Consider the following 144,179-nt stretch of genomic DNA (forward strand, 5'->3'; position numbering starts at 1 on the left):
TTGTTAATTAGTAAACAATTAGAAAAAACTATTTATTTAATAAATTAAAAAAGAACAATAAAATTTTATCATAAATTTAAGATGAAAACTTGACATAACTTGCAAAAAACTGAAACTAAACATACCTTTTTAATTAGAGAGGGACCAAATTCTTCTGCTCCGTAATATCACAGAGTGTTGCCAACAACTCTGACTCTGATAGCTTTATTCAGAAAACTATACATGAACAAATCAAATAAATAAAAGGCTTAATTACTTAAAAAATCCTCACCTTTAACTTCTTTTTCGTTTATACCCTGACCTAGGAAAATTGTCACATATACTCATGACATTGTCTTTATGTTTCACCTCTTATAAAACTCAAACTCATGTATTTTTCGATAGCTAAATTACAATTTTTTGAAACTACTTTTCTTGACTTTAACCATGTATCACAATTTGATCACATTGTTAATGATTGTTTGTGGAAAAAAAGAGAGTAAACGATTAAATATAATATATTTTTAAATTGTTATTTTCACTTATTTGTCTTGTAGCATGTTCTCCTACTCAAAGTTGGAGTCTACTTAATTAAGCTTATTAATTTACCGTATTTTATAAAATTTGAATTATACTTAAATAAACTAATAACTAATTTTAAAATTTTCTATGTGATAAGAATGACAACAAACATGAATTTTTGTTGAGATTAAACTCTTATTTAGTTATCTTTTATTAGAATTAGATATGTACTTACTTTCGTAAATTTTTTAATTATTGAAGACTGATATTGTAATTTTGCCTGTCCCCCCCCTTCCCACATATAAGATAGTTACTAGCGTTTCACCACGTGCTACGCACGTGAGCGACATTTACATGACCCGTTGTATATATCATATATTAATAAAATTAGTGAATGTTATAATTTTATTTTTAATAAATTATTAAACATTACTTTTTATTTAATTTAAAATTATAGCACGTTAACTATGACCCGTAAATGATATTTGTATGACCCGTTATATATATATATATATTATTAATTAAATAAATGTAATACCTTATTTTAGTAGTTTTTTTATAAATAATTTTTACATTTTACATTTTTATTTTCACATGTGAAATTATTTTTTTATTGAATTCATTTATTATTATAATGGTATAATATCATTTAATACAAAACAAAAAGACAATAGCAAATATTTTCCACAATGACTTCTTCCCTAGGCAAAGCATAATGTAACCTTAATTACTATTCATCCCGAAGCAGCTTAACTAATTAAGAAATCCACAAATAAGGAGGACAAGTCAGTTTGACATCAAAATAATTTTGAATCGAAATAAAAATAAAGCGGTACTGAAAATATTTATTTGAGTTATTTTATTATGACTCTATCTAATAGTAAATCAAGAATGCTAGTATTTTAATATTAGTATGACTTTCAATTCAAGTAGCCAACTTCATTAGCTAAAAAATAGGACTTACAAGTTAATAACTTCTCATCATGCGAACCGATAATTATGGTATTTCAATATGATCAAAACTTTATATTTATATTATATTATTTAAATTAAATTTTTATTTTCTTTATCTTTTCAATTACGAATTATACCCTTAATGAAGCCTATTAGCGTAATTTTGCCTGTCCCCCCCCCCCCCTTCGCTCTTATAGTATAGTTATAGATAGATTATAGATAGATAGATAGCTTAAATCACTTAAATATGTATAATTACGTAAGATTCTAATTCCAGTGCACTATAAAATTTAGGCCAAATGTCGTAAAAAGACCAAACCTTTCATAAAAGTTTCACAAAAGTCTTGACTTTTTAATTTTGTCGATTTTAGCCAAAAACAGATTATTTAGTTTCAATTGTGGCCAACTCTCAATTTGATTTCAATTTGCCTTGTGGCGCCTACGTGGCATGCACATATATTGAAAGGTCAGGATTTTTGTGAAACCAAATAATCAATTTTTGGCCAAAATCGACCAAATTGAAAGGTCAGGACTTTTGTGAAACCAAATAATCAGTTTTTAGCCAAAATCGACAAAATTAAAAGGTCAGAATTTTTGTGAAATTATTGTGAAATGTTTGGTTTTTATAACATTTGGCCTAATCTCTACAATTCAATAAAATTATGGGATTAGTTGATTTTTTCATACTTATATTCATAATCTTTTGAATTTTTATGTGTCATTTAAGACAATTACGGTTCAGTTTTTCAAATTTTATCGTTGTATTTTGATTAACTTTTTGAATTTCTCGAGCAAAATAACAACTCGTCATCCGGCTGTGTTTTTGAAAATTATCATTGGATGTTTTATATTCTAATCGCTATTTTAAGTATCCAAAAATAAATATCTACAACTAATTAGCATAAAAGAAATAAAAATCAAGACACCATTGATTTAATTTTTCATCTATAAATTACACTATTATATATTTTTTGCGACTTAACAATTATAAAATCTTTAGCAAACTATAATTTTACGTGTTGATTTGCTATTGAAGTTATTTTTTATATTTACTGTATTTAACTTATATATTGATTATTGAATATGTTATGCATGATATGTTTTTGAAATAAAAAAAATAAAGCATTCAAAAATAAAAATAAAAATAATGAAAATTTAGATGAAGCAAATGCAATTTCTATTTTTCAATTTTCATTTAGAAAGCAAAATATTGAAGAACTAGATAAAAATAGAAATTTGTTAATCAACTAAACAACTTCTTTCATTTTTATTTGGAAGTATAATATTGTTGTATGCACATTTAAATATTGTGAAAGAAAAGAAAAAGAAGGCATCAGCATTCAGAGATACAGTATTATTGTATTCATTGATACAAATTATTAAGGAGCGTAATTGAGTGAAGAATGAACTCAAAGAAGCTTAAGCATATGAAAGTATGACTGTAAACTTCAAATTAAATCTCTGCCATTCTCCTCTTGTTTTGTTTATTGGCACCCTTAAGCTCCACCAGGGAGGGCAAAGGCCGAGGCATTGGCACGTTCATCGACCTATACGATTTTCTCAAGGCTTCACTAAAGTTTCTTGATGATCCAATTGAAGAAGACACGAAGTTATTCGGTACATGAATTTCCACCTTCGAAGCCTCTACAACTCCGACTTCCTGTTTGGCAATTACATGATCTTTTACAAATGTTAGTTTTTCGTTGGATGAGCAATCATGATTCTCAAAAGCTCCAACAGGCAGTCGTGCTCTACCGAATAATGTCAGTGCTGGCTTTTTGATAGGTGAAGACAAGCTCAACGGTTGGCTAGAAGAATCTTCAACTGTTGGCAATTCAGATTCTAAAGAAATTTGCGAATGCTTTGCTGATACATTGGCTTTAGCAGAAGCTCCCACACTAATATCCAAAAGCTTCCAGATGGAGTCATTTGAAGTTAAATGAGCACCAACCGAACATTGCCTAACGTAATCTAGCTCAGTGGCCCGGCAAGGTGGGGTTGTTGAAACTACCCATTTAGGTGCAAGAAAATTCAGAGCCCACTCTAATTCTTCTCTGGAAGAATGCATGGAGTAACAGACATGCCATACCCCAAATTGATCCCTCACTGCTTCATTAAATCTTAGTTTTCTTCGACTTTTAGTGTCTGAATCCTCTTCTTCACAGTCACAAGCGTACCACTGAGCTGAAGGTCGAATAATCAGAGGTTCTGGCTGGCAATTAGCTTGTGCCTCTGCAAGTTTTGTAGCAGCTCGTTCATATAATTTAGGAAATCCATCAAACACATGGAAACGTGATGTTGGATCTTGAGTGAGGATTTGAGGAACTGTAACTGTCAAAGCTTGGAAGCATTCTGGATTAGCAGCTTTGTCAACATAAATTTTAGAACCAAAAGTTTGGGAAACATGAACTAGTATATCCTCTTGACCAAGAAGATCACAAGTCAGGTAAACCATAGCTGCAGCAGGGTGCTTCCATATACAGTTTATAACCTGCTTCATGGGTATGCAAATATAAGCTTATTAGGGAATACTACAATACCATAGAAAGAATTAAATCTATCCTTGAGACAATATTATATTAGAGTACAGAAAATTGACAGTAAAGTTGAAGCATGTCAGGTATTTTAGTATAAGGCAAGGAAATCAATCTTAAGTTTATAATTAATTCAGAATGCAGGCGATAAGAAATGTTTCTCTACCGTCTCCATATTCTTTTGTGCCTTAATAGAAATTAATGTCTCAAATTAAAAGGAAATCACACATATTCCTCTAATCAAAATGGAAGCTAAATTTTTTTAATATGTACAGGAAAAAATCAGCACAAAATGAAACCATACAGTTAATGTACACGTCAAGCAGTTAACAGCCTTGGGCACTTAAGCATTTAGTGTCATAATGAGTAGTTGGTCATAATCTTAAGAAGTAAAATTAGACTCAAGTTAGGTATAACTGGACCAACAAGCATGACTACGAGAGCCACCGAGTCTTTTCTTTCATACAGCAGTTGAAAGTGTTTAATTTGAGCACCTAACCTTAAGCGTTTCAAAGATAATAAAAAAAGATTTGTAATTAATAAAACCCCGATCACACAATTTGCATCAACCCGAGGTTTCATATAATAAGCATGAAGGCAATCAAAGTGTATGTTGAATTGCCAAAACCTAATATGGTGTGTGTATATGAGACTCCATGGTTGTGTATAGTGACAAATATTAAAGCAATATATGAGTAGGCAATATTCAAACATATAAGTTCATGCATAACAGAGTGCATGGTTATAGCTTATATGTGTGCATGGAACAACATTTTCTCAATAATAATAGTGAAAAATTCAGCAATATAACAAACTTGAGCAGGGATAAAAGAATAATATAAGTCAAGAAGAAAAGTCTGACATTTCAAAACATTAAAAAAATAGATTAGGTGACCAAGTGAGAGTACCTGTTGGATTGCTGAATGCTTGCTCGGGAATTTCTGTTTGAATCTCCCAAATGTACAGTCTAGGAAAACATAATCAAGTTGGCACCCGGGTTCCTTCCCTTTTTTTCTAATATACTTCTCGGGAAACCATTGTAGACAGTCGGGAGTGAGCCTGCAATCTCCTGTGTGCAGGATGTTGCCAAAATTGCCCTCGAACAAGAACATGACAGCTCCTGAAGTTCACAACCCATGGCAGACAAGGGATCATCTGTAACTGGAGTTTCCGCAAAATCATTTGCAATCATTCACATACAAGATAGAGCAAGCAATATCAGAAACCCCACCCCCCCACACAAACTCGAAACACATAGGATAAAGCAAGCGCTAAGAAGTTAAATAAGTTTTTGAAGATCAACATAAGGGAAGCTATTTGCTGGTGTGAAAACACCACAACGTCTCATGAATTGATTGCATACAGTGGATAAGTTCTCATGATAAACATTATACGGAATTTGCAGATGTAAGGCATACATGGGTTGTTCATATGAAACACCAACAAATAGCAACATCGCATGATCCACAAACACAATCTAACTAAATATTAAACTAAAATTTGTCAGTACAATCAACATCATGGTTGGCAAAACAATCTGATTTCATATGATAATCAATTTACATAACAAAACTAAAGAGAATGATAAACAAATTTGAAAACTGAATAGCCAACAGAAAGTAAGGAATTACCAGGGCAGTGATTTGCATCAAAAGCAGTAACAGTGAAATTGCCATCCGGGTCATTGATGACCACAGATTGAGCCACCTCTATGCACACAAACAAAGAATCTTCAAGCTGAGGGTAATAACGAAGAACTAGAGATTTAGTGAGACGGGTGGCGTAGATAGGATAAGAAGAATGTGTGCAAATCCCAGAAGAATGATCTTTATGGGCATGGCTCAAGAAATAATGTCTCTTCCACTTCGAATTAGGGCTCCATGTGTCCACTGAAAATGGTAATCCTCTTGGCATTTCAATCGGCATCTCTTTGGAACAAAATTGGGGGAAATCAAAACGAATTTCTCTTTTAATTTTCCCTCCAACTCAAAGCTTCCCATGTAAGAAATGAAAAGAGGGGGGAATTGAAAATGATTGTGGACTAAATTATTTAGCCTTACAATTGAATAAATGATCAATTCACCCCTCAACTTGGCATGAAATATCTAAAAAGTTAAAATTGGCGAAAATGGATCAATTCAACCCATAATTATGCCAAATCGTAACAAAATCTCCTCCTACTCTTACACCTAAAAGTGAAACACAGTTTTTATTAGAAAATGGTAAAAAATTTAAAGTGATTTTTATTATTTGTTTCATTTAATGTATCTTTTCATGATTTTCAAATATTAATTTAATTTTTCTAATTTTAAAACTTCATAGTTCATATATCATAGAAACTTTTATCTAAAAATTAAAAAATATTTATCACTATTGACATTTCTTATTTTCTTCTTCCACATGTTAAAGAATGAACTCGCCGTCGATTTAGACCACCACGTCCGTATACTTACAAATATATTGCCTTTTATGGTTGTTTTTTCTCTATAAGTTAAATGATACGCTTGATTTTCCTTCATAATTATAACGTCCCTGCGAGCTAGAAACACCCACCACTTGTAGGGTGGCTTCAATTCCCTGCCCGAGAAAGAGCTACCATTGTGCACAACAATTAGAATTTATATTAGTTAAAATTAATTAGAATTAAACTAGAGTTAATTAGAACTCATTAAGGATTCCACTAATTTTGTTTTGTCAGAGGGGCAAAACCGATCCGTTTTATTATAGTTATAGGTTCAAATGATCCGGTTTTACTAATTAGGACTTTTTTTTATATTTCGTGTCAAATTGAAGGGTGAATTGACTCTTTATTCCATTACAATTTATAATCTATAATATCTTATAGGCGAAACAGAAGATTGGGGCAGTAAAAATGTCCGTTGGTTATGCAACGCCTGGCTTCCTCCCTCGACATTTCCACACCCGCTCTCTCTCTTATTCTTCCCTCCATTCCCAAACGCAGCCTTATCACAGAAACAACAACATTACTGCTCACCATGTTATTTCAAAGTACCCATCAAATTCTGCTCTTGTTGTCGCAGCTGACCTATCTTCTTCTAATAATGGCACAAGACAGCCCATGGCGCCTCCTTACAACATTCTCATCACTGGCTCAACTAAAGGTTCATCTTAATTTTTTTATTTCTCTTTGAATTTTAAGTTTCAGATAACTGTTATTATGATGCTGTGAATTCGGAGTTTAGGGTTTAACATGGAAGTATAGAGTCGGAATTGTAGGATCTCGGATGCTAGTTGTTTTGATTTCTGAATTCTAAACAAATTGTGTACAGAGTCAAATGCTGCTAAAAACTACATTAGAGGTGTATGATTCGCGTATCTTGCGTTTCCTTGGGATTAAGCAAGTATCACTGGTTCAAGAGTATCCTTGTTGATTGTTTTTGTGAAATGTAATTCAGGAATAGGTTATGCTCTAGCTAAAGAGTTCCTCAAGGCGGGTGACAATGTCGTCATTTGCTCAAGATCAGGTAACCTCTTGCTCCCCTTCTTCACATTTTATCAACTGCTGCTTCTTTGAATGAGATTATGCACTTTATGTGGGATGTGTAAAGCAAACTGAAAGTCATGGTGATGTGTAACCTTTTAGCTAGTCATGCTGCGTGAATCTGTGCACATACCTATTGTATTCTTTAACGCATTTCATAGTTTAAAATTGTCTAGTCAGTTTTACTTTCTTGCCAGATTATTATTTATTACTTGATATTCTATAATCAAACCCACAAGGTCCCAAGACTATTAGAATTTTAATATGATTCTAGTTCATGCCATAAGGTGGACCACATCGAATTTATAAGAAAGCAGAAAGCTTGGAATAGACCTGATGACACAATGGTATGTGGTGATGGATTAAACAGCCATAAATCTTTAAATGAGGCAGCTCTAATTCATGCCGATTGTGGAAGAATAATTACTATAGGCAATCCAGGTAGTTTAGGAATAGGGAGAAACTTCACTTTCATTATTCAAATCTACTGCAACCTAACACCACCATGGTATGTATCCTTGAAATTTGGATCACCGTTTTTTTTCCATCTAAACTGATTTACATATATTAGATGCATGCTTATTAATAATTAATGTACTATATATTAAGACAAATCTTATCAACTTGAGCAAATTTGCTTTTAATTAATATAATGAGCTTATGACCAAACAGCTAGTGTAATTTTTTTTTATGCAGCCGAGAGAGTGGAATCTGCTGTAAATAAGCTGAGAGATGAATATGGGGAGCAGCATGTGTGGGTACCATCTCCATCACTTATTCCACTGTTTTTTTTTTCTCTTACCTAGATACTGCACAATTGGTGTTTTACTTTCTTTTCTTCTACAGGGTACAAAATGTGATGTAAGAGAAGGACAAGACGTCAAAGATCTAGTTGCATTTGCACAGAAGAATCTCAAATACATTGATATATGGGTATTTACCACGTTTCTTCACCTCATTTTCCAGTTACTGCATTCTTTCCAATTTCAGAGCTAGACAAACATATCCATATGGGAATGGCATATATAATTGGCTATCAGAAACAACCTTCTCCAGACATTAACAAAGATGACTTGTCAATTAAGTAAATTCTTAAATGATTCTTCTTTTTCTTTTCTGAGATGAATGTAGCCCAGTCTTAGTTTTCATTTGTACTCTCTTAGCTCATCATGTTGAGATTGATGCAGATTAATAATGCAGGATCAAATGCATATAGCTTTAAGCCTTTGGCAGAAGCTTCAGATGAAGATCTTATGTAATCATATATGTGTTTTTGTTTTTTTGGTTTTTCTTTTTGACCTTTCCTTCTTGCATTGAACGGTTGGATTTACTATCCATTAAACTTCTCTGCAGTGAAGTTGTCACTACAAATACCCTTGGATTAATGATATGTTGCCGAGAGGTAAACTAGTTTCTTTTTGGTTCTTAATTGCCACTACTTGGCCCATTTCTCATTCATTATTCTTTTTAAGGCAATCAAAATGATGTTGAACCAACCTCGAGGTGGCCATATATTCAACATTGATGGAGCTGGTTCTGATGGACGGCCAACGCCAAGGTAATTTTTGTAAGTTTCTCTCTTCAAATACTCCCACAACTTTCCAAAATCCCCCCCTTCCCAATGATTAAAAAAGTAAACAAATAAAATCTGAACTTAACAATATATCAACTAAATCATGCTATAATTCAAAATAATAGGATCATTTTAACTAAACACATGATTTCAGATCAGTGACATGGTTTTGACTGAAAAATAGTCTCCTACTTGTTTCTTTCTGCACAGAGCTATTACAAATAAGTACTATATGCAGTTCCAACTTAACACCTAGAGTTGTCTTTCCTATCGACTACTAAAATAGTTGTTTGCTTTACTTGTTCGTTAAGGTTTGCTGCATATGGAGCAACAAAGCGCAGTGTGGTGCATTTAACAAAATCATTACAGGTAAATACTCTTCTTGATTTGTAAGTTTTTTATGGTATATGAATGTGTTTGTATCCAGCTGGTTTTGTATCAAAGATAGTTTTTCATGTGCTCCGAAATTGTTGTCATAATCAGGACACTATACTAAAAAACAATATTGTCATGACTCATAATTGTTTATGGGTGATGTGAGACAAGTTCTCAAAATCTATTCTATGTATTTTTGACTTGTAAGATATGTAGGAGTTTTAGGTCTGAAATTAAGAGGAAATAAGAGAAAATAAAGAAAGAACTGATAGATTTCCTGGGAATCACACTAATTGAACAAACTGATAGATTTCCTGCCAATCTCACTCTCTATTCATATCTCATCAATTATATTTAATTTTTAAGTTAAAATTAAATATATTTTTTCTTAAAATATATTTATTTTTTGCTAATCTAATATAAAAATATAAACGAAAATAAATAAAACAATTATTTAATTAATATTTATTGAAAAAAGTAAAATAAAAATTTCAAAATTAGAGTCTATTGGAGTAAAATTAAAAAAAATTATCTTTAAACTTTAACTTTCTTTAAATCTGAAAATTATAGTAATACCCCTTGCAAAACAAACCAGAATTCCTACATTAAATCAGTTTAGTTAACTACCTATTAGTTTTCCTGACTTAATTAACAACCCGTTCAGCTTCAACATCATCCTTATGTCCCATATTTATGCTTGAGCATTGGACTCTCTTTTGGCATGACGTGTATATGCTCGCTATCACTTATGTTCCCCATCGGTGGGTATTGCTTTAAATGTAAGCACATATAAATTATTAATTTGCAATCCTAAACATGGTTTATATTGGGATGTCATTATCGTTTTCTTTCTGAAATGGGAGGCAGTAGAAGGAACAATGTCTTAATTGTTTGCTAAGCTTTATATATATGTTCATTGCAATAAGTAAAGATGGACCGGGGTCTTCGCATTCTATTGATTTGCAATCTTTAAATCCGTATGATTTATATGGAGAATAATTTAATTAGGCAGTTGTCTGTGTTCATACATTTATAGTACATAGGTTGATTCTCATGGATGAGAAAAGTGCTTGCTGAAACTTGTTAATATATTAATTAAAGTAGGTATTTATAGTAGTTACTGATTGTATAAGTTTCAACCCTCTGTATCCTTTTACAGGCAGAGTTGCAGATGCAAGACGTTCAAAATGTTGTGGTGCATAATCTGTCGGTATAATATTGCTCTATCTACCTATTTATTATAATATACTCGTTGGATCATATCATTCCTTTTCTTCATACTGTTTGATGCATTGTCAAAACTGCCTTAGTAGATGCTGGATACCTTATTGGCTTTTAAATCTCAGTGCTAGTGTCTCTTTGACTAGTGGTCAATATTCATGTCATTTTACTTGAGCATACAACAAACTATCCATCTAATGTTGTTTTTCAATATATATGTGGCATCTGAACTTTACGATATTAATAGCAGTTTTTAAGGCAAGAGGAATTATGTATCTCTTGCTATGCTGTAAGATCATCGTTGGCTAAATAATTCCATAAGTTACAAGTTGAGGGGGTAAATTGCTACTTAAGTCACCATCAAAGCTATTAAACATCAACCATATTGGCCTTATGAGTATTCAAACTAAATTTATGATAAATCGTTTCTGACAGTTCCATGATTCCATAAATGATTAAGATTTGAGTTGATAGTGACCGACGAAGAGTGGCATTAATCCATTTTATAGCATCTACTAAGGCAGTTTTGACAATGTCATTTTATAGTGGCCAATGGGTAATTAACACATAAATTAACTTTATGGGCAAATCAGTACACGAACTTGGTGATTAAGGGCAATTAGCCCCATTTTGGCAAATTAGCTTACAAGTTAAGGGGGCAAATTGCCAATTGAGGAGACAATTAGCTGACAAATTGAGGGGCAAATTTCGCAAAAATGAGGCTAATTGCTCATAATCACCAAGCTTGTGTACTAATTTGCCAACAAAGTTAATTTATGTGTTAATTGTCCATTGCTTACAAGTTGAGGGGGCATATTGCTACTTAAGTTCTTTGATGGTAGTCTCTAATTTTTTTTGTCTTAGATCCTATTAAAGCTACTGTAACATCGCTTGTGTTTAGGCCTGAAGTTCTACAATGTGTTGCGGGTTTTACGATGTGTAATGTAAATGACCCAACTGCCTATAAGTGAATATAAAGTGAGTAAGGGTGTTCTCCTAAACGATCTTGGAATTTAAGCACTAATTACATAACTAGGTAACTACGCATAGGCTCATTTGATTGAGGTTGGATTAGATTAAAATAAAGTCAAGCAATTAAAAGCAAAATTTATAAGCAATTAAGCGAAAACAGACAAAATATAGAGGTTAGGTTATAATTCTTGATTTTACTCGTCATATGATAATTCTACTTTTTTATGAATGATTTTATTTGAGGTTTTAGTCTAAATTTCTCTAATACTCATGTTTAAGTCAATTAGAAGTGTCATTGGTTAGAAAGACATTCACTCTCATTCTATGAATTTGATAACCAAAGATTATCGGTCTATGCTAAATCATTTAACCTTTTGGTATAATTCCTACCTATAATTTTCTTTAACCCTAATAATTTCAATTTGTGTCCGTCAAAGAGACTCAATTCTATGAATCATCAACTTATATGTTATATATGGAGTCCAACCATGCACACTTTGGATATTAAGTGATAAAGTGCAACTAAATTAAATTTTATTTGTAAAAGTAGATGAAAAATATCAGTTTATATTAGGGTTATTTGTATGTAAAAGGCCCACCTTTTGTGTTTATATCGATTTAAGCACAACATTTAAAACGTGGCATCCTACATCCTATGCTTGTTAAGTTTGGCACTGTACTGGCCTACGCCGTTTTCTGGCTGTTTGAAGCCTATGAGGCATATCAGAGGAGAAACTAAAAGACACCTCACAAACTGCATATAATTAGCTGGAGACGCCGTCATTTTAGTTGAAAACCAATCAAAATACATGGTGTGGTTTTTTACAAAACTATTTTTTTTTTGAAACACAAACTAGCATCGTTTTTCTCTAACATAAACCTCCAAGTAAATCACTTTTCTCCTAGGAAGCACGGACATGGAGACGGGGAACTTGAACACGAATACTGCGAAACGGTGTTATTTTAAGGTTTCTTATGTAAAAAATGAAATTCTGTATACAAAATGTCAAATGTCTGACACGTTTCTGAAACAAAATACGTTGATTGAATGAGTCTCCGTGCTACCTAGCTTTTCTCTTACCTTCTTCGATTGAAAACTAGGAACCCTAGAAAAAGTCTTAAAGACCAAACACTCCCAAACTTGTAAATTCCCAGTTCATCTTGTCTACGGTGAAACAGAAAAATAATAAAAGAAAATGGAAAATCCACCATCAACCTTTGTTTCCTGCAAACAACTTCAACAATAATGTTTATCAATTTCATATGCAGTATGGACAACCATTTAACAATAAGATGAAGTAAATAATTAAAGACCTAAAACGAGAAATAAAACAAAAAAGATTGCACATTGATTAACAATGGAGTGAGACCGTATTTTTCAGATAACTTAAATAGCAGTTTCTTTATAATGGCACAGAGATGCTTGACGGCGAATTAGGGATTTGTGTGGATTAATCAATGATTTTAGATTTATGGTTTAAGGTTTATTATCTGGCGGCTAGAGTTCCGTTTTAGGGTTCACAAAAGAAGATCGAAGAAGTTGGGGAAAAGAAAAGTGATTGGAGAAGAAAAGAAAAGTGATCGAAGAAGATGTTCATGAAATTATATTTTATTTTGATAGGTTTTTAATGAAAACGACGTTGTCTCCTTATTGTTCCACGCTGTCAGTGACGTGTCATTCATTTTCTTCTGTGGTTTGAACACATTAGTTTCGAATAGCCGGAAAACGGAGTTGGGTTAGTGCCAAACTTAACAAGCATAGGATGTGAGGTGCTACGTGTTAAATGTTGTGCTAAAATCACTACAAACGCGAAATGTGGTAATTTAATAGCCATGTTTAATTGTTAAACTGTGATTATATTAGGAAGTAATATGTCAATCAATTTGTATCCTTGATTATAGTGATTTAGTCAATTAGGAATTAGGAAAACTTCCTAATCTAGAGTATTTGAACTTGTATGATACTATAAATTAAGTGCACTATGAACTATATGCATTCTCACAAAAATAACTTAATCTTCAGGAATATTTCTTTTACTCTCTTGAATGTAAATATTTGTATGAAAATACATGAATTCACCAGTTAATGGAACATATAACATCATAAGCATTGTACATATAATAATTATAAGTGAGCGTTGGTATCTAAAACTATTAGCATTCAAAAACTGAGGCCGAATGCAAACTTTATTTAAAAATTTACGTTTGGGCGAAGATTAAAAGCCGAATTCATTAATAGTGACCAAGTTTTTTGCTTTTGAAAGTTTTGATGGAATAAAACTAAAACTGACTGAATGCTTATCCTACTGAACATAAGGGTAGAAGATGTGCAATGTTAATGCAACATCATGATACAATTTGATTTTTGTTGGGTTCTTGGTAAAAATGGTTTTGTGGGTAAAAATGGTTTGATTCAAGGGATGCTCTTTTGGTTCTAGAATTGTACGTCAATTACTTAAGTAATTTGTTTACCTATTATAGATGAGATTCCAAGTAAATATTCGTGTACTGTTTTCATGATAAATCTGTTTTTTCATTACATTGTAAGATCACTTTTTCATTTTTATTTTTTAACTCATTCTACTTATTTCGCTTGGACTGCAGCCTGGAATGGTGACAACTGATCTTCTCATGTCTGGAGCTACAACAAAGCAGGTTAACTAGTCATCCATGTGATAGAATTTCTATTCTGTGAGAATCTGATAGTTTTTTTTATGTAGGCCAAGTTTTTCATTAATGTTCTGGCGGAACCAGCTGAGGTGGTAAGATTCTGTTTGTCATTCTAAATTGGTTCTAAGTGGTTTGCATTTAAGATTATTGATTTGTTCGCAGGAAACAGAATTGTCTGTCGTAAGCAATATTTCTAAACGAGTAGATTGTATGGTTTTAAATCATGATTTTCTGTGTAGAAAACCCCTATCAGTTATATTTAGAAAAACTTTGGTCATCCAGATAAAATGAAAACGCACTTGGATGATTGTTTCATATGATCCGATTTTTAATTTTGTTTTAAGACAAGTCAAGTCCAACATGTAGACATTTGTGAGATACTTGAAAATGTTGCTTTGGTTTGTTTATTATTTTTTAGCGGTTGGGGTGTTTCTCGCTGCAGGTTGCAGCATACCTTGTTCCGAATATCAGATCCATCCCTGCCAATGGATCAACAAAGCCCAAGTATATCAGGTTTCTTACAGGCATAAAAGCCTACTCACAGATATTTTCAGTTAAGTGAAAACTCAGTTGTTTTTGGGTACTCTTGAGTATGTTTTACGTCACTTGCCATTTGAATATTTATTTTTGGCTGCTTTACAGAGATTTGCTTTTGGTGCTAGAAGAAACAGGCATGTACTTGAAGATTAAAATGTACTTGCCTTGGTTGTATAGAAAACATTTACTCTTTGGTAAACACTCTCTTGAATTTGATATGCTTTTTCCCTTAACAAATCAATGCTATTAGAACTTATTCGATTTAATTTGGACAATTATGATAAATTTAAAATTTTCTCCTTTGCAGCTCGAATACTGGAGTACTCAAATCCACGACATTTTCTTAGCTAGGATGCTATCAGAGCCTAATTTTTGCTGCTGCTTCTTCATTCTTGCCCAACCTTCATGCTAAATCCTGTTCTTGAGTTATTTTAAGCAGCAGATCCCACTGTGTATATGACTCAAATGAGACATCCTAGAAGTCATTTCGCAATTGATCAAGAGATATGATTGAATATCATGTAATAGTAGGAATGCATACTCTGGTCAACATATTGCATTTTTCCACTTTTAAGTTTGAACTCTAGAAAATCTATCATTAGTGACTAAATCAGGCCATCAATTGAATTTAATTAAACAATTCAAAATATTGAACCATAAAAAAATATACATCAGAAATTAATAGCTATAATTTATTTTTTTTGAAAGATAAACTATATTACTTAGCAAATAATATATGAATACAAAGAGAAAGATAAAGAGTCTGGAACATTTGACTCCCAAATAGAAGCATCAGACATAGAATTGGATGCCCTAGCAAGAGTATGGGCTATTATATTCGCTAATCTCTTGACATAATTCAGTGAACTATTAGTTTAGTTCATAAAAAGATTCTTGCACTCTTCAACAAGCAAACGAACAGAAGAACAATCCTCCAATAAAAAAATAGAAAGCTTGAACTAGAAGTAGCGCATCTGTTTTAAAACGAACATTGTACGAAGTCAACTCCTTAACCCAGGACAACGATTCTTTAAAACTAAGGGCTTCAGCCATAAGAGGCTCTTGTAATCCTTGCATCGAACGAGCCCTTGCCCCCAAGCATCTACCATCATGATCTCACACCACACAGGCGATACCAATACGATGATTTGCTCGAAGTATAACAGCATCCAAATTACAGGTTAAACGGCCAACATGTGGTAATTGCCAGAAAATGGATGTAGGGGAATGTGATTTCTCACCAATTTATTGCTGGGCTGAGCCGATTTTCAAGTCTGAAGGAACCACATTGCACCAGAGACTGATTGAGTAGCTGAGTTACCACAACCATGCCAGACTAAATTATTTCGATTTTCCTAAATTCCCCAAAGCACCATAGCATGCTGCTCATTTTGGTCAACTGTTTGGGATATGAAAAACTGCATCCACTGGCCAAGAGTTATTAGCTGACCTGTAATCAACCGGATACTAATCTGAGACCATCACGAAATAGCAAACGGACATTGGAAGAAAATATGAACAACAAATTCCCTCTTTGAGGCACAAATAGGACATATAACATCAAGCTCCACATGACGAGATCTCAAAGCATCTCGTGTTGGTAAGCAACCAGAGATAACTCGCCAAATGAAATTTTTCATTTTGGGAGGAATATGCAGATGCCATAAATCCTTCCAACCACTCCATACATCTAGATGACTACCACCATGACAAGTTTGCATCAAATGCTTATACTCACTCATAACCGAGTATATGCCTCGTCTCTCTAGCCTCCAACAAAGAGAGTTCTCTCGTCTATGAGACACAAGAGGGATACTAACAATTTCAAAGATATCTCTGTCATTAAACAAATTATAAATAACATCAAGATCCCACTCTTTTGCATCAACTTTGAGCAAAGAATTAACACTCGCCTGCGCAACAGTTGGATGTAAATTTGTAGTGGTAAACGGATTGTCGTTGTTCAGCAACCACAAATCACCATTGATGGACGCTGCCTTACCATCGCCTATCACCCAAGAACTCCAAAATCTAACCAAACTCTGAGCATCCATGATGCTTCTCCAAACATAGCTAGGATTACCTCTCAACTAAGCAGAAAGAAAACATGATGTAGGAAAATAACGAGCTTTGAGTAACCTGACAATTAATGAATCCAGATTAGTAGTAATTCGCCAATATTTTAGTTGGAGGTAATTATGAGTCTGCATCTTTTAAAACCGTTGTAAGGTATTCTCATCATCAATATGTTAATTTTTCTTTTCAGTAAAACATATGGGAGACTCATTCATGAACTGATTTCCCGTCTTATTTTGCAAGGGACTTTTTATACAAATCCCTTAAAAGAACTTCATATTATTTTTTGAGCACACAAATCTCTCAAAAGTCAATTGGTTTTTATTCATACATCACATATTAGAAATATGTAAAAATCTCTAAAAAAACAGAAGTATACATAAATACTTCAAATTCCAAAATAAGCTGATTTAGTATTATAATAGGACAATTCTGCCATTCCTTAATGATGTAATAGAATTTAACAAACACAAAAGAGTTTGTTTCCAAATAATCAACCATAACTCATCTTCAACCTAATTATCATAGCAAATCACGCCATTGCATAAATAGAGCTTCAAATTCTGATACAATCAACTTACAAATATTAATCATCAGACGATTTAATTTAAGATCCGGTTTCAACAAAATAAAGCAACAAATCACCAAGAATAACAAGGTAAACAAATAACGAGTTTTTAAGTTTCTACAGGTTAAAAGATTAAATTTGTAGAGATGTTGATGAAACTATTCAAATGCTTGCTTTCTTAATGGATAAAATTGCAAAAATAGAGGAAGCAATTAATTTTATCAAATATAAATTTAAAAGTGAAAGTCAAAATTATAAACTCAATTCTTAGTATAAAAATTGCTTGATTTTATGTTAATTTCAATTTGTAGATTAAATATATTCATTTACTTCAATTTCGAATCATTTTTTCAAAATTTGTTTGAATTTTTTGAAATCTGCAGATTGAGTTGATTAGAGGTTGGCATTCTATAAATTTAAAAAAAATTATAGTTCTAAAATATTCAATTTGTGTTATGTTAATTAGTAGATACACTATTATAAATCTGTTCTTATGTTTAGTAGTTATTTTTCAGTTATTAATTATGAATTTAGTGATTTCCTCTTGTAGTTTTTTTTTCAAAAGCACATATTAAAAACATTCCGATTTTTGTTCACTACAATGGGAAATAGAATCAAAATATGGATTACATCAACTTTGAGTTAATTGGAATACTAATCAAAGCAGAAAGTGATTATAACACTTTTCAAGAAATTTTATACCATCAACTGAAAATCAACCAGATGTCAACCATACTGGAAATTAAATATCAAGTAAGTAGAAACTATCCACCTTTAAAAATATCAGACAATGCATCATTCTACTTGGATCTAAAGAAGAATGAATCACATTACATGAAAGTATATTGCAGCAACAACAACAACAACTAAAAAGGAAATAAGTTTCTTTGATTCAACTTTCATTATGTCCAATGCTGACATTCCACAATCAAAATCAGCTTCAAAATCAACATTGAAATAGGATCAACAAATGAGGAGCATATGGATGATGTAGTAAATTTAATACATTATGAAAAATTTGTGACCAAGAAATTGATGCAAAAATGGAGATGAAGGAGGAAGCAACTTCAGAGAAAATATTATAATAACAAATCCACAATACAAATAAATAAAAGGACATATACATAAAAACAAAGAGGTATTTCTGTTTTGAGCTTTTATGCGATTCACAACCATTTTCAATTCAAGGTACAAAGATCATGTGAGAGACAATATTCATCAAATGTTTGAAATTTAAATGCACATGGAAACTTAAGGCATCAAGAAGAGGAAAGACTCAAACGTTTATGATTCGCAAGCTCAGTGTCAACCACATTTGCTCATTTGATGTGAGAACAAGTGATAAAAGGCAAGTGACAACAAGTATAACATCAGATTGTATCAAATCAAAGTATCTTAACCTCAAGACTGTATACAAGCAATCTGACATTATAAACGATAAGAAAGAGCAATATGGAATCATTATAGGCTGCAGAAAAGCTTGAAGATCGAAAGAGAATGCAATGGAAAAAATACGTGGAAACCCAGAAGACTCCTTTGCGCTCATAACAAGCTATTTGTACATGGTAACAGTTACAAATCCAGGATCCACAATAAAAATGGAAGTAGAAGAGGACAACAACTTCCTTTATGTGTTTATGGCATTGAATGCCTCAATAAATGGCTGTGAATTCTGCATCTTAGTCATTGTCGTTGATGGGACTTTCCTTACTTCAGCATATGAAGGTACATTATTGACAACAAGCACACGAGATGGTAACGGTAAAATGTTTCCTATTTCTTTTTGCATAGTTGATTTAGAAAATGATGAGAAACCGACAGGAAAGCATTGAGAAAGCAACCATAAAAGTTCTCCCATATGCTAGTTATGGATTATGCACATTCCATTTATTCAATAATCTGAAGAAACACTTCAAAAAATCAGCACAAACATCACAAGAGACATTTTTCGCAGCAACTAAGGCTTACATGATTCATTTAATTATTTCATGAAGGAGATAGACAAATCATATATGAAATTGAGACCTTCATTTGATTGATTCCTCGGAGGTTTACTTTGTTTTGAATAAAGGAGCCAAACTCATTTTTATATTCTTAAACCGCAGTGGTATTAATTATGTCTTTATTATTTATACTTTTGCTTTGCCAATTGGTCTGGTTATTGTTTTACGTACGTTGGCATGATATTATTCTGGATTATGGAACGCTTATTATATATGTCACGTTTTTGAAGTCTCGGATTGAGCCGAGCATTTATTAGATTGTTGATTTAAATTACTAGATTTAGGTTGGAGTCTCGGTTGCCCTCGAGTAAGTTTGTGCACGTTTAGTTGTATTGTATGTTTATCCGCGAGGCTGGGGTTTCTGTACCACCATACCCATACCCTAGTGCCGGTCACGATTTTTTAATTTGGGTCGTGACAAAACCATTCATCTATCCATCATTGAACACGACCGCTGTAATTGCCATCACCGACTAAGAGCGACTTCGAACAACGGGCTTCGAACAAACATAGCAGAGAGTGCCTTCGAACAATGGTTGCTGCAATCTCCTTGGCAGCGATCTCCAGCTTCCGACGAGGAAATTTTATCTTCATTACAAAGTCACTGACAAACAAACAAGAAAAGATCCAATAGAGAGTGTGATTCAAACACGGGGGTGAGAATGGGGAAGATGTGTTTGATCCGGTTGGATTGATTTAATCCGGTTTTATGATCTTGGACCATTTTAATCTTTCATGTCAAGTTTAGGGGGTGAATTGATCCTTAAGTCGTTTAATAATTTTAGATAAAATCAGTTTCAAGAGTGGTTCCAAAACCATCCACTAGTACTGATTAAATAAAGTTTATGTATGTTGCACGAATTGAATATGGAAAATTTAACATACCCAGTTGCCGTATATAAATAATTATAAAGTACAGCCTGATTGATTTTTCTTGATTGATCCTCTTAGTAGGTGGGAAATATTTGGATTTTATTTTTTTTATTTACTATTTTTTTATGAAAATTAAGATTATAAATTAATACACAATGTTAAGTATAAACCTAATCTATAGTTTAAGAAATTGACCATAGTTTAAAAAATTAACCATTTTTAAGGAGTTATTATTGAGTTATCTATACTATATATAAAAGCACGGATGGGGGGGGGGCAAATTTACTGAATAATCCTTTTCGGTTTAGTATTAAATAAAAGTTTTATAGTCATTACCTAATTAATTATTTAATTAATCACTATTGTAATTAAAGTACTAATTAGAATAGGTAGCTAACTTATCTCCAATTTAATTTTAATATGTAAAAAATAACTAAATTGTCTCCAAATTAGTAGGAATACCTATCTTTTAGTTTGATTGAACTACAAAATTAAAATACTGTATTTGGTCAATATATTATTATTTAAATTTCTATATTATTATTATTTTTAAAGATATTATTAATAAAATTAAATTAATTATTTAATTATGGTTATTATAAAACCAAAAGAAGAATAAATTCAGTATGGAACAAATTTAATAGCCGAATATATTATATTTACTTTTACAAAAATTCTTAACTAATTTAATATTAATTATAAATAAAAAATTGATATAATTATAATAAATTTACTAATATGTTTATTGACGTGTTACGTTATGAGCCACGTGCATAACACGTAATGCGAAACTAGTAGTTTAAACAGTATAAATACCACACAGCTAACTGTTAAAATTGTGAATTTAATTCATTTTATAAAAACTCACTTTTCTGTTTATTCAAAAACATTTCTAAAGAGTTAGTTTGTTTGTCTTTTAATTTGTAATCATTTAATGTAATATTTTTTTCGTCACATTAAAAAATTCATTCATTAATTAATATGCATATTAAGAAAATAATGAAATCTTTTCTTCTTCTTCTTGCTTTATCTAATTGGTTGCGCTTTAAAATTAAAGCAAAATACTATAAGGCCCTCCATATGTATCATAATTAACAGTTTGATACTCCTTGTTTTAATATCTTATTTAAGGGCCACTTACTTTCAATTCTGTTAATTATTAGATCCTTCTTTTAATTTGGAGGTACCAAATTGTTAACAGAATTGAAAGTGAGGTACTAAATCGTTTAAAAGTGAGATATCAAATCGTTAATAAAATTTAAAAAACGAGGGACCAAATCGTTAATAAAATTGAAAGTGGAGTAGCAAATCGTTTTCAAGCAAGTGTCGAAATTAACAAGGGACCAACTAGGTAATGTAATTAAAAGTGAGGAACTATTTAGTAAGATTTTGAAACAACGTGTATCAAACTGTCAATTCTGGTAATAACAGGGGGGGTGTAAAATATATTTAACCATAGAACAAATTACTCTCGGGTCCTCTATATAAGCCATGATTCACATTTTCATTTCGTTTGTTTATAATTCAAACGACGTGTGTTTCCACTTTTATTTTAGTTAATATTTATTCTTTTCATTCAATCCCAGGCCTGGTGTTAGTCAACTAAGTTAAAGTATTTAATTAAAAAATCAAATTCAATTTAGCTCTAAAAATTATAATATGTATAAAAATTATGTTAATATGATATTTAATGACTTAAAATTAATTTTTTAATATTTATTAACATTTAAGTTTTTGTAAAATATTCTTTTTATTTTTTAGGTTTACAAAGTAATTGAAATAAGAATATTAAAAATTGAAATGTAAGAAAAATAAAACAAATTAAATTGAATTTATTAAGCCATTGAATTTTAGGAAAATATAACTTTTATTTATACTTGTATCAGAAATAAGTTTAAGGATTAAAATGAAATTAATTCTTTAGTTAAGTCATCTGACTTAGTTGAGTAACATCAAAAATAAATATAAAAACTAAAATGTTAACAAAAATAAAAATAAATGATTATATCATTTGATTTTTAAACAAAAAGAATCAAAATGTGAATTATAACCTATGTGAGTAGCCTTGTAATAATTTGGTCTTATGATAAACGAAAAGAACAAATTAACAATTTGATATTTATCAAAAAAAAAAAAACAATTTGATAAAAAGATAACACTGTGAGACGTCTTAAATAGGATATAAAAATGGGATAATTGGCTCAGATAGTTATTGAACTTTTAGCTTTTTTTCTTTTCAGTCACTAAATTTTACTTTTTTTAACGGAACTTTCATTTTTTTTATTTTAATACTTTTCGGCTAAAATATTTAGGTGACAGCTGGAATTTATTGTTTTTTTACCTAAGAACTTGTCATGTATGCATAATTTAACCTAACAACTCCTCTATAAAATAAAATTATATATGTGCAATAAATTTTCAAAGTAAAACTAGTAAAATCTGGTTGTCGCATGTCAATTTACAGTTACCACCTAAGCATTTTTGGCTGAAAAATAGCAGAATAAGTATTTAGTGACCAAAAAAAATTAATGACTGAAATCAAAAAAATTAAAAATTTAGTGACTTTCAAAATTAATTACCTTAAAAGAAGGCTAAACCTTCAAAAAATACCAAATCGTTTTGATTTTTGTCAGTTATAATCAAACCTTTCAAAATAGACAAATATAACATGTTTTTGCATATTATGTTTATTTTATATCCATTTTTGAACCGGTTCAGTTTTTTATTGTGATTAAATTTTTTATTGTGACATAATACGCAAAATTTTGATATTTTATTGTGATTTAATCTTTTCTAATTTTATATACATGGCTGCCATGTTGCCATAAAAATCAATTGATTCGAATTTGGCTATAGAAGGAACACAATTTGTCAAAACGGATTATATTTGACGATTTTGAAAGATTTGGTCATAACTAGTAAAAATAGAAAAAGTTTGGTATTTATAAAGGGTTTGACATTAATAGAATAACCCATTATGTGGTTGGCCAATTAGATAAATCTGAAATAGAAATCATAAAATTAAAAGATGCGACATCTAAACTTAAACCACTGAAATGATTGATTATAAATTCTAGGCAGAAGGTAGGAAAAACCCTCGACTTTTTTTCAAAATGACTTTTTTTTTCCTATATGATTATGAGAGACATGTCAAACCATTAATGAATGTTTCTAATGGTGTTTGACGAAAGAGATTATTTGTTCTATTTAAAAATAAAAAGGCCTTAATTATACCAAAAACAAATAAAAGGAATAACTGTTCTTTTGTAAAAATTACGAGTATTTTTTTGTATTTTTTGCGAAATTTTAGTATCTTTAATTGTTATCTTTTTGTCTGCTCATAGTATATCAAAATAGCCGGCTAAGGAATGAGAACATCGAAGCAGGTTCCAAATGAAGAAGAAAACAAGATAGAAAGGTGAGGTTTTGGCGTCATCCACCTAAATAGTAGTATTGGAATTTCTTGTAAATTTAGCATTGAAATTATCATCACCCTTTCAACACGCTTTCCATCTTCATCCACTTCCGTACTACCAAACCGACAACATTTGTGTTTCTGTAACAATTTTTATCGTAATTATGCAAACTCATGAGGCCCACTACTCTTGTAAACTGTAACAACCGGCTGCCAAACGAATGTATTCATGCACATATTTTCATTTATCTACCTACACCCATTCGTACAATTTACTGCATTACAACTCACAGTTGACACTGCCCATTTACAACAACAATCTCATACACTGCCCATTCAATTTCTATGTAGTGCATTCTGAGCTCTTCATATTTACACTCTAATCAAATGAGTCTTGTTCTTGGTGATGTCCCTGGTGTTTGGCCTCTTAGAAATGAGGATTCCAAGCCCGCATCATGACTGTAATATGTGCTCGATCTCGTGGGATATAATGAATAATCGCTTAAGTTGTAACTGCTTTGCCCCATCGCTGCGTATGTCGGATGAGGAGGCGAAAGGAAACAGCTCTTGTGCGCTGGCCCGGACTGTCTTAACGGACTAGAGCAAGGGGATCCTGGTAAAGATGTGATCATTCTCATGTCATCTCTGCATACAATAAATACCACCAAAATCAATTGAGACTAGTCTAATATTTATCACCAAGCATGAGGGAGGTACGCCGCCTACCTCGTGTTCTTTAAACCTCTGACATTAGAGACCATTGGTCTTATCGCAAAATCTCCATCAGACAGAGGCACACTTGTTCTGTTAGAGTGAAGATCCAACACTGGCTGCTTGTTGCAAAGCAACATAATGAATCATTAGCTGAAGATATCAAATCTTTCGTTGAAAATAAACTGAAGCAAAAATAATTCGAACTTCTAGAAAACACGGCATAAGCATAAATGGTCAGCACAACAAGGACAATTTTACATTAGCAAAATTTTAATAAACAGATCAATCTTGTTTTCCTCTACAACACAAAAGCTCTATTTTGCATGGTTTACTAAAAGAATAGGATATACATGAAGTCGAAATTCCCCATATACACAGTTTATGCATGTCCAAAATCCTTTTAATGATTTTTGCTGTGAAACACACTCAAATTTAACTGCACAAGGAACTGGACCTCATATCAAGCAATAGCATTTTTGGTCCTATTTAAAGTTGAAAGATATACCGGTGTGCGGCTTCCATCAAAAGTAAATGGGAAAGCATCCCTGGTAATGTTGATGTTGGCAGATCTTGTTGTTGCTTGATCCCGAATAAAAGCGTGGTCCAACAATTGTGAAGCTGTAGGGCGTGCTGATGGATCCCGCTGTAAGCACAGCTTTATAAACCTTTTTGCTTCATTTGATAGGTGATCGGGCATATCTGGCATATCTCTACTATTTCCAATTTTAAAAATAGCAGCAACCTGTGAAATTCAATAATGTAAAATGACTTCAACCCTACAAAAAATTAAAGCTGACCGTGACATAGGCGTTTAAAGTTCTGAATTTTTCAAAAGCTTACCCCTTCATACTGGCTCCAGGGTGGTTTTGATGTTGCCATTTCAAGAATTGTACATCCCAAGCTCCATATATCCACAGCTAGACTATAGCCATTTGTATTCATAACAACCTAAGATTGATGGATGAAAAAACATGAGAAAAATTAATCCCAATGACCAGTGAGCCTAGGAACTGAAGAGTCAAAATAAAAGATGTGGAGAGTCCGCTGTTTAAATATGAACTAACTTATAAGCAAGAGGCAAGATTTGATGTAAGAAAGGATACCTCAGGTGCCATCCAATAAGGACTTCCCTTGAAGGAAAGCATTGAAGTACAAGACGTAATCTGATTGAGAATACAAAAAGGGTAAATTCATACATGCTTTCATTCTAGTCACTTAAAATTTAAACAGGTGAATTCTTAAATTTTGCAATAATCATATTGAGAGGAGGCATACATGTTTAGCCATGCCAAAGTCAGCCAACTTGATTTCACCATGAGGGTCTACCAAAATATTAGCCCCTTTGATATCCCTGTAAGAAAAACACATTACAAAGGATACAAATGCAAAAAAAACTCCAAGTTAAATACAAATATTGATTACCCATAATGTTTTTACACTTACTTACCTATGTACTGTATTTCTTCCGTGTAAAAAAGCAAGTCCAGAAAGAATCTGCCTAGTATAATTTTGAATAACTGGTTCCTTAAACGCGCCGTACTCTTGAAGTAATTTGTGTATTGAGCCACCAGAGACATACTCTAAATAAACTGAAAGTGTTTCTTCACTCTGAGGAATTGGAAAACGTCGCAATTAAAGCATTATGTATATTTAGATTAAAGTATGTGGATTAAATTGACATTGTCGAGGAGAATCAAAAATCCAAACATATGCGACTATAGAAAAAAAGTAAATCATACCAGTTCGCTGCCATAATAACGGACAATATTTGGATGTTGGAGCTGACTAAGCAAATTGATTTCCTATTGACAAGGGATTGCAGTTAGAAATCAATTATCAAGAACCGACTATCAAAACAACCAGTTAAAGTGTGTTAACTAGTTGCACTGTCTATGCACTCAATTTAATACCAAACACGAGTTACCTGGTTGAGTTGCTTAAGACATTCTTTAGATGACGAATCATCGGATACAACTCTGACTTCTTTTATTGCACACATGTCCCCTCCATGACTGTTTTAGTAGCAGTACAGAATTTAGAGAAGTGCAAAATATAACAAATTGATGCAACTGGAAATAATGTTCTATAAATTTGTAGCAGAAGCAATAAAAGTCTTGTCATACAGTTTAGATGAATGACGGGCATTACCTGTTAAATCCAAGGTAAACATGTCCAAAAGTTCCCCTGCCTAATAGCTTTCCTTTCTTCCATCTAGATACCGGAACACTCGCGTTTTCAGTTACAACAGGAGTTCTACTACAAGGCAAGGACGAAGGACTAGTAGGAGAGCCCGGCGGAAGAGGCAATGGATGGCCTTGATTCTTCCCATCTTCAATCCTACCAGTTGGAGAGTCAAGATTGATCCCTCCAAGCAATGATGGATGAATGGGTGATGCTCCTCTCGAAGCAGGACCGGGACTTTTAGATCCAGGACGCGGGCTTCTTGACCCGGGACACGGACTTCTTGACCTTGGTCCCGGGCTTCTTGAACCTGTATTGAACCTTATATCCCCATTTCCTCTGTGATCAACAGCTGACCTGAGTTTCAGATAGATGATTCACTTTAGAATCAAACTCAATTTTATTCTTTTTACTATATAATTGATTGGAAAGAGAAGAAAAAAAGGCAGTAACAGTGCACAAAGCAATCAAACTCTGACAATAAAAAGAGGCACAGAGACAACATAAACAGCCCAGAAAAACAAAAGAACAAACTCTGACACAAAATCAGATGATTCACAGAAGAAAAAGAAAAGAACTTCCTTAAACTTAAAGCAGCCACCGACAAACTAACCTGTACCCATTAAAGAGTTGATTAATATTAGTGCGATGATCAGCTGAAACGGGATGATCCTCAGCAACAGAAGACCCAGAAGAGCTAACACTCGAAACCGAACTCCCAGAAGCAGACCCAGATCCCAAATCCAGCACTGTCACACTCCCAGACCCGGATGGGGTAGGTAGCGGAAGACCCACAGCTGAATCGGATTCAAAACCCGAGAACCCAGATGACCCACCAGCAGCTGTAAGAGGAGGAGAAAATTCTTTACTGGCACGGGGCGAACGCTCATCAAAGCTGCTCTTCTTCTTCTTAACAATAAAATCAATACTTCTAGCGTCGGCTTCTTTGGTCTTTGATGACTTTTTACTCCACCAAGCAGGCATCTTTATTACTGTTTCTTTTTTTGGGTAATTATTATTGAAGAGACGGAAGAAAGAAGAATCTTTAATTTAATTTTTCATTTATAATTTTCACATGTTTTAGTATTACGGTGGTGGTGGTGGTGGTGGCGGCGGCGGTGGTTGTGTGTGCAGAGCGGAGACTCTTTCAAGAAAAGTTGGGATTTGTGGTTTGTGGAAGAATTTATATTTACGCAGCGGAAAATGAGATTTTTATTATTTTTAAGAGAAAGAAAATGGAAATATGATAGAGAAAGTGTGGAACCCACAGTCTACAGTGAAGAACAGCTAAGGCGAATGAAAAGGGCATATAGAAAGAGAGAGGGGTGAATTTCTGGGAGACGGCAGGCGGTTGTTGGATAAAGCATGCCACATATGACGTGGCATCTTCACTTCTTCCTTCACTTTTTTTTTATTTATTTGCTACTAATTATTAAATTTATTAGCCGCAATAAACGAGCTTGTATAACACATTCGTGCTCGAGTTTTGCCGAACCGGAGTTAGGGCGGACATGTTTATGGGAAGTTCTTATCTAGATCCGGTCTATAAAAAATTCATGGATCCATCCAATAAGGTGTTAGAGAAATGAGAAGAAAGAGAAAATAATAAAAAAAAAAGAAAATTGTATTTGATTTTCTAACACCTTATTGGACAGGTGCATGGAAAATTTATGAACCGGATATAGATAAGAATTTCCTCATATTTATACACATATTTCTATAAACGCATCTTTTTCTCTTTTAAGAAAAACGATGAGAATTGTGAGCGGAAGCGGGGGTTTTGGGATTCCGTTAGCCCACACTTATAGCAGACCTCTATTTTGAAAAGGGTTGGAGAAAAAATAGAGTCGCCACCTAACTTCGCTAGGAAATGCCTTGTACCGATTCGATAAACTTACTCGCTTGTGGTACGACTATCGTACGCCGGACCAAAAGATATGGACCTCCCCGAAACTCGTGTGGTTTGCTTTATAATATAATGTTGGAAACTAAACACGTTTGAAAGTAGTAAACAGGTATGACGTTCATATGACTTGATCTGAACTGGTATTTGGGGCAGGTAGTAATTACTCTTAAGTATACATGTAAACTTGATGGTTTCTATCAAGTAGTACAGTAACGGCTGGTCTGGACATTTTATGTGCATAAAGCTTAAAACCGGATATATAAGTTTGATTAATTTTATTAAGTCATCTTAAAATCCTATACAACATCTAACTATATTTTATATGGTAGTCCTAAAATGTCAAGGTGATTTGTTGGATTTGATTGCTTTAATTACTAATTTAATGTGGTTAGTTTTTTAACCTATTAAATTTTGGATTTGGCATGCTTTTGAAAAACGTTTAAACAATATTGACAAACACACTACGTATGTGATATACATGCAAGGTAAGAGATACTTTTAATTCTCTTCGACCAAAGTGTTTGGCACTCGATGCGTTTTGACCATCGGTGTGGCCAGAACTGGATCTAGGAAAAAGATAGAAGTTCTTCGGCTCGTCAATACGGTCCCACTAGTTTGAACCAGGATCGATTCCGAATTCAAAAATATCCGGAATCGGTTGTGAAAGAAGCTGGTTTCGTCGATCGTGGGCATTAGGGCGCGGTTGGCTTAAAAGATTACAGGTTTAGGCTTTGAGACCCGAATTAATTAAGGACAGGCCCATTATGAACAAAATTACAAAACTATAATAGAAACAATGGACATGGGCTCAAACGAGGCCCAATTTCGTACATAACAAAGCCTGCTACCGAATAAGGACCTTCAGAACATAAAACCTGCTTGGCCAACCGAGCAGGGTTATCCAGAACAATAAAAACCTGCTCGGCCAACCGAGAAGGGTCACCCAGGACACAAGACCTTCTCGACCAATCGAGCAGAACCCTTCACCATCTCGGCCAAACCAGATAAAACCATAACTGATTACAGGACAAACAATCTGACATAAAGTACTCTGACATTCCCGAAATTTTCTGCATAGACAAAGAGAATGTCATCAGACTTGTCGGCCCAGATAAAGAGAAAACAAAGACATAGTATAAAAGGTCAGTAAAAGGTAGGTAAAAAAGGTTAATACTCTTTTCTCTCTAAATCTTAACTACTTTCTCTTCTTATTCTTTCTCTCACTAAAAACTCCTACTGACTTAACCGTCGGAGTGGTTTGCCGGAAACCCTTTTTGGCATCCTTCTCACAGTTATATTATGGTTTCAGGTACACTCCCGAAGACTCCACCGGATCGGAAGCCCGTCCCAGATCACCGTTTATCAGAACTTAGTCTGACGTATTTGTGATCCGGAGACTTGGGATTTTCGCGCTTTGAAGGTTCTAATTCTGGTATCTCTGCTTTCGGGTATGAAGATAGCTCTAAGCAATTTTCGTCATTTTATGGGGCTTTTCCCTTTACAATGTTAGAAGGGAGGTTTCCTCATTCACTTTAATCCCTTATTTCTCTTTCCTGCCTTACATTTCTCTCAATTTACAGCTTTCATTCTGATATGCATTATGGCGCCATCTTGGAGATTTTCAGAGCCGTGTAGGGATCTTGACCGGCAAGCTTCCCGGGCTGCTTCTCTGTTAGAGGCAGGTCAAGAGGTCCTGCTTTTACTGTGATTGGAGCGATATCTTTGCTCTGAATTTCGGCATGTGGTACGTTTCTTTCAATAGACGCTTCAATCGCTTGTATGTTCGAAAGATGGTTAAGATTTTCTCAGAAATGGGTCTGACTCGTCCAAATGAATGACCCGGGGAAAGGAAAATAGAGTGGCGCTGGCGCCAGTCTGGAGTAGCGCCGCCACCAGTATACACTAGTGTCGCCGCTAGTGCAACTGGCGTCGTGGTGGCGACGCCAGTGCTCTTCAAGAGTTTGATATTTGGCTAATTTTTTGTCGTTTTGGCTTACTTTCTGGCGATTCTAACTCTGGTAATGATTCTCTTTATATTTTCAAGGTGGAGAGCTGATGTTCGGTACCTAGGGGAACTTTTTCGATGTTCGGACTTGGTACCATACTCTGCATGATGTCGTTCGGTCTCAGGTAGACTTTGTAGGCTTCGCCCGTTTGGCTAGCGCTTTGTTTACTGTGACGAGGGTCTGTGATAATACTTCGTTGCATACTTTGACAGAACGGTGGATGGACACCACTCACACCTTATATTTGCCGGTAGAGGAGTTGACTGTGACTCTGTTGGATTTTTCTCTTATTACTGGGATAAATTTCGGTGGCCAGCCGGTACCTTTTGACGGTGGTTTGGAAAACTTTCTATTAAGTTTATTGTTTTATTTTGCCTAATTCTCTGAAAAACCCTTCACCTTTTAACCCCAATTCGTGTTGCACCTTCACATTGCAAAATCACCAATTTTATCCTAATTATGACCTTTCAGTTTCAATTACACCATCAAACAAATTGACCTCTTTTCATTTGAAAAATATCCAAAATCAGTAATTTATATTTTAGCATGTATACTAAATACGTTTAATGTTATATTTAAACAAAAAAAATTTCATTTTCACAAATTAAAAGCTTAATAATAAACTTTTATTTAATACAATAAATATTATCATTTTATAAAAATTCACAAACGATTTCATTCGACCTCGCAACCTTATTTGATATTATATAATTAATTTGATTAATTTTTTTTTTAATATATTGTTTAAATATATTAATTTAATTAACTAAATAATTAATAAAAATCTTCTATCTACGTATTCCAAACCACTGCCGGTCGACCGCCAACTGTCTGCCGCCGTTCGTCCTCCGAAAGAGTCCTCTTCCTCCCATGGAAACCGACTTCTTTATTTTCTGTGGGAGGAAAACGGGTAGGTCTGTCTTCCTTCCAAGGAAGACGACCAGATCTAGTCGTCTTCCATGGAACGAAGACGACCTGGTCAGGTCTTCTTCCTTAAAAGAGGGGAAGAGCTCGTTTTCCTCCTTTTAGAAAGACGACCAGAGCTGTTCGTCTTCGTAAGGAGGAAGACGACCAGGTCTGGAAGACGAACCAGAGTTGGTTTGGTTTACCGGAGGGATTTTTTTTTTTTTTTGGAAAAGTTTATATTAAAAATTATATAAAAATGTAATTTAATTAATTTAAAATTAATCTTGCGGATTAAAGGTGGTAAGGTCCAAATAAGAATTTTTTTGTAAAATAATAATATTTATGTAATTAATTTTAAAAATGTAGAAAGATGGTTTAATTTGTTGTTTTAACTATAACATTAGGCACTATTTCAAATATTTGTTAAAATATTAAATATTAAAAAATCAATTTGATGTTTGAGGGTGTAATTGAAAGCAAAAGGTGTGGATTTTAATAATTGAGTGTGCAATTGAAACAGAAAATTTATAATTTGAGAAAAATTGATAATTTTATAATGTGGGGGTGCAAACGATTGAGACTAAAAGCTGAGGAGTTTTCAAAGGATTAGTCTTTATTTTTTTTATCAATATATTATTAATTAAAAGAAGCTCATGTTAAAAGGGTTAGTTGGCTAATTATGCACACTCTCCCTCGTCTGGTGAATGCCGTATGGCTATTAAGACATATGACCGACATAATTTATAAAACTTTGTAGGGTTGTCTTGTTTGGCCGACTTTTTTTTTTAAGAAACAAGCTCAGGTTTTATCTTTGGGACGATGACAAAAATACCTAAAATTTTAAAAATATTTACAAAAGTAGCTGTAAACTTTTTTTATTTACAAAAATACGACTGATTTAAAATTAATTACAAAAATACCAAAAAAATGAAAATTAACTACAAAAGTACGATTTGTATAATGTCGGTATAATTATGGTATAATTTCGGAATATTAAAATTATAAATGAGATAATTTAAAAATAATATTTGGTTTATTATTGGTATAATTTCGGTATATTTTTGGTATATTGATTATAAATTTTTATATATATTTTCTAGTTGATAACATGTATATTTTTTTTATATGTATTTTTCACTATAGTTGGCAATGAACTAGAGAATTTGTATATTGTTGGTATAATTTTAGTATATTATTAGGTTAATATTTAGTATGCGATGTGGTGTAATGTTGATGTAATGATAAAATTTCAGTATATTTTAATGTGTACACTCTTGGTATACTGTTGGTATAATTTTGGTATATTATTAATTTCATTTTTAGTATACGATTTGATGTAATTTTGGTAAATTTTTATTTAATATTAATAAAATCTCAGTATGTATAATGTTGGTATAATTTTGGTATAATGTTGATATAATGTTAGTTTATTAGTATATTGACATTATACCCACAGTATACACCGTATGTTTGATATTATTTTTTATTTTTTTGTACTTTTATAAATATTATTAAGATTGTTGTAAATGAAAAAAGTCAACATATAGTTTTGTAATTATTTTTATATTTTTTGGTAAATGGTGTAATTTCCTCTTTATCTTTTAATCTTAGGATTCAATCTTAATATCAATTTTATTTTTATTTACGAATTCTCAAATTAATTTTTAGAGTGTTAGAATAGTGGTTATATCATTTAAAGTCATGTCATATTTTTCTGAGTCGAACCGGTTAAAACATCGTAGTCGTACGTTATCCAACTATAGATTCAAAGATTTAAATGTGAACGTACTTTTTCGCGAAAAATAAAATAATCAGGAATGAAATATTTATAAAATTTCAAATAATATCAATTTTTATTTGATCCATCATAGCAGAGCATTTTTTTTTCAATAACTTATTTTTTTTCCATATAATATACTATTGAAAAGTTAATATCTAACGCGTGATTATAACGTAGTTCCGGTTAATAGCCCCAACTCGAGAAGATACAATATGAGTTGTGAATGATAACTAAATAAAGTGAAGATTAAACTTTGCTGCTTTGAATTTGCTTACATTCTCTCATAATCCAGTTTCTCCGACTGCAAGCACAAGACTCACAATTATTTAGCAGTAAATTTAAGTAAACTCACAACATCTCAAAAAACATAAAAGTAAACTCACAAGACCAGTATAAGTCAAGACTCATGAGTATCATTTACTTACCTATGAAAACAACTAAACAGAGTCCAAGCCAACCTAAACTTCCAACAGTACTTTTGGAAGAAAAAAAAACAGTACACGTTCTTACAATTTAATAAAATTAATAAAAATTATGATATTTGTACCCCAATTTTTATTTTTTTGAAAAGTCTGTACACTGATTAACAGTCCGGTGAATATTGCTGATATAAAAACCGGAGGTTATTACAATTTGCCACATCAAAATGCACCATGAGTTATTTACTTACGAATTCACAGACTTTGTACTTCTTGCAATTTAACCACGAACTTTATACGTTTTGTAATTTAATCATGTTCGAAATTATATCATTTTATGATATATATAAAATTAAATATTAACAATTTATGATTTAAATCTATACAAATTTTATATATTATATATTAATAAATGTAAATCGATTTAAATTTATTTTTTGTTAGATTTAAATCAATTATAATTCGATTTTTGTACATTTTAATTTGTTAGAATTCATATTTACCGTTAAATAAAACACATCACATAATTAATAATTTATTGAATAAGGATAAAGTCAATTTACAGTCTTTGTATTATTGACTTTTATTTCAATACATCTTTCACAAATATTTTATAATTAAATAGTTTTTTAACTATTTGCTTTATACACATATGGTCTTTTTAAGCATAAAAGGTTGTCGTTTCATGTCAATTAAAACGACAGTGCTTTTAAAATTCCATTTATAAAAGGATTATAAATATATAAATAAATAGTTAAATACAAAATGTTTGTGAAAGACCAAACAAAATAAAAGAAAATAATATAAGAACTTTAAGATGGATTTTGCCATTAAATAAACAATACGCATGCCATATACACATGCCAAAAAGCTGAATTTGTTCATGGGTAATTCCATTCGGCCCGAAAATTTATGGACACAAAATGTCCCGAAATGTTTTTTTTGCAAATAAAGTCTCGAATGAATTTACATCTTACAAATAAATCTTTTTCATTTATGATTTGATAATTACTCTTTTTTGGAAATAAGAAATTTAACATAAATAGGTAAAGCTTTATCATAAATTGCTCTTTTATTTATTATAGAAAAAGCAATTAATGGCTTCATTAATATATTATTTAGTCATTATAATTTCTTAGATTAGTGAGTTTTATAAAATTAAAAAATAATAATTAGTATTTAAAAAGAATACACATTTTAATAATTTATATATAATTCCATATCATTTTTTATATCAATAAAAATTTATATTATTTTTTATATGACCTTTATATTGATTATTTTTCATTTTTTAAGTTTTATATCATTTTTTCAGTTTTATATTAATAATTATAGATAAAAAATATAAATATAAATTTAAAATTAATATATAAAAAAATGATATTATATTTAATAATTAAATTTGTATTTTTCAGTTTTAAATGATATTAAATTTTGTTATAATTTTTTGATTCTCTTAACACATGTCCACAATTTTATACGAAATATAATATAAGTAAAATCAACAAATAATAAAAAAATTATTCTATTAAATTTGAAGAAAATTGTATGATGCATGCATACAATTTGATAGTTGAACTATATTTTTTTTAATTTAAATTATTAAATTATATTCACTTTAAAAATATTTATGAAAATAATACTATTTATTAGAGAATTTTGTACTATTAATATGTCAAAATTTATATAGTTAATATTTTTCAATCTGATTAAAATAACAACTTTTTTTAGCATGAAGTTAAAATTTAAAGAGGCCGTGTTTGACTCAACAATAAATATAAGATATATTTATTTAGTAGCAAAATTGTCCTTATCTACTAAGGGTATGTAAAAAACCGATAAAACCAATTATTTGAATCGAATATCGAAAATTAAAACCGGAAAATATGTTTAATCAACGGATCGAGTTGAGACCGAATTATACTAAACTCGAGCTCAAACTCAAATGTGTTATACAAGTTTTAAATCGAGCTCGAATGAGTTTAAATTTTCAAGTTCAAACTTAAAGTCAATTCGATTTGAATAAAAAAAATAAAAACTATTATTAGTAATTATATATTTTTTTTTTATTATAAAACATAAAATATATAATTATGATGATTATATATCTAAATTTAGAGATATTAAAAATTGAGAATCACGAGTTTATCGAGTTGATCTCGAACAACTCATATATCGTTTGAGCTCGACATAAAACTTGTATAACATAATGAAACTCAAAACTTTGAATTGAGTTTTTTGCGTATTTCGAACTCAACTTGACTTATTTATACTCCTAATTTGAATAGCCATATTAGCTTGATCGTTAATTTTGTGTTTTATTATTTCTTTTTTTTTTTAATTTATCATCGACGAAAATATCCGGCCAATTTTTGTTGACTAGGACACTAAAATCTTATGTGGCATGACACATGGGACGAAATATCTGACCAACTTGAACTCGAATGTATTATACATTTTTGAACTCACACTAGAACGAGTTTAAATTTTCAAGTTCAAACACGAGTTCATATAACATCCCGAGAGGTAAAACTTGAATACAAAATCTCGATCAAGCTCAACTTGATTTCAATAAAAAAATAAACAATCTCGATCAAACCACAATATCTATAGAAATAAAATAAAATTGTCCAAATAATTTATTTTACCTAATATTATGCTTTTAATTATAAATTTTGATATACTCAAATAAATATAAATGCATTGATAAATATAAAACTTACCCTAAACCATAAACCCTAAACTCCAAAACCCAAAACCCAAAACCCTAAACCCTAAACCGTAAACTCCAAAACCCTAAACCCTAAACCCTAAAATTCTAAATTTAAATAAATAAAAAAGCATGTATAATTTAATTCATTATGAATTTAATTTTTTTAATTTTCTCACCTGTTTAAAATTATTTCTTTCTTTCTTTAACGTTTCCATACTAAAACTAATATAATCAATTGAAAAATTTAATATTAATGTAAAATATTTAATATTTGGTAATAAAAACCTTAATTATTAATTAAGATAAAAATGGAAAATTTGTAATTAAATCAAATGCATTGATTGGTTAATTGACTTATTTGTAATTAGCTAATAGTAGCAAGTTGACATTTTTGATATATTTTATTATTTTTTGATTTTATTTATATTATATTTCGAATAAAATTGTGGACATGTGTTAAGAGAATCAAAAAATTATAACAAAATTTAATATCATTTAAAACTGAAAAATACAAAATTATTATTAAATATAATATCATTTTTTTATATATTAGTTTTATATTTATATTTTTATCTATAATTATTAATATAAAACTGAAAAAATGATATAAAACTTAAAAAATGAAAAATAATCAATATAAATGTCATATAAAAAAATAATATAAATTATTATTGATATAAAAAATGAAATAAAATTATATATAAATTATTAAAATGTGTATTCTTTTTAAATACTAATTATTATTTTTTAATTTTATAAAACTCACTAATCTAATAAATTATAATGACCAAATAATATATTAATGAAGCCATTAATTGCTCTTTCTATAAAAAATAAAAGAGCAATTTATGACAAAATCTTTATCTATTTATGTTAAATTTTTTATTTCCAAAAACGAATAATTATCAAATCATAAATGAAAAGGATTTATTTGTAAGATGTAAATTCATTCGAGACCTTATTTGCAAAAAAAAAAATATTTCCGGCCATTTTGTGTCCAAAAATTTTCGGGCCATTTAGCATTGCCCTTTGTTAATATCTAAAATTTGTATAGATTTAAATCATTAAATTTAATCGTTAAATTTTACAAATATCATAAAATAATCTGATTCCGAACTTGATTAAATTGTACAAACAGTATAAAGTTCGTGATTAAATTGTAAAACATATAAAGCTCATGAATTTATTTGTAAATAATCCAAAACGGCGCATTTTGATGTGTCAAAACTGACGTGACCACTACTAACAACCTCCGGCTTCCACGTTAGCAATTCTCACTGGATTTTCAATGGATGTATGAATTTTCTAAAAAATGGTAGTTCATGTACAAATGTGACAGCTTTTATAAATCATAATCAAAATTGCAAAAGTCGTGTATAATTAGTGAATTTATATGATATTAACTTTTCTATTTTTCAACAACCATATAAATAGCCACTACTTACCTACTATATATGTATCAAACTGACACTGAAGTATGCCATTTTTAAGAGCCTATTTTAAACTAGATTACTGAATAACTGAAGGGTTTATTATGTTATGAACTGCAATTATTAGATTAAACTTGAAAAAGTTGAGCAACATAGCTCAACGAGGCTTCTACTCAAATTCAGTTCAAAATAACTGACTTGAGACTCCAGTAAGACAATTAGTAACCTCAGCATAGGTTAACCGAGTCTAGTCAACTCGCGAGTTACTCACGACTCAAAAAATATTTACCAATTCAGCCTAAATCTAAGTTTTCGGATGGTACCTTCATTAGCATCTCTGTTGGAAGCCAGGCGGGTGCAGTTGGAACCCCAACCCATGCAATCTGTAAACAGAACAAGTGCATTCGAGTTCAAAGTTTTTGCAACATCGGATCATATAACGCAATTTACATAGAGAACCCGGTGTATGTATAACGGATTGATATAAATTGTTGATTATGATGGACTCCAAATGAATCCACCGGTCTATATAAACAAATTGTACATAAATCCTTTCAATATTGAGGATATCAGTGGCGCACCCAGAAATTTTGTATAAGGTGGGCAAGGTTGTATCGAAAATTTATAACATGAATTCATATTTTTTCAGTTCTTCCTCGGTCCGCCCCTCGAGGATATATGTAACAAATTTACAGCATCACTTTTATGCAACATAGTGAACATGAGGAGACAATTATGCATTGAATTGGGAGAAATTCACTTACAAGTGCGTACTCTTCGGTCTCAAACATTCGTAAATCCAAGACCTAAACGAGGAAAATTAAATGCATAAGTGATTGAGTTCAGCCAAAAATGTGTGCTGATAAAACAAAGATCGGATAGCTACCTCGCCACGGTCTTCATAAATGTAGTCCAAACCCTTGTAATAAGGAGGATGCCCGACCGACAAATACTGAAACACAAAAACCATGTAAGCATTTTTGTTTGAAACAATAACTTCACATCAAGAAACTCAACTGAAACTCACATTAACACTGTTAAGATACTTGTCTTTAACCACCCTCACAATCTGACCCTTCTTCACTGCACAAAAACATGATGAGTAAGCAAATATGAATTATAATATGAATTAGCATTCCAATAAAGGAAGATTGAGCAAACTGACTGGAATAAACAGGTTTCTTAGGAATGGTAGAAGGTGGAGCATTGGTGGAGGAGGAGGATGAGTCTGTGGGTTGGGTGGCATTTGGATTCTCAGCTCTAATGGATGGTTTGTAGTGAGAAGGGGGTTTTGTTTTTGCTGTTGATGTTTGTGGGAATGGAGAGAGACATGGGTATGCAGATAAAGAGGCCATCACAGAGAGGAAAAACAGAAAAAAAGTGCAGTGTTGGATAGCCAAGAGTAGAGATAAGAGGGGATTTTGATTATCAATGGTCAAAAAAATGTGGCCCATGCAGGTCTCGAACCTGCGACCTTCGCGTTATTAGCACGACGCTCTAACCAGCTGAGCTAATAGGCCTATCTGCTATTTTTATTGATATTATTAATTTACTAACAATTAGGATATGAAGCCTACTTGGTCCAATTAAAATGTCAAAAGAAATCACGAACTTTACATGTTTTCTCATTTTAATTATGAGTTTAAATTTTCTCATTTTAATACACGAACTATCACTTTTTTTCATTCATACACGGTGTTGAGGTGACACTCATTTATTGGTGTAAAATGACCTCCACCTCAGGGAATTACACTAATAGAGCCGTGACACTTGAGCATCGTGAATTAATTTCAGAAAAAATGATAGTTCATGTATGAAACTGAAAAAATTTAAAGTGCATGATTAAAATAAGAATATATGTAAAGTTCGTAAATTTTTATGATATTACTATTTAAAAGAATTAAAAACAAATTCTGGTGTTACTTAAATGGCCTAATGTCTTAAAAATCCCCGACCTTTTAGCCCCTTTTCAATCATACCCTGACGTTGAAAATTTGTCAATTTTACCCTATTTTGCATTTTTGTATTTCAATTGTACCCTAAAAAATTAAATTAACGTCTTTTGCGTTTGGAAATTTGTTTAAAACATTTTTCATGTCTCGCATATATTAATTGTACATTTTTAAAATTTATTTAAATTTAGTTAAATTAATTAAGAATTTAAATTAGTGTTAATTTGATTATGGTTTTTAGTTAGTTTTTAAAAATAAAGAACTTATTTGTACTTTTTTGAATAAAAAAGAATTTAATTTCATGTTTAAACTTAATTAATTGAATGATTCCATCATTTAAGTAAAAAAATTAACAAAAATTAAAATATTGGGGTACAATTGAAAACGGAAAATTTAAAAGTGGGTAAAATTGACAAATTTTCAACGTCGGGGTGGAATTGAAAAAAAGTTTAAAGGTGAGGGGTTTTTGAGTGATTAGGCCTACTTAAATTGTAGATTGATGAAAGTTTAGGCGCCATTTCGGACAATCTTTCCCAAAAATTTCATCATCTGCTTTCAGCTGTTTTGGGTGTTGCCATGGTGGCGGCAGCTCTCCAATCCCACCGCTTCCAGGTCGCTGCACATAGCAGGTAAGTTTGCATAGTTGAAAAAAAATCGTAATTTTCAAAAAAGTATATTTGATTGAATTAATTGTGCAGGAATACCATAATTAGTGATAATGGTGTTGCAATTGAAGGCAAGAATCTGAATTTTTCATTTGGTACAAAGCAAAATGGGAAATTGGTTCCCATTCTTAAGGACTGTTCACTAAAAGTTCCATCGGGGCAGCTTTGCATGCTTCTTGGACCCAATGGCTGTGGAAAGTCTACACTTTTGAAGGTAACCCACACACCAATTTTGTTGAAGTTTTGTTTTATCAGATTGATGAGAGTAGTGATGGAATTCGATTTTGTAAATTAGGCAGATTTTAGCTGGTCTTTTACAGCCAACCAGTGGAGCATTGTATGTGAAGACGCCTAAGAGCTTTGTCTTTCAAAATCCAGACCATCAGGTTGCTCTTCTTTTTCTTATGTATTCGTGTTTTCTAGTTGGGATTGATATCGGTTTTGTGGTGATTTAAGAATGGAATATGGTACATAGGGTATTTTAAGCTTCTTGCTTCCTTGGCAGCACGGGTTTTAATTACCTGCAAGTTGACTTTCGTAAAGAATGCGAATGGACTAAATGAACAACGCGTGTGATAGTAATGGAATAAATAAGCTGTTATTTTTTAGTTCCGTGAAGGGCTACATGATTTCTAAGTGCCATTTAGTTCAATTTGCATATGAATAAGTTAGGATTGCTCTGAAGCATAAGATCTGAGCCATAGGGTATGATGTCTTCGAGCAAGAACCAAAACTGAGATGCAGACCTTTCAGTGCACCTGATTGAGTACCTTGAGCGAGTATGAGAGCTGCTTTTTTTAGTACCATTATATATCTATTTTATATGTTCGACTGTGTGCTTGGATGTTGGAAAGTTTGTGAATTGTGACGCTTATGTGATGGAATGACCTAGACAATCAAACATCAATTTTTCCTAAATGTTCTTCTCTGGCATATCGTACAGTTATATGGAAGAACCCTTTTGTTCCTCTTGCTCTTTCTTCTCCTACATGATCATCCGCTTTCTCTTAATTTATCTTTTTTCCTGGTATGCTTCATCCTTAGTAATATTATGATGCTTCTAGTTTTTCGAGGAGTAGCTTAATGGGTAAATTAAATAATTAAATTGATGATGTTTCTAGTTATGCTTAAACATTGCATAAATATACATGTTCAGTGCCACGAGGTAAGTATTAAACTAAACAATTGGGAAATCATATCCTACTATGTCAAACTAACAACAGTTAATCATCCAAAGTGAACTTCTAAATCCAAAGTGTTGGTTTGGTCATTTTGGCATACGATTGAAATTCAAATTATGAAGGCTTACTTGTGTTGAGTAACCTGGAGTGGACTTAAAAAATCTCATAATATCTTCTGTTACACTAATTTAGATTAGTAGTTGTGGAATTGTGTTATATTAAGTCAATAATAGACAAACTATCAAGAATCTTAATGTAAATATACGTGAAGAAAAAAAGAGTGTCACAATTATTATTTTTAATCTAATATGCAAGTGAAGTGAATGTTTGAATGGCAAAAAGGCATTTAAGCTGGGAAAGTTTGTTAAGACATTTTTGAATGAAGGAAACTATTGAAGACATCTTTTCATAGCAGGTGTGGTCAAACCGAAAATTTGTATCAAGTTTTGGTACGAAGTTAAGCAATTATGCTCCCATGTAAAAAATGACACAGATGTGCTCAATGGAAATTTGGAGATCTTTTAATCTACTAAATAGCAGCGTTGTAGCTAAATATTTTGATTATGGTATAGATAAAAATTATTTATTATTGCATAGTATAGATAATACTGGAATGCTTTCGACACTTGAGTTTGATTTTGAGAAGGAAGGACCAAGTTATGTATTGAACTAGAGCTATTGAACTAGACGTTGTGTTTTTTCCGTGTTTAATTCCCAAAATCCCCATCTTTGCATACGTTGTTCATCTTGCATGTAGGCGGTATGACTCCCCTCATTCTGATTTTAAAAGTTGAATTGGGCATTAATGTCAAGTAGGGTTACTGTAATCTGAACTAACCCCATTTGTCTAGTTGAGAGATGAGAGTGTCTCAGTCTGGAATTCATTTGATGATTCTATGATATTCTAATTCCCAAGGGATGTAATGGATCTGTATGAATGGCTTGTAAAAACAACCTACAAAAGAGATTTTTTTTTTGTCTCTGTGTTTGTTGGTTGATTGACGCCCAGGAGTTTCTTTTTCTTTTTCTTTTCTTTTGTATTTTGTATTTTTTTCTCAGTTAATGGTTGTTGCACCAAGTGTAGCCGAGGAGGCTAGTAAGAGATGCTGAGTGTTTCAAGAAATGCAGACCTCGTAGTTTATCTCATGTTTATGTCAGAAAATTGATGGACTTAAGTAGAAACTTTACTGACATATCTATATTTATTAATCAAATACATAGGCTTTGAATTGATTGAAGATTTTAGAAATTTCAGAATGGTATGTAATACTGCCTTTTTAGTTTTTCTTTCAACTTAATATTTATTTACTAGGTAGTATCAGACTATCAGCCTAACATGTAACTGAACCTTGAACATTTCCTTTTTCTGCTTACCAGTTTCTTTTCCCTTTTACATTAACATATGGGCCTAGTTCAGCATTGCCTTGTGAGTTTTTGCAAGAATTATAACTAAGAAATCAGATTTGTTTATGAAGTGAATCTAAACAGCAGCTTGACAATTGCACATTTGCACAGATAGAATTACTAACACTGTTAACGTCTGATTACAGGTTGTGATGCCCACAGTTGAAGCTGATGTATCTTTTGGCCTCGGTAAGTTCAACCTGACCGAGGATGAAGTTAGGCATAGGGTGTCAAAAGCTCTGGATGCTGTTGGCATGGCTTCCTACATACAAGTAAGCTTATATATGAAATTTCTTTTAAAGCATATGAAAATTAGATGTTTGTTATATAATCATACACTTCTGTGAACATCAGAGGCCAGTTCAAACATTAAGTGGTGGTCAAAAACAACGGGTTGCCATTGCTGGTGCTCTAGCTGAAAGATGCAAAGTGCTTTTGTTGGACGAGCTCACAACTTTCTTGGATTATAAAGATCAGGTATATCACAATTCAATAATTAGTGTCACACTTTCAGAATCACATGTTGATTGATAACAGAAATGAGGCTATCTAGCATGAAGAAATTGAGATGCCAAAAGTCGAAAAGAGATGTTTTACATCTGGTTATAACAAAATGCATCTGTTAAACTCCTGTGTTCTTCGACTTTTGTGTACTATAGTAGAAATTGGACATTTGCATGACACACTACGCATGAGGGCGGGTATTGAGGTTGTGTTTGTTTGTCTCACATTGTTAACTTACCGGTTTGTTGCTGTGCATATAAATTTAATATGGTAGCAGTGTCTGAATGATCGAAAGGTATAGAGTACGATCTTCACTTAAACATCATGCTAATCAACTATTAAACAATCTGAAATCCGTGGTTGAAAGTTTTTAGTATCAGTTGATCTACTTTCGCTGAACAAGACAAATTTGTATTGATTGGTAGATTGGGGTGATAAAAGCAGTGAAGAATTCTTTGAGCGAATGTGGTGAAATGACGGCTTTATGGGTGACGCATCGATTGGAAGAACTGATGTACGCGGATGGTGCTTTCTATATGGAAAATGGAAGAATAGTGAAGCATGGTGATGGAAATACCATAATGAACTTCATCAAAGACAGACAATCAACCTACATCAATCAAATTAATTCCTTCTAGTTTTTAAAATTATATTCTTCCATTTAATGAACACTGAGCAAAATGTGATCTTCATTCATGTGTATTATGTCGTTAGTTAAGTTTTGCACTTCAGGCATTTCTGAATTTTTACTTTATTTGTAGTCATCAAGGCAATTGTGTATGCTAGGCAAGTGAATCCAAGTATATAATACACATGGGATTAAGTAAATATTATTACACAAAAACTTATTACAAGATTTTTGGAGAGAGATTCATTCTAAAAATACTACTACAGCTCCGATTTCAAGTGCGTCCTAATTTTAATGATATTTTATTGTTTATATTGGCTAAATCAATTTTGAAGTTCCTAAACTATATTGTTTTGGTTCATTAGATCTCTCAACTTCTATTTGCCTTCTTTATGTTCCTAAATTTTTATTTTTTGGTTCATTAGGTCTTAAATGGAGATTCATTTAAGATGCAAATGAATCAAAAAAACAAAAATTTAGGGACTCAATAAACAAAAAAAATGAAAGTTTATGGACCCAATGAAATAAAAACCGAAAGTTTAGCGATCCAACAAAGTCAAATAGAAATTGAGACCTAATTATTGTTTATAATATTTTATTATTTGGTTAAATTATATGTATAATTTAATATTTATAATGTATCTTTTATTTATTTAAACATTTAAATATACATAATTTATTTATAAAATTATTTCATACATGATAATATTAAAATACTTTAATCATTGATTTCTTATAATAAAATACTATATATATGTTAATTGATTGAATATGTAATAAAAATAAATTTGTGAATGTGTAATTGGTTAAATAAAGAATTTTTTTGTGGTGTTGCATTTAATGACGCTCATTGAAGTGAATTCGGAGATTGATCACCAAATTAGTATTTAGTGATATAATTTTGATGACTATCATTGAAGATGACGTTATATTTTTTCTTTACTTTTCTGTAATAGATTTTTTTTGGGGAAGACAGACATGTCTTCCCTCAAGGGTTTTGGGGAAGACAATCTGTCTTCCCCATGGAAGACCAGCAGCTGCCGAACGCACGTAGCCTGAACCTTCCAATTGAAAGCATGTTCAGTTGTTCGATGATCCACTTGGTTGTCTTGTTAGAATCCGGTCGCAGAAAACCAAAAGAAACATTTCGTTTGGTGAGTTTAGTAGCCAAAGAAACTCTTCCAATTACCCCATACCTAGCAAAAACCTTCTCCAAATCACGATACTTCCATAACCTCGGAAAGTTTTCGAAGTAAATGACTCTACTAGTTGCCTTCTCCTCAATACCCACCGACAATTCTTGGTTCAATGCTAAATCCTTAGCATGGCTTTCTTGGCTCAAGATAGAGTTAGGCTCAAGATACAATTGTTTTTTTTTTCTTATCTCAAAGTTTGTTCATTTATAATAACTCGGTCCTTTTTTAATGTCTACTATTTATTATCATTGTTTTAAGTTAGTGTATTAATCATACTATTTGATAAAAGTATGGTATCATTAATTTTGTATTTTGTATTTTTTTTATTTAATTTATCTCTGTTTATTTTATTTTTTAGTTAGTTTTTATAATTATGTTTTTTTCAGTTTTTTTTATAAATTTATTATTTATTTAATGCTTTTTAAAATTTTATTTTTCATTTAAGTAAATAATTTTTTTAAAAGAATAATAAATACAAAATATAAAATACAAAAAATAAAATGAATTATTAAAATAGATTATTAAAATGGATTACTGTGTCTAAAGAGCAAACTAAAGTAAAAAAAAAATGGAATTCTTGTATAAATTAGTAACTCATCACATTTGAACATGAGGGAATTGTTTTTGGTGATGCATTTTTTTAATTTAAAAAGAGAAGGTTAGAAGATAATATTATAATTACATTAAAAAATATTTAGACACGTGTAAATTTTGCATGTTTAATAACAGCCACCTTCTTCTACATGCACACTTATTAGTGAGACTTCCATTTTTTATATGATCTTTTAACTGTAAAAGCTTATACTTTTGAGTTCAATCACTTTGTTTATAATTTTCTTAATCTAAACAACGCTACTGTTTTGATTGTCTTCAATGACACTTGTTCAACCAAAAAAACACCAGGTTCTTTGTTTTTTCTATGTCTAGTTATTGTCTGTTTATTGCATGTCACCTTAATGAATCCCATTTATTTATTCTGTGGTTTTTGCAGAAGCTGGCTAAGCGAGGAAGACCTCGAAAAACTGTCAAGGAAAAGCTAAATTACTCAGTTCATTATTTTATTTTTCTTGTCATATTTTATTTTTGGTTTTGGTATTTAAATTCATTTATGTTTATCTTTTCTGAATTGTCCGGTCTGGTCCCAGAAAAGGCATGCACATGAATTACATCCTAACTGTTTGTAAAAGTGCAATTCTTAATCAGATTTTGAAAGTTTCAAAAAATAAAGCCTTATTATTTGATTTTATATTTAGGTGTTGCTAGTGTCATAAGCTTAATTACTTAATTAATTTGTAATGTTTTCTTGGTTGAAGTGAATGCATGGTCATTTTATTTGAAGTTGAGTGCATGACTTGTACCAACTTAAATTGTTTTTATTCTGTTCTTTGTCCTGTGTTTAATGGAAAATCAATGAATTTTGAAACCATGGTCTATGTTCCTTTTTGTTATTTATTTTACTGGTTCATGCTACACTTTAACTTTCTTTTCTGAATTTTTTTATAAACTTGTAAAGTTCTATTTATGTGAAGGATGACTAATTGATGACCAGGTATCATGCAAAATTCCTATCAACAGGGAAATGTAAGTAAATTCAATTGAAAAGCATGCGATTCTCGATTACATACAATATAAGGAGTTAAAACTAAACTAAACTGTAATGTAATGATTCTGTTGTTGCATTTTACCTTAGTGATAAAAGCAAGCGAGCAACAAATGAAAGCGTATATGATAATAATGAAGTCAAGAATTGGGTGATGCAGCGAGCGAAAGACGTTGAAGCTAATCTACCGCCTAAATTTCCTAGCATGATCAAATGTATGCTGCCTTCTCATGTTGCAGGAGGTTTCTGGCTGGTGAGTCTTTTTTTTTCTCATTGTCTAAATGCATTCTTGCATTTTCACATAATGATAGGCTAAAATTCTGGATAATAGGGTCTTCCGATGAAATTCTGCGACGACCATATGCCAATACAAGACACAATGATTGATTTGGAGGATGAGAATGGAGTGACGTTTCAAGCAAAATATCTTGCGGGAAAGGTTGGTCTCAGCGGTGGATGGAGAGGGTTCTCCATAGCTCACAATTTAGTGCAGGGCGATGTATTGATTTTTCAACTTGTGAGGCCTAATAAATTCAAGGTACTAGTTTGATATTTTTCGTTGCATGTAATACATGATCTCTCAATACATTCATGTCTAATTGATGAATTGCCATAGAATTTCAAGTTACAAGGGATTTAAATGTAACGGGATTCCTTTACGTGCGTAAAAAAAAACATGCTAGACATGCTATTTAGATAGATAATATTTTTCTTGAACTATAAATTAAATTTAGTAGTTTCTGGAAATCTCACATTGCATGCTTGATGACATTTTGGTACCCAATATCTAAAATCATGCCTTTACTTATAGCCCTTATGCTAGACTTTTAGTTAGTTATTATGCCGAAAACCGGATAGATGCTTAAGAATTTAGCTAGCATAGCCAAATTGGGCTATAATACTCTAGTGAGAGTGTCAATATATTAAAATTTGGCAACTGTATTAGAATTAGTCCAGCGATTTGTGAACTTTAATCTATTTTAGTAGTGAACTTTTTAAAAATGGCACAAGGAAGCAAGAAATAGTGGAGAAAGGAAAGGAGCGAAGGGGTGGGAGACTGATAGTGTCACAGAGGAAAAGTATCCAGCCATTATCGCATCGCAGCAAAAGTATTTTTCGCTGTCTTGCTAAAAGTAAAGTCCTTGAGTGGAGAAACTGAGAATTTTCAGAAAGCCAACAATGTGATTTTCCTTATTTTATGAAATTTCGCTGCTTGTATATTTATTTAATTTTTTCAATGTAGATTATGTTTCGGTAGATCTCTTCACAGGTTTATACGTTAGCAACTCTGCTTTTCTGCATAAATTGGTCACTTGTTTTTTCAGTAGCTGATTTCACACAGGATACCTTGTAGGCTTATTCCTAGCATTGGAATTTAAGGAGGGAAAGAAGGTTTATATGTTAGAAAAATAGGAAGTAAAAGGTGGAATTTGTGAATAGAATTGGATCAGACAACCCAAACTATTTCATTATATCCTAAATAAACTTAGAACGGCATCTCGACCATAAATCATAAAAAGAAGTCCTAGATATTTGTTTCTCTTGAGCATGTTGTCATCTTTATCATGATCTTAAACCAACTGTTGAATGGAAATAATGTATCAGGAAAGCAATATAGATCCCAAATCGGTACTCAATCTGGCAGACATAGAAACTTTAGGTGGGAGTCAATTCCCCAGGCTTTGTACCTCCAGTATTATTGTTTTTCGTATAAAGGTAAAATAAATGAGAGTATGAGCATGCGGTATGCTTATTATCTTTTCGTGTGTAGACGTGAAGTGTAAATATCTGTACCTTGTTGTGATTAGAAATTGTCTACTTACATTATATTTTCCTTCTTGTAAGATCTACATTGTGAGAGTAAATGGTTCAGAAGAAGTAGATGTTTCTCATGCTGTCTTGCAGTCGGAAGCTTGGCCAAAGGAAGCGAGTCCTGGTAAGAGTTTGAAGTGTTATGCTGAACGAACTGGCACCTGCAATTTTAAATAGGCCAGAATAATTGCAAAACTGATCCACTCTCATGGTCAATTTTACAGATCAATCTGAGAATGCGTCTGTGACTACTGAAAAAATAGAACATCTTGAGTCAGAGCCGGTCTTAATGTGCGATCCCGAACTAGACAATCAGAAGAATGATGCGAAGGACAGTTATACCGACATTGGGCTCACATCAGAACATTCTGAAAATGAAAGTCAAGATGTTGGCTTGGATTTACTTGATGGAATCGGATTATCTGAATCTGCTGTTAATTTTAAGGAAGTGAAATGTTATGAGGATTTTGACATTCTGAATGTTAGATTCCATCTTAAAACCAATTGGTGTTAAGTGGAGGTGCCCAACCAATATATAAACACATGTCCACTCACACACACAACCAATGTGGGATTTCCCACTTTAACACTCCCCCTCACGCGTAGCGTGTACGGGCCGAGCAACAAAGTCCCCCCTCACGTAAATCTCACGTGGGCCGGGCCAAACTCAAATTGTGTGAATGGACAAGGCTCTGATACCATGTTAGATTCCATCTTAAAACCAATTGGTATTAAGTGGAGGTGCCCAACCAAGATATAAACACATGTCCAATCACACACACAACCAATGTGGGATTTCCCACTTTAACACTCCCCCTCACGCGTAGCGTGTACGGGCCGAGCAACAAAGTCCCCCCTCACGTAAATCTCACGTGGGCCGCGCCAAACTCAAATTGTGTGAATGGACAAGGCTTTGATACCATGTTAGATTCCATCTTAAAACCAATTGGTGTTAAGTGGAGGTGCCCAACCAATATATAAACACATGTCCACTCACACACACAACCAATGTGGGATTTCCCACTTTAACACTGAACAAGCGCTTCGAGCTACCCAAAAAGCTTCAATTTAAGTACTATAAACTTTGTTGTAGCAAAAGATCGTTTCTTCATGAGCATCTACTGGAGGGCCTTAATTTAAAGCTAGCAGCAGGTGTAATTGCGGAGACTATTGACATCGCAGACGCCATCAGAGCTTCCAAGCTTACTACACGACTAAACAGTTTCATCGCTTGGAAGAAGAAATTGGACGCCTTAAAGAAATTGGGAATGGAGGTTGATTTCTTGATTGCGCGGACGGATCAGCTTATTGACCTTCTTGTTAATTCAAGGAGGTACAAGGCGCTTACAAATAGAAAAGTTGCACTAGAAGAAAGGATTAGAAGTCTCGAAATGCAGCTTTTGGAAATGAAGAAGGAAACTAATAGAGTTGATTTTGAGATTCAGGAGTTGGAGGCGGAGGGGGGGAATCACGAGCTTATGTTCCGAGGGGCGGTTGAAGCCCCATGGTAGCAGACTTATGTATAGTTTGTGTATAGTTTTTGTAGGGGAACAGGAGCTTATTGTCACTAACGTCTTAGTGCTGCATGTATAGTTTTTGTGTTATAAGTTCTCTGAGTTGTGTATGACAACATTGCAACTCTTGCATATACTAATAGTAATAGAGATTAGTTACTGTCCTCATGACATGTCTGCCCCTTTTAATCCCCTCTTAACTAATTTGACCACTCTAAAAGGATGATTATATTCTAATTTCAACTCCTAATAATGCTGTGAAAAAAGTAATGTTATTGATAACGTAGTAATAACATCTCGTAGGAGCGAAGCAATCTCGCCAAAAACAGGTATCGCTAAGTGTCCACTAAAGTTTTACGCGCATACAACTACTATGCTATTATACGAAATTATGCTACCCATAATTTCTTTCATTTAAGAAGGAATTGTTGACAAAGTCCAATATTTCATAGCAGAAATGGCTACAATAATAGTATGGACAAAAGCAATACAGCTACCATTTTGGAGTAAAACTTTTCCACAAGACGGGCTCTGTCTCACTTTATTATCCATCATCTATTGCTAATTTAAGTAAAAATTAATTGACAACTTTATACATATTTTTTAATTAAAGTGTTATTATTTCCTCGCCATAACTATGATTAATTCACATATATAAAATATATTGGTATAATTATAATACATTTAGTTAATATAATAAATTATAAATAAATATTATTAACGTCAACTAATTTAAAAATTAATTAAAAATATTTTATTTATTTTTAACACTTATTTAATATTGATTATAAATAACATAAATTTATATTATTATAATAAATTTAATTAATGTAAAATTGACAAGTCACGCCACGAGTCACGTGCATAGTACGTAATGCAAAACTAGTATTAAAAAAGTCGTTTGAGTATAAAATAAGAATAATTGAAAAGTTTTTTAAAAATTATAAGTAGTCTCTCTTTCAAAGAACATATCAAAAGACGGATACACTTCTTTTAACAATAAAAAGGAAATTTAACAAAATGGATAATATCATATGGATGACTTAGTCATTTGAACCTTAACAAAATTTTGTTGCTTACTTTGTTTGCTCTTTTCGGGCAGTTTATACCGTTTTAATTTTTTCTATTTGATAATTATACCATTTTAATTTTATTTATTACATTCTTCTAATTCGCTCACATTAGAGGAAAACAATGCTTACTAATTATACAATTAAGGCATATTATTGAATATGCCATCAGTAAACTAGGATTAGTCTACTCTTTTCCTGTCATTACCATTATAAATTATGTAAGCTTAATTGCACCAAAAATCACAATTTTCTCGTGTTTTTGGTATTTAACATAATCTTTTTTTTGACATATTTAACATTATCTTTTATTTTTTTGACATATTTAACATTATCTTTTATTTTTTTGACATATTTAACATTTCTTTTATTTTTTTGACATAATTATCTACGGCACCGTTTTGGATGTAAAACGGTGCCGTTTTGTATCCAAACCGGTACAATTGTTTTTAAAAGAAACGCAATCGTGGACAGATATATCAATATATAAAATTTAATGTTAAATATATCAAGGAAAAAAGATTATTATTAAATACTAAAAACACGCAAAAGTTAGTGATTTTGTGTGTGTAATTAAGTCATTATGCTATGTATACCAGAATTCAATACTTTGGATGTGTAGGGGATTTTTTCGTCGGACGTCGGCAGCGGTTATTTCGGAAGAGGAGGAACCTAATCCTTAATAAAAATTTCGGGAAAAAATTGTCGTTGAAATTTTTTTCGGAAAAAATTGAAAAAGAAATCCAGAAAAAATTCGGAAAAAAATTCCACCAAACGGCGACAGCGGGTACCTCGAAAGAGGATGAGCATGATCCTTTAGGAAAAAAATTCCGGAAAAAATTATTGTCGGACAGCGGCGGGTATCTCGGAAAAATAGAAACATGCTCTTCCTCTAGTATATGTTTTTTTTTGAAAAAATAATTCGAAAAAATATTGACGAGATAATAATTTCTACGTTTTCTCCATTCGATTCGAATCGGGTTTCGACTGAATTAAATTCAATCGGTTAATTTTAATATTATAAAGATAATGAGATTATTTGAAATCCATAGGTTATAGTAGTCATTTCAAATCCTCAACTTTTGTATGTGTTGAAATTAACTTGGATTTGATTCAAATTCAAATCCAACAAATTTTTCCAATCCAAACAGAGGATTTGGCTCAAATCCAAATCCAAATCCAAATCCAAATCCAAATCCAAATCCAACTTTATCCAGACGCACCCTAAGGTAGTTCAGTTAATATAGGTTCATATCCGGTTCACATCTGGTTGATTTTTGCTTTTATAGACTGTCAAATACAGTATATTTAAAAAAAAAATTCAATTTGTATTACAATAAATTTCAAAATTCTCTCTATATAAAATGTTATTTAAAATTGTAAAGAGCAGGAAGACAAATTTTATTAAAAATTGAATTAAGAAAGTTCAGTTGATATAAGTTCACATCAAGTTCACATTAGATTGATTTTTGGTTATATAGTCTGTCAAATATATTTCACTTAAAAAAATATTCAATTTGTATATTACACTAAATCTCAAAATTCTCTCTATATAAAATGTCATTTAAGATTGTTAAGAGCAGCAAAACAAATTTTATTTGAAATTGAATTAAGGTAGTTCAGTTGATATAGTTTCACATCTGGTTCACATCTGGTTGATTTTCGATTTTATAACTTAAATATATTTCACTTAAAAGAAATATTCAATTTGTGGTTACACTAAATCTCAAAACTTTCTCTATATAAAATGTCATTTAAGTCTGTAAAAAAGAATAAGACAATTTTATTAAAAATAAATTGAGGTAGTTCACTTAATATAGGTTCACATCAGGTTCACATAAGGTTGATTTGCAGTTTTATAAACTGTCAGATACATCTCAATTGAAAAAATTATTCAATTCTTATAAAAGATTATATCTCAAAATCTATATATATATATATATGTCAGTTAAAAATTTAAAAAGCTATAGAACTTATTAAAATTGTGTCAAGGTTGATATTAGGTTGATAAATGATTCATAAAATATTATAAATACAATAATTCCTATTTATGCATTAATTGCCTTTTTTTTAATTTCTTCAACTTTCTTTTATCTTTCTCTCTCTAGCCATTATGCAAATATGCAGTTGCTTGTGCAATTTTTAGTGCCACCTTATACCTAACTGGCTAAGGAAGTGTTACACCACCCTTCTACAAAAGAGCAATCCATAAATCAATCAAATTTCAAAAAGTTAACCAAAATGAAATGAAAATTACTAATTAAAGAAGAAAACAAGTTGACATACCATGTAAATGACGCTCTAAGCTACCACCAGAGACATATTTTACACCAAGAACAAAATCTCTTGTGGATCAATACAAAAACCAACAAGAGGCCCAGTATTTAAGTTATAAAGAGAGTCAACAATCATCAATTCTCAACAAAATGTCTTTGATGATTTTTTATCATCCTTAAATTTGCAAAAATCCAATTCTCCCTCTAAAAACAAAGTTCATAGATCATCTTTTCAAAACTCTACCTATCAAATACAACAATAATGATTCAAAAACAGAACCAAAACATGAAAATTGAAATCAAATACTCATAAGAGAATACCAAAAAATAGCATTTTTATCATACCTTTAGAGAAATTAGCAGTAAGAATTTCACTATAATTAATGTAAACATTGAATTAAAAAGCACTGTAAATTAAATAAGATTGGATCTATATAAATAATTTAATAAAGATTCAAAAGAGATATATGTACCAGAAATTTAATTTATAAACACAAACTACTACATTTTCATTCAAGACTTTTATCAAGCATCTAATGAGCATGAATAATAACTCAGTAAAATAAAATAATTTAAAATTTTGAGAATACATCAATTAAAACAAAAGTAATCAAAATCTAACCATATTCATTTTCTCCAAATTCATTACCTGAAAATTTATCTTGAGAGAGCTATAGGATTTGCAAAACGGGCAAAATAATAAATATAAAGAGAATTTTCACTGAGTGAGTTCAGTTGTTGTGTGTTGAGACAACAATCTTGTTGCATCAGGAGCTGGTGGAGAAGCAGTTTGACGGCAATTTGGCAGTGGTCCGACAAGTTTCGACGAGGTCCGACGGAAGATCCTCTTTAAATGTGTTGGCATGCAGCGGCAACAAGAATTAAATTAGGGACAATTTAGTAATAGTAATAAAAAGAGGTATAGCTGGAAATCTAACTTTAAAAAAGAGAGATTTTTGCAAAATTTATTTTTGTGGGTCACTAAAGTAAAGTTTTCTGATTTTGAGTTATATGATGACATTTTTTCAATCTTTTTTCACAAAAATAAAAAAGTTATGTTTGGATTTTTTTTTAATATTTAATTATAATGCTTAAGAAAAGTAGCCAGCTTTTTAGTGTAAAGTTTAGAATAGTCCTATATAACTCACTAAATTGTGCCACCATGTTTATCTCATATTATACGACATTGCCCTATCATTATTGTTATTTTCAAAAATATTATAATTCGTAATTTAAAAGACTTTTAAATTGTAAACTCTAAATCATAAACTCTAAATTTTTAACCTTAAATCTCTAAATGCTTAAAACCTAAATTTTAATTCATAAACGGTGTGCCATAAAAATTAAATTATGGTAAATAATTTTAAAACAAATATCCATGTGTACAGTGTGCATCGTATATGAGACAATGAAATGGTTACAAATTGGTGGATTATAAAATATTTTTCAAAGGGTTATTACCTTTTTTTTATTTATTAGCTTTAATTAATTTTCTTTAGAAAATATAGTTTGTGGCGGATGTAAATAAATTCATGAGGAGAAAATATAAATTATGATACAAAAACTTATTAAGACTAGTTTCGCATTACGTGCTATGCACGTGGCTCGTAACGTAATCCGTCAATGAACATATTAGTAAATTTAATATAATTATATCAATTTTTTATTTATAATTAATATTAAATTAGTTAAAAAATTTATAAAAATAAATATAATATATTCGGTTATAAAATATTTTTCCATACTGAATAATAAGATAGAAATTTAAATAATAATATATTGACCAAATACAGTATTTTAATTTTGTAGTTCAATCAAACTAAAAGATAGGTATTCCTACTAATTTGGAGACAATTTAGTTAATTTTGACATATTAAAAACTAAATTGAAGTCTATGATGGTGGAGGTAGTGGGGGACAATTTATTTGTAATTCACTTTGAGAATCAGGAAGATAGAAGGAGAGTCCTGAATGGTGGCCCTTGGAAATTTCAAGAGTATGCGATTGCTCTAGAGGTTCCAGTGGGAATAGGCAATTATGAGGAGATGATGTTTGACAAAATGGTTTTCTGGATTCAGATCCATAATTTACCATTGTTGTGCCAAACAAGAGAAGCGGGCATCTTCCTGGGTTCACAGATAGGAGAAGTGGTGGACATAGACTCAGGTGCTACTGGGGATTGTCTTGGTAAGTACATCAGGGTGAGGGTGAAAATAAATATCACTAAACCGCTGAAAAGAGGGCTTAAAGTCCGTATTGATGACAAGGGGAAATTTCAAGAGTATGGAGTGTGTCTTAACTGAGAATGAAGGCAACCAGAATAAATTTAATGAATTGTTGAGGGCAGGCCCAGTTCAGAAGATTCTGAATAGGGGAAAGAGACTTAAACCTGAAGGTAAAGGTGGAAGTGAAGGAGATGGAGGATTTCGGCAAGTGGGTAACTCCAAGGCCCCAATGGTGGTTTCAACGGTGAGGGAACCAAATTCCATAATTAGTGGAGAGAATCAAGCTGAAAGATCTCCGCTAATGAAGGATAATAATAACGGCAAATCTCCAATTCATTTTCAAATTCAAAATCTGAATGGAAATGGAAAGAAGACTGCAGATATGGAATTGGTTGAGGTCACGATTAATCAGGAAAATGAGTTGAAAGGAAGTGAAGTTATGGCGCGTAAGAAGATGTTTTCAAAAAATGGGCCGGATGGGTCAATTGGGCTTAAGTTGAAGGCTGTTGCTAAAAAGCCTAAAACTAAGTCAGGCTCTAATAAGAAAACCCAGAAGACTTGTTTGAGTAAAATGTTACCGTTGCTTGACATTACAAATTTGGTGGAAAGCAATGGGATTTTTGACAGAGATGGGGGTGAAGGTAGCTCGACAAATGCATCAGAAACATTATCTCTTGATGGGGAATATGTTGCTGGTAAGGATAACGTTCAAGATATATCGGCGAAGTCTGCAGAGCAGGCTCGCCGGGAGCAATGATAGTCTTAAGCTGGAATGTTCAAGGTCTGGGTCCTCTTAGAACATTCCAAAGTCTTAAGGACCATGTGAGGAAAATCAAACCTTCTCTGGTGTTTCTGTTGGAAACTAAAATGCTGAGAGATGGGATTGAGAAGAAACTTGATGATTTAGAGATGGATTCGTGTTTTGTGGTGGACTGTATGGGAAAAAGTGGAGGTTTGGCTCTTTTGTGGAGGAGTTCTTGTTCGGTATCTATAATGAGTTCTTCCAACCACTATATAGATTGTTCTGTTGTCGACGAGGAGAGCAATGTGATTCGTTTTACAGGATTTTATGGGGATCCTGTGCAGAGTCTTAGAGTTCACTCTTGGACTTTGCTGGAAAGATTAAGTTCTGGTTTTGCAGGCCCTTGGATTTGTGGAGGGGACTTCAACGAGATTTTGGCTGATGAGGAGAAGGAAGGAGGGGGAGTTAGACCCCATTATTTGATAAGAAACTTCAGAGAAGCTCTGGAGAAGAGTAATCTGTTTGATGCAGGGTCCAATGACAATCAGTTTACCTGGTGGGGTCATAGAGGTAATTGTATTGTGAAAGAAAAGCTAGACAGATTTTTGATAAACTCTGAAACTCAGGGTTTATATTCTGACTATAAGACTCACTCCTTGGAGCACTGGGGGTCAGATCATAAACCTATTGTCTTTTGGAGTAGCAGAAGAGACAACTTCAGTGGTAATAGTGCTAAAAGGAAGAAGAAGAGCAGGTTTCTTTTTGAAGAAGCCTGGACCCTAGATGATAAGTTCAGAGAAGAGGTAGAGAATGCCTGGAATAATAGTAGCATGATTCAGTCAATAGATGACTTGCCCCATAAATTAAATCAATGTGCTAGTGCCTTTAATAGGTGGGGTAAGCTCTCTATGGGCAAGTTGAAAAATGAGATTGAGGAGAAGAAGAAGGAATTACTTAATCTACTGAACTCCACTGATGGTCTTTGCTCAATTGAAAACATCAGGAAGGTGGAGAGGAGTTTGGATGATCTGCAATTGAAGGAAGAAGTGGCTTGGAAGCAGAGGTCTAGGAGTGACTGGTTGGCTTATGGGGATAATAATACCCGGTTTTTTCATCAGAAAGCCTAAAAAAGAAGAGCTCGTAACAGCATTCAGGGGTTGTATGATGAGACAGGGGTGTGGAAGGAGAAACCAGAGGAGATGGCAGGTATTATCCAAAGATACTTTGCTAATCTTTTTAAAACATCTAACCCTGCCGAAACAGACATTGCTGAGGTGATTGAATTTGTTAAACCTAGGATTGATGCTTCCATGAATGAGATGCTGAATAGAAGCTTTACTGCAACAGATGTTCTTTTAGCCTTGAAAGATATGCCACCTACCAAGGCTCCAGGAAAAGATGGTTTCCCGGCTTTATTCTTTCAGAAATATTGGAACATTATTGGCAAAGAGGTAACTGATATTTGTTTGAATATTTTGAATGATGATAGTAGTGTCAAGTGTGTTAATGAGACTGTGTTAGCCCTCATACCTAAGGTGAAAGTTGCTGATTCTATTGCTAAGTTTAGGCCTATAAGTCTGTGTAATGTAATCTATAAGATTGTGTCTAAAACTTTAGCGAACAGATTTAGACTTGTTCTGGGGGAGGTGATAGATCCTGCACAAAGTGCATTCATCCCTGGGAGGCAGATCATTGATAATGCTCTCCTGGGTTTTGAATGCATTCATGTCATTAAGAAATCCAAAAGAAAAGTTAATGGTCCTTTAGCTTTGAAATTGGACATGTCCAAAGCATATGATAGGGTGGAGTGGAGATTTCTTGAAGCTATGATGGAGAAGTTAGGCTTTGGCAGGAGTTGGATCAATAAAATTATTAAGTGTATCTCTTCTGTGCACTTTTGTTTTCTGCTTAATGGATCAGTTACTGGTAAAATTGAGGCTCAGAGGGGTCTTAGGCAGATCCTCTGTCCCCTTACCTTTTTCTCATTTGTGCTCAAGGACTGTCCTCTATGATTAATGCTGCAGTGGAGAGAAATCTGATTCATGGTCTGAATTTTGGAGGAAATTGTACTGTGTCTCATCTGTTCTTTGCAGATGACAGTCTCCTTTTTGCTAGAGCTAACTCAGTGGAATGTACACTTATCAGAGACATGCTGCAACTCTATGGTAGGGCATCTGGTCAAGTTGTTAACTTGGACAAATCTGCTTTGAGTTTTGGTAAGGGTACTACAAGTGAAGTCCAGAATGAGATTATGGATATTCTGAATGTCCAGGTTGTCCAATGCCATGAGAAGTATCTTGGTCTTCCTTCATCCATTGGTAGACAGAAAGGGACTAGTTTGAAGTATGTCAAGGAGAGAATCTGGCAGAAACTCCAAAGCTGGAGGGGCTCTTTGTTCTCAGGAGGAGGAAAAGAAGTCTTGATTAAAGCTGTAATTCAAGCTATACCCACTTATCACATGAATTGCTTCAAGTTTCCTAAGAGTCTGATTGCTGAGATTGAAAAATTGTGCAATAGGTTTTGGTGGGGCAGTAATGATGGTAAAAGGAAGCTGCATTGGGCCAGATGGAGTGTTCTGTGTAAACCTAATTGTAGAGGAGGTCTAGGTTTTAAGGACTTAGAATGTGTTAACTAGAGCTTACTGGCTAAGCAAGCATGAAGAATTCTCAAATGGCCTGATAACTTGCTAGCAAGAGTTTATAAGCAGAGGTACTTTATGAACCATGACTTTTTGGAGGCAAACTGTCCTAGAAATGCTTCTTTCACTTGGAAAAGTATTATGTGGGGCAGGAAATTGCTTGAGAAAGGTTTGAGGTGGAGAGTAGGAAATGGACAGAATATCCGAATCTTTAAGGATAGTTGGCTGCCATCAGTGAGTACTTTCAGACCTTTGAACCTCAATGTCCTAAATGAGGAATCAAAGGTGAGTGATCTGATATGTGATGATGGAAGATGGAATTATGATCTCATTAAAAACTCTTTTACAGAATCTGACTCCAAGACTATTCTTAGCATCTTTCTTGCAAAAACTGATCAACCTGATTGCAGGAGATGGCATTTTGATAAGTCAGGGATATACAGTGTGAGGAGTGGATACAGAACAGCTTGGGAAGAGAAGAACCAGGCCTCTAGCTCTAATGAGATTACAGTGGTGAAATGGTGGAAGTTTGTCTGGAGTTTATCTTTACCTAACAAAATTAAAATTTTCTTATGGAGGTGTTATAACAATTGGCTCCCCTGTAAAGTTAATTTAATCAGTAGAGGCATGTGTATTGATAACTTCTGTCCAGTTTGTGGAATTGCAGGTGAAACTCAAATCCATTCTCTCTGGTTCTGCAGGCAAGCCAGGAAAGTTTGGAGAAGCTGGGAAAGTTCCAAAATCTTAAAACCAGATCATCATTGGAGTATGCAGGATCTGATTTTCCAGGCTTACATAAATCTCCAGAAAAAGGACTTTATGTTTTTTGTGGTTATGCTTTGGCTCATTTGGTATGAAAGGAACTGCGTTGTTCATAGCCAACCTGTCAGGCCAAGGGACTTACTCTTACAGTGGGCTTCTCAGTATATAGAAGATTTCATCCAAGCCAATAAGGAGATTCACAGTAAAGGAGGAAGCTGGACTGGGAGAGATCCTACAACAGATGACAACAGATGGATCCCTCCAGATAAAGATAAGTTCTGCATCAATGTGGATGCCGGATTTGATATGAAGAAGGGTTGGTTTAGCACTGGAGTTGTCATTCGTGACTGGAGGGGAGAGGTTCAAGCTGCACAATGCAAGTTATATAAGGAATCTGTCCCAATTGAAATGGGAGAAGCCTATGCAATCAGAGATGGCATTTTGCTTGCAGTAGAAGAGAGTCTTACACCTTTTGAAATCAAATCTGATTCAAAAGTAGCAGTGGACATCTTTAATCATAAGGTACTGTATTGCAATGATGTGAGTTTACTAGCAGATGATTGTATTAGCTTAAGTTCTGGGTTATGTACTGATGTTATTCATGTTAGAAGAAACTCTAACTCTTTGGCTGATTACTTAGCAAAGAAAGCTGTTAGAAATAGTGAATCCAGACTTATACGGAGGGGGCATGTCCCTGCTGATGTTCTTGTTTATGTAATGGCCGATCAAATGGCTTTGCTTTGATTTAATGAAATTTGCCCTTCAAAAAAAAAAAAAAAAAACTAAATTGAAGATAATTTAGTTACCTATTCTAATTAGGACTTTAATTATAATAATGATTGATTAAATAACTAATTAGTTAATGACTATAAAACCTCTATTTAGTGGTAAAATGAAAAGGATTATTCAGTAAATTTGTCTGTCCCCCCCATCCGTACTTTTATATATAGTACTAGTTTTTCGCCACGTGCTGCGCACGTGAGCGATATTTATATGACCCGTTATATATATTGAATATTAATAAAATATAATTAGTTTTTAATAAATTATTACTAATTCTTTCTAGGCTTAATTGCACCAAAAATCACCAAAAAACGAAAGTTGATGATTTTTTATGCCAAGAAAAAAAGATTATGTTAAATATCAAAAACACGCGAAAGTTGGTGATTTTTTATGCAATTAAGCCTTTTTTTTATTTAATTTAAAATTACAGTATGTGAATTATAGTTCTAAGACCCGTTAGTATATTAAAAATAAGAATATAGTGCATAAATAATTATCTTTTAACAAAAACTGTTTTTTATGTATTTTTGTTTGCAAAAAGCAAACATATAGCTAAGTTAGGTCTTTTTTTTAGCGTTGTAAAGCTTATTCCTCGGGATGCTTTTGCAACATTAACAGGTTCACTATGATAGTAAGTTTAATTAATGAAATTTAACTTTTTAATTTGTGTTCTTATTATTAGAAGTAAACTTGTAATTTACTTCTTAATTTTTTGTGTTCTTATTAATTAAAATTAGATTTATATTTAATTTGAAAGCTAATATTGTAATTGTATATAGTTGTTAGAGTTAAAAATATTAAATTATAGAAAATATCATCTAAACAAACTACCTATTTATTTTGGATGACCAATTAGATTTGTTACCACCCATTAATTAATGTTATTATTAATTAAATAATTAAACATATATTTTTATTTTGTAATAAGTTTGTATAAATGAGTTTTATTTCTATTTATATTAAAATTAAAATTGTAGCATATGAGTAACATTTATATGACCCGGTGTTTATATATTCGGTTATATATTAAATATAATATTTTAGTTTTTTATCAACAATTTCAATAATCAATTTTCTTGTTTTCAGTTTCTTATTATTATAGTTTTTTTTTTTGCATTTAAAGGCAGAATATTAGATTTGGAATCGGCCATTAGTTGGTGCCAAATAAGTTAGAAAGGACACGAACTGGATTATCTCCTCTTACGTTTAGGTTAACTTACAAAATAAATTTGATTAATGCTCTACACATCACTCAAACCAAATTAATTCAATACCATAAGTTAATTGTTGGATGCAGGAATAGCTATGTATTTTTACTTCAAATTCTATATATTTAATAGATTGTTTTTTCAGAATCAAACTGTTAACTAACTTGTGTTATCTTTTCATTCTTATATTAGTATTAATCATGTTCCTGACAGTTTTATACCAAAAAGTACTAATAATTCATGGAAATAATGCAAAATTTAACAACCAAACACTTGAGGGAGTAAAAAAAAAGAGAAAATTAGGGAATACACTCCAACTTTGAAAATATTTATATAGATTACCTCCCTTATTAAAAGATATAAAAAATACTTCCTCTTTTATTGTTATTTGTGTATTTACTCCCACGTGTCATTTTTAATTATATTTGCGTTGTTTCATTGTTTTTTTACGCCGTTTTATTTAAAAGTTTTCTTTTATACTCTTAGGGCAGTTATTGCTCATTATTTCCTGTTTCCCTCTTTTCTCTTCTCTTCTATTCTCTCTCGTTCTCGTTCTATTTCACTCTTCGTGTTTTCTGATTTATTTGCTCTTCACTGTATCGTTTTTTGATTGTTGTATCTTCCATTGTTACTGCTCTATCATCTGCATTGTTCATCGGTGAGTGATTTCTCTAATTTTTTTTTATTTTTAACGGTTATGCTTTTGTTATATCTTATTTTTTGTTGTGTTAGATCTAGGATTGTGTTTTTTTATGATTTTAATAGTTTTTTTTATCTTACAATATGAATTGCAAATGATTTTGTATTAAAAATTTGTGAATCTGTTAATGCATGTACAATTATTTGATATTTTGTTAGTTCTTATCACTGATTTTGTTTTTTTATACTTTTTATCTCCAGTTTTTATTATACATTATGTCTGATACTGATTTTGATCAAACATTATCGGAATTCTTGATTCAATTGAAGAATCCTGACATTGCTCCTAAAGAAATGGAGGAAGCTTCTGATTCTCCGGTCCGTATGAGTTTGAGGAAAAAGACTATTGGTAGTAAACCTGTTGCTCCTAAAATAGAGAAGAAAGCAATAAAGAAATCAAAATCTGTGCAGAAGTCTGTTGCTGGAAAAAGGAAAGCAAATTTTGTGGTACCTAAAAGAGATATTAAGAGGAAAAGGCTTGGTACTGATAATTTGGATAAGAATGATTCATTTCAGGTATTTTTTTGATTAATTGTGTTTTTTTCGTATTGTACTGATAATCGAATGATAATATGATTATAACATGATGACAAGTTGATGATAACATGATGATAGCGTTATGTTAGTATAAATGTGTATACCAATAATATTATGATAATATGCCTTTTTTGTGATAATATTGTGCAACTTGTATGTGTTCAGTTGTTTGGTAATATGATGATAATATAAAATATTTGTTTCTGTTGATACTCTTATGATAATAGTATGTCATTTTGAGAGTGTTGTTTTTTTCTGGTAGTTGTATGTGTTCAGTTATTTGATAATATGATGATAATATAAAATATTGCTTTTATGTTGATACTCTTATGATGTTTTTAATAGTTTTTGTATAACTGATGACAATTTTATGACAGTATGATACCATGATGGTAAGTGTACTGATAATCGAATGATAATATGATTATAACATGATGATAAGTTGATGATAACATGATGATAAGTTGATGATAACATGATGATAGCGTTATGTTAGTATAAATGTGTATACTGATAATATTATGATAATATGTCATTTTTTGTGATAATGTTGTGCAACTTGTATGTGTTCAGTTGTTTGATAATATGATGATAATATAAAATATTTGTTTCTGTTGATACTCTTACGATGTTTTTAAATACTCTTTGTATAACTGATGACAATTTTATGACAGTATGATACCATGATGATAATGATGTTTTTTTATAATAATATTTTTGTATAACTGATAACATTATGATACCATTTATAATACTCTTTGCATTTGTGTTTATTGCAGACATTTGATTTGTTACTTGGTCCAAAGGATCGGTTTGTCGGTAAAGTTGGAAATGCTTCACAGAATGCAGTGCTGAAACATATAAAATCGAAGCTTAGTGAAGATCAGTTAGCAACGTTCAAGAACAGTAGGTTTGGTGCCTTTCTAGAACTTGACAAGGATGTACTGAGTCTTAGACTCATACATGCCATACTTTTAAGGAAAGTTCATCACAGCAATTTGTCAGAGCTTTGGTTTCATTACGGTTCGCAGAATATGCGATTCAGTCTATATGAGTTTGGTCTTGTTAGTGGACTTGTTTTTGTTGGTGATGAGTCAAGGTTTTCTGGTCATTTTAAGGACAGTAATTTTTTTAATAAATATTTTGGTGATGTGAGCAAGATTACCCGTCAGGTTATTGAAGCGAAATTTAAAGAGGCTGCGTGGGAGAATGATGAAGATGCTGTAAAGTTTGCAAAGCTTTACATGGTTCAGTGTTTTTTATTGGGTCATCTTGGGACTATTTTGGTTGACGATCGGTTCATTCACTTGCTTGACTACCCTGATTATGATGATTTTCCATGGGGAAAATATTCATTCCAGTTATTTGTTCAGTCTACTAAGAACAAGCTGTGGACTAAACATAATGCATCAAGTCAATCTGCTTTCTATCGTTTGTATGGTTCTCTGCATGCTATTCAGTTTTGGTTTTATGAAACATTGGTTTATGTGCCTGAGTATTTGTGTACTTTGAGCAATGCTGCTGTTTATCCTCGATTACTGCGTTGGAGTCCGAAGGATATTAAGAAAATGCAGAACTTTGATTTTCAGGTTTTTGATGATGGAACTGAAAAGGTATTATGATTCTTATTTAACTTTTTTTCTTTTATTGATTTGTGTGTTATTTGTGAGCTAATTATTTTTTATTTTTTATAGGTCTCAGTGCTTTCAAATATTGTAGCAAATGAGTTTGAGTCAAGTCAACTTATTGTTACTGGACTAAATTATCAAGGTCAAGTTGTGAAGCGAGCAAGAACTTCTGCTTCTGATTCTGAAGATAAAATATTGGAAGTGGCAAGGTCTGCTTGTATTAAATTTGTCCATGAATTGAAAGCACTAATTTTTGATAACAAGGCTGATTATTCTGATGTGGAGTGTGACGTTCGAAAGCGCATTTGTGCTTCTGTGGTTAGTTTTGAAGAAAATCAATTGAGTGATATTTTTGATGACAAATCTGGAAAGGTATGTGTTTTTATAATAACATTACAATAATAGTATATTATGATAACTGTATGATAATATGAAAATACTGATACTTATATGATATTTTGATGCTCATCTGATAATGTGATGCTCATCTGATAATATGATAATTGTATGATAATTGAATGATAACTGTATGATAACATTTTTGCATAAAACTGTTACTGTTTTAATATTACATATTTATTGTTAGCATTGCAATGATACCTCTATGATAATACTTAATTGTACTGTTATTTTTATGCTTTTTCATGAGTTGTGTTTTACTGTTTTGTTAATGGCTTATATGTTCATGATAATGTTTTTAATTAATGAGAATATGATGATACTGTTATGATAATCTCTTTTATTTATAATGATATAATCATTGTTTAATATAGGCTGATACTGTAGAAGAACTGATATATTCTTCTGACGGTGATTCTGAGGTAAATATTTTTATATATATTTTAATAATATGCATTATTCTAATTATTAATTTTATTAATTTTCGTTTTTGCAGACTGTTAATGAGAATAACAGTGGCTCATCGGAGGAAACTGTGAGTGATGATGATGTGAGTCATAAGATCTTTAAGGAGAGTGCTGCGATTTTAAATAATGAAAATGTTGTACCTGTTTCTGAATCAGTTGGAGGAAAGGTATTTTTTTTATTGTTGTTGATTTCTTTATAATTAACTGTACATTTTACTAATTAATCTTTTTCTGCTATTAGATTGATGCTGAGGTAAATGTTGAGGAAGTGAAATCCTTGTCCAATGATAATTCTGAAATTGATGATTGTGGTGTAGAAGATGTGGCTGAAGATGTGGGAGAAGCTGTGGCAGAAGTTGATTCTATTGCTGATGATTCAGAGAGGAATTTTGATGTGGATGCTTTTTTTGATAGCAATCCTAGTCAGTGTACTGATAAATTTGATGTAGTTAAGGAGGCTGAGTTACCTGACATAACAGAAGAAGTTGAGGATGCTGATTTAGTTCAAAAAAGGGATGTAATTGGGGATGCTGAGAATGTAAATGTAGCTGATGATATTAATCAGGCTGAGAATTTTAATTCCGTTGAGCCGTTGGAGCAGGTCGACAATGTCAATTTCGTTGAGCCGTTAGAGCAGGCTGAGAATGTTACTGCTGTTGAGCTGATGGTGCAGGATAAGAATATTAACGAAGCTCTGGATTCCGTTGCAACTGAGCAGTCTATTTGTACTAATGGTGTTCCAGACAAGGAACAATTGAGTTTAAAAGAAAAGAAATCTGACTTGGAGGTATAAGCATACAAGTTTGTTAATTTTTTGCTCTCTTCTTTTTTTATGATAATGTAATGATACTGTTCTTTTTTTTATTTTTTGAGTTGTATGGCTACTTGTAAATTAATTACATGATACTGTAATGATAATGTATTATTTTTATACTGTTATGATAATGTAATTTTATTATTTTTTAATTGATACTGTATTGATAATATGGTGTTTATATGAGCTGATTTTTTACATTTATGTGATACTGTTATGATAATGATAATTACATGATAATGTCTTATTTTTTACATTTATGTGATACTGTTATGATAATGATAATTCTATGATAATATGTTTTGATACTGTTATGATAATGTAATTTTTTTATACATTGAGTGTGTCATGATAATTATATGATACTCTATGATACTATTATGATAATATGAAATGTTTTTGATTATTTTTTATGTAACAGAATGTTTGTAGTGCTGCTGGTGAAAAAACTGATATGCACAAACAAATTGAAGTTGAACTTGAGATGCTTGGTGAAGTCTGTAGTGATGAGTTTATGACGCCTCCTGGTGAGCAATCAGATTTAGATGTTGCAAAGACAACTTTAGAGAAGAAAGTGGATGATAATTCTGATACTGAGATGGATGATCTTGCTGCTTGTGAGCTACAAGTATCTTCTATTGTGGCATCTTTGTCTACCTGGATTTCGAATGAGGTATTTATTAAATTTAGGTTTTGTTTATTTTTCAATTATTTATGCAAGATAAGTTAACTGAACCTTCTGTTTTATGAAATAAGGTTCCTAAAAAAACAGTTATAAAAAAAGAGAATGTCATTGCTGAACAAGATATACCAGTTAAAACAGTTACTGCTCCTCCAAGAAGGAGATTGAAAGTAATGTTTTTAAATTTATTTTATTTTTAATTAGATGTAATATTTTTTGATATTGTAATGATAATGCAATGTTTTGTTTTCATATTGTAACAGCTTCCCACAAGGAAAGCTAGTGAAAATTTAAAAAAGGAGACAACGTTGACAAATGTAAAAAGTTGGGCAATTCCATCTTTTGCTTTACTGGAAAAAGTTCGAAACTTAGACAAACCTGAAAAGGTTAAATCAGTTGGTTTGGTGTTTGTAAATCGCAATCCGTTGCTCCTAGAAAGTGTGTCTGATACGTGTAATCAAGCATGGCTTTCTGAATTTAATGATTGGATTTGTGTTGGCACATACAAGAGGAAAACAGAGCAGTAAGCTTTCTGTCATTTTCTTATTTTAATATGTATATTTTTTTTATCTTGTTGTAACACAATTTTTTTGAATTTTTGTAGCCATGAAATTTATTATCCAAACTATAAAATTTTAAAACCAGTTATAAGGCTTGGCGGAGAGGAAATTCGTGTGAAAGATTTCTTTTTCAAGCTTCATACACTTGGAGCTTATTTGGATTCAAGTGTAACTGTATCATTATATTGTTTATATAATTATATGATTGATTGATAACAATATGATAATATAGATTGATAACATTATGATAATCACTAGTGATGAAAACAGTGGATAAAATAATGAGATAATGTTTTCTGATAACATTATGATAATCTAATTATAACATTATGATAATATGTGTTTTTATAATCATAAATGTTTTTATGATACTTCTATTATGTCTTCTTACTTTTGGTTTGTTTTATTATTTTATTTTCAGCATATTGACTGCTTGTTTGCATATTTGAGGAAGAAGTGTTTGTTTCTGAACAATGGTTACAGTACATGTGCAAATTTCTTTGACCAGTATGTGCAGAATGGGTATTTAATCTATAAGGAGGTTGGCAGTGTGACTGAAATACCGCAGTTCTCTGAATTGTATAATATCATTGTTGGTGAAGATGGTGTTTATAAGAGGGCTTGGGGAGATGTGAAGAATGTAATGTTCCCAGTTCATCTTAAAGTTGATGGTGAAAATCAGGATCATTGGATTCTTGCTAAGCTCAGTTTTGAATATAGGACTTTTTTTTATCTACAACTCTCGCAGGAGTGAGCTCTATGACAAGCATACTGCTATTGCTATGAATGCATATGCAACATTGATCCCATTGCTATTGGATACTGTTGGATTTTATGATCGAAGGGACATCGACTTCAAATCTGTTTATTATATGGGCAAGAAAAACACTGATCCATTCGTTGTAGCTTATGTTAACAACCTTCCTGTTCAAGAGGATGCGTAAGTCTCTATCTTTTGGTCTTTTTATATTTTTTGAAATAGTGATTTAATGAGATAGTTTCATAATTATTATACCACAATGCAGAGATTGTGGCGTTTACGTTGCAGCTTTTGCTGAATACTTGATAGAAGGGAAGGCTATTCCGAGACAAATCAGTTGTAGTGTTGTTCGTGAGCGATATGCAGCAAATCTGTACATTTATGGAAGGTGGAAGATCAAGAGTGGATATATATCAAATGAATGTTAATGTTTTAGTTTTTGGTTTAGGTGTTTCATTTTGTTATTCTGTAAAAAAAAATGGTTGTGTAGATTTTTTTTTACTGTTAATGACTTTTATTATGATGTAATGACAATTGTTTGATAAGTTTTATGATAATGAGATGATAAGTTTGTGATACATAAATGATGATAAACTGTTTGTTCATTATCAGATGTTTGGTTTACTGTGACTCATATGATAATTGTATGTTACTGTTATCAAATTTATGATTATCTGATTTTATATATTTTAATGATTATCATATGTTTAATATTTAGATGATTTTTATATATTTTAATGATTAACATATGATAATATTTTATAATATTTGTATATGGTTGATAATAAGATGATAATGTAATGATAATATTATGATAATAACATTCATAAATGATAATAAACTGTTGTCCATTTATCAGATGTTTGGTTTACTGTGACTCATATGATAATTATATGTTACTGTTATCAAGTTTATGATTATCTGATTTTATATATTTTAATGATTATCATATGTTTAATACTTAGATGATAAACATATGATAATATTTTATCATAATGATATATGGTTGATAATAAGATGATAATGTAATGATAATATTATGATAATAACATGATATTACTCCATCAGATATTGAATGATATTTTTTTATTTATTGAAAAATAGTACTATTGAAAATCTCAAATCACAGTTTTCTATCTGTTTTTTGGAATATTTTTACAAGTTTTACGATTATGTCCATAATATTCACATCTGCTGCACTTGTTTTGATTCTTTTGTTCTTCTGCTCCTTTTATTCTTCTCTTTTTTGGTCTTCCTGGCTTAGTTCTCCCTATAGGAGGTAAGACAATGATATCCTCAACCTCTGCAGTGACTTTCCATGTTTCTTCTTTAGGAACTGGGTATACAGTTTGTGCATATGTAGCAAGCATTGCTTCATTTGTGAAGTACTTTGAGCAATATTCAGTTGGGTCTTGATGTTTGTAGTTTAATACAGCAGCAGCATGTTTACATGGGATCATTTCTTCTTGATATATGTTGCATGTACAAGATTTTTCCTTGATGTTAACAGTAGAGGTATCACCATTTTCAGTAACAGTGTATATGTCATCATTAGATGGCTCTACCTGATATACATGTGATAATGTCAAAAATATTAAAAGATAATAGCATATGATAATAGAATGATAATAAACTGATAATAGCATATGATAATAGAATGATAATAAACTGATAATAGCATGATAAGATGAAAATATTTCTAACTGTGATAAGAATGAATCCGTACCTCTATTTTGAGTGAATCTAAATAGTTTTGCCTTAGGACAGCATCATATTTTGAAGACAATTTTGTAAAGGTTCATTTAGCAATATTTCTGTTCTTGTAGCTCCACCTTTGAACCAAATTTCTCAAGTATTCCATAAGCATCGTAACTGGTAATTCTCGTGCTCTATTTACTGCTGCATTAAATGACTCAGCAGTATTTGAAGTCATTATGTTGTATCTTTTGTTCACAGAATGTGAAACTGCCCACCTTTCAAAACCTGCATCTTTGAGATAAGCTGTAACTCTTGGATTTACGTTGCTCATTTCTGCCATATGAGTATTGAATTCTTCCTTTGTATAAGCTCTTGCTGCTGCTTTGAACAGGTCTTTAATTGTCTTCTGATCCTTTTTAAATCTGCTTTTCACGTTACTTAGTAAATGATATAAGCAAATATCATGTTGAACTTCTCCAGCAAAAACACTTTCTATTGCATTTTTAATACTCATATGTCTGTCTGAAATTATACACATTCCTTCCCTTACACCAAAAACAGTTTTGATTTGTCTAAAAAACCAATTCCAAGATGCATCATTTTCTGAATCTGTTATTGAAAAGGCAAGAGGGAAGATTTTTCCTGTAAAATAAGAAGCAAAATAAAATAATGATATTACGATGATACTGTAATGATATTATAATGATATTGTAATGATAATATGATGATATCGTGATGATAATGATATTAATCATACCTGCTGCATCAAGAGTTGAAGGTGAAAACAGAGAACCTCCAAATGGTCCTTTCAAAAATGTAGCATCAACAACCATAATAGGCATACAGTGACTCCATCCACTTATTGATGCATTAAGTGACATGAATGCATAAAGAAAAGTATGATCCACATTTCTTTGTAAGCTTACAACTGATCCTGGATTTGTTTGCTTCACCATGTGAAGATATCTCGGTAGTAGACCAAATGAATTTTCTGGTTTCCCTCTTAAAAGCTCTAGTGCAATTTCTCGACATTTCCAAGCTTTCCAGTAATCCAATTTAATGCTATAATCATTTCTCATGTCTCTGATTATGTCATTAGGTGTGTAAATTGTCTTGATATCCAACAAGTTTGACTTTATTATTTTTGCTATGGTTTTTGAGCTGACAAACCTCAGGTCTCCCATTCTCATCTCCAAAAAACATGTATGATAATTGTTGAACTTACGTACTCGAAACATTTTTGTATGACCAATTTTCGAGGCATAAAATTTCCAATCACAATGGTCATCTATGCATTTTAATCGGTACTGTCTTGCGCATGATTTTTGGACCTGTAATTATTAATAATATACAGTATCAGTTTTTTGTGAAACTGTTATGATAATAAAATGTCAAAATCAGAATATTTGAAATGTACCTTGAACTGAAAGTGTTCTTTTAGTCCATATAGGCTCATCTCTGATATTAATGTTTCTTTATCTATGAATGTACCTCCTTCTTCTATTTTCTGATTTGCTTGATTGGTTGCAACATGATCTTCATCATAATCTGTTTCTGGAAGATTTTCTTGAAGTGTGCAGAGAAGGTTTGCATATTCAATCATATCCAAATTTGAATAAGACATTTCTGTTTCTTTAGAGTTTTGTTCATCCAGTTGCGTTATATTGTCTTCATGAACAAGAAGTGAATTGTTTGCAGCTTCTGATGATGATGTTTCCAAAAAAGAAGCAGATTTATTCAATATGATGCAGATTGGATATCTTGTGAAGTTAAGTTCACTCTTCTTTAACTGTATATAGAATCTGAGACTTCTTTCATCTGCTATTTTGACTGGAGGATAATCATCACTGATTAGATATTGAATATCTAATTCAGTTTCAGTATCTTGAACTTGCAAACTTTGATATACTAATTCGATAAAACTATTGAATGTGCAGTTCATTTCCAATAAAATTCCTGTCATTTTGAAGTCAGTATACTTTCCATCTTCATTCCATTGCCCATCATGTTGCATTAGTACTTGGATAAATTCCATCCTGAAAATGATAAACAGATGATTATCAGTTGAAATATTATCATATGTGTATCAGTTGATACATTATCATATGTGTATCACATTATTAAATAATCATAAGAGTATCACAATATCATATGATAATCTGATGATAATGTATCATCTGATAATCAGACTGTCAGATACTCATATGATAATCAGTTTTTTCAGATAGTCATATGATAATCAGACTGTCAGATAGTCATATGATAATCAGACTGTCAGATACTCATATGATAATCAGACTGTCAGATACTCATAGGATAATCATATGACATTATCATATGACACTCACAGCTTCAATATGACTATCTGATTATCATATGACTATCTGACAGTCTGATTATCATAACAGTATCTGACAGTCTGATAGATAGTCAGATACTCATATGATAACTGTCAGATAATCATATGATAATCAGACTATCAGATACTCATATGATAATCATATGACACTCTCAGCTTCAATATGACTATCTGATTATCATATGACTATCTGACAGTCTGATTATCATAACAGTATCTGACAGTCTGATAGATAGTCAGATACTCATATGATAATCAGTTTTGTCAGATACTCATATGATAATCAGACTGTCAGATAGTCATATGATAATCAGTTTTGTCAGATACACATATGATAATCAGACTGTTAGATACTCATATGATAATCAGACTGTCAGATACTCATATGATAATCAGTTTTGTCATATACTCATATGATAATCAGTTTTTTCAGATAGTCATATGATAATCAGACTGTCAGATACTCATATGATAATCAGACTGTCAGATACTCATATGATAATCAGACTGTCAGATAGTCATATGATAATCATATGACACTCACAGCTTCAATATGAGCATCACATTATGTGATAATCATATAACATTATCATATGACACTCACAGCTTCAATATGACTATCTGATTATCATATGACACTCATAGTATTGTAATAACCTGGAAATTTAAGGAATAAAATATAGCCACGTGTCTAATATTTTATTAGACGGGAGTAGGTAAATTAAATTTAAAGATAAATTTGATTTACAAGTGTCCTTAAATTTTTAATATGGCTATAGGATTGCAAATTTAAATTTGATTAGTTATATAGTTAACGGAGAGAATATGGATTTATGAATTGGGTGTAGAATAATTCATAAGTCCCTAGCGAATATTTTTGGTACTAATATTCGCGAAATATATTAAAAAGGTTATCGTGAAAATTTGATAAAATTTGGAAGCAGAAATTTTATCAAGCGCAGTCAATGCGGGCTTAATAAATCGAAAATGATTTATTAAGAATAAAATATAAGTCGGATGGGAATAAAAATTATATTTTTATTCTTGTTCTATTTTATTAGATTTTTGGTAAAATTTTCACGAAATTTGGAAGTCGTTTCCGTTTGAGCTACGAACGACTAATTAAGAAGCTAGTACTAAAGTGGACATTTAGCCATTACTATATATATAAACCTAACTTAACAAATTGAAGGCAGAGCCTTCATTCTTTCATTCTGAAAGAATATATTGAGCTGCTTAAGCTCTGAAGCACGGTGACGATTAGGGTTTCGCGCCGTCGATCCGTTTCTCGATTCTAACTCAATTTCTTCAACGATTACTCACGTAATCGAGGTATTATATCCGTATTAAACGTTTATTTCGATTTATTTCGAATATAAACTCGTTTATAAACGGTTACCGTATCGAATTATCGTTTTAAACGTCCGTATTGATTTTGGATTGTGTATACGTGATTTTGGATGTTATTTGGACGTTTTAAGTAGGACGGGAGGTCCCGGAAATTCGTTTCCGGGGCTGTGCGGGTGCGCAGCCCGCTGTGCGACCGCACAGCATAGTGTGCGGGCGCACAGCATCAGCTGTGCGGACGCACAGCATGAAAATGCTGTGCGACCGCACAGCCAAGCTGTGCGACCGCACAGTTTGTACTGTGCGACCGCACAGTACTGCTGTGCGGGCGCACAGCAACCCCGACGGGTTGTCGGGATTCGTTTCTTTCGGGCTTTTCGGGGGACTTTCCGGGGGCGATTCTGACGTGCTTTCGCCTAATAACCCGAGGTGTTTTCCAACCGAACCTAAAACATTTTTAATAAATATTTTTAAACTAAAGTTAGATATTTTAAAATGATAACTTGTGTTAGAAGAAAGTGAAAAGGTTTTATAACCTAAACCTAAAGACTTTTAAAAGGAGATTTTAAAAGTAAGGTTAAACGTTTATAATGGACTTTAAAAGAGTTAAAGTCAACGTTTAAACGGTTTAAAAGCTTTAGCAATCAGTTTTGCTAAATACTTAGTATATGACCGAGAATTGTTTTGACAATTAGGTCTATACTATAAATGGTTTTCTTTAGGTATTGCAATACCTAAAATAACTTCCAGAGAGAAGTTAGAAAGTTTTCTCAAAGTAATACCTAAAATAACTTCCAGAGAGAAGTTAGAACGTTTTCTCAAAACGAGAATCTATAATATGGTTTTAAAAGAAAACAGACCATAAGTGCTATATGTTTATATGATTATATGTTTGACCTAGATCTGGGTTTAAGGACCTAGAAATTTTATAGGAAACATATATTGATATATTTTATCCTGTTTGCTTTGTGTGTTTAGTCCGACCAGCTAGCGAGCAGTCTGACCACAACCACAGGATTAAGTTCCAGACCTAGCGGTGTTTGTGAGTTCATTTGTTTACTTTTGAATATTAGTATTCAATTGTTTTTAAATCCACAAATCGCACTAAGTATGAAACTTAGCCAAGGAAGATCCACTGAAACGAGCTATCTATTGGGCAACAATAGGACTGTGTGATCACCGGTGTTAATGAACTAGATGAGAGGTAAATATTATAAGCATACATACTGAGATTTGGTTTTAAGCCAGATGCTTGCTAAGCGGCTTAAACCTAATGGGTAGTCCTGAGGTGGCAGTGATTTAAGTTCCGGCCCAGCAACCTTATACAGAGTCAAGATGGCTGTGATACATATGTATACAGCTCATCCTGTATTAAACAAGAGTTGTGCATATGCATTATATATAAGATAGCATTATAACGTAATCAGGATTAGGGTTTCATTTGGATCGAGGACTGGTAATATTTTTATATACCGATATTTTATCTATACGCGATTTTGGTATTTAACTGTAAACCTATCTACTCACTCAGAAATATTTATATTTCTGACCCCGTTGTTGTTTATCATTTTCAGGTACCTAGCTACCGGGTCTGGTCGAGCTTCCACCCTTTTCCATCAGGGAAGCTTATTCTGTTATTATGTAAATAACACTTTAAACTCTTAGATGCTGCAATAGTGTATATAGGTTTGATATGCCTGTGGCCGCGTCATGGTTCCTTTGTCTATATACTCTGATAGGAACCTGACTTTGTCTAGCTCTAATAAGTGGCTACTTAATAGGCATATGGTGTTTTATGGTGTCCCCTACGGATGGGCCTAGCTTCGTGTCTTTGGTCTGCAAAGACACTGTGTGTAGTTTAGCTGGCCTTACGTTTGTGTGCCTGCTGTGCATGTTTTTAAATATGTTTGATATAACGCCTTGAAAAGGAAAGTGTTTGATATATTTTATTAAACATATTGTTCGGGTGCGCGGTTTGAAACAGGGCTGCCTGCGAGGCAAGGCACGTGAGCTAAGTCCCTGTACTACCGCACCGGTTTTCAGAAATGCGCGTGGGTCAGAATAACTAGGGTTATTCAACCATCATTTCTGAAAACGCGATTTCGCCTATATGAATATTTTCAGAATGTGTTTTCCACGTTAAACGGAAAAAAAATGTTTTAACGGTGTTTTCTGAAAACGGGTCGTACGCGAGGTACGATCTAGATTTATATTTAGGAGGCGAAAAATTTATAGAGGTTTTAGGCTTGCTACGGGTTTCGGAACAACCATTCCCATTCCCTAGCGCCGGTCTCGGCTCGAGTTTCGAGGCGGAAATCGGGTCGTGACAATGGTGGTATCAGAGCAATGTTTTAGGACTTGAATGTCCGAAGTATTGTTGCTGATATATGTTAAGTAGAAGTACTAGAAGTCATAAGAATTCCTAGTGAACTATTGCAGCAACATAGGATTCGAGTCATGTCTTGATCAGTTGTCAGTTATTGAACACAATCAGCTATAGATAGCAACTATACATGTGTGTAGTATGTATTGATATCTTGATCAGGAACACATGAGTTGTTCTTGTGTTTGAGACACGTTACAACTAATGGAACATGTGAGATGTTCTTAAGTTGGAAACACATTTCAATCATGGAGCGAAATGGTCAGAACATATGACCAATATTCGAGGAGAATGGTTCTGTTTGAACACAGGACAAAGCAAAGATTTCCTCTGAATTTTTGTTCGAGAAAATAGTTAGATTTTCTCTGAATTGTGTTTGATTGTTGTGTGTTTTGCTTATATAGGTTTAATAGTTGATACCTATTATATGAAAATGTGATTTTTCTACAACTATTACATACGGTACTTACGCTGAAAATTTCATGTGTTTCAGTATGTCTGGGCCTAGTAGAGCTCATACGCATGTGGGGTCTGATCCACATAATGTACCAGGTTTGCCTGTTATACCTGATACATCTGTTCCCATAGAGGCTGTTGACTCAACATCAGCATGTGACATGGACATATGGGAGGATGCTATTGGAGTAGAGGAATTAGAGAGAATGTTGAATGAAGACATAAACAGTACTGGAAATAGCCATAGCTCTATGTCTGAATCGACTGCTACATCAGCTTATCTGGGATTTAAGGTAAAAGAGTTCTTAGCTGAGGTGGACCATCTAAGGAGGGTTCAACAGCAAATAAGACACTCGCCGAATCAGTCATGGGAATACGTGAGCGAGTGTGAGGTGCAAGAGAACCAAAGTTTGGATAGGTTGAGGGATTATATGGATAAGTATACTAGGGAAGATTTGAATGTGGAGGCATATACTGTTGAGTTTATGCGTTTATGTGAAGAAGTACCTGAGTTAGTTCGTGATGGTGAGGAAGTTGCAAGTAGGTACGTCAAAGGTTTAGGGCCTGAGTTCGAGGAACTCATGGCGGTAAAGTCTGATTCTGTGGCATATCTGGCTGGGCGTGCGAAGCAGATAGAGAGTAAGTTGAGGAGGAACGATATACCCCTCCAGCCGTATTATTACACCAAACCTGAAGAACCTACTGCTACATTTCCTAGGGTAGGAAACTCTGGACCCGCGAAGCACTACAACCCCTACTTTGTTCCGCGAGGGGGAAAGGATAAGGGAAAACTGAAATTCCGCGGAGGACGAGGTAAAGGCCCGATGATTCGTGAGGCGTTTCCGTCTTCACGATCATCGTCAGGTAATGTTTAGTTATGTGTTTAATGTTTAAGTTAGTTTATGTGTTTTCAATATCACGTTAGAATTGGAAAACATAAACTACAGATATAAATTATATCCTTAAACAAAAAGAGATACACATATAAGTAAACATTAAAAGTAAATGATAAATGAGAATTGATAAGTTAGGAATGTTAGAAACATGCATCCTTAAAAAAAAAAATAGAAATCAATAACTATTGATAATCAACCAAATGATGTGAAGCATTAATAATCCTAATGTGAGGATAAAGTATTAGGATTAAGAAACTTGAAATATTACGGAGAAGTAGTTTGAAAGAAGCTTACAGAGTGAGTATACAGTTTTGTTTTAAAAGAATGTATTATTGTGCTCAGATGCATCATGAATGCACATTGCAACGATCACTGTAGAAAAAGGAATACTTGAATTCCATATACTTATACAAAAGGATTTTTGATAGGACATGCATCATGTATATTAGTATATCAAAGAGAAAGTGGATTATATAGCAACTCTTTGGGGATGAGAGATGTCATCACCCTGAGCCACAATTGTACAAAAGTTTTGAAATGTGAATTGTTAGATTCACAGTTTTGAAGAGATAAATTTAAAGAAAATCCAGCTGGTACACACATATACTTGTATATGTGAGTGAATATGTGTAAATGCACATATGTTTGAAATGATTGATTTGAGAAACCATTTGTTTATAAAATAAAACTTTGTGAAATAAATTGTTGAGAAACAATTTGTTTTACAAAACAAACTGTATTTGTTTTAAAATGTAAGCATATTCGAACGAAAACTCTGTAATAATGTCAAGGTAAGATTCAAGATAGCGAAGATAGATGTTGTGATTTTATTGTTCATAATAAACAATAAAGATCTGGATTCTAATGTTTCATTCCGAAACATCAAGAATTAATAAAGATTGAGAAGAGTAGGAAGTGAGAATTTACATTCTTACTCTGAGATAGACTGAGATGTAAGTCTAGTGATGGACTTTTATGATAAATAGAAGTTCAAGAATAGATAATAGAAGATAATTGCGATTAAGATAAGAGAGAGTAGGATCTAATTAAACACAACTCGGTTAGTTTGACTTCAAGTAACTGTCGGTGAACAAAGTCATACGCATGTGTTTAATTAAAATGGATCTGAGATTGGTCTTACAGACAGAGCAGATGTCAGTAATGGACATATCTCTTGAATCCAAACGAGTGGTTAGATAAACCAAAACTCATAAGTCTGAGAGGAGTAAACCTCAGCACTTAACCAATAAACAACGAATAATCAAAAGAAAGATGATAAAAAAAAAGAGAATAATTTTCAGAACCAAGTAGTTACACTACTAGTTCTGATCTGAATAAAGAGAGTCGTTGATTATGTAAACGACTGGCAGACTTTGTGAAGTCGTGTCAAATGAAGTATTCATTGATAAATAATTATTGATTATTTAATGAATAAACAATATACTTAAACAGTATAATAAACCTTGGATTAACATAAATGGAAATGTTATCAAGGTGAGAAAGAGATAAAAATAGTGAACTGAAGGATTAAGTTTCAAATGTTATCTGAAAACTAACAAAGTGTAGTAAAAACCCCAGTAACTAGTGATCGAACCGTTAGATCGGTTTGATATTGGGATAGGATAATCCCAGGACGGTTATCTAAATTTTAATTGTTGCGATCGTTGAATGGAGCGTAACAAGGTGCTCGATAATGAAGGTTATGCTGTGAAACTTGCGTGAATTTTGGCAGTGAGCCAAAAGCGCAAGTGATCACGATGATAAGTGTAAACTTTAATTAACTTGGAATTATCAACATAAGCTCCATATATGTAAAAAAAAAAAAAAATTGAAAACTGTATTGAGACAGAAATTTCAAAAGATAAATTCCTAGAACCAGGCCATATGACTGTGAAGTCTAGGCTGACTGGTAACGGAATATACATGTAGCGTACATGTATTTTGAGTGTCGGGTTAGAAATGCATAATGCATGGCCGACTAAAAGTGGAAAATATTTAATAAACATTTTGTTTAAATGTGAAAATGTTTTGAAAAAATGGAGCTAAAGTTGATAGTTAGTTAATTAAACATGATAGTAACAGCTATAGCACAGTTATGAAAACTGTTAGCTGTGATCAAGGAAGATATGTATATGGAGAAGAAGTTAAGAAGTCTAATTAACATTGGATATCCCGAAAACTAGTAATTGAAATATAGTTTTGCGATGATTGTGAAGGAAGTTAAAAGGTGTTTTACGATAAGATAGTTAGATTATAACCACACCCATACCTATACAACCACATTCCTGCAAGAGAGAAGATCAGTTACCCAATCTGTAACAGGAAGTTACTTTAGATTGAGGAGTAAGTAAAAGGACATTCTATACAGGGTATAGAAAAGTAAGGAAACTAAAAGATGAGTGGTTAGTTATGAAACAGTAATCATAAAATATACTAAAAGTCATCTCAATAATAAGATGAGCCATAAACAAACAACTAAGGTTGAAAATAAAACAAAAGAAAGAAAAAAATAAAATAAATAAAGATATGCGACAAAGGTGGTATACTAAAAGTGTAGTTATCAGAAACTAGCAAAGGTAACCTAGTTTTATGATAACCCTGGAGTAAGTTAAATGATGCTAACTTACACACTTGGATCGCTTAGCAAGAAAGACTAGAGAATAGTCCTTGGAATGGTTGCAAGACGCTAAGCTAAGGAGTAAAGGTATTCTATACGAGTTATAGGATCAAGAGGAGTATACAAGGTGAACAATCTGTTTGTAGAACGGAAGTTTAAACAGATGATAAGAACAACAGTAAGGAAGAGGAATATGATTGAAGACGCCAGACAAGATGGTGCTATGCTTTCCAAAGCATGAAGTAAGAATAAGTATAAGTAAAATTTGGATTATAAGTGAAAAGTAAGTATATGTAAATTCGAGGACGAATTTATATAAGGGGGAGAGAATGTAATAACCTGGAAATTTAAGGAATAAAATATAGCCACGTGTCTAATATTTTATTAGACGGGAGTAGGTAAATTAAATTTAAAGATAAATTTAATTTACAAGTGTCCTTAAATTTTTAATATGGCTATAGGATTGCAAATTTAAATTTTTAGAATTTAAATTTGATTAGTTATATAGTTAACGGAGAGAATATGGATTTATGAATTGGGTGTAGAATAATTCATAAGTCCCTAGCGAATATTTTTGGTACTAATATTCGCGAAATATTTTAAAAAGGTTATCGTGAAAATTTGATAAAATTTGGAAGCAGAAATTTTATCAAGCGCAGTCAATGCGGGCTTAATAAATCGAAAATGATTTATTAAGAATAAAATATAAGTCGGATGGGAATAAAAATTATATTTTTATTCTTGTTATATTTTATTAGATTTTTGGTAAAATTTTCACGAAATTTGAAAGTCGTTTCCGTTTGAGCTACGAACGACTAATTAAGAAGCTAGTACTAAAGTGGACATTTAGCCATTACTATATATATAAACCTAACTTAACAAATTGAAGGCAGAGCCTTCATTCTTTCATTCTGAAAGAATATATTGAGCTGCTTAAGCTCTGAAGCACGGTGACGATTAGGGTTTCGCGCCGTCGATCCGTTTCTCGATTCTAACTCAATTTCTTCAACGATTACTCACGTAATCGAGGTATTATATCCGTATTAAACGTTTATTTCGATTTATTTCGAATATAAACTCGTTTATAAACGGTTACCGTATCGAATTATCGTTTTAAACGTCCGTATTGATTTTGGATTGTGTATACGTGATTTTGGATGTTATTTGGACGTTTTAAGTAGGACGGGAGGTCCCGGAAATTCGTTTCCGGGGCTGTGCGGGTGCGCAGCCCGCTGTGCGCGAGCACAGCGAGCTGTGCGACCGCACAGCATAGTGTGCGGGCGCACACTATGCTGTGCGGGCGCACAGCATTAGCTGTGCGGACGCACAGCATGAAAATGCTGTGCGACCGCACAGCCAAGCTGTGCGACCGCACAGTTTGTACTGTGCGACCGCACAGTACTGCTGTGCGGGCGCACAGCAACCCCGAAGGGTTGTCGAGATTCGTTTCTTTCGGGCTTTTCGGGGGACTTTCCGGGGGCGATTCTGACGTGCTTTCGCCTAATAACCCGAGGTGTTTTCCAACCGAACCTAAAACATTTTTAATAAATGTTTTTAAACTAAAGTTAGATATTTTAAAATGATAACTTGTGTTAGAAGAAAGTGAAAAGGTTTTATAACCTAAACCTAAAGACTTTTAAAAGGAGATTTTAAAAGTAAGGTTAAACGTTTATAATGGACTTTAAAAGAGTTAAAGTCAACGTTTAAACGGTTTAAAAGCTTTAGCAATCAGTTTTGCTAAATACTTAGTATATGACCGAGAATTGTTTTGACAATTAGGTCTATACTATAAATGGTTTTCTTTAGGTATTGCAATACCTAAAATAACTTCCAGAGAGAAGTTAGAAAGTTCTCTCAAAGTAATACCTAAAATAACTTCCAGAGAGAAGTTAGAACGTTTTCTCAAAACGAGAATCTATAATATGGTTTTAAAAGAAAACAGACCATAAGTGCTATATGTTTATATGATTATATGTTTGACCTAGATCTGGGTTTAAGGACCTAGAAATTTTATAGGAAACATATATTGATATATTTTATCCTGTTTGCTTTGTGTGTTTAGTCCGACCAGCTAGCGAGCAGTCTGACCACAACCACATGATTAAGTTCCAGACCTAGCGGTGTTTGTGAGTTCATTTGTTTACTTTTGAATATTAGTATTCAATTGTTTTTAAATCCACAAATCGCACTAAGTATGAAACTTAGCCAAGGAAGATCCACTGAAACGAGCTATCTATTGGGCAACAATAGGACTGTGTGATCACCGGTGTTAATGAACTAGATGAGAGGTAAATATTATAAGCATACATACTGAGATTTGGTTTTAAGCCAGATGCTTGCTAAGCGGCTTAAACCTAATGGGTAGTCCTGAGGTGGCAGTGATTTAAGTTCCGGCCCAGCAACCCTATACAGAGTCAAGATGGCTGTGATACATATGTATACAGCTCATCCTGTATTAAACAAGAGTTGTGCATATGCATTATATATAAGATAGCATTATAACGTAATCAGGATTAGGGTTTCATTTGGATCGAGGACTGGTAATATTTTTATATACCGATATTTTATCTATACGCGATTTTGGTATTTAACTGTAAACCTATCTACTCACTCAGAAATATTTATATTTCTGACCCCGTTGTTGTTTATCATTTTCAGGTACCTAGCTACCGGGTCTGGTCGAGCTTCCACCCTTTTCCATCAGGGAAGCTTATTCTGTTATTATGTAAATAACACTTTAAACTCTTAGATGCTGCAATAGTGTATATAGGTTTGATATGCCTGTGGCCGCGTCATGGTTCCTTTGTCTATATACTCTGATAGGAACCTGACTTTGTCTAGCTCTAATAAGTGGCTACTTAATAGGCATATGGTGTTTTATGGTGTCCCCTACGGGTGGGCCTAGCTTCGTGTCTTTGGTCTGCAAAGACACTGTGTGTAGTTTAGCTGGCCTTACGTTTGTGTGCATGCTGTGCATGTTTTTAAATATGTTTGATATAACGCCTTGAAAAGGAAAGTGTTTGATATATTTTATTAAACATATTGTTCGGGTGCGCGGTTTGAAACAGGGCTGCCTGCGAGGCAAGGCACGTGAGCTAAGTCCCTGTACTACCGCACCGGTTTTCAGAAATGCGCGTGGGTCAGAATAACTAGGGTTATTCAACCATCATTTCTGAAAACGCGATTTCGCCTATATGAATATTTTCAGAATGTGTTTTCCACGTTAAACGGAAAAAAAATGTTTTAACGGTGTTTTCTGAAAATGGGTCGTACGCGAGGTACGATCTAGATTTATATTTAGGAGGCGAAAAATTTATAGAGGTTTTAGGCTTGCTACGGGTTTCGGAACAACCATTCCCATTCCCTAGCGCCGGTCTCGGCTTGAGTTTCGAGGCGGAAATCGGGTCGTGACAAGTATCAATGACTATCACATTATCATATGAGTATCAGATTATATGCATCACAATATCATATAAGTATTTATTTTTTTTCACATTATCATATGAGTATGAGTATATCAAATTATCACAAGAGTATCATTTGAGAATCACATTGTGTCATAATCAGACTGTCAGATACTCATATGATAATCATATGACATTACATTATCAGACAACATCAATATGAGTATCAGATTATCAGATTTGCATCACAATATCATATAAGTATCAGATTGATTTTTCTTATAGGTTTAAATTCAAATATCATCATATTTTTGTAATCGTACAATCAAAAGAAGATAATATAAAAAGCAATTTTATTCACGAATATAGTCAATTACCTTCAAGAATCTCCGTTTTTTCAAGAGCGAGCTGTTTTTCGAGCAGATTATGAGGAACGAACTATTTTTCGAGATCTGGAAGTTGTTACAGAGATCTGGATTTAAGAATTTGCAGAATCGGAGAAGATTTTTCCAAAACAGAGAGCTTGAAAACGAGCTGTGAGAAAATAGAGAGAGAAAATTGAGAGAGAAAAGGAAGGAACCTCGTTGTTAGTGAAATTAATGAGCTTATATAGTGGAAGTAAATTTATAATTATAAAAGTGAGGAGAGTAAAAAAATAAAAGGTTTAAATTCGTGATGTATTTTTTGTAAGATTTCCGCGCTGATGTATATTAACATATTATTTTTGTATTTTAGGTAAATATGTATTTTTTTCAAAAAAAAAAACTAACCTTATGTCATAACCAAAGAAAATGAAAAAACATTATAGAGGAGCAGCTTCTTCAGCTTAAGCAACATGGTCAAACCTTGCCATCAGTTCTCACACTAACAGTTTTTCCTAAAAAACTATACATTAACAAACCAAACAAATAAAGTCCGCATAATAAGCATAAGATAAATAAATGCATCTTAAAAGAACAAAGGGACGATGACAAAAATATCTAAAATTTTAAAAATATTTACAAAAATACATGTAAACTTTTTTTATTTACAAAAATACGACTGATTTAAAATTAATTACAAAAGTATCAAAAAATGAAAATTAATTACAAAAGTACGATTTGTATAATGTCGGTATAATTATGGTATAATTTTGGAATACTAAAACTATAAATCAAATAATTTAAAAATAATATTTGGTTTATTATTAGTATAATTTCAGTATATTTTTGGTATATCGATTATAAATTTTTATATATATTTTCTAGTTGATAACATGTATATTTTTTTTATATGTACTTTTCACTATAGTTTGTAATGAACTAGAGAATTTGTATATTGTTGGTGTAATTTTAGTATATTGTTAGGTTAATATTTCGTATGCGATGCGGTGTAATGTTGATGTAATAATATAATTTCAGTATATTTTGATGTGTGCACTTTTGGTATACTATTGGTATAATTTTGGTATATTATTAATTTAATTTTTAGTATACGATTTGATGAAATTTTGGTAAATTTTCATTTAATATTAATAAAATCTTAATATGTATAATGTCGATATAATTTTGGTATAATGTTGATAAAATGTTAATATAATGTTAGTTTATTAGTATACTAACATTATACCCACAGTGTACACCGTATGTTTGATATTATTTTTTATCTTTTTGTACTTTTGTAAATATTAATAATATTTTTGTAAATGAAAAAAGTCAACATATAGTTTTGTAATTATTTTCATTTTTTTTGGTAAATGGTGTAATTCTCTCAAGAACAAATGCCTATAGCAATAACAAACAATTTAAAAGATCTAATCTTTAGATACTCCCTCCATTTTTTTTAAGTTGTCACTTTAGGTAAATATATTTTTTCATCAATAGTTGTCTTTTTAGAAATTTAAAATAACATTAGCTAGTATCTTCCAAATTTATCCTCCCCTAATAAATGACTCTATAACTCAATTTACAAAGCATTTATTAAATATTAGGGTTATTTGAGTATTTACTCTCATAATTTAAGACAAAACCCCCACTTTCTTAATATGTACAATTTTAGGTAAATGGACAACTAAAAAAAAATGGAAGGAGTACTAAATTTCTTATATAATTCAAATTCATGTGTTTTACTAATATTCTATTTAAACTAAAATTTTCATGGAAATCAAACTCTTACTATTATTTATTATTTAATTATTTATTAGTATTTAAAATTAAACTTCATGTGTTTTGTTAAAATTCTATTTAAACTAGGCCAAATGTCTTAAAAAGGCCAAATTTTTCATAAAAATTTCACAAAAATCCTGACCTTTCAATTTTGTCGATTTTGGCCAAAAACAAATTATTTGGTTTCAATTGTGGCCAACTCTCAATTTGATTTCAATTTGCCTATGTGGAGCCTATGTGACGCCTATGTGGCATGCCAAATATTGAAAGGTCGGGACTTTTATGAAACCAAATAATCCATTTTTGGCCAAAATTGACAAAATTGAAAGGTCGGGACTTTTGTGAAACCAAGTAATCAGTTTTTGGCCAAAATCGACAAAATTAAAAGATCAGGAGTTTTGTGAAACTTTTGTGAAAGGTTTGGCCTTTTTACAACATTTGGCCTTTAAACTAAAACTCTAATGGAAATTAAACTCTTATTATTATTTATTATTTAATTATATATTATCTAAAATTGAACTTTATTATATTAAAAATTGAGTTCATTATCTAATTATTTATATTCTGTTATTAATGCTTATATTTAATAACAATTAAAGTATTGCATGAGATATTTTTAGTTTTTAAATTTTATGATCAATTAGTTTATTTGAATCATATGAATTATCTTGTCATGCTAAATTTATTTTGGTTCGAATATATTGCCTGACATGTTTGTTCACTAATTAATTTTAAAGATTCACACAATTATGTAATTAAGTGAACAACAATCGTAGTTATAACAAAAAGGCATATGCGACATGATGTTAATTCAATTATTGAAATGGACTCCTATTTAAAATTAATTTCTAATAAAAATGGAATTCGTATTTGACTGCTAGTTTTTGGCTTCTTAATTAGTTACTCCTATACTCTTACTACAATTATTTGTGTTGATAATCATAACATGAGCCATAAATAAACATAATAATCATAACATGAGCCATAGATAAACATTAAATTCGTGCTTTTATATTATTAATTTGAGTTGAAATTGGACTCTTAAGTCTTAATTAATGTATTTATTTTATTGTATTTTAAATTAAAATTCCTATTAACTTTCTAAAAAAATTACCTTTAATAAAGTCTATTATCGTAATTTTGCATGTCCCCCTCCCCTTCCCACATATAAGATAGTTATAGATAGATAAAGGACAAAATTGTATAGGTTCAGTATAAGGTAGACCAAATAATGAATTTAAAATGAATATAAATTACAAACTAATTAGAAATTAATAGTTTTATTAGGATATTTTAATTTCAAAAATTTATAATTATACACCATTTTTTTTTTGAAAATTTTATTCCGTAGATATGCCCATAACCACAAAAACTTGTATATAATAATTCATTATTGTTTATTTTCCATAGAGTATAAAGTACAATTACAAATAATTTTTTTCTTTTAAAAGGGAAAACAATATGTTATTATTGATGTTAAAACCATTGTGCTGTTATACAGTAGTTTAGATTATTACACATCACTGCTAAAAAAACACTGGTCTTAGTGACTGAAATTTGTTACGGAAGAATTGCATCACAAATTTATGACCAATTATTGAAAAAATTTAAATTTGTAATGGAATATATTTTTTAAATTTAAATATTTTTAATGAATTCTTGTCAAAAAATATTTGTGATGAAATGGTAAAGGATAAAATCCATCATAAATTAGTGACGGATTTGTGACAGAATATTCTTAAATTTTGTGATCGATATTTTTTATCACAAAAACAATTGTAACCATAAATTACCGATAAAAGAAATCAACAATCTTTTAGTGGTGCATTCTTTAAGGATTGAGATTTCCTCAAATTTATTTTCAACTTAAGGGGGCCATATTTTCTAATAGAAATAGTGTAGATAAAAAAAAACACACTTTTAATTAAATTAATTTATACCGTTCATTTTATAATAAACGGTATATATCGTAAACATCACCCCTAAAATTTAAATAAATTTGTGGAAATTCCAGTTCATTCTTTAGTATTGTTAGTCTGCCTAAGAAAAGTGGCCAAAATAGGTATGTGAACTTTTTTGTTTTTGTTTGTATGTGCAAGTTTTGTATAGAACTTGAATGTGAACAATAATTTGTTTCCTTTATACCTAAAATTAAGGTGGCATTAAGACTTCTATCTTTTTAGTAACAAAGTATGGTATTTTTGAAGATATTTAATTCATAGGATACTTTTATTAGTGTAAATATATACAGCCATCCAAAGGTCAACTGAATTTGTTCTTCAACTTTTGTGGGTTTGTTTTACTTAATTTTTCTTAATTTTGGTCTTCCTAAATTGTCTTTTACTTTTATTCCTCAAAGAAAACAATTCCATCTATATGCATTCTGAACAAAATAAAAAAGTGTATCTCCAAACTGTATAAATTGATAAAACAAAGAAAGAAGGAAAATAAAAACACAAGGAATTACATAACAAATTTTAGTTATGATCGTAACATTTTTTGGAGAGTAAAATAGATAGTTGGCTTATTCGTCCACATAACCGTTTCGTTTGAAAAATTAAGCGCAAAACGACGTCGTTTTAGCGCAAATTGGCGCCGTTTTACATTCGAAACGATGCCGTTTCACATCCCGTGGACAAATATGCTAAAAAATGAAAGTTGGTGATTTTTTATGCCAAAAAAAAAAATTATGTTAAATATTAAAAACACGCGAAAATTGATTTTTTATGCAATTAAACCTAGATAGTTTAAAATTTGTTTGTTAATACGTTACAAAACTTGAGTGCAGGTCTTATATATATATATATATAGGCTAAACCTATTGTATTATTATTTTTTATTTCACTTAGTCCATAACATATATTTTTTTTATTTAAATAGTCTATTTTTGGCTGGAATAATTGAAATTTTCATTGATAAATCGATTATGAAAGTCTCGAGTCTAGCAACGTCAATGGTGTTACATATTAAACCAACCTTCTAAGGGCCTTTTGAGCTAATAAGAGTCACCCAACAAATATAATAAACACTAAATCTAGTAATAGATATAGGCGAAAGAGTATAATTACAAATCCAAGATGATTACAACCAAAAAGCTATAGATTTTAAATCAAAAAATTAAAATTAGTTGCAAACATATAATCTGTAAATGTAATCTTCTAATACGCCGGAAAATACTGGATATGCCGAGTAGAATGACGGAGATGCCGGAGCCGCCAGGAGCTACCGAACAGCTGCAGGAAACATCGGGGATATTTGTGGAATCACCGTTCGTACAAGATAAACCCTTATAGGGTGGATAAAAAACCCATTTAGAACGTAAGTGAGACTAATAAAAATAGAAAAAATAACTAATAATAAATGAAAACCATTTATTTAGTCTAAAAATGCATTTTCTATTAAAAACGAAAACCATCTGTAAATAATGCTCTGATATCGAGATTATAATACTCGTCGTCGAGTTTGCTAACTTTATGCCTGACATTTAAAAAGTCATTTTCTTGAAAATATGATTTGCAACAGGCCGATCGTAGTTGTTGTTTCTCTATGTTCGATTATCAAACTTTTTTTATCGTAATCAATTTTCAAAACACATAACTTTTATATTAGATCAAAAACAACAATCGATTATGCAGAACTCTAAACCGATAATACCAAGTTAACATAAAAATAATTTAAATGCAATTTTCACCCTTAGTCCAGGATCAATGAAACCAGCGTATATATCATTTCAAATTAATACGTATGTGTATATATATATATATATATATCCAATTCAATGATAATATACTTTCTAAACCACATTATTCCAATTTACGCCAAAATCCGCAAAACTCGACGTTATAGTCTCTATTATCGTTCTAACCCTAATTTTACAATTATCCATAATTATATCAAATTCCCACAACAATACATATATCACTTAATATCCATAATATCTACTTCATTAAATAACATATACACAATATTCATACAATTCATCAAAATACCAAAACTAACCCTAGGGTTGTTTCAGTAAAAATATCTTAAATTTAAAAACAAAAATTAGGTTTCATACTGTACGTACTTTTTTTGAAAAGATTAGGTTCAAAATTATTAGAAGAATTTTTTACGGAGGAAGAACATATTTTTTCGTAGCTTATATTTCTAAGATGTTCTCTTCAAATTTTGAACAAAATTCATTGAAGAAATCAGGATAAAACTCCAAAATATTATAAAAATTCTGTATTTGTTCTTGGTTAGAAAACAATTGAGATGAATTCCCACTATAAAAGAACAGTTATTTAGGGACCAACATATTACGAAGGGCTCTTAATCCGGTCGTAATATGGGTACCGATAAGGACCACACTACTACCCGGTCTTTATTTAAAATTATATGTTTGAAGTTGTGACCAGTTTTATACTCCTCTCGTAAAAGGACAAAAAATTTCCGTCCTAATTTCTCAATTCTAAGCCTAGTCATAATTTAAAATTTCTAACCTAAGCAAAATAAACAAAATATCGCGACTGAAACCTTCCCTCTTTCATTTTTTATGCTAAACACGGAAACAAAAATGCCATGGCGCCACAGCAAAATGGAACCTAATTAAACACTGAATCAAAAACGCCACAACTAAATGATTCCGATGAAATGGAAGAATCTCTGCTAAACCTCAACGATTGTGATTTTTGATTTATCGAATCCTCTTAGGAAGCGTTTTCATTAACTGAATCGTCTAATCTTAGGGTTTTGATTTCTTCTCAATTTAGAGTTTTGATTTCAGAAACTTAGGGTTTCAATTTTCGATTTCTTCTCAACTTAGGGTTTCAATTTTTGATTTCTTATTAATTTAAGAGTTTTTTTATGCAGGGAATCCTCATCTGATTTTGACGTGTATGGTATTCAAACTAAGATATGAAGATTTAGAGTTGAAAGCTCCAATTTAACTGGTAATGTTAATGAAGTTGAAGATTTGTGTTAATATGTTGTAATGAAATTTTATGACATTTTGTTTACAGGTACTCAGATTTAGATTGAAAGATGAATACATTCTGTTTGCGTTTATCCTTTACAAACATTGAGACATCTTCAAGCTATATAGTGTTGGAAAGTTATTGAATTTAAAAATTAAAAAGGAAAAAGTGCCTTGTAACTTGAAATGAGAAGATAGAGAGTTTTGTGGTTTTCCCACATTGCTTAGGAAATCTCAACACATTGGGTTTATAAACTTGGTCTTTCTCATATGGGTTTGGGCCCCAAGGGGTACCCAGTTTTGTGAACGGGCTAGGAGTTACATCCTACCCGATTTACCACACACGCGCGCGCGCCGTCCGTCCGGTCGGCCGGCCTGGCCTGGTCTGGGTTGGGTGGTTCGGTTCGGCTAGCACTTTATTTTTTGCATACAAAAGTATTAATAATTTTTTATTTAATTCTTTTGTAACTGTTTTGACTCTCTGAATTTACCTCTCCACGTTTTTGACTGTTGCTGTTTTCCCTCATCAATCAGAAAACGTTTTCTGTATTAATTATTTACACAACAGCTACATTTTCTTAGCCTATATATACTGGCTTCACCTTTCATTTGAAAATACACAGAAACACAGAGCAATACAAAGAAAGTGTTTTAGAGCTGATTTCACAGTGCAGTGTGATCAGTATTTCCGGCTGTTTTATCCTAGGGACGCCGCGGTTGATAGTCAGCTTTGCACCACCGAGCTGTGCCGCGAAACGTCTAAAAGAGAGCGACCTAGTCCGCGACTCAGCCTCATCATATTCAGTTTTACAGCAATTGTTCCAACAATTTTTAGACGTGTCCCTTTACAATTGCTGCCATGAATACCGATGAGGTTGCTGCCTACGGTTCTACTGTTGATGCCAACAAACCATTCCGGTTTGAAGGCTTGCATTTCAAAAGGTGGAAACAGAAGACTGAATTTTTCCTAACCATCAAGAAGGTGGTTTCTGTTTTGACAATGGCAATACCTGTCGTTGATGAAACTGCCGAGGAAGAAGAAAAGGAAAAACAGAACGGTGAACTTCAACAGTGGATGACTAATGATTACTTGTGCAAGAATTTTATTCTCAATGCACTAAGTGATGATCTCTATGATTACTACAATGATGGAAAGACTGCAAAAGAAACTTGGGAGGCGCTGCAAAAGAAATATGATACCGAGGAGGCGGGGACTAAAAAGTATGCAGTCAGCCGCTACCTCAAATATCAAATGAGTGATGAAAAATCTGTCGAGGCGCAATCCCATGAATTGCAGAAAATAGCTCATGAGATCATCTCCGAAGGTATGGTTCTTGATGAACAATTTCAAGTTGTTGTTTTAATTGACAAATTACCTCCTTCGTGGAGGGACTTTAAGAATTCTCTCAGGCACAAAACAAAAGAGTTCTCGCTGGAAAGCTTGATCACTCGTCTTCGGATTGAGGAAGAGGCGAGAAAACAAGATCTAAAAGATGAAGTGCTGGTTGTTTCTAACAACACAAGAAAGTTTAGTTCGATAAGTCTGAAGCCTAATGGCAAGAATTTTAAGAATCAGAATCGCAATTCGAACCAAAACCAAAATGTGAATCGCAACAAAGCGAACCAGAATGGTAATCCTTCAAGGAACCATATTGTGAAACAGGCACCACCTGTTAAGAATGACCTGCCACCATTTCTATGCTTTAACTGTGGAAAACCGGGTCATATGGCACGCAAGTGTCGGAACAAGCCAAGTACTGCTCCACAGGCTAACTTGACTGAAGAGCCTTTTACGGCTATGATAACAGAAATGATGGCTGAGATCAACCTTGTTGGTGGATCAAGTGGTTGGTGGGTAGACACGGGCGCTAATCGCCATGTTTGCCACGATCGTGCTATGTTCAAAACATACACTGCCGTGGACGATAAGAAAGTATTACTGGGTGATACTCACACCACTACTGTCGCTGGAATTGGAAGTGTTGAACTGAAATTTACTTCAGGAAAAACACTAATCTTGAAGGATGTGATGTACACTCCTATGATGAGGAAGAACTTGGTATCTGGCTATCTTCTCAACAAGGCTGGATTCTTTCAGACTATTGGTGGAGATATGTACACCATTACTAGAAATGGTATTTTTGTGGGAAAGGGTTATGCTTGTGAGGGTATGTTTAAGTTGAATGTTGAAATTATTAATAAAGATGTTGCTTCTGTTTACATGGTTTGTGATTTTAATACTTGGCATGCAAGACTCTGTCATGTAAATAAAAGAATAATTAACAACATGAGCACCATAGGATTAATTCCTAAAATGAACCAAACTGAGTTTGAAAAATGTGAATTCTGTAGTCAAGCTAAGATAACTAAAAACTCACATAAATCAGTAATTAGAGAATCTGAACCTTTAGATTTAATACATTCTGATATATGTGAACTTGACGGTACCTTGACCAGAAATGGTAAAAGATATTTTATCACTTTTATTGATGATTGTTCTGATTTTACACATGTGTATTTAATGAAAAATAAAAGTGATGCACTTGACATGTTCAAGTTATTTGTAACAGAAATTGAAAATCAATTCAATAAGAAAATCAAGAGATTTCGCAGTGATAGAGGTACTGAATATGAATCTAGCTTGTTTATAGAATTCTATAACTCACATGGTATTGTGCATGAAAGAACAGCACCTTATTCTCCTGAAATGGACGGTAAAGCCGAAAGAAAAAATAGAACACTTACAGAAGCAGTAGTGTCTATTTTATTGAATTCTGGAGCTGCTTCTTATTGGTGGGGTGAAATTCTGTTGACTGTTTGTTATGTACTCAACAGAGTCCCGAAATCAAACAGGAAGATTTCACCTTATGAGATCCTAAAGAAAAGACAACCAAATTTGTCTTATTTGAGAACTTGGGGCTGTTTAGCCTATGTTCGGATTCCTGATCCGAAACGAATAAAATTAGCAAGCAGAGCCTATGAATGTGTTTTCATTGGGTATGCAGTCAATAGCAAGGCTTATAGATTTTATGACTTGACTGCACGAGTTATTATTGAATCAGTAGATGCTGATTTTTATGAACAGAAATTTCCTTTTAAATTAGGAAATAGTGAGGGCGAATCATCTAGTAATGTTCCTGTGGTCAGGAATAATGAGATTACTAATGATAAAGAACTAGAAATCAGAAGAAGTAAAAGAGCTAGAATTTCGAAAGACTTTGGAACTGATTTTCATGTCTATTCTTTAGAGGAGGATCCTACGAACCTCCAGGAAGCTTTAACTTCATTAGATTCTGATTTGTGGCAAGAAGCCATAAATGATGAGATGGATTCATTAGAGTCCAATCATACATGGCATTTGACTGATCTGCCCCCCGGTTGCAAAACCATAGGTTGTAAATGGATCTTAAAAAAGAAATTGAAACCTGATGGTACTGTAGACAAATACAAAGCTCGACTTGTAGCCAAGGGTTACAGACAACGTGAAAACGTTGATTTCTTTGATACCTATTCACCTGTTACTAGAATAACATCCATTAGAGTGCTGATTTCGATCGCTGCGCTATATGATTTGGTCGTACACCAAATGGATGTTAAAACTGCTTTTTTAAATGGTGAACTGGAGGAAGAAATTTACATGGATCAACCTGAAGGTTTTGTAATATATGGTCAGGAACAGAAGGTGTGCAAGTTAGACAAATCTTTGTATGGTCTAAAACAAGCACCTAAGCAATGGCATGAGAAATTTGATAATCTTGTCATCTCAAATGGCTTTAAAGTGAATGAAAGTGACAAATGTATTTACTACAAATCTGAAAAGGAACTTTGCACTTTCATATGTCTTTATGTAGATGACTTGCTGATTTTTGGATCAAATATTCATGTTGTGAATGCTGTGAAATCAATGTTGAGTGCCAACTTTGATATGAAAGATCTAGGTGAAGCGAATGTCATTCTTGGCATAAAGATAACTAGATCTGAAAAAGGAATTTCTTTAGATCAATCTCACTATGTTGAGAAAATTCTAAAGAAATATAACTACTTCGACTGTAAACCTGCATGTACACCTTATGATCCAAGTGTAAAACTTTTTAAGAACACTGGTGATAGTGTACGACAGTCTGAATATGCGAGCATCATTGGCAGCCTTCGGTATGCCACTGATTGTACTAGACCCGACATTGCATATGTCGTTGGATTACTGTGCAGGTTTACTAGTAGACCTAGTATTGAGCATTGGCATGCTATTGAAAGGGTTATGAGATACCTTAAAAGAACAATGAATCTTGGATTACATTATCTGAAGCATCCTGCTGTACTTGAAGGGTATAGTGATGCAGATTGGAATACATTGTCAGATGATTCCAAAGCCACGAGCGGCTATATTTTCAGTATAGCTGGTGGAGCTGTTTCTTGGAAATCAAAGAAACAGACGATTCTGGCTCAATCTACGATGGAGTCAGAAATGATAGCACTAGCTGCTGCTAGTGAAGAAGCAGGATGGCTAAGAAGCCTGCTAGCTGAGATTCCTTTATGGGAAAGACCGATACCAGCTGTGTTGATCCATTGCGATAGTACCGCGGCTATTGCAAAAATTGAGAACCGTTATTATAATGGTAAGAAACGACAGATACGTCGTAAGCACAGCACTGTTAGAGAATTTATCTCAACAGGGGCTGTTAGAGTGGATCATGTACGCACTGATGATAACTTAGCAGATCCTTTGACGAAAGGATTAGCTAGAGAGAAAGTCCATAAAACCTCAAAAGGAATGGGACTATTGCCTATTGAATGAATCATCCATAATGGTAACCCGACCTAACTGACTGGAGATCCCAATAAATAGATTCAATGGGTAATAACAAGTTATGAATGATATGAGCCAGAACATGCAAAATTAATGCATGATTCCTAAAGCGAGAAGAGGATGAGTTAATAGAATCTCTTAATGAAGTCTATACTCCATATGGAGTGGAGTACCTAGCTATAGGAGTACTCTTGATAGCCTCACCTTTGTGAATGTGGAAGTGGGGCCGCTTCCTATGAAATTTGAGGCAAAATTTCTAGAGCGTTCACTAAACTGGGATAGACGTGCAGGGCCATAAATGCACGGGCTTTAGAAAAACACTTATGAAAAGAACGTGCGTGGTTTGATGTCCGAGATAGAGTTCAAGACTACGAGTCACTCTTGTTGAATCAGAATCTTACTCACTACGCAAAGGTTCAAATCGAAAGATACCTTTGTTTATGCACAATCTTAACAGAAATTGCTCGAGAAACTATTTTTAAAAATTCAAAGTGGGGGATTGTTGGAAAGTTATTGAATTTAAAAATTAAAAAGGAAAAAGTGCCTTGTAACTTGAAATGAGAAGATAGAGAGTTTTGTGGTTTTCCCACATTGCTTAGAAAAACTCAACACATTGGGTTTATAAACTTGGTCTTTCTCATATGGGTTTGGGCCCCAAGGGGTACCCAGTTTTGTGAACGGGCTAGGAGTTACATCCTACCCGATTTACCACACACGCGCGCGCGCCGTCCGTCCGGTCGGCCGGCCTGGCCTGGTCTGGGTTGGGTGGTTCGGTTCGGCTAGCACTTTATTTTTTGCATACAAAAGTATTAATAATTTTTTATTTAATTCTTTTGTAACTGTTTTGACTCTCTGAATTTACCTCTCCACGTTTTTGACTGTTGCTGTTTTCCCTCATCAATCAGAAAACGTTTTCTGTATTAATTATTTACACAACAGCTATATTTTCTTAGCCTATATATACTGGCTTCACCTTTCATTTGAAAATACACAGAAACACAGAACAATACAAAGAAAGTGTTTTAGAGCTGATTTCACAGTGCAGTGTGATCAGTATTTCCGGCTGTTTTATCCTAGGGACGCCGTGGTTGATAGTCAGCTTTGCACCACCGAGCTGTGCCGCGAAACGTCTAAAAGAGAGCGACCTAGTCCGCGACTCAGCCTCATCATATTCAGTTTTACAGCAATTGTTCCAACATATAGGTAATGCTATTCTTCAGCACTGTATTCATATATTAGAATCAGCCGAAGTACATGATATAATAAGTGTGATGTATCCTGAAACAATCTAGTTGGAAGAATTTAGTCAACTGTTTAGATAAGCACTTGTGAAGTTCTCTATGGTTATATAATGTAGGGAAAAGGGTCAAATAAACCCCTAACGTTTAGCCTATAGATCAAGTAGGCCCCCAACATTCAGAAAGGGTCAAATAAGCCCTTAATGTTTTTAAATTGTATCATCTAAACCCTTATTAGGGATCATCGAGGACCCCTAACGTTTGTTAAATCGTATCAACGAGGACCCCTAAGGAGGGCTTAAATGATACAATTTAAAAACGTTAGGGTCCTCGTTTCACCTTTCTAAACGTTGAGGGCCTACTTGATACATACGTTAGACGTTAGGGGCTTATTTGACCCTTTTCCCTATAATGTACTTTGGCTAGTTTGTTTCTTAATTTGAACCAATATTTGACACTAATATCTAAGTTTGCTAATTTCCTAATACTGAAATCCTATGTAAAATGATCCTTCTTTCCATCCAATGAATGACTAGGAGCTTTTATTGATTAGGCTTATCCCCTTAAAAACCCCTCACCTTTTATCCCCAATTCGTTTGCACCCTCACGTTGTAAAACCACCAAATATACCCAAATTACGACCTTTCACTTTCAATTGCACCCTCAAGCATTAAACTGATCTTATTTCACTTGAAAAAATAGGTTTATTTTTATTTTAAATAAAATATTAAGTACTATTTTAAAATATATGTTAAAATTTAAAATATTGATTTGAACATTTTTCAAGTGAAAAGAGGTCAATTTAATGTTTGAGGGTACAATTGAAAGTGAAAGGTCGTGATTTGGGTATATTTGGTGGTTTTAGAACGTGGGGGTGCAAACGAATTGGGGGTAAAAGGTGGGGGGATTTTAAGGGGATAAGCCTATTGATTATTGTGAGATCTCGTGTTTGTGTACAATTCATGGAAGTTGAACTTTTTCAAGCAGATTGAACAAAGTGGAAAAGAAGCAAGCGCTAGGCTAACATTGGATTTTAGACTTAGAATATTTGATGAATAGATGACCGTCTTACATATTAAGAAAAAGATGCACAAGCTAGCTATGTCATCCACTATAGGATGCTAAAGTAAACACTGTTTGTAGAAATATGCATTTTGAACTCTATTATTTTGGTTTTGGATTCGTTTAAAAAATTACTCTAATATTTTAGATTTATTAATTTTACACAATTATGATGATGGTAAATACATTAGTGCTAACATGGCTAACATAAGGTGTCCTGCAAAATGCAATTTAGGCCATAAAGTATTTCCTAAATTATTTTCACCTAGTCAAGGCCCCAAATATGACAATGGATCATGGTGTGTTTGTTTGTAATGTTTGCTCAATTTGATTTTTTATCAGTTGTTTGTTTTTATTTGTTTTTGTCCTTTATATGATGTAGTATAATATGTTAATTTTTATTTTACCCATCTTAATTTAAAGTAGCATCAGTGGCTGGCTTTAATTTATGTTGGTTACTGTTGCATATTTTGTTGTGACTATACTCTGTTTAACCTAAAATTGATTGTTTTCTATGATTATTTATGTATGTAAGTGAGTAAGTCAAGTTTTGCTTACTATATTTGAGCTCTGAGGGGTTTGAATGTTAGTGTTGTGGCTTGTGATATGTGCTTTTTATGCTTCATTTTGAAACATTTTCTTTTTTAGCTAGTAATGAAAGTTATATCTTTGGGTTAATTGAGTTTAGTTTTTATTGGGGTTGTGTACGGTCTGAATCTGAATCTGTCTGTTGTTCCTACATTTGAAGATGCAAGTGAAAAAGATGTAGGTATTCTTTTTTGTATTGTGTGATTAGGGATCGGTTGAAGTAAGTTCTACTGTGAATTAGTGTTTATAATAAATCTCATGTTTCTAATTACAGGGATTCATAAATATCCAATCCAGTGAGCTAAGTTGACATTAATGGGACCTACTACACTTTCACACGTCATATATTAAAGACACTCCTTAACATTTGGATTCTGTTTCTTTGACTTTATAAAGAAATAAAAGTTTCAGTATAGTTTAGAAACAAATAAAAAAAAATTCAAGGCATTTAGGTAAAATCATTCGCACGCATCAGTTCTGCCCATTGAATGTGGCTTCATGGAAAGACGTCACTGAAGAACAAAAGAAAGATATGTGGGATGTAGTTCTGTTATTAATAAATTATAATAAGTCCTTCATTTATTAAAGTATCACATGCCTTTTCTTGCGCTCTTAAATTTGATATTTGATACAGGACAAATTTGAGGGGGATGAGTTGCTATACTATAAAGATGATGTTTTTGGCCACATGCAAGAGCTATGGAATAAATGGAGGGAATGGATGCATTTCACCTATGTGAAGGATAAAACTCCTGAAGAAGCAATGAAAACAGTGCCTGGCGGAGCTGATAAGGATGATTGGGAATGGTTAATAAAAAACCATTTTTATACTGAAAAGTTCAAGGTATGTTTTTAACATATATTCAATATGAAACTTCATGTAAATTGAAAAATCTTCACTCATATATTTATGTTTGTTCAGAAAGCGAGTCAACAGAACTCAAAAAATAGAGGCAATTTGACAATGCCTCATCGTATTGGAAGCATGCCAATGAGGGAGATAATATATCAAATGGTAATAAATTAGTTGTTGAACATATTTTATATATGCTTTATCTGTTTTTTTTATATTTATTATATATGATTTATCTTTTTAGGATGGGAAAGATGGAAATCCACCAAATATTGGCACTATTTTTCATGAGACTCGAAAACAAATAGACAAGCTTGTTGAACCTGAAACCATTGCGAAATATGTAAGCTAATAATTTAATGTTGCAAGTGATTAAATATACTTGCTATATTATCACATTATTTGTTTGTTTTCTTCTTATTTCGGATGAAATATGCGAGGTAATGCAATCGGATCCCTCTCTTTCAAATGTAGACGTAGTCCTAAAATGTTTTCAAAATCAAAGCCACGATCATGTGGTTGGCTACGGTGGTGGAGTAATGTCATACCTCGCCTTAATTAGCACGAGATTGACGGTTATTTAAAATATATTTATCTCCAAATCAACATTTTAAAACGTGTTTTATAAATAATTAAGCACAAATATATATAAAAACCTTTTATACAACATTTTAATTAAACCACTGTATGAAAACTAAGTGTTGTTACAAACTTTTATACATATGATTCAAAATATATATTTAGGTACAAATAAGTTTATTCTAAACAACAACATCAAGGCATCTCAAAGCTCGGAGATGTGGCCAACCTCTATTTGCAAGCCCAAACTCTAAGCCCAACTCCCTCTCTAGTCAACTGTACTGTAGATTGCCTTGCTAACTGAAAAGGTTTTAAAACAACTAAAATGAGCGAAAGCTCAGTGAATAGACATAACAAGCATAAAATATTTATATACTTAAAGTAAGTATATCATATAATAACGTATACTAGAAAACAGTTCAATGCAACCCAAAATACTTGTAAAGTTCATCACGAAAGCATTTACAAATATAAACGATATCAAAACAATTTCACTTTAAATATGAAATTTAGTTCGTATCAATCATCAATTATAAGATTGATATATTACCCTGTAACAATAATATAACCCATAGACCTGTAATCAGGAACACAACACTGATCTACAGTCTATCCAACATATATAGGAACACTCGATGGCTAACCCTTCTCCATCATTAGCACGACTCAGCCCTTCTCCCTTCACTGACCATCAATCAAGTGCCCTATGTCCAATGCGCATAGACACTCACAATATCTCACATGTGCATATAACTGACTCAGCACATAACCAGGTGCATATCAAAACTCAGCACCACTCAAATATTTACCATTACAGAGTAAGCATATCATAAAAAAAAAAAAGAAATCTCAAATCATTGCATCAAATCGCAATACATATAGTAAAACCATTTCAAATTCTCATTCAAAACTTAACCAAATCAAACGACTATTGAATTGCCGAAAGGTATTACACGTTCATAAACAAATACTCATTATATCAAAAGCATCAAAGTTTTACTAAAATCAAATAATTATATAGATTCAATTCAAAACTTCTTTCATTTTATACAACATTTGCCAAAGGTAGTATTTGAAATATTTAAACAATGCATTTCATCGAACACCTTTCGTGCATTCCAAAACAACCATATATAACCATTTAAAACACAATAAACCTTGACATTTTGATAAATAGCATATTGATTTCAGTAGCAAGGGCAAGTATATCTACTCACCACAAAACAACCAAAACTACTCCAAAAGCACGTCACAAGCCGCCTTACTTTCTACTTGCACCGTCGTTGCCAAAACGAGCACCTAAATGAGTAATGTAAATCACAAAACACCATCACAATCACATATACATACTTATACAGATATCTAATAGTAATTTAACCTAAATTCAGCCCCTACAAATGAATTTCTATATGGTTTATGCATGATTATAAATTTGGTACCATATCTGCCTTAGTAGGCAGAACATTAAGCCTCTAATCAAACATGTCCTGTGCAGAGTATAGACAACATCTTAACAAACCCTTTGGTGAACTTTTAGCCCTTCGAGTCTAGAATCCAAATCAAAAAGAATTTCATCATTTCGACATCTAAGCAATGAGTTATACCAGCGTTAGTGAGGTGAGGTCAAACTGCTTTCACAGTTGAAGCAATAAAATGTCGTGGTCGTTTTAGATATCAAAACGACAGAATCAGATCAAACTCAAGAACAAATATTGTATTAGACACTCTAAAGTTTCTTTGAAATCAAGAAATACTCGATTCGGAGTTACATAACTCGACCTATGTGCAAAATACAGAAGCTAAAATTTCTGACACAAAATAGAACAAGACCACAACTAGGTATGCTATAGTTCAAAGCATAAATAGATGAAAGAACTTACCAATTCTTCTTTCCCACACCTTATAATGACTTAGAACATTGATAATTGAGGTTTATGAAATGAAATTAGGGATTGAAGGATTTCGAATTTGCTCTCTTAGGTTTTATGTTTCATTATATGTAAGAACAAAAAGGTGCTTTTTAACTTACTCTAAACACTTATCCTTATATATAACATATTAAGATATTTATAATGTTTAAAATCAGAAAATGAATAATGTTACCTTTAGTACTTTAACAATTCCAAGAGTTTAATTGAAACCTTAAAGATTCAATTCGTTTCAAACTCACGAAATCAACTTAGTTACCGACGAACTCCCATTTCAATTGACATGCTAAATAAACTCTAGCGTTTTAATGCATGATAATGAATGTTTAATGAATGCATAATCTAAGATTAGAGTATGGGTGTGACAAGTAAAGCTCAAACATTTAAAGGTTCCATCAGGCTGAACGTGACTCAACTTCAAGAAGAAAATCAATTATTGAAAAGTCGATTAAATGCATTGGAAGATAAATTTTAAAAGTTTGAAGAAATGTTCGTTGCTCAAGAAAAAAGTGACCTGCCATCAACTTCCTTTCATACAATTGATACTCAACAAAGTTAATTATACCTAAAGAATGTAAGTAATTTATTCCCTTATTTTATCTAATATGTTTTCGAACAAAGGATCACTTTACCCCCTGAACTTGGTAAAAAGTATCAAAAACGTCCAAATTGCGAAAACCGGATCACTTTTACCCTGAACTTGGCAAAACCGGCTCAAAATCCCCCTCGGTGCTGACGTGGCACTTAATTGGAGAGTGAGTTTAATAAAAGTCATAATTAACTCTAACTAATCACACTTAAATACTTATTAATTCTAATTAAATTTTAATTAAAATAAATAACATCAGGGATCTTTTTGAATCTTTTCCCCAATAAAAAATTTTTCAATTTTTTTTAATTTCTTCAAACAGATTGGCCGGAATTTTTTCCGACCAATCTGTTTGAAGGAGAACAGACCCACCGGCGGGTCTGTTCTTCAAAAACAGACCCACCGGCGAGTCTGTTCATGACCCGCCGCCGGTGGGTCTGTTGTTACAGACCCACCAACAGACCCTCTGGTGGGTCTGTTAACAACAGACCCACCGTCGGGTCTGTTAACACAGACTCAACAGTGGGTCTGTTGTTAACAGACCCACCGGAGGGTCTATAAACAACAGACCCGACGTCGGATCTGTTAAGAACAGACCCTCCGGTGGGTCTGTTAACAACAGACCCACTAGTGGGTCTGTTTTGAACGACCCACCGCGCGGTGGGTCGTTAACGAGGAGCAGATCTGCTCCTTGCTGCTCAGCCTGAGGAGCAGGCGAGGAGGACGGAGGAAATTTTTAAAAAAAATTGATTTTTTTTATTAAAAATATATATTTTAGGGATTAATTTGGTATATATGTAAAAGTTGGAGGACTAATTTGTAATTTTAAATTTGAAATTAAAAGGATGAAATTGTCCCTTTTTAAAATTGTTAGGTATTAATTTAAAATGTTTAAAAAAAATTAGGACCATTTTAAACTTTTTTCTAGCAAAAACCACCTTAGAAAACCAAAACCACTATTAAAACCGGAGAGTGAGTTACACTCTCTAAGGTGAGAGTGGGGAGGGGGGTTTTTGTACCAAATTTGACAAGTTCAGGGTAAAAGTGATCCCGTTTTGCTAATTTGGACGTTTTTGATACTTTGTGCCAAGTTCGGGGGGTAAAGTGATCCTTTGTTCATATGTTTTCACTTCACTAAACTCAATTGGAACAGTTAATATAAGTTAAATTGAGTATGTAGCTTATGTTCCATAATATGCCATTTTGTAACTTCTTCAAAGGGGATTTACTTAGCTTCTTTGCTATGCATTGTCCTGACTTTGACTGTATGATCATTATAGTAAATAATGCATCCTTGATTCACATCTTAGTATATGCATTATGTGCACAATTAGAATGAAATGTAGTTACTTTTAGGGTTGATGTCAAAACAAATCACGAACTTTATATGTTTTCTCATTTTAATCATGTAGTTTAAATTTTCTCATTTTCATGCACGAACTACCACTTTTTCTCAAATTCATACACGGTGCTGAGGTGGCACTCATTCATTGGTGTAAAATGACCTCCACCTCAGCTAATTACACCAATGGAGTCGTGACACCTTAGCACCGTGTATGAATTTAAGAAAAAAATGATAGTTCGTGTATGAAAATGAGAAAATTTAAACTGTGTGATTAAAATGAGAAAACGTGTAAAGTTGGTGAATTTTTATAACATTAACCTTTATTTTTATGGGCACGTTTGATGGGATTACTAGTTGAACCCTCTATGTTCTGAACTTGTGTATAGTTTACATAATTGCAAACCTAACCTTATGCTTGTTTTATTATTGATTATTGCTGGTTTTAGATGTATATTGTACCATTGTTTTGCATTTGATTTGGATCAGCTCTCATGGCGAGATCAGAGTTGATTTTCTAGTTCTGTGGTTGGTTATAGGATATTCCAATAGCATTCACATTAGATCAGAGTTGATTGAACATACAGTTTAAATTTTCCTGTGATGCACGCATTGTTTGATGTGTTGTTTTTCTTGTTCATGCAACTGCAAATGACTAGTTCTGTGATTGTGCTGCTTTTCTGGTTGTAATTTTTGTGTAGCATGTTTCATTAATTAGAGATTTTTATTTTGTTTTTGTTATTTTTTGCAGCTTTTGTTTCCTTATGCAAGAGAGGCTTCTACTTTAGATGTGTTAATTTCCAGTCTTCGTTGCATGTGGAGGAAATCATTCAGACCTTTTACGATCTCAGTTGTAGTAGATTTTGTAGACTTTTCTGATCTCTGTATTAGTAGAGAAGTACTGAATTTATGATCTTTGTTTTAGTAGACTTTGTAAACTAAAACTTGGTTTTAAAGATGGTTTGAGATTTTACTAGTATCAAAATTGTTATGTCAATTAATATTGTTAGGGGCTCTCTAATATTAGGAATGATTTTGGAAATCATTTTAGTGCACTTTTATATGGGAATTGTTGTTACTTGTGCTTAAACAGCCCTCCTTTTTTTTTGAAGGGATTTTGGTCGTAATTGGTTTTCAGATAGTGGTCGCAATTGCATTATATAATTACGAAGGTATTAATTGAATAACGACCAGATTTTCCGTCGTTGTTAATGTTCTTTTAGCGAAGGGAAAATTTACCTTCGCAAAAAATATTACGACCGGATGCCTTTTTCTCGTCCCAAATACTTTTAACGGCAGAGCCTATTACGACGGCTTACAACCACTTTTTGCATTCCAATAGAAATAATAGGACCACTTTTAATGAATTTACGACCACTTTTCCTTTCGCTAATGAAGCAGTTTCTTGTAGTGTAACCTTAAATCCCATACATATCACATAATATGCTTCAAGATTTATTAAAATTTCATTCTCAGGTAATAAACTAAATCATTTTATGCATATGATCATGTTTTACCTTAATATCTCATTGGTTTCATACCATAGATTAATTACACATGTCTCAAATGAAAAATATGACAAGTTTCACGTTGGAATTTTATCGGATCAAAAGCCACATGTTAGAAACTCACATCACGATGATATATGGTTTTATATTCTCCCCTCTTAAAATAATTTGTCGAAAAATTACAAACTTAATAAATACTTTAAGAAAATAAATCTTGAAGAAAAATATTATGTCTTTGTTTTATTTCTCTAATGCATTTCTCAATTCATACAATTGTTTTCCAATTAATTTATATCACTGAATTTTCCTTATTTCTTATTTCAAAATTTTCAAAATTTACGTTTCTTCATTTTATTGGTTTCATTTCGTTTATGTTCAGGCCTTATAGTCGTATATGTCATGATAGCTGGTATCATCGACTTAAGAAGTACAAAAAACATTTACAATACCTTCAGTGGTAATTTCATTTTGTAAGTTAATTTTTAATGCATTTTATGATCATTGTGGTCCAACATACCTCAAAATCAATTACCAAAGAATTCTCTTTGTTGGTAGTATTCAAACTTAAGACTTTACATCCTTCCACTTTAATTTTATGTAACCATTGATTGACTTCAAATGACCTTCATACATTGTTTGACAAAGATAAATAAATATCTCGATCCTTATCTAAATCCATCATATACATACGTAACATATGTTCTATTATTAATTTATCTCTTTGGATTAATTATTCATATTGTGGGTAAAACGCGATATTGATGTGTAGTCGCATTCCCAAGACCTCGTGTATTCTTTTCCAGAATCAAGAACTAAAACTAATCTTACTAAAATATTATTGGCACATGGTATAATCGTATGATTTATTTACTACAAATTCGAGCCAACCTTGTTTCTAAAACAAATCTTGTACAATGTCATTCAAATACAATGATGTTTAAGAAATTTATACTCTGACCTCCTAGCTTTTATAGCCACATCATTCTCTAAATCCATATGATGTAAATTAATGTTTTTCCTACTTATTACAAGAACACATCAAATCCATTGAAATAACATGCCCGTTAGTCAAGACATTGCATAAATCAGCAAAATTAGATTTTATCGTCAACTCTGGGAAAGTGGAAAATTAGATAATTGAATTTATCACAAATGTTCGAATGTGGAAAATAAATAAAACCGGAAAACATGATAAATTGTTCAGGAGAACAGATCTCTGAATACCTCTAAACATGGGCGAGGTCTCCATTTTTATCGCTTCAATGTTTAGGGATAAACTCGCTTTCGATCAGGTCTTAAGTCCTATATCAGAGAATGACACATTGGTTTGTATGATGCCCTTCCATTTGGTGTAGCTTGCAGTATGCATTCGCGATGAAGTTTGGGTTGCTCGGGTCAGGCGCTCTCTTCACCGCTATTGGTCTCATCAAGTTTAAAGCTCTTAATTCTTCAAATATGACAGATAGGGGTTTTTCAAGTTTAGACAACCTTCTGTTGGAAGCCCTTTCATACTCAAATATTTTGGATTTTCTTCTGGGAAGTGTACCATGCATCCAGGGGGGGTCTTATCGTACCGAGCTCTTTGTTTGAATTTCCAAACATTGCTATAACTTCATTCTTTATCTCTTGCTTGAAGGTTTTCATCTCGGCCCTCAATTCATTAATGATGTTGTCTTTGAAAATCGATAGTTCATCTTGTGCAATGGCATATCCTCCGATGGTCGCTGCAAGGACTTCAGCGCTTCCTTTCCCAATCAAATCCTGGATAGTATTGCTTCAGACTTGGGAGTGAGTTGTAGAGTGCCAGGTTTCTTTTGTGGTACTCATAGAATTCTTCTAATGACAGTGGTTCCATATCCCTCTTCTCCATTATCCTTCTAAAAATATGGGTGATCAATTTTCCCGATTTGAAAACAGGGTTATACTCATCTTCTTTGGAATTTGAGCCGCTAGTCTCTGACAATGCTTGATCTTCATTATTCGCCCTTCTAGTCGGATCTAAGGACCCTTCTTCACACTTATGCGTCTTACTCTCTTTCTCGGATAGCTCTAGGATGTAGGGGTGATCCCTCATTTCCTGCTTCATCTTGTGCATGGCTTCATTTTTCGGTTGCTTCCATGTCTTCACTATGGCTAGCCATTAACTGATATTGGACATTATAGAGATTGGTGTTGTAACCGAAAGAGCAGTCGATAGGATGGCTGCATCCATAAAACGGTCAGTACATGATGCATAGCATGTTGTGCATTCTTGTGATACGCAATGTAAGTTAACACGTAGCACATAGAAAAGTTGTTATCACATAGACACAATGTTCCGTCCAAACTTATTTCTTCCACACACGTGTTCGAGGTAATATTTATTCCTGAGAGTTTCTGGTCTAGACTTTTTCATCGCAATGTAAAGATCAACGTGTACTTGAAAGCTCTCTTCTAGTAGTCCTAAAATAGAAAAGCGGCATAGTCTATGTAAGGATTGTATGTCCCCTTGATTGGAAGGTGTACAAACATATAGATAAGGTGGACCAAGGATGCCATCGAAAGAAAATATGGGAAGTAATTGAGTCTTGCCGGGTGATCAAGTAAATGGACTTTACTTGACCTAATCTGGATATTTGAGATGATCAAGTGAATGGAATTCGCTTGATTGTAATTGTATATTAAAGGTTTAACCAAGTAAATGGACTTTACTTAATTGGATTTGGTATTTAAGTTTGGCCTATTAAGATGTTTTTTGAAAATCTGCTTTGCAAACTGAAAAAGCAGATTCAGAATCCTTACACTTTTTTTGTGCCTCATATACAACCATTATACTGGGTAATTGTCTAGAGGGTGGTGTCTATGCTAGAATGCATGTAGGTTGAGTCGGTGGGTTTTAGTAGTAACCGGTTTAAGGTCTCCACAGACAAATATACCTTTGATAAGTCTCCTCAATCATGAGTACACGAAACCAATGTACTGGGCTATGAGTGATGCTACTCCGCATAAGACATTTCGGACGTTGGAGTGCAACGCCAAAATTTGAAATTGGCTATGAGCATCGGGGTTGGTATAGGGCTTCCTAAAGAGTACGATGAGAAGAGAAAATCTAATGTGATGCAGCAGGTGCATATATGTTAAGAAAATAAGAGAGTTCGATAAGACGCAAATAATGTGATGCTGTCCAACTAATTACAAAACCGTGGCCTCAAATTGGGCCCTATTCCGAGTACAAAAGAACCTGAAACACAAAAACAGTGTAAAAACTACGTAATGAAGATTTGGAAGCGGCTAGCGAGGAAGAACAATGGCGCCACCGTATGATGATGGCGTCACTATTGAGTGGTAGCGGTGCCATTGCATAGTGGTGCCGGAGCCATTGTGATTTGGCCGAAGGGGATCGTTGTTTTGGCTCTGTTTCATGTAAAAAACGCTAAAAAACAATCGAAACGCGAGGGGAACGTACTGGGATGGAAACATAATGTCTAAAATCAAAATAATCACCCTAAATACATGTTTTTAAGCTGAATTTATGGGAATCATGACAAAACAACTAAGAACGTAACCAGCATGGAGATCATGGCAATTTAAGCTACAAGCATGAATTGTATAAGCATCAAGATTAAATAGTTTCAACATGTGAAGATTACAACATGTAAAAAATAGCCTATAACATGTTTCTTAGATCAAACACATGGAAAATCATGGGAATAGCATAAATACAGAAGTTGAGATAGTTTATGACTAAACATATAATTTCAATTACATATCTGATCAGATCTGACATGAGGGAATGATTAAATTTGCATAAAACAAGCATGTTTCCAAATCAGATATATACTAATCATGGCATAAACATCAAATACAACTATTATGACAGTTAATGGCGGTTTATAGCATAACAATCCTAACATGTGATCTAAGACATGAAATCAAGAAGTTCTAGAATAAGTATGGCAAAAAGTGATAGAAAGAAGAATTAGGTCCTCAAAAATACTATTATGAGTCCATGACTCATTTTCTGGTGATTTGAACGTGGAATCTAGCTTCATATCGATGTGTAGCAGTGCGTTCTTGAATGATTGAAGCGTTCCTAGCTTGTTTGATTGAGTGGTATGTGTGTGCGCGCTTGAGATAGGTTCGGCTATGGCTATGTAACTTAGGGTTTGATTATGCTTTTTGGTGATGAATTTGTCGACCTTCAGCTAAGCTGATTAAGGGTTCTATTTATAGTGATTACAGGTAGCTTAGGGTTAACTAGAGTATAGGTTATGTTAGGATTCTGTTAGTCAGAGTTAGAGATGTACAGAGATGGTGAAAGTGTGTAGAGTAATAGAGTTTTAATATTAGGATTAGCTTTTATTAGTATCATTGGGATTAATTAATTAAAATTCGTATTTTACCTTTCATGTTAAGAAAAAGGGCACTCAATATTCAGTTTGGTGGCCAGAAGTATCAAAAATGACTTTTGGGACCCTAAAATTTGGGTATGGACAATTTAATCCGTCAAAATTGAAAATTGGCCTATAAACTTTTAAGATATTACAATTAGTCCCAATTACTTAGACTTATATCACAATATCTTTGGATTTTTATAGACTATTTGCAGCTAATTACGTTTCAATCCTTCAAGTTTGCAACTGCGTATGAATCTAACTAGCTTGAATCTAACTACTATATTCCAAAATTTAACCAATCAAACGGTTCAATCCAAGATATTATTGCCTTATTAGACCTCGACAGTCTCCATTACCATGCCTTAAACTCGTTTCTATTCATATATCTTCCATCTGCCTTGATTTGCAAGTCAATCAATAGGTTCTATTCTCTTCTTCCACACTTTTCGTACTTTAGGGTATAATACCCTAGACATCTCGCCTAAAGGATGTTTCATCCTAGCATATTGATACTCAAACACGTATCACTATCCGAACACACAAATCTTAAAATCCCGTTCTCATACACTATCATTCTCTTTATGAATCACTTGTAGCTTGATCTCGAACATCTTACTTTGGTTACCGGAATTCTAGTCTATCATTACCTAGTCATCTTAACCAAATCTTAATACATCGCATACTCATCTAATCATAACTTAACGCAAAAACGTAACACATATGCATACATATATCATCGCACAATCATAAACAAACATATAAACAAACTCTTATCATATTATAACACGCATCATATATTCTCATACACATCTAATTACCCATCACAACATTCGTATCTCGTCATATAATCGTATCTCAAAATAAAAAGCAATACATATATGCATACACATCTCATCATCCATCAGAACATCTACATATACAAACTCACATTTTAAAGAGGAAAGCTAATACTTTTGAAAACAAACAAAAACATATCGATGAAATAATTTGAATCCTATATGCTGCAGTAGTTCCTAGGTATACTCACACACAAAAATAGTGGTATCCTGAACAAACTACTTTGATATCGACTTTCTCACGACCCAAAATAGAGGGCCGTAACCGGTGTTAGGGAACAGGAGTGCTTGCTCTGGAACCCCGTAGAAAGCCTAAAAACGAGTAAAATGTTTTTTTCAAATCGGTCGCCTATACATATTTAAAACATTTTCAGAAAACCTCTTTAAGCAATAATTTGAGAACGTTGAAACCACTTTCTGAAAATCGTTGCGCAAAAATTCAGAGGCAACGGTTATAAGGCGTAGTCAAAGCCTTACTTAAACAAACCATTTATAACAGTATACAAACATATAACCGTTACTAGAAACTAGGTCTACTACTGACGACTACTGTAGCTCTAGCGAGGAATAAAGCTTTCCATGAATGCTTTGTACTGAGACTTCCGGAATATTAAATGGAAGTTCGACCACGTAACACCGAATCAAACCTGAAAATGGAAACAATGTAGGGAGGTTAGTCGACACTGAGTGATCGTATTTACAAAGGTATTGTGAACATAAACTGAAATAGCAAAACACAAACTAAAATTCAATCCGAAAACACACATCAAAGCAAATCGACAATCTGAACCCTAATCTTAAACTTATAATACCACACCTAAAGTCTAAATCTTTATCAAAATGTATCAATCAAATCAATCCAAGTTGTAAGGTCCTGAGATAGTTCAACCGAGTTAGCCATTACCATGTGACAGTCTCGAGATAGCTCTATCGAGTTAACTCATATCACTTCTTATACCTAAGGTGTGACTCCCGAGATAGTTCGACCGAGTTAACTCACTAGATACGGGTCCCGAGATAGTTCCACTGAGTTAACCTCGTATCTAACAAACATAATCCTCCTTTCCATTAATGAGCTCATATCAAAGATTTCTAAATACAAACATCTAGACTCTGAACAACACCGGTGAACATACAGTCTTATTGACGCCTAATAGGTAGCTCGTTTCTTTGGATCTCTAAGCCAAACATCACACTTTACAAATAACTATCATATCACAAACATTGTATCAAAACCATATCGTATGCAATGGATTTAAATTGATCATACTAGCAATACACCAATCAACTTAAAAATACAATATGCAAAGTAAATAGCAAACTCACGACTCGCTATCCAAAAATCAAACACGTATAACAACTCCTTTATGCTCTTTGAAGTCTGGGTCCCGCCGGTAGTAGCTCCATCGAATCTAGATCGAAAACGATAACAAAACATAATTAAAACGGTTTATACTCTAGCAAAATTCTAGCCAAAAAATACATAACAAATAAATTATATTATAACGCTTCGTACTCACCTCGTACTTGCCTTGATATAAAATCGATAATCTTTAACAATTTCGTTCGTTAAATAATATTTTCCAAATATTATCTAGTTAGCTATCCAAATTAGCTAAAATAAATCAGTTATCAAGCTAATACAATAATTAGTTTATTAAATAACTTTTCCTATTATTATTATTAACTTATCTCAAAACGTTATCAGATTAACCGATAAATTATCGAGCTAATAAAATTCCTAGTTAAAAAACAATTTTTCCAAAACTGTTTTCGAGCCAATTTCGGCTAATCAAAACGCTAACATATAACAGTCAAATTACTAAAGAAAATTGACATTCTTATAGTTCGGAACATTGCTTACGGATTAAAAATAAATATCCGAAGACGTTGGAAACTAGCCCGGAAGTCGCGTCCCCGAGCTGGTTTAGGGGCTACGCAAGTAGTCCCTAAACAGGGCTGCTGCCCGCTCAACAAACAAACTTGATTCATCTCCTCGGAGCAAAACCCAGCTTGTCGGGACCTATTCTTTCGTGCTCACGCCAAACCCGAAAAATTTCCAAATAAAACGCCATAAACCGACCAGTACCGAACGTCACACAAATTCAGCTCAACCATTAAACTCCAAACCAGAAAATAATCTTCAGTTAAACTCAACAAAACTCACAAAATACACAACCAAAATTAATTCTACAAATTATATCTTAAGGGTGTGTGAGTTAGCTCTCCAACCGAGTTTGAATTACCAAAAACGGATGTCGGAAAATTAAGAACCGAGCTCCGCGGTCCTTGTTACTCCAAAAAAAACATGGGTATAACAAAAAGGGAGAAAACAGCTAGGATTTTATTTGTTTTTTAAATCTTAAGGAGAAAGTGATGGAGATGAAGATGAGTGAGTCATTAAATAGGCAAGTTTAAGCGGGGTAATGTTAAATGCAAGTGCCTTAAGAAAATTAACGAACAAAGGATCACTTTCACCCCTGAACTTGCATCAAAGTATCAAAAAAGTCCAAAACTGAAAAACCGGATCACTTATACCCTGAACTTGTGTAAACCGGCTCAAAAAGCCCCTTGTGCTGATGTGGCATCTTAATTGGAGAGTGGGATTTTAATTAATATTTTTTATTCTAATTAATCTTAATTAAATCCTAATTAATTGCAATTAAAACCTAATAAATCACAATTAATCCCTACTTAATTTAGGGGCCTTTTTAGCCTTTTTGTCAAATATTTTTTGTTTTTTTTTCGTTCTGGCGAGGAGGAGGAGGAGCCTCCTCGCCGGAACTGTTCTTGACAGATCCTCACTTGAGGATTTGTAACAGATCCTCAGGCGAGGATCTTGACAGATCCTCGCTGGAGGATCTATACAGATCCTCGCTGGAGAATAGATCCTCACCTGAGGATCTGTGACCCGCGGGTCTGGAAGAACAGACCCGCGGGTCTGTATTTTTTAAAAAAAGATTAAATTTTTTTAATTTTTTTATGTATATTTAAAAATTAGGGTTAATTTGTTAATATTTTAATTTGGGGGGTTAATTAGTTAATTCAGATTTTAAAATTTGGGGATTAATTTGTTATATATCTAAAATTAGAGTGTTAATTTGTTGTTTTAGATTTTAGAATAATAGGGATTAAATTATACTTTTTTAATTATTAGGTTTCAATTTCTAATGTTTAAAAAAAATTAGGACCATTTTAAACTTTTTTCTATCAAAAACCACCCTGGACAACAAAACCACTATGAAAAACCGGAGAGTGTCGTACACTCTCTTAGGTGAGAGTGGGGAGGGGTGTTTTTGACCAGTTTTACACAAGTTCAGGGTATAAGTGATCCCTTTTTTCAGCTTTGGACTTTTTTGATACTTTGACGCAAGTTCGGGGGTGAAAGTGATCCTTTATTCGAAAATTAACTCTCCAACTAGCTCCAAAACTCAACTTTTCTTACACTTTGATCCAAAATAATTTCGTAATTAAATGAAATTTTGACGATACTTTCTTGATAATAATTAACAGACTTTGGCATAATAAAAATTATCCCGTAACCTTAATTTATTTTATTTTAACTTTTTTTTATTTCCAATATTTTCTGTAGTCCGTTAATTCCGCTCTTAACCAAGTTAAATTTTCAATTTAACTTATCAATTCATGATAATAAAAATAGACCCTCCTTGGTCTAAATCCAAAATATTTAATTTATTCTCGACCTCCTTAATTTTAATTATCGCAATATAAGACACGTGGCAACACTTAATAACCGAAAAATACGGGTTATTATATTTTCATTATGGGAATTTTCCTAATTTATATTTTTCTGGTTCATGGAACCTTTTTGGGTTGTCACTTTATCTGTATAACAATAGCATGTATTCAAAAATCAATACGTTAAATTTAATGAATTTGAAGAAATATGTATGATATGCTATGTATGCGATGCAATGCAGATGTAGAATATCATAAATTTCTCTTAGGACTCTTTCAAATTAGGTGCATAATTCTTCTATTTCTAATATTTACATTTTGCAATTGACGAGGATAAATTTGTTGAAGAGTCCAATGATAATCTTTATGTAGTTGACATATTGTTAATCGATTTTGATGAGTTTTTGGAGTTTATTTGAGCTGAAATAAAGCTGAGAATTTTCTCTCCTTTTTTCAAAATTTGTTTTTTTATGCATAATATGTATATTAAAGAATCACATGAAGTGGCAAAAGACCTCAACTCAAAATTTTCACACAATATATGACGCACTCAAGGTGGCACACTCAAGCACACTAGAGGTTACGACTTAGAAAAAAAAACCATAGAAACACTAAGACAAGTCAAGATCCAGAAAAGAAAATACATAATAGGTTTTTAAAGAAGTCCAAACCCGAATAATATAACTCCCTATTACAACTTTTATACGTAAATGCTGCTTTAGAAAAACAACTAAAAAGCACCGTCTTAACTCTTCAATCTTTATGCTGAAAAACTCGGCCGTTTCTGCATTTCCAAATCTCCCACATGAAGAAAAAAGATAAAACCTGCCAAAACTTTCAATATGGACCTCTTGGAATAATATTTTTCCATTGACATAAAAACTCCACAAAAGAACTAGAAAAAGTCCAAACCACGTCGAGTTTTTACAAAACACCACACCAAATGCTTCTTGCAATGTTACAATGAATTAGAATATGAGCTTGTGTAACAACAACACTGTAATACCCCGTAAATTTAAAGGACTAAATTATTCCACGCGAGGGATAATAAATATGAACCGGATAACGTAAATTAAATTTGAGGATAAATTTAATTTACAGTATCTCTGGAAATATAAAATAGTTATAAAAGTTAAAATATAAAATTTGAATATTTATATTTTAACTAACGGAAATTAAAAATGCTTATAAATTCAAATAAAATAAGTTATAAGACCCGTGTGAATATTTTTGTAGTCAATATTCACGGAATATTTTTAAGAAATTACTCCTTTAATTTTATAGAATATGGAGATATGAATTTTATTAAGTGAGTTTAATTTACCTTAATAAATCTTAAATGATTTATTAAAAATAAAATATAGGTCTCGTGAGAATAAAAATTACTTTACGAATTATGAAATTTATGGTTAAAATTTCATAAAATTTAAAGTTCGTTGTCCGTTTTAGTTACGGACGAGTATTTAAGAATTTGGGTTAAAGTAACGCGTGAATGCCTAGGAACTATTTTGGATTTTAGCCAAACTATATAAACTCATTATTCAAATGAAAATTTCATTTGAATGTTCAGAAACCTAAACTTAGGTTTTAGTTTCAGAAGAACGGCGAAGGTGCTATCGACGGTAGGTTATCAGTTTTCGATTCGATTTCTCGTTTCTAACTCGAATTTCTTTGGTAATTCAGTAATAATTGAAGTTTTAATCGTTATTTTTAATTTGGTTATATAGAAAATGGATTATATTTAAAAATATAGCAGTTACCGTATCGAATCAAACGTATACGTATTGATTTTACGTTTCGATTGCGTAATCGAGTTGTTTGGTATGTGAATTGACGTTTTGGGTCAAAAATCAAAGTTTAAACTCGACATAATTGGCCCTGGAACGGAGTTCCCGTGGCTGTGCGACCGCAAAGTAACCTGTGCGGACGCACAGGGACACTGTGCGGGCCTTGCGCCAGCGGGCACTTCCAACGTGCTTTCGCACTTCGAGCTCCGAATCGTAGGGATTCAGACAATTTTGAACGGTATGTTCATCAAAAGGACTTTGAAATACGAACTAGGACGTTTAAAGGACTAAAAAAGACTTTGATAATTAAGGAAGTTTGATTAATTAAAACATAAAGATCTTTTAATTTGTTTTACTATTAATCAAAGTGATTAATAATAGAAGGACTATAAACTGATATCGAGATAGAGGATAGACTATATACGTTATACGTCTAGTAACGTTAAGAGAGTCTACTCTTTGGAGTTAGAAGTCTTATTTAATTTTTTTTAACAATTGAATTCGAACTAGATCCGACGGGCCAGCGGGCTACCGGACCAGCGGAGTAGGGGACATTCAAATCCTGTTTTGGGGATAGCGGTTTTGTGAGTTTGCATTTTACTTTTGAATATTGATACCCAAGATATTTATAACTCAAAAGGTTATTTAAATCGCATAGCATTGAGTCGATTTGAAACCGATATAGATCCATTGAAACATGCTACCTATTGAGCGGCAATAGAGCTGTGTGATCACCAGTAACGATATTATAGACTAAGCATGTGATTATCTAGAGAGATAGGGATGATTATGTTAATTCATTGGGCAACAAAAATGTTGGTGACCCTGACTTAACGGATAAACCCTGAGACGGCGGTAATACAGTTACGGTCGCGTGTAAAACCGTGATGGTAGTTTCTGATTACGGTCCAGGTACCAAGGGTACATAATTTGAGGCGGTGATTCATTTCACGATCTTAATTGATGTATCAGACTATGGTGTGATATATTGTGGTTCATACTATAGTTTTACCCATTAGGGTTTGATGTTTATGGTTTCATTTAGATCGGTTGTCTGGCTGCATAATGAATGTTTCTCATGCGATTTCTGTTTTTTTAATACTCCCATGTAATTATGTGAACTCACTCAATATTTACCCCTGTTGATATTTCCCTTTTTACAGGTAAATAGATTTTGAAGTGACAAGGCTTCCTTTTCTTCCTTCGGGAGTCGTAGCTAAATAAGGTCACTCTAGAGCTGCAGAGTATTTCGGTCCATCCAACAGTAGTTCATTTTGAAATGGTTTACTCTGATATGAAACTATTGTTTTGTATATATGGTTTTGAATGTTGCGTGTTTGTACAAAAAGGGCTTTTGCCAGTTGATTATAAAGTAAAACTGGTTTTGTGTTTGAAGCTATATGTTTGTACAAACGTTTTTAACCGGTCGCCTGATGGGTGAACTAGTTTACGCTGCTGGCATTGTATTCGGACAGGGCTATCATATGATGTATGATATGTACGCGTACTACCCTGAGTCCAGGAATGCAATCGCAGAGTTTTGATTACATATTTGTTTAAAGGTTTTCAAATAATTGCGAAAAGAGATTGAGACCTTTTATGTTTTCAAAACGCAAAAGGTTTTTGAAAGACCCTATGGGTTATTAGGCAAACCGGTTTTTGATTTGTGAATCGGAAATTTAAATTCTTTAAAGCGGAAAAGAGAATTTAAAGACACAAGAGATTTAGAGTGGTTCGGATCAACTCACGATCCTACTCCACTACTCAATCTAAGATTGAGATTTTAGAATCCACTAAATGGGATTGTGCTTTATAGATAAGCACCAACTTTACAAAGAGATTTCTTAGAGATAATCTCAAACTCACAATTGATTTTTCAAGGATAATCAAGAACCTACAAGGGTTGAGTTTTTCCAAAGCTAAACTCTAACTCACAATGATTAGGAGTTTCCAAGATTACTCCAAAACTACAACAAAACTAAGTGATTTAAAAATGTATGTTTGTTGTTTCAAGGTGTGTAAATCATTAACCTTGAAATATTGCAAATGGGTTTATATTTATACCCAAAGCAATCCCCAAACAAAGCACTAACAAACAAAACAAAAAAATGATCTCTGCACACATATCGTCCCCGTGATGCATGGATCACGGGCGAGATATTTGAATGAGACAAAAACCTTCAACGGCTAGAGCCACGTGTCAATGCTTCATTGGGTCTTCAAAAATGTATCCGTTGGATCTTCAACGGTCTCATTTATCGCGCCCGAGATGTGTTCGTCGCGCCCGTGATTCGTTCCAACGGTCGACTAGGGTTTTGTCAGCTCGAATATCGCCCCCGTGATATTTGCGTCGCCCCCATGATATATATCGCCCCCGAGATGGAAATCCATCACGGGCGAGATATGCTACTGGACAACTTTCTACTCAAAAACACGATTTTTGCTAGAGAGCTCCGAATTGACTTCCGATTGTTCCTATGAGTTCCTATACACTAATAAACATAATTAGATCACTCATAGTTGATTGTTAAAGTCAAAACAAAAGGAGTTTGAAAGGACAAAGGTCCAACAGTTTTTACTGTTTTTCCTAGGCTTACTACGGGTTTTGGAACAACCATTCTCATTCCCTAGCGCTGGTCTCGGCTCGAGTTTCGAGTGAAATCAGATCGTGGTAAACACCACAAAAGGAGCATAAAGAATTCTCAGTCAGAACAATAGAGCGAATAGCCAAAAAATCGAGAGAAGGGATCCTACCATGTAGAGCGAGCCATATGAAATATTTGACCCTTGGAGGCGCAATCGACTTCCAAACGCTCGAGAACGGAAGTGTAACTTGACCACCATGGGAAGAATTGTCATTTCCATCAATATCCACCCTCATTCGATTTATACCATAAGCACCAGTACACAATTGAATATTATTGTCTCTTAGCAAAGTATCATCATGTCTTAAGTTTTCAACGTCAACATGTCTTGATGTTTCTTCCACATCAACACCAGGTCTTTCAGTGTCTTCCACATCAGCCACACCACTAGAGATACATGGTCCACAACAGGGTTAGTTATACGCCTACCCTCTTCCCTTTCCAAGTAATGCACAAAATTGACCAATAAATCAGAAATTGGAACCGTGTTTCTCTGGGTAGCAGCAGCTCGGGGATAATTAAAGCCCACGTCTTATTGGCCAACACGTGCAATAATAATATTAAAATGTGACTGTTAATCTTGTAAAATCAGAAGTTTAACTCCTCTTCAACAGTGCCTCCAACATCAACCCACATCCCAAACATCGTGAATGGTTGCATTTTTTTTGGTTCGAGCGATTATAGAGACAAGGGAATAAATTTAGCATCGAGCCAATACCATCCAATTGTCATTTCAAAACGAAACAGCTGCTCCCTCACTAATCCTATAGTTCAAATTCTGTATCAAAATACCCCAAACATCAACATCATTGCAACAAGTTTTTCGTATTTCCCTTCAAATAAAAGACAATTTTTTCACATCACCATGAATTAAACAATTCCACAATAACAGAAGAGTAGTTAGAGATCACATTAAACCATAAAGAGCCACCATTATTAATTTTCAAATTTCATATCTATTAAAAAAGAGGGCTTTGATTTTTTAGATGAAGATTAGAAATGCCCAAACTCCCTATGTCAAAATCCTGACAAATAACCATTCAAGAAACCTTACATAAGGTTCTAGAAAATCCATCTCATTTCCAAAAGAAACGCACCATATACGACTTTAACAGTTTCCGAATAAGAACCAACATGCTGAACATGGACATGAAGTAAATTGGAACACTGAATAAAACAAATATTTGGTTAGCGAAGAAAATTTAATTTTATATTTTTATTTAATTTTGGCTTGCCCTTTAATTATCACATAAAGTGATTTACATAGATAATATTTTTAAGTTCTTTAATTTTTTGAAATTGTCAATATATATGATGCTGGAAAGTTGTAAAAATACTGAGTGTAAAAAAAATGCTTTCAAGACTGTAAAACTTTCAAACCAAAAAAATGCTACTCTTCGCGATGTCTGGGATATGGGTTGGCGTTGGAGATGTCGCTTACGAGGAGCTGAAAATTTAATTTTGGGTGACCTTCAATCTCGTTTTAATGTTGTGAATGCCACTATGGGAATGCAGGATAAGATTTATTGGAATTGTAATTCCAATTTATTTAACTCAGCTTCTTTTATCTGTTTATTTCATAAATCTTCCGGCCTGGGTTCATTTGTTGCTACCGTTATTGTTCAAAGACCTGCTGCTTCTTTTGACAATCTCCAACCGAATGTTACTGCTGCTCATCTTCAGTTTACTGCTGCTCTTGGTGATCACCGTTGGGTTTCAGGATCTGTTAATCAACAACCTGCTGCTGCTATCTCTGAACATCACCAGCCAGCTGTTGTTTCTCGTAATTTTCCTCGTCTTGATGTTGCATCCACTGCTGCTCCTGGAAATCGCCACACTGCTGCTTCTAGAGATCGCCAATCTGCTGCTTTTGGAGATGGTGAACGGCGTCCTGCTGCTGTGAGTTATCCTTCAACTGTCCATAATATTTATGCTGATGTTAATGATACTCGGCATGGTTCTTTAGCTGACCAGAATGTTAGGGATTTGAATGAGATTTATCGTTTGTTTGATTCTGCGTGGAAATCTTGTGCGCCTCCTAAAATCGAATTCTTTATTTGGCTTGCTTTGGATGGTAGGATACCTTCTCTGGAATTTTTAGCTATCCGTTCTATAGTCTCGGTTGAGAATTCCTTATGTTCACTTTGTGGTGTTGTCGAGACTCAAGATCATATCCTCACTCATTGTATTTTTGCTCGGAGTATTTGGTGTGGTGTTCTTCAAAAACTCGATATTCTTTGGTCTTTTCCAAACTGTTTTGGTGATTTTATAGTACAATGGGTGAATATTATACCAAAAGGACCGTATTGGAAGCTTTGACAAGTTTTTTCGTTCTTGGTTTTATGGGAAATATGGAAATGCAGGAATATCTGAGTCTTTCAGCATAAAGATTCAAGTAAAGAGACAGTGATTTTTAACTGTTTTTCGAAGTCAGCTTTCATTTTTAAATGTTGTAATAGGGATTTTAGTTATTCAGGGATGGATTCTTTTAGAAATCCTTTTTGTATTCTGTTTCCGGACAGATAACTTTGTTTTATTTGGCCTTTTTCTGAGTCGTAGCCTCTAGTGTGCCACCTTGAGTGTGTCATTTCTTGTTCGAAAGCTTATAAGTTAAGATCTTTTGCCACTTCTTGTGGCCGTAATATACATATTATTCATAAAAAAAAACTGTGAAATTATAATTATCTATATAAATTTTTGATACAGTGGTATTAAAATGGTTATAAAATTTCAATTTTTTTCTTTCTTTCGGTAACCAAATATCTATATTCTTTTTAGTAATGGAAGGTAATTAAATAATTTTTGGTATACATCTTTTAAATAGCAAACAAAAAATGTGTATCTTTAAATTTCATCAATTATTTAAAAGTCATTATTCATTTTAAAATGACATATATGATTTGATAATCTTAAAATAAATAAATACAATCAATATTCGATCTCCGATATGCATGTAAATTAAAATTCATGGGAAATCACTTTAACCCAAAGCGATTTATAAGTGTTCGAAATAGATAATACCTAGACAAATTAAGACCTTTTTCTGCAATATTTTAGTTCTACTTTTGCATGCATAATTAACTAATAATAATATCTCAACAGAAACCTATCTTGAATTTTATTTATATTTTAAATTTTCATCTCTTATATCAGATGCGAATATGGAAACAAAATTGCCTGTCTCTGCTGGAAAAAATTAGAAAAAAATAATATTAATGTAATAAAAGTATTTAATGGAAGTTGTTATAACCTCTGAAGTCTCCATATGGCTAAAAAACAAATATATGCTTATATATCTAAACTAATATTTCACCAACTCCCTCTTACAAAATATAAATGATTTTCCTCAAATATGTCTCTATTAAACTGCATGCAACAAAATGCTTCCAGTTTTGCTAGAGTGTGTATTTATAAATATAATTAATGAAACTTAAATATAAGTAATCCTTGTGGGATATGCCCACCACATACAATACAAGTCATCAAAATGTCTAAAAATGGCTATCTGCTTTTAATTGTGAGATAACATATATAGCAAATATTTGGAGATTTTTGTGGGGCCACTTTTTGGCTATGCATAAGGTCTCAAAATCAGTGTTTTTATTATTATTTTAAAGAAATTAAACATGAAATTGTTAAATTTAAGAAAATGCATTAGTGTTATTAAACTTATTATTTCTTATTAATTCAATTCTCATATGGAATTTGTTTTATTTTTGAATTTATTCATTAAATAAGAATACAATTAGTTTTATTAACTTTGAAAATAAAATTAGTAAATGAAATCAAATACAAATATAAATTTATCAATAAATTTTATAAAATTCATTTAAATCCAATAGTATATTAATATTTTGGTGCTTCTATGAATACTTTATTTTTAGATAAAAAAATAATCTCATCCACTTATGACTCTCCAATGAATTACAATCACGTACATAAAATATAAAATAAATAAAGTAAAGTAAACAAAAATAACGGCAGAAAATATGTTACAATCTGTCTCATTTAATGATAAAATAAACTAAATAAAGCAAATACAAAATAGGTTAAACCCATTCAAAAGTCTACGTACTATTAACTTTGGTATTTCATTTAGTCCTTATCAATTTTTTTATTTTAGAAACTCTATGTATTTCTTATTTTATATAGATACAAGTTCTCTTGTCAATAAAATTTTAGATTATCTTCATTTTTGGAATTCTCAAAAAAAAAATCTTCATTTTTGGAATAGCTAATAGTACGAGGTCAAAATTATGTTAAGATTATCTTAAACTTGGAGATGTTTGATACCACGTCCTAACTTCCGCTGACAAAAGGATCCACAGATCTACAATATAAGAAAAATAGAGAGTTTTTAAAATAAAAAACTTTGATAAGGACCTAATGAAACAAAAGCAAATAGTACGAGAACTTTTGAACGAGTTTAGCCTAAAAATAACGGTAGAAAAGTCGAATATATACACACCTATACATGTATATATATTTACGTATACGTATACATATACATATACATATACATGTACATGTATATGTACATATGTGGAGATATATATAATCTCTATATCTTAGTATGAGTTAGTTGACAACTGACTTGTCATCTGTAACCCTAAAACCAACTCACTTCCCTAATTTTTCTCTTTCTGCTCATTACTTGTTCTTTCTTATGCTTCTTAGACTAAGTTTTCAAATTGGTTTTGCTTTCTAATCAATATTTAATTTGTTGGATTAGAAAGAGATGGAAAATGGTAGAGGGAGTAGCAGTAGTGACAGTGGGAGGAGTTGCCATAGAGGGCACTGGAGGCCAGCTGAAGATGACAAACTCCGGCAACTTGTCGATCAATACGGTCCGCAAAACTGGAATTTCATTGCCGAGCATCTTCAAGGAAGATCCGGTAATTAGATGATGATTTTGACACTCTCTCAGTTTTTATTTTTTTTGTTATTGCTCATGTTCTAAGAAATGGAATTTGTAGGAAAAAGTTGCAGATTGAGATGGTACAACCAACTTGATCCCAACATAAACAAAAAGCCTTTTACTGAAGAAGAAGAAGAAAGGCTCCTGAAAGCTCATGAGATTCAAGGGAATCGATGGGCTTCAATTGCTAGACTTTTTCCTGGCAGAACAGACAACGCTGTCAAGAATCATTACCATGTCGTTATGGCGAGGAGAAAGCGCGAACGCTTGTCGTTGATCTATGGTGGTAAGAGAAGCTTACAGCTTCATCATCATCATCCCACTCCATCCAACAAATTTAACCATCTCTATGCTCATTCTAAACTAGGGTTTCAAAGCAATGCAATAGTACTGAAAGGTAACTTAAGTTTGCCCATGTCATCGACTTCTTCTTCGCCTCGTTGGACCATTAATAGTGCTTCAACCATCACCAATGATTCAGTGAGAAAGGATTATATGAATTCTTCAATGTCTTCATCATACAGTACTAAATATGGTGCCTACCAAAATGTATTTGGACCTCAGATCCCTAATTCTGATAACAAAGGAGTGAATACCAAGTTAGTTGATGATTCAATGACACTGAGGGATTTGCCTGTGACTTCTCAACAAGAGAAAAGAGATGGAACTATCAAGCAAACCGACGTTTCGTTCATAGATTTTCTTGGTGTGGGAGTCTCATAATTTATTCTTAAATTATTTAGACATTTGAAGGTGAATTCAAGTATTTTCTTCAATTTTAAACTAGTTATGTTTTGTTGCTTTGAGAGGTTAATTTTGTGGTAGTATTATATATGAAAGAGATATTTCAATGTTGAAGTAATTGATCTTTCAGTTAGTTGAAATGTTTCAGTCTAATTCTACTACTTGAGACTAAGCAGTATTTTTCATTTTCAAGACATGTACATAATCTCATTGCCAAACATTTGATCAAACTGATCAGATTGCTGTCAACACAGCAACATGCAATGCTCAGAACTTAATCATTTACATCTCTAATTTTGTAATATTACAGTTAGAGTTTAGTATGAAATTGGTGAGTTATATTGTATGTGTTATAGTGAGTTGATGCATTTTCAAATTTCAAAAATTGTCATGATGTACAAGGTTTTTGATGAGTTTGGTTCAGAATCTGCAAAAGAATATAGCTATCATTGTCTCTCGTAGGTAACAGTTACGGTTAATCGTAGGATTTTAAATTCCATGGGTCACTGAATATCTATTATTATAAAAAGGTTATTAAATTTTATTTTGTTACAAAAAGGTCACCAAGTCATATCTTCTATTACAAAAAATTTATGTTGTTACAAAAAGAATATTGAATTTCTCATGAATTACAAAAAAAGTTACCGAATTATACCTTCTATTACAAAAAGGTCACTGAATTATGTATTGTTTTGTAATTTTAGCTTGCCACGTTAGCAAACACAACATCGTTTTACATGGGTGAACGCCTTTATAATAAAAGGTATAACTTAGTAGTCTTTTTGTAACAAAATAAAATTTAATACCCTTTTTGTAGTAATAGATAAGTTCAGTGACACAGGAAGTTTAATATCCATTAATTTTGGTACTAAACTATGCACTTTTAACAAAACTATTACCATACTTTGTAACATTTTGAAAGCTCAACTAATATTCTTTAGAAACAAAATTATCCGCTTGTTTCATATTAAAACTTGTACATATAATGGTTTTTAAGTGTTTTTCGTTATAATCGTGATGTGTAAGATGATATAAAAACCGGAAAACTCAACACTCACCTAAATAAAACTTCATATTAAATGAGCGATTTATCGTTCGCTAAAAAGAATATTAGTTGAATTGATAAAATGTAAAAAGTTAAACATTGAATATCATTTTGTTAAAAAAATTACCTAAAAACAACTACTTAAGTGATAGTACTTTGTGGAGTACATTATTAGTTATTTATATATAAGGAAGAAGCTATGCTGATCTTTTTGGTGCATAAACATAGTTGATTTGTTTCTTTGAAATTAATTATATATGTCTGTAAGGCTGTTATTCAAATTTCATTTATGGAATAGCTTGCATGTTGTGGTTTTCTTCTCTCCTTAATTATACATACTTGCATAATAAGGCAATTCAATGAAGGCTTTTTGTCATTTAAGACAGCTGGAAAATAATACAACAAAACTGATGCTGTTCATTTTCTATTTTTATTCTCTATTTCTTGCATATAATAGGTAATTAAACCATTTGATATCTTTATGATTAAAATAATCCAATAGATTTTCTTTTTGACGAGAAACGAGAATATTTATTAACTCAAATCGGAAGCGACAACAACTATAAGAGAATTAGAAAAATGGCTAAACCATTCTTGTTGCCTGACATGGAACAGACATATTGTGCTAAGACATGCATAGTCTGATTTGCAGATCGCCTTACATAAACAAAACATAAACTAGAAAATTGTTTCGCTAACTCTACAAAATCCTCAATTAAGGGATCATTCACCTCTCTAGTAGGATTACGTATATCACGAATAACCTCTAGAGCATCCGATACAACTTCAACACGCTGATCTTCCTTAAGCCAACTCAATGCTTCATGAATTCCCATAATTTCAGCTACTCCCGGATCAAGATTGCTCGGAACATTCACCACTCTTGCTTGTATGAGAATTCCATTACTGTCCCTAACTAAGCAACCGAGCCCAACTGAGGACCCATCATTTTGCAGCCAGCGTCGACATTCACCTTCCACACACCCACACTCGGTTTGGACCAACTGACAGCTCCATCACCTTTCTCTAACATCTGAACTAGTATATCCATAACGCTACACCGAGCAGCCTACCATGCTAATAACTGAGCACGTGCAGAATTCACAACTTCCGATGTCGTAGATCTCTTCTTCGACCACACCAAACTGTTCCGGTGGATCCAAATATTCCGCCAAATCATTCCAACGAGACTGGCTTCCTCCATATCCAGTAAACTCACCCACCCATAAGCCTAGTCCTTAAAACTATGCTTAGATACCACTGGAGAAGTAAAACCTGTTTTACTCAAGCAAGCACGAGCAAAAGGGCACACTACAAACAAGTGAATGGACGACTCTTCCGATTTGCTACACTACGGACAAGAGGCATTGATGAAGACCCTTCTCGAAGCAATATTATCTGAAGTTGGAAGGTAATTAGCACACGATCTCCATAAAATATTTCTGACGGGCATGGGGACCTGCATGTTCCAAATGATCTTCTGAATCTCATCAGCTGGATTATTATCTTCTCCTCTAATAAGTCTATAACAAGACTTCACTGAGAATTTTCCCTTAGCATCTGCTTTCCAAAACCACCCATCATTAGGTAATCTAGTACTCAAGGGAATACTTAGAATTAAATCAGCATCAGGGGCCGAATATACATCTCTAACCAAACCAATATCCCAAGTGTTTGATTGAAATTTCATAAGCTAATTTACCTTGGACTCAGTTAACGCCGACGATATAGGGTCAGAAATAAGGCCACAGCCTCCACCACCCATGATTCTCCCCAAACTCGAGTATTCAAACCATTCCCTATTCTAATTCAGGTACCCTTCTTCATGGCCGACTGAGCTTTGAATATGCTACGCCAAACATAGCTAGGATTCGCCCTCAACTTTGCCTCCAAAAAGAATTATTAGGAAAATATTTGGCATTAAAAACTTTTACCATAAGATTTTCATGCAACGAAATCAACCTACAAGCTTGTTTTTTTAGCATAGCAACATTGAAGTCCCTAATCTTCTTAAAACCCAACCCGCAAAACTTATTTGGTTTACAAAGCATATCCTTACACGCGCAATTAATCCCTTTCTTTTTTTCTTGGTTTGGACCCTACCAAAACGAGTTCATCATCCGCTCTAACTCCTCACACAACCCTACCGGAATCAAAAAAAGATTCATAATATAATTGGGAATATATTGAGCCACCGCCTTAATAAGGAACTCTTTACCTCCTCTCGAGAGAAATTTAGCATTCCACCATTTCACTCTATGCGAAATTTTATCTTTGAAATATTGGAAAATTTGTCTCTTATTTCTTCCAATAAAAGAAGGCAAACCTAAATACTTCCCTTGATCCACCACCAATTTGACATTCATAACCGCCACTATCTCCAAATCCGCCATTTCAGAAAAATTTCGATTGAACATAAGGTTCAATTTATTGAAGTTCACCCGCTGCCTCGAGGCCTTCTCATACCTTCCAAGGATCTCTTTCACTTCCACCATTTCCTCCAAATTTTCCCGAAAAAAGAGATAACAGTCATCTGCGAAGAACAAATAACTTATGGAGGGAGCATTCCTACAAATGGCTATGCCGTGTAATCTATTCTGTCTCCCGCTTTCCATTAACAAGCTAGTAAGGCCTTCCGCATAGATAATAAAAAAATAATCTGACAGAGGGTCCCTTTGCCTTAACGCTCTACTCGGAAGTTCGGAACAGTCGGATCCATATCATAAATATTACCAATACTCGTATATTTCACATTAGTCACACAAGCCATTACTAAATTAAGCCAATTCGAACTAAAACCGAGGCTCAACATCATATTTTTAATAAAATCCCAACTCACTCTGTTGTAAGCCTTGCTCATGTCAATCTTTAGAGCCGCATTCCATTACTACCCCTCCTCTGCCTCAAGTAATGCCCTATTTCAAAAGCTATCATGAAATTATTAGTGATGAGTCTTCCCTCCACAAAAGCACTCTGAGTATTAGAGATAATCTTAGGGATGAGATTTTTCATTCTATTTGCAAGGACTTTAGCAATGACTTTATACACCACATTACATAGTGAAATCGGTCTAAGATCACCCACTGGCTCTGGGTTCTTAATCTAAGGGATTAGAACGATAACAGTATCAGTCAACCCACTGCACAACGTTCCTGTAGCAAAAACCTCTTGACATGTTTACACTACATCGACACCAACTGTAATACCCCCAAAAGATCAAATTATTTAATTGGGTCACGTGTCCAGCTTTAAGTCGCCGGAGTGGCGATATCGGAAAGTTTTCCGAGAAATTAAATTAAATGAAGTGTTAATAGGCCGGTTTCGAAAAGATTATTGTGAAGAATTTAATGTTATATTTCAGTTATAAAGTTAGAAGTGGAATTAAAAGGAGAAATGTCAAGAAAAGTCCTAAAATAGAGTTCAGGAACTAAAGTGGTAATTTAGCCAATTACGGCTCAAAAATAGAAAATTATAAGTTTTGACGGGAAAATACAAATTCTCGAGTAGTATTATTTATTGGATATAAATAATACGTGTATGAAGTAGATAAAAGATTAATTGATTTAGCTGTGGATTAAATTGAACAAAAGAAAAGTTCAAAAGTTATTTTGTAATAAAAAAGAGAAAAAGGACTAAAGAATCATTTTAACCATGATATATATAAGGCTTTGATTTGAAAGAAGAAAGAATCAGAGAAAGGAGAAGGAGTCGAGAAGCTTCATCGATCAAATCATTTTTCTTCGTCGTTTCTCCGTTCGTCGTCCGATTTAAGCGATTTTCGCGTCGATCTCTTCGGAATTCAAGCCTCTACCTCTCCCGGGCATCAAAACAAGGTAAATATTCACTTCTTGGTGTTAAAATTGTGAATTGGTGGGCTGTTTTGCAGTTAAAAGCTATATACGTATCGGATTCGTCGTAACTAGGTCGTTTTTTTATGTTTTTTAAAAGTTAGGATGCGAGTTTTGTGAGTTAGAGTAGTTTTTATGCGCGTGGAAGATTAGAGCACGTTGGGATGGTTGAAAAATCCCGGAAATCTTGGTGCACGAATGTGCACCAAGAGTGCACGAACGTGCACCATCCAAGGTGCACGGACGTGCACCAAGGTTGCACGAACGTGCACCGAAATTGCACAAGTGTGCATACGGACTACGTTTGGACCTAGGTGTCCGATATTTTTGAACGTTTGACCCTAAAAGACGAATTTCGGACCCCGAGAATCATAAGTATTGAGATAAGCTCGACGTTTTTGATAGCTACCTATAACGAAAAACGCTAAGAAGATTATAACATCCTCGAATACAAGAAGTGGTATTCGTTAAATCGTGAATACGATAAAAAACTATCGATTCAGGAATAATATTGAAAAATGAAACTAAACCCTTGAACTTAAAAGTGTTATATATGTAAAACATAAAATTCACGTCTAACCGTTAAACATTAATTATTATGTATCAGATGTGTCAGCGAGCGGTGAGGTCGGCAGACGTAGGCTAGTACGAGTATACCATCATATAGACCACATCATAGACTGGATAGCGGTCACTGTGAGTTGCATTTTACTTTCGTGTATTACTTATTTATGTAATTTGATATTATATCTTATATTATTATTTAAACGCATCGCATTATGAATGATTTGCTAGATTATTATATGTTTCTATTGAGCTTTATGTACGAGAGACTAGTATGCGATCCCAAGAAACTAGCTACCTATTGGGTGTCAATAGGTTGTGTGATCACCAGTATCGAGTTAGTCTAGTATGTTTGAATATGAAAAATGATATGATTATGAATATGAATTTCGAAGTTGGATAAGAATTTGATACGAGCGAGAACTCGGTTAAAGTAATCTGAGCCCCGTATCTAGTGGGTTGGATCAACACTTTGGGATTAAGCGATTGGTCACGGCTGACGTGGTTGAGTGTGAACACTTCCGGGTCGGACCATTTGGATTAGTCTGATTTGAATATTTGTAAGTCGTGTCATGTTTCAGGATTTTAGTTTTGAACGGATCAAATACTTGTTTATATGTATTTTAGTATTAATGCTTATTTGAAATGCGATGTTATGTTTTTATACTAATACCGTTAGTAAAATGCAAGCTCACTCAGTATTTTCTCAATTACTGACCCCTCACTTTTGATGTCTATCAGGTACTTGGTGTCTGGACCTAGCTAGAGGTCAATTTTTAAGATCCGGAAGTCATCCGCGTATGTATAGTTCCTCGACTTCCGTAGTGCTGCAGTAGTGGCCCTGTGTCGACAGAGTCGTAGCCTTGACAGTAGTACATTTTGGTTATGTGTTTTACTTGCTGTCTTTGTTTATATATTTTTGTAGGCTACGTATGATATGTTTTGTTCACGGCACCACATGCCGGTGATATGCCTGATACACTAGTAAGTAAAAATTGTGAGGCCAGTTTGTACGAGGTACACTAACTAGATCCCACGTGGATATCAGATTAACTAGTGTAAATATTTATGTGTATATATGTTACATATGTTAGCTTCCGTTTGTAAATGTATTGTATAATATTTGCAAAAATTTGATAGTGGTTTTAGGCTTGCTACGGGTTCCGGAGCTACTGCTCCCGTTCCCTAGCACTGGTCTCGGCTCAATATTTTGGGTCGTGACACCAACTAGATCCTAATAGCTTTTATAAAACGTCGGATTAAACCCATCCGGACCTGGCGATTTATCATTATGCATGGTGAACATAGCATTTCTAACCTCACAAGGAAGCACCAGCCTATTCAGCAACTCATTCTCATCTGTAATACAAGGATGCACATTACAAACATCACTCGGAATAGAATCAAAATTAGAAAACAAATTAGAATAGTGGCTAACAATAATGTTATTGATATCATTTCTAGCATATTTCCACTTTCATGTACTATGTTTCAATTTCAAAATTCTATTTTGACTTCTCCTGAGGCATAATTATGAAAAAAGCGAGTATTTGCGTCTCCCTCTTGAAGCCAATTTTTTTTTATCTCTATTTTCAGTATTTTTCTTCCTCACCCAAGCTCCTCCATTGCCAAAGTATAACGCACCCTACCACCTACATCATTCGTATTATGTAAACGAGCTATCTCCTTCCTCTTCTTTTCAGTTTTCTTTTTATAGTTCACACCAACAAATCTTTCCCAAGCATCTAGTACAGATCTAGTGCTTGTCAATCTCTAAACAATATTTCCTTCTATAGAAATTCTCCACACTTCTGAGACAACATCCTTGCATGCAATATTTTCCAACCAGATATTATTAAACCTGAATTAATATATGATCTGCCCAGTTTGCTTAGGAAACTGACTAAGGAAAATTGGCAAGTGATCTGACAAAGAAGCTTCAAGGTTCCATAACTTTACCTTTGGAAATAAGCTCAACCAACTATGCAAACACAATGCTCTATCAAGACATTCCTCTACTCGCCTACCATCTCCTCGACCTCGATGCCACATAAATTTATAACCATTGGCACCTAAATCCGACAGACCACAATCCATAATCACAGCACGAAACCACGAAATAATCTAGGTCGGTTGTTAACACTCACCTCTCTTTTCGTCACGAGCTAGTAAATCATTAAAGTCCCCCATCACGGCCAAAGGAAGCAAACTGGTAGCGTTCAGATTCCTCATTAAATCACAGATTCCTCATTGATCCAATAGATATAGCGTGCCAGTCCGAACTTAACTAGTCCAAATTAACTTTTTGACCTAATTTATTAGTTAAAAATGATTAAAATCGCTTAAACTATCATCACATATTTTATGTTGGTTATAGTCAGTGCTTCATAAATTTATGAGTCCTCATCGTGAATGGCCTCACGTGCGATATAAAACCGTGTCCAAATATTGTGGTTCGTTAGCATCCCCTTTTTCTTCAGGCCCGGTGCATCACAAATCACCCGAGCGGCTTTGATATCATCAACCGTAATAGAATGACCAAAACTAATTTTTAAACATAACCATTAGTCCAAAATGGTTAATCCAAATAAATTTAATGATTTAATCTCTAAAAATTGTAAACTATCTTCACATTTTTATGGGGATGTTACATATAGTTTGATTTATAACTAAATACACAGGGTTAATTAACCCAAATACATGATAGTAGAATAAAGCCTTAGGAATGTGCTGAAGGAGAATCAAACCAAATTAAAAAAAAATCAAATCAAACCAAAATTATAAAAATACTTCAGTCATTGAAAAAAATGACTTGATATAATTAGTATTTTTAAAATTATTAGGTCTTCACTTCGGTTTAAATAATTAAAGAAAAAACAAAGTAACCGGAAGTGGGACAACGAACAAATAATTAAATAATTTACCTTTTTAATATAAATACATGAATTTAAATTGCATTTATAATAATGTATAAAAGAAAATATGAATTGGTGTTTATAATATATGATTCTATATTTATAGTAATATTAGTGAATTTTTTTTACTGCAGTAACTTTCATATTTAAATTAAGAAAATTTCATACAGTACACTATTTGGTATTTTTTTTAAATTTTACATAGTTTTTAAATATATTTATAGGTCGTACCATTTTTTATAAAAAAAATACCTTTTTTTTTTATTTGTAAAATGTCTTTTCACTTTTTACTGATTTATGCTCTTTTTTATAGACTTTTTTCTGGTGTTTTTTTTAATGTAACTATGATATTTTTATAGTATATCTATTGTGATTTTTAATATAACTATGGTGTTTTTATAGTGTATACCATAAAAACAATACAAATACACCATAAACTCTGTAAATACACCATGAAAAACTATTATAAAGCTAAAGTCCCTCCTAGGTTTTGCTCAAAATTGACCTTAGGAAAGCCTATGACTCCATTTTTTGGGATTTTGTTGAAGAAATGTTATTAGGTCTTAAATTCCCTAATAAATTCATCTCTCATCATGAATTTTGTCTGATCTCCTAGTTTAACTATTAACTAGAATGGTACTACTGGTCCCAAATTCTGTTCTAAAAAAGGGATCAGACAAGGTGACCCCATGTCCTCCTCTCCTGTTTGTTTTATGTATGAAGTATCTCTCGAGCGACCTGTTAAACACCACTCTTGAGCTTCAATTTCATTCTGGTTGTAAAACTTTGAAAATTAATCATCTCATTTTTGTCGATGGCCTTTTATTATTTTGCTATGGCAACCTCAACTCTGTGGCTTTCCTTGTGAACAAGCTTAATAATTTTAGAGACATATCTAGCTTTCATGTGAATGTGAACATAAGTTAAATCTTCCTGTGTAATGTTGAGGAGTCTGAGAAGAATGCTATTAAGAGTTTGTTAAGATTTAAGGAAGGTGTGTCGCCCCTTAGGTACCTTGGTATCCCCTTAATTTCTATTAGACTGTCAAGATGATTGCAAGGGTATTACTGAGAAATCACTAGTAGAATTCATAATTGGACTAGTAAATTTTTTATCCTATGCTGGAAGAATTCAGTTTTGATGAGTGTGCATGTGTTCTTGGCTTCTATCTTGATTTTTCCTAAGAGTGTGATTAAGGAAATCCAAAGAATTTGTTCAGGATTCCTCTAGTCTGGTAAACATGAGGGCAGATTCAATGCTATTGTCTCTTGGAATGAAATTGCCAAGTTAAAAAAAGAAGGAGGGCTTGGGGTGAAAGATATTAATATGTGGAACAAAGCAGCTATTACCAAGAATATTTGGCATATTATTAACAATCCTAAGTTCTTCTGGGTTAAATGGATCAAGAGCAACAAATTGAAAAACAGAAGTTTTAGGGTGTGAAAACTAATGACAAAGCCAGTTAGATTTGGATAGGGATCCTTTGTCACGACCCATTTTCATGAATCGTGACCGGCGCTAGGGTATGGGTATGGTTGTACCAAAACCCGTAGCTAGCCTCGCGGATAACCAACTTATATCATTTAAAACAAAGTACCTGCAGAAAACCACATGCTCGGGGGCAACCGAGACGCCAACCTAATCTAGCAGTACATTTAAGCAACATATATTCAAAGTGTACTTAATTTCAAATTAAACTCCAACAACATGGCAAATCAATATATAATACCAAGTTACTGTAATCATGCCAAAGCTGATAAAATCATAGTTGAACTATATCAACAAATAATAGTCTAAAACAATAAGTATAAGACTAAAATATAAATAATCCAATACTACTACCGCAGTCTAAGAGTTTAAAAACAGTTTGACTCTTTTATTCTGAAAATAAATAAAGAACCTCCGAGAATGAAGAAACGGAGATCGACAAATGCTCAAATCACAAACCTGGAAAATTTGGGAAAACAACGGGGTCAGATTTACTGAGTAGAGTTTATATAACCATTTACATTTATTAAGTTGAAAACCTTTAAAAACGTTTAATAAGAACATTTTCATTATGGATTATCAATGAAACCCTAAACCACAATTCTAAATCCATTGTCGTGTCAGTGAGACGTATCTCAATAACCGATCCCCGACTATCACTTAATAAATAGTGAGCCCAGGAGACGTATCTTCCACCGGTGCCCTCATTAAGGTGAGACGTATCTCAAACCTACCTCAATACCATAATTATTACCGGTGCGCATGCAGTCCCGATGATGCCCATCGAGTAGCACGTTCCAAATCAAATCCACAATGCCGAAAACAGTTCGAAAGCTGTTTATACATATATATTTACAAAATATAACATTACTTAATAAAGAGGTAAATAGAGATATAAACTCACTGCTTGCTATTCCACGTGAAACCGATAAGCACCTAACTCTGGTTCGCCTCTGAAGTACGAACAGTCGACGGGTCTAAATAAAATATTAAAATCATAATTAAAATCAGACCCTAACTCTAAAGAGTACTAAACACCACATAGGACTAGTACACACAACAACACGCCAATGTATAATCAAACACATAAGATTAAAACGTATTAAAACTATAACCCAAGTTATAGAAACCAAACCATATAAGTTATATATATTAAATTACAATTCAAGTAATTTATTAAACAATTTAATTTAACCCAAGTTAAAATTTATATCAGTGAGTCAGCCGAGTTATTAAAAACTACCAAGCTTCTTCCCACTTGTCGGGCGACCATAGTCTAACCCAAACAAAATTTTATTAAATTTATAAATCCGAGTTTATAATTTAAATACTTGATAAAATAATTATCTATGTTAAAATAGGATTTAATATCTTATAATTCAAGTAACCCAAGTTACCACCAATACTTAACTATTTTAAGTTTAAAAAAAAGTTTAGGGACTAAACTGTACTTTAGCCAATTAGGGACTAAACTGTACTTTAGCCAACTAGGGAATAAATAGTACTTTAGTCAATTGGATATTTAAAATCAATTAATTTTTCATTCTTAATTTACGAAATAATAAATCAATTAAAAGTCCAAAAGTTATAACTTAACTAAAATAAGTTTTTAAAAACTTTTAGGGGCTAAATTACAATTTAGCCAAATGACATGTCAAAAAGATATTCAAAATTAAATATAATTAACCGAGTAATTTTATCAATTTATTTTGATAAGCTATAAACACTTAACTCCTTAAGCTAAGAAAACATTTTTAAAAGTTAAAATTCATAACTTAGCCAAAATAAAAACCTTAAGCCAATTGTTATAATGAACCAAAACCCGATCACTGCCATTTATGAACCAAAACAAAAATCAAGATTATAATCATTTGAAGAAGATGACATTACCGTTAATTAAATTGCAAAACATGAACCATTCCTTTAGTCATTAATGAATCATTTAACAATTAAAAGCAAAGCCCTAATCTCAATTAATAAAACATCATGCATTAACCAATAGGGAAAAGGTACAAAAATGACCTTCATGTATAGCCCGTGTCTCTTGTTGGCACCTCATGTATTTCGGATCTCAAATATCACCCTAACGTATTGAAAAAGTATCAAAAAAACACAACAAACTAACAGAAGTTAGTTTTGGTGTTAAGTGAGTGATGTGTCAATTTATTTGTACACATAAACATTAAATAATTTGACACATCATCACCCACACATAATTAATTATAATAATAATACTTAAAAATTTCAATTAACTTTAATTATTCTTAAAGTAACTTCAATTAACCTAAAATGGCCCCACTTAACCTAAACTAACCCTAAAACACAGCCTCCGCCTAATCTCTATCGCCCTTCAACACAACCTCCTCCAATTTCAGATTACTCCACCTTCAACATAATCTCTCAGCAAGAACCAACTCCTTAACCTCTAATTGCGGAACAAAAATCTCATTAACCGCAACTACAGCTGCTGCAGCACTGGATCCAAGCCACACTTGCATGAGTTCCGCAGAGGAATCGATGGTGATGGATACAAAGTATCCAAGTCTATCTACTGTGCATCCTAATAAGTTAAAATCAGGACCCAGATCGGCAATGACGGCGGGTGCGAAGGACTTGACGGAGGTGAAAACAATTTCAGGTTCAGTTGTTGTGATGATAGTGGGTAGATAAGTTGCAGTGGAGGAGAAGTGATAGATTTTTGCTATGTTTTGGGGATTTTTAGTATTGAGTTCTTCTTGATTGATGGTGTGTAGTTAAATTTCTAAAATGGGGTTCTTATTCTAGCAATCATGTTTGAATTTCTGTGTTGAATTTATGTATTAGAATTGAATTTACATCTGATTGATGGTGGGTAAATACGTCTCTAATATGTGGAATTTAAAGTGGAATCTTCTTTTCAAGTGAAATTTGTTGCTGGGTTTGGCAAGATTGATGGAGAATCAAGGTTGGATTTTTAAGGTAAATTTGATTTGGGGAAAGAATGCCCAGATGAAGACATACGATTGAAGATGAAGATAATGTGGTTGCAGCGTTGTTTGATTCGGTTATCTAGACAAAGTGTAAAAGATTGTGTTTTAGGGTTAATTTAACTTAGTTTAAGTTAATTGAAGCAATATTAGGTGAATTAGAATTAATTTCAGATTTATTAAACTTAATTAAGATATTAATTAATTATGATTAATGCATTAAAAAAATTAATTATGATTAATGCTTATGTGTTATATTAATTTAAAAATGATGACATGTCAGATTAATTAATGCTTATATGTACAAATAAATTGACATATCTCACATTTAACACCAAAACTAACTTCTGTTAGTTTGTTGTGTTTTTTTGATACTTTTTCAATACGTTAGGGTCATATTTGAGATTCGAAATACATGAGGTGCCAACAAGAGACATGGGCTATACATGAGGGTCATTTTTGTACCTTTTCCCTAACCAATATGATAATGACATCAAGTAGTAGTAACAGTTATATCCTAATACAAGCAACCATAATATGCCCAGCCAATATGGAATCAATTCTATATATAAGAATTCCAAGACAGCAACAAATTAATAGAACGACAACAACTATAACACAGTAACGACGACGCAAAACGGCGCGGGAACGAGGAATGGTACGTACCGTTTGATATGAAATACGTAAGGATCAAAGAGATCGCTGAGTCGATGAGAACCGACAAAGAACAATCAGATTATATCTAAAACAATAAGCTAGAAATCAAAAACCGTATTTTAATGATATCGAAACAAGAAACAATGAAGGGAAACCAAACATGAACACTTACCGGATTGGAACGAACGGAAGGGATGATGATTTCAGATTCTTAAGGTGAGGAATGGCGGCTGAGTTTGTTAAGAAAAGAATGAAAATTTAGGTTGGGAAATAAAGAAAACGTAACAGCAACGCTTAAATAGGAGAAGGAATGAAAACAAAAGTCACGCACAAACTGTTGTTTCTGAATTGAAATAGTAAGGAGCATGTCAAATAAGGCTTAATGAATCATGAACATGGGCTACATGGGTTTCATGGCCCAAGATGATAATAATAAATAGGCCAATTTACGTGGAAATATAATAACAAAAAGTGCATGGTTTTGCATGCACAACTTGACATATCCATTTTTTTTCTTTTTCTTTTTTTTTAAATTTAATAATACACACTAAACACGAATCGGACCACGATTGGATCAACGAACGACTAAAATAAATTTAAATAAAAATATATAATAATAATAATAAATTATTTAAAGCTTGACGGAAAAAAAATAATTTAAAAATACGGGATATTACATTCTCCCCAACTTATTAAAAATTCGCCCACGAATTTAAACACAAACAAATACACATAACAACACAACAAGCACCGAAACAATCAACTAAAACACAAAGGTAACGTTACACGTACCTCAAGAAAAAAGGAAAGGATAACGTTTCCGCATATCGGACTCCGTCTCCCAAGTGCACTCCTCAACAGAATGATTTCGCCACAGAACTTTGACCATCGGAATCTCCTTGTTCCGTAACCTACGCACTTGCGTATCGACAATCTCAACTGGCTGTTCCTCATAGGACAGCTCCTGGTCAATCTCAACGCTCTGGGGCACAATCACATGTGAAGGATCTGAGATGCACTTCCTCAGCATAGAAACATGAAATACAGGATACACTAACGACATGTCTGGCGGCAGAACCAGACGATAAGCCACTGCTCCAATCCTTTCTGAAATCTCATATGGACCAATGTACCTCGGTGCCAACTTTCCCTTGACACCAAAACGAACCACGCCTTTCATAGGCGAAACACGAAGAAACACAAAGTCTCCCACCTGAAACTCGATGTCTTTTCTCTTCGGATCAGCATAACTCTTATGCCGACTAAAAGCTGTCTCCAACCTCCGTTTTATCAACGGTACCTTCTCTGAGGTAATCTGAATAATCTCAGCACCAGACAACTTCCGCTCGCCGACCTCTTCCCAGCAGATAGGAGATCGACACTTGCGTCCGTACAGAGCCTCATAAGGTGCCATCTCAATGCTCGCATGATAACTGTTGTTGTAGGAAAACTCAATCAACGGCAAATGAGTATCCCAGCTATCCTGGAAATCAAGAATGCACATCCTGAGCATATCCTCCAATGTCTGAATAGTCCTCTCAGACTGAGGATGAAAAGCTGTACTGAAGTCCAAACGAGAACCCAAGGACTCTTGTAATGCTTTCCAGAACCTCGAAGTGAAAACAGAACCTCTGTCGGAAACAATCGAAACCGGTACACCATGCAAACTGACAATCCTGTCGATGTACAACTGAGCCAACTTCGAAGCAGGATAGGAAACCTTGATCGGAAGGAAATGAGCTGACTTGGTCATACGGTCAACTATCACCCAGATGGAATCATACCCCTGTCGAGTACGTGGTAAACCAACAACAAAGTCCATGGCAATCCTCTCCCACTTCCACTCTGGAATAGGTAGTGGCTGCAGATAGCCAAAAGGTCTCTGATGTTCCAGCTTCACTTGCTGGCAAGTCAGACACTTGGAAATATACTCTGCAACATCTTTCTTCATTCTGCTCCACCAATACGTACCCTTGAGGTCATGGTACATCTTGGTAGATCCCGGATGAACACTGTAAGCTGATCTATGCGCTTCCTCCAGAATCTGGTCTCTCAAACCATCTGAATCCGGAACGCACAGTCTAAAACCAAACCTGAGAACTCCGTCAACAAAAACAAACTCGGAATTCCCATCCAGATGGATCTCGTCCATAATCCGTTTCAATTGTGGATCCTCAGCTTGTAAAGCTTTAATCCTATCAATCAAAACCGGCTGCACTTGCAGATGTGCCAACAAACCACCATTCTGAGAAACCTGAAGACCGTAGCCCGAAGCTATCAAATCATGCCACTCTCTAACCATGAGTCTACGTCCAACCTCAGAAATATGAGCCAAACTGCCCGAAGACTTGCGACTCAACGCATCGGCTACCACATTAGCCTTTCCAGGATGGTACTGAATAGTACAGTCGTAGTCTTTCAGCAACTCTAGCCACCTCCTCTGTCTCAGATTCAACTCACGCTGATCAAAAATGTACTTCAGACTCTTGGGATCAGTGAAGATCTCGCAAGTCGCACCGTACAAGTAGTGCCTCCAGATCTTCAGAGCAAAAACCACAGCAGCTAATTCCAAGTCATGAGTAGGGTAATTCACCTCATGCTTCTTCAGCTGACGAGAAGCATAGGCGATCACCTGTCCATGTTGCATCAACACGCAACCTAAGCCAATCCGAGAAGCATCGCAGTACACAGTAAAACCCTCAATGCCAGAAGGCAACGCCAAAATAGGAGCTGTAGTCAGAATCTCCTTCAGTTTCTCGAAACTTGTCTCACACTTGTCGGTCCACTCAAACTTAACACCCTTATGTGTCAGTTTAGTCAAAGGTGCAGATATCCGAGAGAAATCTTGCACGAACCGACGATAGTAGCCAGCTAACCCAAGAAAACTCCTAATCTCGGTAACTGACCTCGGCCTCTGTTAATCCATAACCGCCTCAATCTTCTTCGGATCAACCTTGATCCCATCCTTCGACACCACGTGTCCTAAGAAGGTAACCTGTTCCAACCAAAACTCACACTTTGAGAACTTAGCATACAACTGATGCTCTCGTAAGGTCTGTAGTATAGTCCTCAAGTGATAAGCATGCTCCTCCGCATTCCGAGAATAAATCAGGATGTCATCAATGAAGACGATAACAAATTGATCTAAAAACGGCTTGAAGACCCGATTCATCATGTCCATAAACGCTGTTGGTGCGTTAGTCAACCCAAACGACATGACTAGAAACTCGAAATGCCCATAACGCGTTCTGAAAGCAGTCTTAGGCACATCGACGTCCCGAATCCGAAGTTGATGATACCCGGATCTCAAGTCAATCTTGGAAAAGCACTTCGCACCCTGCAACTGATCAAACAAGTCGTCGATGCGAGGAAGGGGATATATGTTCTTGATGGTAGCCTTATTCAACTGCCTGTAGTCGATACAAAGCCGAAAGGAACCATCTTTCTTCTTAACAAACAGAACTGGAGCACCCCACAGAGAAGTACTCGGTCTGATGAAACCACTGTCTAACAGTTCTTGCAACTGCTCCTTCAACTCCTTCAGCTCAGCAGGAGCCATCTGATACAGCGATATCGAAATAGGACCAGTTCCAGGAACAACGTCAATGCAGAACTCGATATCCCGATCAGGTGGTAATCCAGGCAACTCCTCTGGAAAAACGTCAGTGAACTAATTCACTATAGGGATAGTGTTTATACTGCCCACCTCAGCATCCATGTCTCGAACCACAGCTAAGAAAGCTTGACAACCCTTACTCATCATCCGCTTTGCCTTGATCGCAGAAATCAGATTCTTTGGTGTCTCCGCCTTTTCCCCTTGAAAAGAAAAGGGTAGATCACCTGGAATCTGAAACTCAACCGACTTCCCTCGACAGTCGATCGAAGCATAATGGCGTGCCAGCCAATCCATCCCCAAAATCACGTTAAAAGAAAGTACATCCAAAACAACTAAATCAGCACGTAAGTCTCTTCCATGGATAACCACGGAACACGATGGATACAACACATCCACCACCACACAGTCAGACAAGGGAGTAGAAACAGATAAAGGTTCACACAGATTTGTTGGTGTTACACCCAACTTAGCAGCAAAACACGTAGACACAAAAGAATGGGTTGCACCCGCATCAAATAAAACAAGAGCATCTACGAAAGAAATCTGAAGAGTACCTTGCACCACTGCGTTAGATGCATGAGCATCCTGAGGAGTCAAGGCGAAAACTCTGGCCTGACCTTGACTCTGCTGCTGTGAACTCTATCCGATACCATAGCTGCTAGAACCTCTACCGCCGTTGCCACGGCCTCCAAAACCACGCCCTCCAGAACCTCGGCCCCGTTGGCCACCAAAAGAAGCAGCAGGTCGAGAAAACCCTGCTGGTGCAGAGAACGCAGGTCTCTAACTCTGATAGGATGGCTGAGCGACACTAGATGCCGACATCTGCTGCCCAGATGCCTGACACTCTCTGGCAAAGTGACCCGGATGGCCACAAGTAAAACAGCCTCCTGGTGCTAAACGACACTCGTCCGGATGTCGACGTCTGCAGTTCTGGCAGAAAGGGAAACTAGCACCTCCGCTGTTACCGCGCCCAAAACTGCGGCTGCTACCGCTGTTGCCTGAACTGTAGGTGTACGGTTGATAGCTCTTCTTGACACCCCTCTTCTTGTTCTTGTACTGAGAAGGTGCTGATAAGTGTATATTTTACGTCATTTAGAGGTCATTTATTTACTAGTTTTTAGTATTTTATGATGTAAAATATACACTTATTTAGTTAATTTCGCTTATTTGTTAAATTATTTGTAGAATGTAAATATTTAATGTTTCTTGAGTTTTTAGGAATAAAACAGAGTTAAAATGCAAAAATAGTCAGAGCCAGAAGGATTCGAGCTAAGTTCAAGAAAGCCAACCAAGTTTCGGGTCAAACCGAGTCAAAACGAATCGAACCGGAAAATAAGCCACAAGCAGCAGCTCAGCCGGCCTTCAGCCGGCCCACGACAATGAGCCGGCCAAGAGCCGGCTGATTACTGGTCTTGGAGAATCACTTTGATTCTTGTGCAATCGCGCGGGGATTCTTGGCCGATACACTCATACACCTTCCATAAGCAACATATATTGTGTTCACACTCAAAGAGATCTTTCTTGGCTTGCACTCAAAGTATGAATCAAGAAGATATTTAATCAAGCTATCTTTGGAAATGAGATAAGTGAACCATGATTCACTGAAGACGCTTATGGAAGAACTTGCTCCCTACTCCGCTCTACATGGAAAGAAGAGATCCAAAGCTTGATCATCACTCAAACTCCATGATATGAAGAGAGATTCTTGGCTTGAGCTCCACTCCTAGCAACTCTATAAATAGCTTGCATTTGTGTAGAGAAAAATCATCCTTTAGAGATCAAACACATCTTTTGGATCTTAGACATTTTAGAATTCATTTATTTTGTAGTTTATGTCTAGATCATAGACACCGCCATTAAAGGTAGTCTATTTTAGTATAATTTCTACTCTATCTTTTGGGATTATTACGCAAAACATATTGGAATTCCGGAGTTAAGGTACAACATTATTGAGAGATCAATTACCGTTGTGTTCTTATTAATCATGAATTCCATATATGTCGTTGTTGAATTTCCTTTAATTATGAGTAGCTAAACCCATTTCCGGGGATTATTAATTGGACTTATGTTTACTTAATCATATTAGGATATTGGATTGTTATTAAAATGATGTGTTAATTAATGCTCATAATGCTTGAATGTTTTTGGCCAATTCATTCACTGCCCTATGTTTAATTATGACTTGAGAGAGGTTAATTGAAATAGATCAGTTAATTAACAACGTATGAATTAATAACACGAGAGTGAGTTAATGAATACGTGTTCTTGAGGTTTGCTTAATAAATATCATTTAATCGCTTGATTTGGTATTTTATAACACGAGAGTGAGTAATTTGCCTATTAATTGGTTATTTGTATATTTTTATCTATAGCGGCTTGAGAGAGAGTTATAGATGCATTAGACTAGCCTGAACCATAAATTGATAACATAATCCATATATCCCATGAGATTAATGACATAAAGAAAATTAATAATCCCTGATCTTCCTTATTATTGTTTAAACCCATTTTCATTAAAAGCTTACATTTATTCTAAATTATATTTGTTTAATTCAGTTTTATTAAATTAAAATCACTTCAACCAAATTATCTTTTTGGCTATCCAAATTGAGTATCTTAATTGGGTGTATTTAGTTGCTTTCCTTGTGGGTACGATATCTGGACTTCACAGTCTGTATTACGAGTTGACACTGTGCACTTGCAGCATTTTCTCAACAAGTTTTTGCCACCGTTGCCGGGGAAAGCATATCTTTAACATCTAAGTTAGGATAGCTCGACTTGTTTTAGTC

General features: G+C 33.2%; 9 protein-coding genes and 2 non-coding genes across 14 annotated transcripts; 5 read left to right on the top strand and 6 right to left on the bottom strand.

The window, feature by feature from the left end:
• Positions 1-2,770: 2,770 nt before the first annotated feature.
• Positions 2,771-6,030, bottom strand: LOC126655915 (uncharacterized). 3 transcript variants are annotated; one of them, XM_050350285.2, is made up of 3 exons: positions 5,621-6,030; positions 4,898-5,109; positions 2,771-3,946 (listed from the first exon to the last, which is right to left on the bottom strand). In XM_050350285.2, exons 1-3 carry the CDS (start codon positions 5,913-5,915, stop codon positions 2,909-2,911), a joined length of 1,545 nt encoding a protein of 514 aa, XP_050206242.1. In that variant the 5' UTR covers positions 5,916-6,030; the 3' UTR covers positions 2,771-2,908. The 3 variants fall into 3 exon arrangements, with proteins under 3 accessions (XP_050206242.1, XP_050206243.1, XP_055959827.1); XM_050350286.2 differs by having other exon boundaries at positions 4,898-5,150; positions 5,621-5,710; XM_056103852.1 differs by having other exon boundaries at positions 4,898-5,144; positions 5,621-5,697.
• Positions 6,031-6,832: 802 nt separating this feature from the next.
• On the top strand, positions 6,833-15,413 carry LOC126655916 (chlorophyll(ide) b reductase NOL, chloroplastic). The gene is made up of 14 exons (XM_050350287.2): positions 6,833-7,111; positions 7,406-7,474; positions 8,188-8,249; positions 8,338-8,424; positions 8,679-8,746; positions 8,845-8,893; positions 8,964-9,049; positions 9,376-9,433; positions 10,599-10,649; positions 14,237-14,287; positions 14,353-14,394; positions 14,745-14,855; positions 14,945-15,033; positions 15,147-15,413. Exons 1-13 carry the CDS (start codon positions 6,862-6,864, stop codon positions 14,990-14,992), a joined length of 1,032 nt encoding a protein of 343 aa, XP_050206244.1. The 5' UTR covers positions 6,833-6,861; the 3' UTR covers positions 14,993-15,033; positions 15,147-15,413.
• An 8,572-nt stretch (positions 15,414-23,985) lies between these two features.
• LOC126655539 (mitogen-activated protein kinase kinase kinase 3) lies at positions 23,986-27,907 on the bottom strand. Of its 2 annotated transcripts, none has more exons than XM_050349762.2 (11): positions 27,283-27,893; positions 26,637-27,026; positions 26,413-26,500; positions 26,228-26,290; positions 25,936-26,096; positions 25,764-25,839; positions 25,592-25,651; positions 25,329-25,436; positions 24,994-25,230; positions 24,501-24,604; positions 23,986-24,419 (listed from the first exon to the last, which is right to left on the bottom strand). In XM_050349762.2, the coding sequence occupies exons 1-11, from the start codon at positions 27,651-27,653 to the stop codon at positions 24,158-24,160; spliced, it is 1,920 nt and encodes a 639-aa protein (XP_050205719.1). In that variant the 5' UTR covers positions 27,654-27,893; the 3' UTR covers positions 23,986-24,157. The 2 variants fall into 2 exon arrangements, with proteins under 2 accessions (XP_050205719.1, XP_050205720.1); XM_050349763.2 differs by having other exon boundaries at positions 24,237-24,387; positions 27,283-27,907.
• A 4,237-nt stretch (positions 27,908-32,144) lies between these two features.
• On the top strand, positions 32,145-32,270 carry LOC126658974 (U11 spliceosomal RNA). Its single transcript, XR_007634538.1, has one exon. It is a non-coding gene; the product is annotated as a U11 spliceosomal RNA (small nuclear RNA).
• Positions 32,271-33,295: 1,025 nt separating this feature from the next.
• LOC126654672 (NAD(P)H-quinone oxidoreductase subunit O, chloroplastic) lies at positions 33,296-39,234 on the bottom strand. Its single transcript, XM_050348609.2, has 6 exons — positions 38,995-39,234; positions 38,857-38,912; positions 38,716-38,781; positions 38,594-38,635; positions 38,153-38,212; positions 33,296-33,568 (listed from the first exon to the last, which is right to left on the bottom strand). Exons 1-6 carry the CDS (start codon positions 39,182-39,184, stop codon positions 33,539-33,541), a joined length of 444 nt encoding a protein of 147 aa, XP_050204566.1. The 5' UTR covers positions 39,185-39,234; the 3' UTR covers positions 33,296-33,538.
• A 41-nt stretch (positions 39,235-39,275) lies between these two features.
• TRNAI-AAU (transfer RNA isoleucine (anticodon AAU)) lies at positions 39,276-39,349 on the bottom strand. Its single transcript has one exon. It is a non-coding gene; the product is annotated as a tRNA-Ile (tRNA).
• Positions 39,350-40,269: 920 nt separating this feature from the next.
• On the top strand, positions 40,270-44,452 carry LOC126654507 (ABC transporter I family member 10). Its single transcript, XM_050348395.2, has 6 exons — positions 40,270-40,410; positions 40,480-40,660; positions 40,746-40,832; positions 43,178-43,303; positions 43,386-43,508; positions 43,961-44,452. The coding sequence occupies exons 1-6, from the start codon at positions 40,358-40,360 to the stop codon at positions 44,171-44,173; spliced, it is 783 nt and encodes a 260-aa protein (XP_050204352.1). The 5' UTR covers positions 40,270-40,357; the 3' UTR covers positions 44,174-44,452.
• A 1,726-nt stretch (positions 44,453-46,178) lies between these two features.
• Positions 46,179-50,453, top strand: LOC126654438 (B3 domain-containing protein Os01g0234100-like). The gene is made up of 8 exons (XM_050348293.2): positions 46,179-46,262; positions 46,351-46,387; positions 46,907-46,940; positions 47,050-47,212; positions 47,291-47,497; positions 48,805-48,895; positions 48,996-49,246; positions 49,803-50,453. The coding sequence occupies exons 1-8, from the start codon at positions 46,233-46,235 to the stop codon at positions 50,280-50,282; spliced, it is 1,293 nt and encodes a 430-aa protein (XP_050204250.1). The 5' UTR covers positions 46,179-46,232; the 3' UTR covers positions 50,283-50,453.
• Positions 50,454-69,667: 19,214 nt separating this feature from the next.
• LOC126656877 (uncharacterized) lies at positions 69,668-91,319 on the bottom strand. The gene is made up of 7 exons (XM_050351500.1): positions 91,284-91,319; positions 88,974-89,166; positions 88,815-88,833; positions 71,650-72,268; positions 70,990-71,563; positions 70,375-70,874; positions 69,668-70,099 (listed from the first exon to the last, which is right to left on the bottom strand). The coding sequence occupies exons 1-7, from the start codon at positions 91,317-91,319 to the stop codon at positions 69,668-69,670; spliced, it is 2,373 nt and encodes a 790-aa protein (XP_050207457.1).
• A 31,917-nt stretch (positions 91,320-123,236) lies between these two features.
• On the top strand, positions 123,237-124,367 carry LOC126654714 (transcription factor CSA). Its single transcript, XM_050348664.2, has 2 exons — positions 123,237-123,524; positions 123,606-124,367. Exons 1-2 carry the CDS (start codon positions 123,368-123,370, stop codon positions 124,268-124,270), a joined length of 822 nt encoding a protein of 273 aa, XP_050204621.1. The 5' UTR covers positions 123,237-123,367; the 3' UTR covers positions 124,271-124,367.
• Positions 124,368-127,435: 3,068 nt separating this feature from the next.
• Positions 127,436-128,106, bottom strand: LOC126656878 (uncharacterized). Its single transcript, XM_050351502.1, has 2 exons — positions 128,070-128,106; positions 127,436-127,968 (listed from the first exon to the last, which is right to left on the bottom strand). Exons 1-2 carry the CDS (start codon positions 128,104-128,106, stop codon positions 127,436-127,438), a joined length of 570 nt encoding a protein of 189 aa, XP_050207459.1.
• Positions 128,107-144,179: the final 16,073 nt, after the last annotated feature.

This window comes from Mercurialis annua, linkage group LG7, assembly GCF_937616625.2.
Source record: "Mercurialis annua linkage group LG7, ddMerAnnu1.2, whole genome shotgun sequence".
Taxonomy (NCBI): domain Eukaryota; kingdom Viridiplantae; phylum Streptophyta; class Magnoliopsida; order Malpighiales; family Euphorbiaceae; genus Mercurialis; species Mercurialis annua.

Coding starts and splice junctions, on each gene's coding strand:
- LOC126655915 (XM_050350285.2), bottom strand. CDS start 5,915: ATGCCGATTGAAATGCCAAGAGGATTACCATTTTCAGTGGACACATGG. Junction 5,110..5,620: donor TGATGCAAATCACTGCCCTG/GTAATTCCTTAC, acceptor TGTGAACTTCAG/GAGCTGTCATGTTCTTGTTC. Junction 3,947..4,897: donor AGCATTCAGCAATCCAACAG/GTACTCTCACTT, acceptor CCCATGAAGCAG/GTTATAAACTGTATATGGAA.
- LOC126655916 (XM_050350287.2), top strand. CDS start 6,862: ATGTCCGTTGGTTATGCAACGCCTGGCTTCCTCCCTCGACATTTCCAC. Junction 9,434..10,598: donor ATTTAACAAAATCATTACAG/GTAAATACTCTT, acceptor ATCCTTTTACAG/GCAGAGTTGCAGATGCAAGA. Junction 10,650..14,236: donor TTGTGGTGCATAATCTGTCG/GTATAATATTGC, acceptor CTTGGACTGCAG/CCTGGAATGGTGACAACTGA.
- LOC126655539 (XM_050349762.2), bottom strand. CDS start 27,653: ATGCCTGCTTGGTGGAGTAAAAAGTCATCAAAGACCAAAGAAGCCGAC. Junction 27,027..27,282: donor CAACTCTTTAATGGGTACAG/GTTAGTTTGTCG, acceptor TCTGAAACTCAG/GTCAGCTGTTGATCACAGAG. Junction 26,291..26,412: donor GTCTTAAGCAACTCAACCAG/GTAACTCGTGTT, acceptor CCTTGTCAATAG/GAAATCAATTTGCTTAGTCA.
- LOC126654672 (XM_050348609.2), bottom strand. CDS start 39,184: ATGGCCTCTTTATCTGCATACCCATGTCTCTCTCCATTCCCACAAACA. Junction 38,782..38,856: donor AGTATCTTAACAGTGTTAAT/GTGAGTTTCAGT, acceptor TTTGTGTTTCAG/TATTTGTCGGTCGGGCATCC. Junction 38,213..38,593: donor AGACCGAAGAGTACGCACTT/GTAAGTGAATTT, acceptor TTCTGTTTACAG/ATTGCATGGGTTGGGGTTCC.
- LOC126654507 (XM_050348395.2), top strand. CDS start 40,358: ATGGTGGCGGCAGCTCTCCAATCCCACCGCTTCCAGGTCGCTGCACAT. Junction 40,833..43,177: donor TTCAAAATCCAGACCATCAG/GTTGCTCTTCTT, acceptor GTCTGATTACAG/GTTGTGATGCCCACAGTTGA. Junction 43,304..43,385: donor GCATGGCTTCCTACATACAA/GTAAGCTTATAT, acceptor TGTGAACATCAG/AGGCCAGTTCAAACATTAAG.
- LOC126654438 (XM_050348293.2), top strand. CDS start 46,233: ATGACACTTGTTCAACCAAAAAAACACCAG. Junction 46,388..46,906: donor AAGACCTCGAAAAACTGTCA/AGGAAAAGCTAA, acceptor TAATTGATGACC/AGGTATCATGCAAAATTCCT. Junction 49,247..49,802: donor GTTATGAGGATTTTGACATT/CTGAATGTTAGA, acceptor CCCACTTTAACA/CTGAACAAGCGCTTCGAGCT.
- LOC126656877 (XM_050351500.1), bottom strand. CDS start 91,319: ATGAGGGAAAACAGCAACAGTCAAAAACGTGGAGAG. Junction 70,875..70,989: donor TTCAACTCTTGATGCAGCAG/GTATGATTAATA, acceptor CTTATTTTACAG/GAAAAATCTTCCCTCTTGCC. Junction 70,100..70,374: donor TGGAATACTTGAGAAATTTG/GTTCAAAGGTGG, acceptor CATGTATATCAG/GTAGAGCCATCTAATGATGA.
- LOC126654714 (XM_050348664.2), top strand. CDS start 123,368: ATGGAAAATGGTAGAGGGAGTAGCAGTAGTGACAGTGGGAGGAGTTGC. Junction 123,525..123,605: donor GCATCTTCAAGGAAGATCCG/GTAATTAGATGA, acceptor TGGAATTTGTAG/GAAAAAGTTGCAGATTGAGA.
- LOC126656878 (XM_050351502.1), bottom strand. CDS start 128,106: ATGGCTTGTGTGACTAATGTGAAATATACGAGTATTG. Junction 127,969..128,069: donor TGTGAAATATACGAGTATTG/GTAATATTTATG, acceptor TCTATGCGGAAG/GCCTTACTAGCTTGTTAATG.